The following is a 124,895-nucleotide window of genomic DNA, read 5'->3' on the forward strand; positions in this document are numbered from 1 at the left end:
AGTGTATAGCTTCTATATAGCATTACATATACAGAGGTCCCTCGCGTTACAATGACCTCAGGATACAATATTTGGTGATTTATGGGCCACTGGTACCTCTCAGTCTGAATGTCCAATGCTGCACCGCAGTATGGTCATTTCACTGGTAGACCCCTGTGTTAGTGAAGTGCCTGCTCTGGTGGGGTGACTAGTAGCGCCTCTCTACAGTATAGTGCAGTACTAAATGTTCTGGACTCCGTTTCACCTGAGCCAGGACGAGCTGCTCCTGTGGTCACCAGGTAAGAGCGGCTCCAAGTACGGTAATTTTTTTTGGGTGCACTGTATATCCTGAACTTTCTGTCACCACAAACAAAGTTATTTTTTTCATCTATTTGGTGACATTTTAGGGTCTTCGGAACCAAATACGGAACTGTAAACAATATACGTATCCAAAATGTTGCCAATTAAAAGTACATCTCATCGTGCAACGACTAAGCTTGTACAGAAAAATAAAAAAAAGTTCTACATTTTGTAAGTCACAGATGGAAAATCTGAAAAAAATCTCAGAGCCTTAACAACCAAACTACCCTGTGACCTTAAAGGGTTAAGCTCGCTGGGTGTTGTAGTCAGAATCTATGTTCTGGTTTGGATTTCTTCCTCCGTTATGATAGAAGCGGTGTAAATGTTTTACGATGTGTTTGATATTGGTGAGGTATTTGCCTTGGCACTGGGGTTATTGATCTGGTTGAGGAGGTAAGGAAAGGACAAATGACAAAAGGGAAGGTACAATTTGGGGCTGTTTCATGTGAAGCCGGCCCTCCTCCCCCCTCCTCCCCTGCAGTGGATGAATTCCAGAGTTGCAGAGGTAGGACGCTCAGTGTCTGCAGGTGACAGCCGATGGGAGACATGAGCCGGTACCCTGTAGAAGCCAACGCTGAAGGCCTGGTGCAGCATGACAGGCAGAAGGTAAGCTTCCTTTGCTGCTTTTTCTGCCCCCATTGTAATATTTTCCTTTTACTTTGATGACTTACCCTCCATGGCGTTCCAACAATGCCCCAATGCTGCAGTTTTTGAACAACCCCTTTTTATTAGAAGGGCAACCCCATTCTACGATGGAGCCCCAATTGATAAAAGGTGTTCCCCATAGCGACCCTACAGGATTGATGAAGTATCACATGGTTGTTGATGAAAATAATGGGCTGCGGATATCATATATGAATGTGCCAGGTCCTCCGCAAGATCGATGGGAATCCTAGGTATGGTTTGTCATTGATGTTGATATCTGTGACTTAACTTATTGTTGTGTTCTCGCAGCTCTACATGTTCTCCGTTCTCTGGTCGGACTCTAATAATATTCTAATATACAGGACATATGAAAGCTTCAAGGATCTGACGGTAAGTGTCCGGTTATAATTGTGATATTTAGGATGTAAGGTATAGAGTGTTATACAGCAGACTTCAACATACAGGTCAATGACAGAATAGAGTTACAGATCTCCCATAATATCAGTTACAGATCTCCCATAATATGGGCCACGGGTTTCCGCCCATAATACCAGCCATGATGACTTCTACAGGAGAAGCCCCAGCGTCCTCCTAATAACAGATCTCCCATAATATTGATCACAGCCCCCCATAATACCAGCCATGATGAATTCTACAGGAGCAGCCCCAGCGTCCTCCTAATAACAGATCTCGATAACATTGACCACAGCCCCCCCATAATACCAGCCATGATGACCTCTACAAGAGCAGCGGGAGTCCCCATAATAACAGGCTCAGAGTCCCCCTAATAATAGCTACAGATCCCCATACTATCAGCTATACAGTCCTCATAATAACAGAGCTCCCATAATATGAACCACAGCCCCCCATAATACCAACCATGATAAGGTCCACAATAACAGCCCAAGTCTTCATAGTAACAACCACAATGACCCCATAATGCAAAGCCCCAATAATAATAATACCCTCAGAATCCCCATAGCCACTATGTAACAGTTGGAGTACCTCTATAATAACAGCTCCATTGTCAACCATAGAGCCTACTCAGTCATAGTGCCCTCCTAGATCGGCGGGGGTCCGACACCCTTCATAAGGCACGTAGCATGGATTTGTTGGGTCTCGGTGTATTGGTCCTCTGTGCTACAGCACGTCATTATGTCTGGCCAAGTGTGATCTTATCTCTGAAGAAGTCTATTGTATCTGTAGGGATCACTGACTATAGTAACTACAACCCTCATTCTCTTCTTTGATCTTCTTAGAAATTACTAGCAAAGAAGTTTCCATTGGAGGCGGGCGTTGTCAATAAAGCAGAAAGGATTCTCCCCATACTACGGGGTAAGTCCTACACAAAGTCCTGACACAACAGATCAGATACCATCAGCACCAGACGCCAGTGATCTGCGACATTACATAGGTCTATAATGGGTGTGACAATGGAGATCACATATAGTTATCCTAAAATCTCATGAATGGCCACTTTATTAGAGACCCCTTTTCATACCATCTTATACCTCCTCCTGTTGGTCTTAAGAACGATTCATGGTGACGTACACAGGTATCAGAGGACCATGGTGCCCCCCTGTTACCCCACATCCAGCAGAGAACATATGTGTATTATGTAAGTTCTATATTTAGGATCATGGGTGTTACAGAGGACCTTCCATCACCTCCACCGACTCTGCAAAATGTTATGTTTGGCAACAGGTCCAACAACATTTTAGTATTGACGCGCCATGATTCTATCAAAACTTTCATGTATAGAGCTTGTGTATGAAAGGAGATGTTTTCATAGTTGTGCATTTAGGGTAGAAGCAAGCAGACTTTGTCAATGGGGGGATGATATGGTGTGTCGCCTTATACGTAACCAGAGTATAGTCAGTGTATTATCTGCTGTGGAGCTGCAAGAGCAACTGCAGGGAATCTGTTTTCCTGATGGTTGCTTAAGGGTACAGCAAGGCAAGCAGCAAAGTGTCCCTGGAAATTAGAATAAAATGTTGCTGTAATAGATCCTATGGAGGGGTCATCCATATCAGATCAGTGAGGGTCTGACACCTGGCACCCCAATCAGTCAATGGAGAAGGAAGCAGACAGCGCCGATCTCTGTGCAGTGGAAGAAGTGAGTCACTGCAGCTTAGCTCCTAACTGACCTGCAGTACCTGGTCTGGCCATCATACAGAAGCGGAGATGTCTCCTTCCTGCTCCAGATGCTGAATCCCTAATGATCAGCATCCGATACACAGAGAGTGGAGCAGGAAGCAGACAGTTCCGTTTTCTGTGTAGTGTCCAGACCCTGACTGCAGATCAGTTCTCATTCACTAGAATGAGAGGTTAGATGCAGTGACTTAGTTCAGCCACCACAATATCTGACACATCTGATACACAAAGAATGGAGAAGGAAGCAGACAGTGCCGTTCTAAGTGTAGTGGCTGAACTAAATCACTGCAGCTTAGGTGAATCTGATCTGCAGTACCTGGTCTGGCCACTACACAGAGAACAGCGCTGTCTGCTTCCTGCTCCATTCTCTGTGTATCAGCTGATAAGAACAGTTGATTGACAGGGGTGCTGGGTGTAGGACCCCCAACAATCTAATATTGACAACTCATACTTAGGATAGGTTATCAATATTTTTAGCCCCAGAAACCCTCCAAGTGGAGTTGCATTGGCTGCAGAAAAGTCCCCCAAGGTCCCACAGGTAACACATGTTCAGAGTGACAGTGACCACTTCTGAATCCCCTATAGATACCCTATCAGATGAAGTTTAAGTGATGGATTTTGCAGTGGGACCCAGGGGCTTCATTTTGATGGTGAGTAGTTCCCTTGAAGAGGGACTTTCACCACCTGGGGCACATGCGGTTTTATATACCGCTAGAAAGCTGAATTCAGCGCACTGTCGGCTTTCACAATCTGTGCCCCCGTTGAAGAGCTATCGGTCCCGGTACCATAGCTCTTCACTGTCAGAAGGGCGTTTCTGACAGTCAGTCAGGAACGCCCTTCCTCACAGCAACGCCTGTACTGTGAGAGCAGTGAGGAACGCCCCCTTCCCCTCCTGATAGTACACGTCTATGGATGATAGTACTCGTCTATGGATGAGTACTATCAGGAGGGGAGGGGGGCGCCCCTCACCGCTCTCACAGTACAGTATATAAAACCGCCTGTGCCCCAGGTGGTGAAAGGTCCTCTTTAAAAATGATATCACCTGTTCCAGTTGAATGGGCCGGTGACACAATGGGGGTTTCACCTTTTGATTCTCTAATAGAAGCGTAACCTTTTTTCCCCGGTTATGTAAACAGACTTTTACGAGGAGCAGGAAATATATGGATAACAGTAACTCTTTAATGTGAAGATTTACTTATGAGATCTAACCTGACGAAATGTGACATGACAATGTAACCAGGATCCTGTTTGTTCAAGTTTATGAGCAATGTTCTGCCCACTTATCCCACAACTGATAAGCAAAAGTAACAAAGCAAAGGCTTGTGTATTTGTAATGGTTGAAGGCGTTCACATAGGTGGTAAAAGGGTCAGAGCGAATGCCAAGAGCCAAGGATTACCAGGAGACGTCACACTGACTCTGCCAAGCCCTTCTTCCCATAGTTCACCCTGGTGCCATCTCTCCCCCAGATAAGTGGTAAACATATACCCGACTGTCCAAATAACAAAATGTTATCGGTCCAGGCCACCGCCATAGTCCAGTTCCGATGCTCTTGTGCCCATTTGTTGGTTGTGGACATAGATCAGCATGGGCACTATGACCGGTCTGCAGCACCATGCTAAGTTTGTACTCCAGTAGTTCTTCTGTGGCATTGGATCACACAGACTAGTCTTGGATGAGTTGATACAAAGAATAGAGTTCACCGTTGGTGTGACCATTTGGTTATCCACCCAACTCAAGCCAGTCAAGAGCAAAAGTCATTGCTGTGCTTGGAGCTTGGAGAATGTTGGAACAAAAGTTTTTATTAGAGATGAGCGAGTAGTACTCGATCGAGTAGGCATTCGATCGAATACTACGGTATTCGAAATACTCATACTCGATCGAGTACCACTCGCTGTTCGAATGTAAAAGTTCGATGCAGAACCAGCATTGATTGGCCGAATGCTATACAGTCGGCCAATCAACACTGGTTCTTCTCCTACCTTTAGAAGTCTTCTCCGTGCAGCTTCCCTGCGGCGTCTTCCGGCTCTGAATTCACTCTTCCTGGCATCGGGCCTGGGCAGAGCCGACTGCGCATGTCCGCTTGTAGTGCGGGCATGCGCAGTCAGCTCTGCCCAGGCCCGATGCCTGGCAGAGTGAATTCAGAGCCGGAAGATGCTGCGGGGACGCTGCAAGGAGAAGACTGCTCGGAGGATCCAGCCCGACCCTCACTCATGGACTTGGTAAGTATAATTTGATCGAACATTGCCTACCCCTGAAACGAGCATTTTCCCCCCATAGACTATAATAGGGTTCGATATTCGATTCAAGTAGTCGAATATTGAGGGGCTACTCGAAACGAATATCGAACCTCGAACATTTTACTGTTCGCTCATCTCTAGTTTTTATATTCGCTCTTACAGATGCCCCATTGTTGTTTCGCAATAAATTTTCCAACCGGTACTTGGAGAGGCTTCGTCTATTAGCAATTTATTCTAAAGAACTTCTTCAAACTGACTCCAAGATCTCCCAATGTGAAGAGGTTATCCAGTTTTTCTCTCCTAACAAGCAGGACCTTACTCCATCCTTTCCTGAGAACAGGTTTGTATAGCAGTGAGTCTGGAAGATCATAGAGATCATATATGGGCAGATATATCACCGACACCACCAGTCATGAAGACCTTTGTTTATGACTCAAACCAAATCATTGCTCTGTCTTATTGACAGTATTGTGATAATGCCGTCCGACAAAGACCAAAAGCAAAAAGAGGTAATCTGCCCGCCCAGGTCAGCACAGCCCACCACCACACAGCCCATCGTATCAGAAACCTACATCTGCATCGATGCCTTCGAGACCAAGGACACTAAGAACAGGTCCTTCAAGGTCCAGAAGAATCAATGCCTTGATGTCTTGATCAAAGATCCTACAGGTAGGTTCTACATTCCCAAGTGATAAGAAAGCAGGAAATATATCAATCAAATCTAAAACTTAGGCTTCTATTGCTTTCGTCAAGGCTGGTGGTTGGTGGAGAATGAAGATAAATGCATCGCCTGGTTTCCGGCTCCTTATCTGAGAAAGTCGGAGTACTTAGAGGATCATAACTCAAGAAGGAAATCTTTCTATAAAGGTTGGTCAAGGACACGATGTTGCCAAAGCATTGCCTTATCTTTATGGTCACAACTGGGGCAATTACCTGATATCATTGCTTATCTAACATGCAATGTGCTAGTACAACTCATAAGTTCTTATAGACGTGTGAGAAGATGACATAGGTGGGGTTTATAACCAAGGATCTCTCTAAAGGGCCATTTAGAGAAGCCAGTGGTTGGGAACAAGGAGATTTTGAGCAGGGGAACTCAGAGACCTCTGCACTGCTACCTCTAAGACAGGTGATATAGCACTGTGTGAAATCAATATTAACATACATTGCCCATCCCCCTGCATTGAGCCATAGCCTAGCCAGATACACGGGGCCACAAGCTTTCAGGAAATTAGTATTATACAGCACATAGTCTAGGGCTGTGCAGGTTCTTGTCTTTATACCTGTATGCCTAAAGCAGTGAAAGGGGTGAAAGGGGTTATAGTATGCATCCCTGGTCTAGGGCAGTGAAGGACTTTGTGCCAGTTTGTTGTATAGGAACTGGTGTAGGTCAGTGAAGAGGTTCATTCCAAGATTCATAGTAGTTTAGGGCAGTGAAGGGGTCATGTCCATATCCCTGGGGGGGGGGGGGTCTAACATTATGTAAGCAGTTATTGTATGCATCCCCTGGTGGTCTTGGGTAGTGAGGGGCTTTGTATCAGGATCCCTAGTGGTCTACGGCAGGATTGAGGAGTTAAAGTAAATAGGTAGTTAGGTAGCCTACGGAAGTCTTGTAGTCTATAGCAGTGAAATGGTTCATCTTCAGGGAAGTGAAGGAATGTATCCCTGGTGGTCTAGGGCAGTGATAGGTGTTATTGTATGCATAAATTGTGGTCTAGAGCAGTGACTGACTGTGTGTTAGGATCCTTAGTGGTCTAGGATAGGACATAGGAGTTAAAATAAAAATCTTTGGTGGCCTAGGGTAGTGAAGGGGTTCATTTCAGCTCCAAAAATAGTTTAGTAGTCTCTAGGAATAGGTCAGGGAAAGAAGTTATTCTATACGTATCTGGTGATCTAAGGCAGAGGGGGGGCTTTGTGTCAGAATCCCTAGTGGTTGTCGGCAAGGTATATGAATTAAAATAAATATCCCTGGTGGTCTAGGGCAGTGAAGAGTTAAAGTTTGATTCAATAGGGCAAAGAAAGGGGTTCATTTCACGATCTTTGGTAAAGGGCAGTGAAGAGGTTAATCTTTCACATCCATAATATCAAAAAAATGTTTAATCTACCTTCCAGGCTTGTTGCAGATGTGCAGATTTTTTTTCATAATTTCATTTTTCCAGGAACATTTTACTATGCGGAGAAGGGCTACGAGGCTCAGAACACAGATGAAATATCTCTTGCTGTTGGCGTTGTGGTAGAGGTGATAGAGAAATCCGAAATAGGATGGTGGCTTATCTGGTAAGAGGATTTATTCACTTTTTACAACCACTCATTAAAAGGGGATTGGCCTTGCTAAATAATTTGGCTTGGGGTTAAACCTGGGACCAGGATCTAAGGCATTATCCGTCCTAAAATTTCTTCATGGGGGCACAGTAGACATGCAAAGGTTGTCAACATCAAGTAGTCCCAAAAAGAGAGTACTAAGTATGGTACTGGAAGCGATAGGCAGAAGCAAAGTTCTATGAGACTGTGATCAGGGCTAGTGGAGTATTTGTAATATGGGTCAGGGCAGGCAGCGATCGGTTACCATAGTCAGGAAGAAACTTAGACCATGTAAATGATCATGGGAAGAATATGCAAATCTGTCTTCCATGATGTAATTAGGAAGTCAGGTGCCTCAGTGTTGCAAACCAATAGAGGGCACTCACTGGAATATGCAAGCCTGTCTTCCCTGATGTAATTAGGAAGGAAGGCTGCTCCCTTTAACATCATCCTCGACCTTCCAAGAGGCCTTTGTTTTGCAATGATGCTGGGATTATTACCAGGTATAGTCTCTCAACCGAGGAAGGCCATTTCGATGTTATTGCATCTCGTCAGCCCGGTGTAGAGAAGACTAACCTATTGGTTTGCAACACTGAGGCACCTGACTTCCTAATTACATCATGGAAGACAGATTTGCATATTCTTCCCATGGTCCCTTGCAAAGTGGAGTGCTAAAGGCTTAATAATCTCCACACACCTATATGGTGGTCTCTCCCCAAGGAGTGACGATATCCCCTTAACCATGTAAATGATGTGATGTTAAAGCTAGGGTTAAATTATCAGAGATGCTCAGCCATAAGCTGAACCAGGTTCACCTGATGTCTTTTGGTCCTTTAAGAGGATGGGTGCACCACACACCATTCTAGTGACCAGGCAGTGGTGAAGTATCTCAGCTGAAGGTAATCTGAAGGTATCCCAGTATATTATAATTCGTACATAGGCTTAAATGTATTCCTGATATTCTGAATTTCCATGCCTTATGGTCATGATAATCTTCTGGTTTCTCGGTTCCTTCCTCCTCTAGTTATAATGGAAGGTTTGCGTATGTGCCGTCCATGTTCCTCAAGCCATATAAAAATCCACACCACAAACTTCAGGTTGCTTTTGGACACCCATTGTCCGGATCCTCACCTAACCTTTCCAAGCTCGAAAGTGATCTAGATACAGGCTCTATCCCCCGACAGAGGAATAACGTGGTCGGAGGTCGTAAAGCCAAACTACAGAGGATGAAATCGATATCATTGGATGGTATCAATGACCTACCAGAGGCATCTGACCAGACATTTGTCAAGCCAGATGGAAGGGGAAATGTTTACGTGAAATGGAAAGCGGAAGACACAGAGGAACTCACATCTCTGGGGAAGTCAAAATCATTCCAGACGAAGGTCGACATCCATAACTGGAATGATAATATGGAGGGGGCCGATCAAGTGGAAGAAAAACAAAGGAAAGATTCTGGATCTGAGGAACATTCTTCACCAAAGACATCAGTGTCTTCATACAGTTCTGACCCCGCATTTCCAACTGTGCCGGAAAGGCCTACAATGAAGGAGATCCAGTCTACATGCACCACCATGACCAAGAAAGCGGCTCTACAAGGAAGAGTATGAACCTCTGCAAAAATGCCTAAATAGTATAATGCCAATCAAAATCTTATTCACCAGATGTCTGTACCCATGTCTGTACAAATGTGTTGGTGGCTGCCCATACAAGGGACTGGCCAAAGTGACCATTTAGTAGTGCTCATACAAATGTGACAGCCATAGATGCCCGTAGTATAATACTAGTGATATGGCTAATATAATGGTATAGGGATCCTAAAGGTAGCGCTTATAGGCTTGCAGTCACCCTAGCGTCCCCCATTCCGCTTTTGGACAGAAACCCGGCAGACATCTTTATAGTGTGAACCTAGCATTACCTGGGCCGCTCTGCCACATGACAGTATTGAAAAGAGGTTTTTGTATTGTGTCCAAATAACAGTACCCTACAATACTCCAATAACAGCCACAAAATTGCACCAAGCCCTGCAGAACTAAAACAGCCACACAGTGCACAAATAATCCTAATACAGTGCACCTATAATAGTGCCATACAGTGTTCACTGTAGAGGACCATTCAGTGCCCAAATAACATCATGTATGGTCAAAAAAGTAGCACCATACAGTGCCCATATAATAGCTCCATACTGTGCCCAAATGGCTGCACTATGTAGTTCACAAATGATACCACTGCACAGAAATTGTAATACAGTTATATATATATTTTTCCAGTGTCATTGTAAAATAAAACTGAATTATTACTCGTCTACCCATTCCTGCGACGTCGCTCCTTTTCCGCAGATCAGGCTTTGTTTACTAGGTTGCAGCAGTGGCGTCAGGTCATCGGCACGTCACCACTGTCGCCAAACATCGGACTCAGCCGTCATGTGTCATTGCCATTACATTGACCGCTCCTCACTACTGCAGCTAAACATGTGACCACTGAGGCCAGTGATCGGCTACAACGATGGCGTGCCATGGACCTGACACATTTTACGCCGATTTTTGTTCAATATGTAAAAAATTCTTCTTATCGTTTCCAGTGGGAAACTGCGTCATAATTCATAGGGCAAGGATTCATCCCCAAGTGAAAATGAATTCTTGTCCTGTCCTTGGTTGAGGAAAGAATACAGATAGGCAATGACCCATGGGGCACCAGTTCAAAATGGCACACTATGGCAGAGCAGGGAGCTTCAGCCTCAGATTTCTGCCATAGTTTCTACACCACAAATACGCACTGGATTTTTCTACAAGTAGTCAAGCCTCGCTTGTCACTTCTTCCAGCTGATGGTCAACCCGAGGGCATAAATGATCCTAGTGAGCAGGGGGCGTAACTTGAGTCGTACCCAGTCCCAGAAGCCTTAGAGAGCCCATAAACATGTGTCATAACTATACGGACTGCAGTGGTCACAGGTGTGACTGGGGGGGGGAAGGGGATCCAAAGGTGACCCTCACCACACTAGGGCTGATTAAACATCTCTGATCTCCTTACATTGTAACTGTATCACCCCTGCCTTCTGGTGCACTGGAGTGAGGAGATTTAAGATACACAGCCTGCCACTGTCAGAAAGGAGGAAATTAACCTTTTAATGGCAAAAATAGCTCTTGGTCAGCAGCATATCGTCAAGGAGGGATTCTGTGGCACAAAAGAGGGTCAGGATTAATATATGCACAGCATCGGCATTCCGTTGTGGCTAGCTGTACGGAAAAGTCACACGACGGAAAACTTTTCCGCCATGTGAACTTACCCTCAAACGCCACATAGGGCTCCAGCCACAAAGGGGTTTCTAGGACTTAGACACTGATGACCTGTACTTAGGATATGTCATCAATATGTATCATGGGGTTCTGACACCCAGGACCCCTATCAATCAGCGTTTGGAAGAGGCCATTATACACACAAGTAGGCTGTAGCCTCTTTCCTGTGTTGATGACATCATGTTCATCGATCACATGGTACAGCAGCAGCTCAGTCCCATTCAAGCGAAAGGGGCTGAGCTGCAATACCAACCACAACCACTATGATATGTATGGTGCTGTGTTTGGTATTTAGTGAAGAGGCCGCAGTGACATTCATTTCCTGAATTATATCACCAGGGATCTTTATCATCCCAATCATCCCAATTTAGGATCATGAGTTCTCTATTTCCTGGCATCTTCAGGTTTGTCATAGTGTGCATGTCTAAGTTTTTTTTTACTTCTGGAGACAGGAAGGTGTGGCCATAATAGAAGATGTGTAAGCAGATGCGATGCCCTGAAGCCTCTAGTCTCATTGTTATTATAGTCAGCCCGTATAACTATCCGATTCGTCTTATGGAATGAGGAAATCTTACATAATTGTTTCCGCGAATGGACAGAGATGAATAATTACACCTTCTTATATGTGATTATCACAAGGAGTGGTGGATGGGGTTGTTCAGGGATAGCCCAATATTCCCGTAGCAAACCTTTATCACCTGATTGTTAAAGGGCTTGTCCAGGATTTGGGACACATGGCTGCTTTCTTCTAGAAACAACATTCTAGAAATGTGTCTGGTATTGTAGTTCCGCTCCACTGAAGTTAACATGGAAGAACTGTAATACTACACACAACCTGTGGACAGGTGTGGTGCTGTTTCTAGAAGATAACAGCCATGTGTTTCTAATCCTGGACATCCCTTTCATTCTTTATAATCCTGAGTATCCCTCAGATATATAAACCTGCAAAGTATCTGACAAGGAGGATACATATACTGCCTCTGTTTTCTGTATACAACATCCATTGAAATGAGTGAAAACCTCTGGTGAGAAGAATGGCCCCCATGTTAGAGCAAAATGGCACTGGTGTGTGTCATCCTTGAACCAATACATTGTGCAGCCTGATTCTCCTACCTATGTCTTGAAGAAGGAGACCTTTGGACCTCATTGGGGCCTAGACAAGGGATAGACACAGAAGGCAGCTACCTAAGGGTAAGTTCACACGAGGTTCTTTTGGATCGGATTTTGACGCGGGAATCCGCCTCAGAACCCAGTCCAAAAATTGCCTCCCGCGGCTAGCCGCGACTGTCGTGGCATTCCGCTCCGGATTAGGCCCAAATGAATGGGCCTAGTCGGAGGGAGTGTTGCGCTGCAGATGCCCGTGGCTGATTCAACCGCAGAATCTGCGGCAAGATAGGGCAGGTCCCTTCTTTTTTCCGCGAGCGGGAAGAAACCGCTCGCGGAAAAAGAAAGTGAACGGCTCCCATTGAAGTCAATGGGAGGCGTTTTTTTGAGATAGATTCTGAGGCAGATTCCGCATCAAAATCCGGTTCCAAAAACCCCGTTTGAACTTATCCTAAGATGGCCCCTCTGTATTACTTTCTCTTCTATTAAGACTTCCCTGTGTAGACAGTGTCTTGAGCAGGATAATATTATATATGATGAAGAAAGCTGACAACCTGACTCATGCCTCAACTGTCTTTCTAGTTATTGTAATGGTATTGATGGAAACCTTAAAATGGACATTTTTGCTGTTGCCAAGGTTGGGCTGTTGTGCGGCCATTCTTATCTCAATATCGAAAGATCTACAAAAGATTACCAGGCATGGACTGGGGGACCAGAGACAGCATTTCATAGCTTCTAAAATGGCTGTTTATGATTGCTTATGTTTATGTTATTATTATTATGTTATTTATGTTATTATGTTATTGTTTATGAACGTCTCATCCTAGTACTGGCGTAACTATAAAGGTTGCCGTTGTGAACAGGCCCAGAGGCCAGGGGGGCCCACTGTATATCTGTTTTGGTATTTCGCAATGTAGAGTAGTGACGTTTCGACCCATCGGACCTTCATCAGACTCTGTGTGGACATTAAATAAAGCACTAAGGATGGTGGCAGTCCGCTATAGCAATGGGGAACTTTATGTGAACAGACATGTAGTGAACAAGTCTTCATGGTGGTCTGGGCTGGATAGAGAAGGAAAGGGAAATGTAGGAATGGGATATGGCTGAGGTTGTGCAGTGAAGTCCAAGGTGAGCATTTACACCAGGGCCCTGTGACCCTTCAGTGACACCCCTACATCCTAGTTTACAGTAAGAGGAGCTGCTCTGGAGCACAAACTGCTGCTATCAGTGTATGTATAATAACAAACAGCATTTCAGTGATATTGTAACGATTTCAGGTATTTGCAGAATTCCTGTCTTGTCAACTATTTCTAACATACTTATTTCTAACATACCTATAACATTCTGGAAGCCGTAGAATATTTTATGTCCCGGCATTGAGGAAATGATACGGCTATATTGTAGAGAAACATAAATATGATTCATTGTAGGTGTGTACAATACCTGACACAAACACGATAAATTACCACATGTAACCCGACAGTGTCAACTCCGGCAGCCTAGCTGACATCTACACAGATGGCTAGGAGATGTCACTAATAATTAATTTAATTAAAGGGTTTTTCCGTAACTCTTACCCCTTCACAACCACAACATGTGAGGACCACGTCCTTGTGTCTACATCCACTTCATTGGCATGGTAAGGGCCATCATGCAGTGCCAATGGCAGAAAACTAGCCACATAGACACATGGAGATGGGGGTTAGAGGATACATATCTTCAAGATGAATGCAGATCCCAGAGGTGGGACCTGAATTTCATACACATGCAACTTGTACAGGCCACTGGGACTACGGAGACAAACACCACATGTCGCCAAGGGCTTGGACTCCAGCTTACCAGGTGTTCTCCTAGGTGCCCCATTTCACTGAACTAGGTGACATCCAGGCGGAGCTGTCCTTCTCCTCTCTACATGTTGTCAACATGGCTCTCCTAGCTAGCCTGGCCTCACTATATGTGACAAACCTCCTGCAAACCTTCTGCTCCTACAAGCCATCTCGCCCCCTTACGAATTGCAGGAATGGCTCTTAAATGGCCCATCCCCTGGCGGCCTAACTGAATTGTAATTCACGTGACACAAGTCTTCCCAATCTTGGCCAATCCTAACCACATCATTCGTGTTCTAGATTTCCTAATCTTCGCGCCATTGTTAACCCACATAACATCATCATGAGAACATCCAGCGGGAGCTTTCTTATAAAATGAAACCAACTCACTTAACCAAAAAAAACAATCCTAACAAACCGAAACAATCTAACCTCGGACCAAGGAAAACAAACTTTACCATCTGTCACAATTGTAAAAAAAGCCTATATAAGCCTCATATCACACAACTTCCCGAAAACCTAGAGATGGAAACCCATTATATTTTACTTACAAAAATCTAAATGTAGGTGTTATATCTGCTTTGGCCCAAGGGGCGCCAGGACCAAATTTGCGCAACAAAATAAAAGTCTCTTTAAGATGAAAATGTAACCTATCTATCTGAGGGTCCCCAGGGGCCCATCATTCTTCATTCTTCATTCAGCCATGACATGGATGATCTGACCCTCCACAATCATCAGGCATGTGCGTCTTTCACTGGACACCACGTTCTCCTGATAGAGGGGCCTGGAAGTGGAATCTGCACCTGTAAGACATTTTGGCAGAAATATGTCAGATTAGAACACCCCTTTAAGGCCCTGTATCAAGCCTCTGGTGCAGATCTGTCTAAAATTGACAGATGAAAAAGTCCTGCTATCAATTTTATTTAAAACTGACAGTCACCCGATGGACCCCATTAAAGTCAATGCAGTCCACCGAGCTCCATTTGTATCCATCATGGAACACATCAGTTTTTCTTTTCTTCTGGTCTTTTGAAGAATCAGAAGAATGGAAACACCGACGCTTGTGAGAATCTAGCATAAAGTTTAATGTGGCCCCACCAATCTCCAGGACTTGGAAGCAATTGCTACCTCTGCATCCCCTATAGCTACAACCCTACTTTAAAGGAATTGTCCACTTAAACAATCATTTTTTTGTTAGAAGATCTCATGACAAGAAAGTGATTATAGGGAGTCTTTTGCAGGGACCCTTGTAATCTGCTTGAATGTGACTCGGGACTGGGCTTTCTGTAGCCTGCTGTTAGGTCACACTACTTGTTATGTAAAAGATAATTTTTGGATAAGAACATACCCCCTTCCCTCCCCCCGCAATGTGCTGACCAAGCCCTGTTTTCATGACCAACACATAGCATGCCCACATGAAATGACATACAGTAGAGCCTGGCGGAGGCTGATGCATGTTGCTTGGCCTAGAAGAATTGCCCCCTCTTCTGGGTCACCAGGAGGTCAATCTCTTTTAGGAAGCCTCACACAAGACGGTGTTTAAAACCTCCAGTGGTCTCAATTTTTTTTTCTTTTTGTTTTCATGATTATTGAAAAATTATTGTTTTTATCCTATATAGCATGTGTTATTATTGAAGTATTGTATTTGGGTTGGGTTTAGAGTGTTTTTTGGTTGTATGTGACTAGATTTTTGTAAATCTTAAGAAAATAGCATTTAAAGAGAACTTCTCACCACCCCCACCACTTCTTAGCTCTGTTAATAGGTTTGGCTCTACTGATTCTGATACAGTTGTAATGTTCTCTCTAGCCCCCACCATTCCCGAGCAACAAGTGCAGATCGTTTTGGTACCTGATGTACTAAGGTCTGTATGTCAGGAGGGCGATGTCAGGCAGCGGGCGTAAGTCAGAGCTTCAATCAGAGCAGCGTCAGTGTCAGAACTAAGAATCACATCCCTTGTCTGCTCCTGTCTGACACTGCCCCCTACATGTTCAGAATCAGTAAGCATATACTCCGTGTGAATGCACCCTAACAGTACAGAGACTAAACATCATATCAGGCACCGAATCTAACAGCACTGAGTGCTCAGGAACGGCGGGGGGCGAGAGAAAAAAATTCCAACCGTGCCAGGATCAGCAGAGAAGTTCCATATTAAGAGGGCATTCACACTTGCGCCGCTGTCCGCCCGCCGTGCAGGACTTTGTGTCTGTGCAAAAAAAAAAAAGAGGTTTCACAGCAGATAGGCTGCATACGGACACCGCGGTTTTTAAACTGACCTCCGGCAAGCCATCCCTAACCTGTTTTTCCTGCAATTTTCGCAGACAGCGGTGCAAGTGTGAATGCCCCCTAAAGGAGTTGAACATGTTGGTGGTGGTGAAAGAGCAACAAAAATGTAAAAAAAATTACAAAACACATACAATGAAAAAAAAACACCTTCCCTTAGATATCCACAGAATCATAATAACATAAAGAAATACATTTTCCTATTATTTTATTTATAGAACACCACTTAAAAATAGCATAAATTGCACAATATTTGACATGTACCACCTGTCTATATACAATTTCTATGGAAAAGAAAAAGCAAAAACATCTTGTGCGTCATTAAGACCCAAACAGGTTTGGTCATGAAGGAGATAAGATGCTTAGCGCGTAGCATGAGGGCTGCTATTGAGCATCATTGGGCTACATAAGACATTTCCATCCTATGATATCACTTATGACATTGATGACTGATTTTGTTTTTTTCTCTTGAGGAAATTACACGATGAAGAAAAGGAATTACCCGGCTGCCTGCAAGCTCATTCCTTCACTTCCTCCAGGGCGAGGAGTTTCTATTTTTAGCTACTGACTTGTGATTGGTGGAGTCCTTACTAATAGGTAAGGTTATATAGGGTGTCAGTCATTGTCTATACACACAGCATAGGATTGTTTGCAAGATGCCTGAGCAGACTATGGTTGGGCGCCATCCATTGGAAGCCAAAGCTGTTGGTGTTCTTCAGAGTGGGAAACGCAAGGTAGTGTACCACAACTATATATTCTATGTATTTCCATCTGCATGGGGTATGTCATAAGTAGCAGACCACCATCCCGAGAACAAGGCTCCAACTGAGGGGTCTTGTATGTGTGTGTCTCTCCATTGACTTGTATGGAAGTTACGTAAATAGCTGAGCACTTTCCTACACGTGAATAGAGAAGCGCGATACCACATAGAACCTGTGGACAGGTGTGGCACTGTTTTTGCCCAAAAGCATCCATGTTTTTCAACGGGAGGCAGACTCGAGTGGACATACACTACAAGGATGATTTAGGAGGAATCAAAGACTTTCCTATTAAGGAGAAAGGGTGGATCATTTTGCTAATGGTGCTAGTTATAGTAATAGATCCAGGGATTTATCTGCTTGGGGTATTTAGGGTTAGGTTCCAGTTTAAGGACCTAGGACAAGGGCTTGCCAAAATTACTTTTGCCATCTCCTTGATGAATGTCGCTTTCTTGTCCATATAGGGTTGTGTAATTATAACCGATGAAGAAATTCACTATAATTCTGTTTAAAGAGGTTCTCCGCTTTGTATGCAGCCTCTTCCTCCGTATCCTACAGGGATATACCGTATACTTCATTATGAACCAAAAGGTTTGTGCTTAAAAAGAATGAATTTTTGATATTTTTCTTGGCAGATCAATATATTTTCAATTCTGTGGTCCGACCACAATGACATTGTCATCTACAGGACGTTTGAAGATTTCAAAAAGATGCAAGTAAGTAATGATAAAGAATATTTTTGGAAAAAAAAATAGTTTCTTGTAAAAGTTCCTGAAGTCTATCGCTGAGGTGTATGTTTTGCTATTATCATGGCAGCTATGTTTACATAGGAACTAATGATACTGTTGGGCAATGAATACGTTTGTATTTCGGTGAGGACTGTAGGGGAGGCGGCATGATTGCACCACACTTATCTTATCGTGTGGTCTGTGCTCCATTTTAGTGAAAAACATCATTAACAAGTCAATCACATATGTATTGTGAAAACAGTTGTGTAATTTTTGACATGGAAATTGGAACAAATTTTCAGGGTAAGGAGGATATCGTCACTCCTTGGGGAGAGACCACCATATAGGTGTGTGGAGACTTATTAAGCCTTTAGCACTCCACTTTGCAAGAGACTATGGGAAGAACATGCAAATCTGTCTTCCATGATGTAATTAGGAAGTCAGGTGCCTCAGTGTTGCAAACCAATAGAGGGCGCTCACTGAAATGTGCAAGCCTGTCTTCCCTGATGTAATTAGGAAGACAGGATCTCATTGAAAATAGCCCAATAAAGGCTGCTCCCTTTAACATACCCCCCTTACCCTGTCTAAGACTCTCACCTCTACCAGGTTAGTCTTCTCTACATCGAGCTGACGAGATGCAAGAACATCGAAACGGCCGTCCTCGATTGAGAGACTATACCTGGTAATAATCCCAGCATCAATGCAAAACAAAGGCCTCTTGGAAAATTGAACGTGGTGTTAAAAGAGAGCCTTTATGTTAGAGAGCAGCCTTTATTGGGCTATTTTCACTGAGATCCTGTCTTCCTAATTACATCAGGGAAGACAGGCTTGCACATTCCAGTGAGCGCCCTCTATTGGTTTGCAACATGGAGGCACCTGACTTCCTAATTACATCATGGAAGACAGATTTGCATATTCTTCCCATAACAAATTTTCAATCACGGAAGAAAATTGTTGTGGCCAAGACGGTACCAAATTTATTATGGGCAAGCCACAATTTTGAAGCATTGCTGCTGCCTGTGGGGGTGTTTTTTTGGCTTTACTTAAATTGGGTCGGAAGAAGTATTTCTTAGATAGATAGATAGATAGATAGATAGATAGATAGATAGGAGATAGATAGATAGATAGATAGATAGGGGATAGATAGATAGATAGATAGACATGGGATAGATAGATAGGAGATAGATAGATAGATAGATAGATAGATAGATAGATAGATAGATAGATAGGAGATAGATAGATAGATAGATAGATAGATAGATAGATAGATAGATAGATACTGTAGATAGAGGATAGATAGATAGATAGATAGATAGATAGATAGATAGGAGATAGATTAATAGATAGAGTACCCTATATTTTGTCTTCCTTTCCATAACATCCAATCAGAGTTCAGATTTTATTTTCCTATAGGTTCTCTCATTTATTAGATTTTATTTTATCTATGATCAGTTCGATTAATGGAGAATTGTAGGAAACGTACTGCAGATGCCCATAGCAAACAAAGGCCGTAGGAAAATAAAAGCCGATTAGTTTCTCTGTACAACCGTTCTCCTTTAACTGGATTTGATGAATGCCAATAATATATTGAATAATTGTGATAATATAATATAATACACAATGGGGGAAATATATGACACAAGATATGCCAAATTTGTGTCAAAAACTGTGCCAAAACAATTGAACATGGTATGAGCCGCTGGCCGATCAGTGGGAGTCCTGGGTATTGAGACATCACAGATCTAATATTTATGATCTATCCTAAGGATAAACCATCAATATTAGAAAGCGGATCACCCCTTTCAAATTTGTCCAATTGAAATTAACATTTGTACAATATTTTGGCACATACAAATCGCCATTTGGATAAATTTGGCTTACCATTCAGGAGAGAAAACAATCCAATTAATACTTATTTGATTCTTTGTTCATAGAGAGAGTTAAGAAGAAAATTCCCTTTGGAATCGGGGTTATTTCGAAAATCAGAAAACATGATCCCCAAATTAAGAGGTATGGCTCCGTTATATGCATTGACAAATGTGTTTAGGGTTCCATGCAATGGTGTACGTAGAAAAGAGGAGGTCCCATAGCAAATATCAAACTGGGGGTTTAATTACGGCACCAGGTTTTGCCAAGAACCTCCCTGTATCGTGTATTTTCATTTTACCTAATGACTATTAATTACTATTTCTGATGGCTCCAGTTTCAGCTCTGTCACATGGCCATATAATTACCTATCACGATCCTGTATAAGTAGGGACCTTCCCGTTACAGCCGCTCCTCTGACTCACCTGTCCCATTTCCTCCCCCTCCTTACAGATGTGCCGATTTTCAGGAAAAACAGGAGCAGCAGTCGCTTTATAGAGAGGCTGCGATTACTGGAGAGCTTTTCTCAGGAGCTGCTGAAAACCGACAACAAGATCTCACAGAGCGATGTAGTGATGACATTTTTTACACCAACCAATAGTGACCTCAATGCAACCTTCCCCGAAAACAGGTCAGTCTGCTACCATTTCAAAGCCAGAATTCAGACGACAGAGCCTATTCTGGTTTAGGTTGGGGTCAATGATGGAGACCCTGTGTGGATTCAAATCACTATCCTCAAAAATGTTCCCATATAAATCCAGACAGATATCATGTAGAGATAAGCGCACCTTACAAGATTCACTTTGCAGACTATTCGTAGGTTCCTTTACTATACTATGGGGTATCTTGAGACCCAAAGTATCATAAACTGAGTCCAAGGGGAGTTGCGAAAAACAAAATAAACACTGATACCCCCTTCTCTCACCTTCCTCGGCTCCCTCATGGTGCCCATGTTCTCTTTGGGTCCCCTTCTGGCCCCAACTGCTCAGGACTGTGATTGGGCCTCAGTGGTCACATGGGGTGCCCTGATGTCATGATGCTGTAATACAAGCATCATGACATCATGAAGTGAGAAGACAGACAATGCAACCGTTCTATGTCAATAAAACCCAATAGAGAAATTTATTATTCAACCCTTTGCCAGAAAATTGGCACAGATGGTAATAGTTATGGTATATATTTGGCACACCTTTTTTTATGGCAAATATGCACCACATCCATCTTTCTGCACTGCACGCAACTTTAAAGAAAAGCGGGTAGAGATTATAAAGACCAAAGTAGGCCCATGAAGCCTTGGCCCAACAAATTTACTTTAATTCACACCAGCAAACTGGCATAGATTTCATTTCTGGCACATGGGACCTTACGTTTTGCGTTCGACTTATAAAGACACTGGCATCTCTTAATAATCAAAGTGAATCTTACACCAAGGAAGGAATTGAGGAAGAAACACCAGTTTTAGTAAATTCCCCCAATGTGTTTCTCCATGTACAGCATAGTGATAATGCCATCTGAAACGAGAGAGTTGCAAAAGAGAGAACAGCCAAGACAACTACCACAACCGCCAGCCTCCGAACCTATTGTATCCCAGATGTATGTGTGCATTGAAGACTACGAGACCAAGGACACCAAGAACCGACCCTTCAAAATCAAGTGCAATGAGCAGCTGGGGGTGCTGATCAAAGAAAACTCAGGTGAGAGGTTACCTAATACTTACACCAGTACATGCAGAGGCTTATGGGAAGGACGCCATGTTTGTATGAAGGTGTAGTAACACTTCTCACATGTTAGGTTGGTGGCTGGTGGAGAATGAAGAGAAACGTGTCGCCTGGTTTCCAGCCCCTTTCCTCAAGACTGCAGAGGAGACAGAAGACACGGATTCGGGAACAGAATCAGAGGATGAAGGTAAGCGGTGTACTTGTTGGTGTATTATAGACAAATGTATCCCACCGTCTGATTTCTGTACTTTTTTTGCACACTAAAATATTGTACTACCATTTCTTCTATTAGTCTGAGTCAACAGGTTGTAGAAAAGCTTAATTTTTTGCTGCCATTTTTTATATTCCCCATTCCTTCTGAAGCTACTTTTGGATTTGGCTCAAAAAAAGAACACATAGCAAAATCTGCAACAAAAAACACAATTGTTCTGCAAAGTATGGTCTCAGCATTTTAAAAAGTTTCACCTTCACTGGCCAGCGGGACCTTCGTATTCTGGGCTATTTCCCATCCCAGGTCACATTATTGGAACCAGCAACCACCCTCTTCCCTACTCGAACTTGTTCACAGAAGGTTACCTGTATTATATTGGGACTGGTTAACTGGAGTAAAGCCAATCCCCAAAGCACAGGTAACTAGTGGAGAAAAGGGAAAGAGGAGGGAGGAGGTGACGCAACCCAAAGGCCGGGTGGTGGTTCCAATCGTGTCAAAACCAGCCTGGAACTCCTCCATCCAGCATCTAAAAACCCCAGAGCATCGAACCTAAAAAAAAATCTCCCTGGACAACCCCTTATGGTGACATAACATAAGTTTGGGCCTCAGGGGTGACACCCACGGACATTTACGGCATATCCTGTACTCCATGTTGCTTAGGACACAGTTCACAGAGCAGATATCAGATATGGTTCTGCAAGCAAAAATTATAAATGGTTTTTAACTTGAAATATCATGAAGCATTATTACTTATACCATACAAATATCATGTGCTCCATTGTTTTTATCCAGGACTCCGTTACTATACAACAACCTCTTATGAAGCCATGAGCCAGGATGAATTGTCCTTCTCCAAAGGGGTCCTGGTAGAAGTCAAGGAAAAATCAAACTATGGATGGTGGCTGATCACGTAAGAGGAAGTGAATTTATTCTGTAAATTAATCAATTCAGGGTATATTCTATATCATTATAATCTAGGTTTAATAAAGACCTATAGGGATATAAGACAAGTATCTCTCTCTGGAGGACCTGGCACTTTACGGATTACAGGGACAAAGAATTTATTTTAATATGAATCACGTAATACCTCATTTGCCCTGCGGAGGCACTGCAGAGAAATTAGACAGTAGTTACTAGTAGAGATGAGCGAGTAGTATTCAGTTGAATACCTCAGCGCCATAGGAACGCGTGTAAGCGGCTGAACACCAAGGGGTTAAGCGCTTCGAATATTCGATGCGCTTAACCCCTTGGTGTTCGGCCGCTTACACGCATTCCTATGGCGGCGAGGTATTTCATCGAATTCTACTCACTCATCTCTAGTTACGAGGTTTCTCCATAGGTTTGAACAGATCGCAGGAGTCATGTGATCAAAAGACTTTACTACAGTATCATGGACTAAAGTGTCATCTTTATCAACAGGTATAATGGAAAAACTGGATACGTCCCTGCAATATACTTAAAACCCTACCAAAATTGTCACCAGCTTGAAGCTATGTTGAACCAAGGAAACTTCTCCTCTATGGTAAATCTCTTCAAAGCCTCCAGCACCTTGGATCTGAGCAGGCCAGAAGAATCCTGGAAAAAAGATGACAATCACTCAGCCCTCAATATAGAAAGAACCTCTAACAATAATCTTGACCGACGAAAATCCCGATCAATAAGTGGTTTTCCACAGAATACACAATATGGATTCCAGCACTCTCCTATTGAATCACCGGCAAGGGTGGCGGCTCCTAGCTCTGGAGCAGAGAAGAAACCTATGGTTTCTAGGCTACAAGCCATCAGAAAACCACCTCAAGTAGCCATACAAGACCCTCCCATTCCAAAACCAAGGAAGATAAGTATAGATGGACTAGGCATAGCAAGCAGTCCAAATATTTCTACAGAGGCTAGTGGGTCCTCTACCTCCCAACCTGTCTCTGGCATTACACCCCAGGTTCCTCAACGACCCAGACAGCATGAGATTTTACACAAGTGTACATCCACAACAAAGAATGCCTTGAAGAAAAAGGAAGGAGCTCTCATGTACGGCTAAAGACTCCAATATTGTTTATCTGGACACTTTGAAATATATCTATATTTTTTTTAACATTCAATATTTAATATTCATGTCATTTGTCGATCTGTATTTAGAAAAAATTGTTGCTTCGACATGATATATATATATATATATATATATATCTATATATATCTATAGCTATATATATATATATATATATATATATATATATATATATATATATAAAACTTTCACGTAAAATATATTATAGCCTACAGAAAAATGTTAAAAAGTTGGTTAATTGAATTTATTTTAATATGAATCATGTAATACCTCATTTGCCCTGCGGAGGCACTGCAAAGAAATTAGACAGTAGTTACTAGTAGAGATGAGTGAGTAGTATTCAATCGAATATAATAAATTGGTTAAAACTTTTATAATAAAAACTGTGGAACTTGGGGGCTCGTCTGGGATGAGAAAAAAAAAGTCCTTTTTTTCCAGAAATGGTAACAGTTCTCTGGTATTGCAACTCGTCCCCATTCATTGATATACAATTTTTTTGAGTATTATGCAACTTAAAGGCATGTTCCAGTGTTTCTTTTCTTTTTTTTTTACCTCATAAGGTGGCTAAAAATCTCAAACACTCAATACTGTCCATTTGGCCAGGAATCCACAAAACAGTCTGGACTCTGGTCTTCCTGCTCTTTGACCCACACAGAAGCACCTTAGCAAATCAGTGGCTGAACACTGATGCCCTGGTGATTGGCTTTTGTGCTCAGGTGCAGGAAGAAAGTAAAGTCCAGGGATCTGAACAAAGTTTCTTCACTGGATCCCTAGCCAAATGGACAAATGGATATATAGTGTTTGTTATTTGAAGCCTGTCTATGGGATTAAAAAAAAATACTGGAATGCCCTTTTAAGGAAATAAATTCAGAGACTGATCCACTAGTTGGTCCCGAAAAAAATAAATAAAAATAAAATATAAAAATATATATATTACCAATGCAGAAATATGTGTGGAAAAGAAGACACGATAAACTTTTATCATAAATACTGTAGAACTTGGGGGTTTGTCCGGGATGAAAATAATATAGTCTTTTCCAGAAATTCCTGCCTGGTATTTCCCCATTTAAGAAAAGAAATTCATAGCCTGATCCAAAAGTTGGTCTAGGCTATGCTGCTTTTTCTATATAATTGCATTGATGATGATTTAGATGCCAGATGTGTAAACTTGTATTGAGCATAATCATATTATACATATATCTCATTTAATGAGACTCGTTGTCTGACAGTCGGAATATGATAATGTTACATTGTATCAATGAGAAATAAATACAATTTCAAATAAAAACTCTGGAAACTTTCATATTAATGTATTATCAGTATGGGTAGCTTAGGTCCCATTGAAATGAATTGGAGGTGATCTGCAGTACCTGGTCTGACCACCACACAGAGAACGGAGCTGTTCGCTTCTTCTCCTTTTCTGATCAATGGCAGCACCAGGTGTTGTACCTAACCTAATGTCAATAACCAATCCTTAGGATAAATTATCAATATTTTTAGCCTGGAAAATCTCTTTAATACACAGAGATCTGCCACTGATGGGAGAGGTTTCCAAACTGAGTGACTTCTGTCACTTGCAGTAACACCAAAAATAGTTTTCTATAGAAACCATTGCCCCCAGAGACCCCTACCAGTCCCTTTACTTTGAATTGACACACCCAAAGAAGGAAGAAATGTATAAAACAATGCGAGGAATTTACTAAAATATTTACACCAGCATACCAGCGTTCAAGTTCTTTGGTGCACTGAACTGAATTGCTCTACATTGTTGTTTTTCTGCCTCAGTTACTAATCTTTAAGACAGTGGGTGGAGCAGGATCAAAACTGGTTGTGGATGCCTCGGCCCATTAGAGTTACAATAATTCTTAAAATAAATCTGGCATTGGTTATAGCTGAACTCTATGCTGGTCCATGGCTAGCAAACACATCAGTTCTGGCGCAAGGTACTACCTGACATTAGAGCCTCTTAAAGGGGTTGTCCAGATCTTTTTTTATTGATGAACTCAAAAGGACTTGGGGTCAGACACCCAGAAGCCCTGCAGATCAGCTGTTTGTAGGAGCCATGTCATGACCTCTTCACTGTTTGCTTTGCACTAGGACTGTGGAGTCAAAGTCTGGGCCAATTTTGTGCGGGGTCGGAATCAGAAAAAAGTTGCCAACTCTGACTTCAAAATAAAATAATTCATTATATTATTCAGTTATTGATATTGTATAATGATTTAGATGTAGTTTGTAGCATATTTTCCTTTATAGGGATTTAATGAATTAGAGGTTCTATACCCCTTATGTCTGACCATGGTTGTCAGCCATTTATAAAGAGGTCGGAGCAGGAATCAGTGGCCTGACGACTCCAAAGCCTTCTCTGGAACGCCATCCGTTTCATAGTGGCCATTTGATGTAATTACAAGCTTGCTCCATTTTCTTCTATAGGTTGAGGCTGTAAGCTGGCAAGTATAATGCTTGTAACGGAGCAAAGGTATACGTCTTCCTCCGGATGGTCTTTTGAATCAACACGGACGCAAGAGGTCGGGAGACAACAGCAATTTATTGTAATCCACAAAGTTAGTAGCCGGCGGTGGTCACATCAACCGTAATAACAATAAGTCCACAGAAGTCACAATCCAATGATAACTTTGGTTCTTTGGTCCTGTAACTAAGTCCTGGCTCTCTGCAGAGCTGTGCACAGGCCGGCTAACACATACTAACTCCAGCTACAACTATATACTAAGACTGTTACACCTATATCTGTGGGGGGGAAGGGCTGAGTCACAGATCCTTCCCCCCTCACCTATACCAAGGAGAGCAGACTCCCTGTCTACTATGGACAATGCACCATCCAACATCTTCTTTGGAGACACTGATCAGATTATCTCCACCCATTGTCCTCACTAGTTAGAGGTATTTGCATACAATGTGCTAACACACTAGACCCTAATCAGCCAACTACACATTGATGTATATAACAGGTTAGAGAATACATTCCACATGAAATATATATTACACATGGCCTATAGTATGGACTCTAACCATCCCGTGACAACCCCTCCCCCTCTCAAAACATGTGCATGACACAATTGGCCTACACAGGTAAATTGGGGAATGCACATCAGTCTCTATAGCTCATATGTCCTCCTGCCGGGATAACCCATCTGCGTTCTGGTGTTGGTTCCCTCGGCGGTACTGAATGGTAAAGTTGTAGAGTTGAAGGGCTGGCATCTGGCAGAAAATCCGGTGGATCCATGTCGGCGTCTCTCTGAGCTTGGCTTCGGGTCACTGCTCCCACAAAGTGGCACTGTAGATTTCCAACATCGTTGCCTAACAGAACATCGGCTGGCAGCCCGCTCATCACACCAATTGTGCATCGTTTTGGTCCATAACCATAGTCGAGTTCCACGGTAGCTTTAGGAATACGTTTCCGAGTACCTCCTGCCAACTCGATAGAAAGGCCAGGGCCCTCCTCTAGGGCCTCGGGTCGAACCACTCGGGGGTCCGCTACCGTTAGGAAAGCTCCCGAGTCCCGGAATCCAACAACTGTTCGGCCATCCAGTAGGACCTCCTGCAAGTGCTTCCGCTGAAGGTTTGCGGGATGTGTGGCGGAAGGCTGAATCCCATAGACCCCTGGAGGTGGAACAGATGGGTCATTCATGGAGTCATCTGGAAATGGGGCCAAACTTTCAGTCCTAGGGGTGGTTCCCAGGTAGTGAATAGGCCGGGATGCCACGGTGGCCCGTACCCCCATGTTAACAGGGCAACTAGCTTGCAAATGTCCAGGCCGCCCGCACCCAAAACATCTGCGCTCTAGCATTCTTCCAGTAGGTCGCTGTCTAGGGACAGGGTTGTTCATAGCTGGAGGCCGATGGGCTGGGGCAGGGGTAGAGGGGGAATTGTAATCCTGAGGCCGGGCACGAAAGGTGGGTGGCTGGATGAAGGGTGTCTGGCGGACTGTGGTAGTTTTCCGCTCCTCTGCAAACAACCTCTTCCACTGCGGCTTGATGGTCAGGCCCTCATCTGCAAGGGAAGCAGCTTGCTCCACTGTGGCTGGGTTCCGTTCCAGCACCCACTCACGGATCTCAGCGGGGCACTGGGAAAAGAACTGTTCCTTAAGTATGACTTGGAGGATCTTATCGACTGTGACAGCCTCCTCTCCTTCTAGCCAGCGCTTGCATGCTTGCTTCAACTTGTGGGCGAACATGTGGAAGGAGCTTCCCCCATTGTAAGACAAAGAGCGGAATTGAACTCGGTAGGTCTCTGGAGTGACTGCATAATACTTCTGCACCGCTCTTTTAATGGCCTCATAGTCCCGCTGATCACTAGGGTCCATGGCTCTGAGAGCTTCCGCAGCCCCATCTCGTAGGTGCCCCACCAGATACCGGACCCAATCCTTCTCTGGGACTTCCATCAGGTGGCACTGGTGTTCGAAGTCCTGAAAATATCCATCAACATCCCCAGCCGCTTCATCAAAGGTCTTGAAGTGTTTATGGGAGACATATGGTGGTTCTCTCACTGTTGGGCTGGGGGTCGACGTTTGATTATAATTCCGCGTAGTTATCTCAGCCATTCGCATTTCATGCGCCATTCTTTCCTTTTCATGCGCCATTCTCTGTTCCTCCTTCTCCGTTTCCTGAGCCCTCTGTAATGCTCTACTCCTTTGCTCTGCAGTTGCTCCTAGCCCCAGCACTGCCAATTCCTCCTCATACAAAACAACCCATCTGCTCTTTTGGGTCTGTACCTGCCACTCCCGTATCTCTACTGTCTCCTGGGGGCAGCCCTCCTCATGGTCGCTTTGCAGGGTCATCTCCTCCAGTGCCTCGATCAGTTGCTCTTTCGTTCTTCCCTGATAACTCAGGTTTAGTTCCCGGGCCCTTACTTGTAGACTTGCCATAGTCCAGTTCCTGTATTCTGAGGTTGTGGCTCCATTAATCGCTGGGCTGCTGTAGTCCATCTCGCTGTCCGCTGTTGATCCCACCGCTGCCACCAGTTGTAACGGAGCAAAGGTATACGTCTTCCTCCGGATGGTCTTTTGAATCAACACGGACGCAAGAGGTCGGGAGACAACAGCAATTTATTGTAATCCACAAAGTTAGTAGCCGGCGGTGGTCACATCAACCGTAATAACAATAAGTCCACAGAAGTCACAATCCAATGATAACTTTGGTTCCTTGGTCCTGTAACTAAGTCCTGGCTCTCTGCAGAGCTGTGCACAGGCCGGCTAACACATACTAACTCCAGCTACAACTATATACTAAGACTGTTACACCTATATCTGTGGGGGGGAAGGGCTGAGTCACAGATCCTTCCCCCCTCACCTATACCAAGGAGAGCAGACTCCCTGTCTACTATGGACAATGCACCATCCAACATCTTCTTGGAGACACTGATCAGATTATCTCCACCCATTGTCCTCACTGGTCCTCACTAATTAGAGGTATTTGCATACAATGTGCTAACACACTAGACCCTAATCAGCCAACTACACATTGATGTATATAATAGGTTAGAGAATACATTCCACATGAAATATATATTACACATGGCCTATAGTATGGACTCTAACCATCCCGTGACAATGCTAATGTTAGAAACTCCGTCAATCGGCGGGCAGAAAAGTCCTTCAGGAAGGTTTCAGTATAAAAATGGTGGGAACCGGGCAGACCCTATTAGGGGCAAGAGGGGGCGGATTATGGCGCTGAATCCACGTCATGACCCACCCCCTCACAATGGAGGTCTATGTAGACTGCTAGAATTGACATGCCCTTTCTTCAGGCTGATTCAGCCATGGTGTCCGCCTCGCGACAGCACCCTCCAGACTAGGCTGATTGATTTGGGCCTAATCCGGAGCGGAGAGCTGCGGCGGGATGCCGTCGCATCCCGTCATGGCAGCCGCGTTGGAATATGTCATGCGGAATCCCAGTGTGAACTAAGCCTTATAGTCTACAGGGTCCGTGGGCTTCCACACGTAACCATTTTTCAGGCGGGCAGGGTCTCCACCTTTCAGGTCTTCATGTGGACCCAAAGGATGGATACCCGAATGTTAGTGTGAACCTAGTGATACATGAAGGCTATGGCTGCGACCAAGGGTTGCGGGGTCACCCTGTGATTCCTTCACAATTGTTAACGAACACAGTCACATTGCGACCCCTCAGCGGCCGCCATTTCTAGTCACGAAAAGATGGAACACTGCTCTTTTCACTACTAGAGATTGCCCTCGGGGTCACAACGCGACACCATTCTGTGAAGGAGACGTGAGGCAACCCAGAAATTTTTGGGCCGCAGTCTTAATGGGGTACCAAAATTGAGACATTTAGTCAAGTACTAAAAAAAAATTGTGCCCTAAAATTTAGTTATTAAAATTGGACAAATTATGTATTTGTGACTAACAATAATCCTACTACCTAAATAAAATGATAGTTTATAGGGTTTTTTTTACGTTTTGTAAAGATTTCATGAAGAAAATAGGCTCCAAATACGGAACAGACGTATAAAGGACTGCCATGACACAACTGCGTCAGTCACAGCGCGGGAACTGAAGTCAATTCGGTCTTTCCCATACTCGTGTCGTGTGATTGGTCAGTCAGCACTAACTGACCAATGACAGCCATCGTAAAGGGCGGGACCGCAGCGGATTGGTTCTAAGCACTTAGTAGTTATTGGCTACGGTGACTTAATAATTGTAGGTGTACCAAGATGGCGTCCGCAGGACTTCCTGTTCATGCTGTGACGTAGAATGATGGCGCCGGAAGTGCCGTGTACTGTACGGAACACATGTATTTCGCGTGTATGCCGATTGAACGGCGCTGATCAGCGGGACCACAGCAGAGAAGAGAAACATGGCGGCCCCCGCTACACAGTTCAAGACCAAGTAAGAGAGAATGAATGAATGGATAGATAGTTGTTTGTCTACAGGGCCCTACAGCACGGCTTCATATTGTATATAAAGTACTACAAGTCCCAGCTGTCCCATGGCTTTGCTGCTGTATGGTGATGACTTTTTGTATATGTATAGGCAGCTTTTAAAGGGGTCCTCTGATTTTATGTAATGAAAGGGTTAATTGTGAAGTTTAGTGATTTCTGGGTAACCTGTAAATGTCAAACACCCGCTCACCCCGAATAAGTTGTGTGATAGTGACCCCCAGATTTACCTCCCTCCCTGATCCTCACCTGCCCACCCCCATTAGCGCTCTCTGGTGGTCACAGTAAGGACGGGTTCACGTGTTGTAATGTTACGTCACGGACACATCTGCAAAATCAGTGTCTCAGGCTGCGCCTGCACAGCGCGGAAATGCAAGTTTTTTACTTTTTGTTGCAGAGTTTGCTGTGGTGTTTGAGCTAAAGCCAAGAATGGTTCCAAAAGGACCATTCTAGAACATTCTTATCCGCTCCTGGCTTTGGCTCAAAAACTCGCAGCAAAATCTGAACCTAAAAAAAGCTGCGTCTCCACAATGTAGGGCCTCAGTGTTTAGAAGGTATTCCCATGAACATGGCCGGATGTACATTTGTAGATAATTAAAAGTTAAACATTTTTGCAGAGTTTTATAGATTTTCTGTAACCTTCCTAGACCTCTGATGTTTTGATTGGTTGCCGATGGATACGATCATTTTGTGTGATGTCATAGTCATTGCTCACATGACCTGTTTGTAGCTCAGTTGTAAGTGAATGGGTTTGGGCTGCTATACCAAGCGCATCCATTATACGCTATGGCGCCCTGTTTGGTGTTCAGTAAAGTGGCCGCAGCGCTCACCCAAACTCTTCGGTCTCAAACAGGGGAATGTGGGGGTCCTAGGGGTCAGATAATAGGTCATCAGTATTAAAATCCTTGAAAACCCCTTTAAGTACTGATTTGGATGTGGGTATACCACTGACTTGTTGCACATATCCACTACAAAATCAGAATTTAAGAAATGCAGACGCTTTTTGATGCCACATGTGAGCCCACCCTAATCTTGCATTGGTACCATGACTTACAGGCAGCAACTGGATGGTGCACTTTGTCTCTGCAGTGCTCAGAGCAATGTGAAGGCCATAACCTCATTAAACAGCTGATCGGCATGGGTCCTGAGGTTATGATTTTCAGCAATCTAATAGTGATAGCCTGCCCTATCCGTTTTTGTCTTGTAAATGAAGTTCCCCCATCTTGGGCATCAGTGGAGTTTAACCCGTAGTGGATCAACCATAACCCATTGTTTTGTATTTTCTAGTTATGCTGTGGAGAAAAAAATTGAACCGTTCTACAAAGGAGGAAAAGTTCAGGTACTTATCAGGTTTTTATTCTTCTACCTCTGCGATATTAGATGCTACTGGATCTGACAATTTACTTTTCCTGACAGATCAATAAGGATGGGACAAATCTGTTATGTATATGTGGCAATAAGCTGAATGTCCTGGAGATCGCCACCGGAGTCATTGCCCGCACTATAGAACAGGTAAGGAGGTTACGTTGGTGAAAACTTGGTCCGACCTCTTTATTATCTATCCAGCGGGTACGTGTCTGCTCAGTAGTGTTGTGACTGCCGGGACAATCTCTGAACAAAAGATGTTGTGGGTGTTGTGTCCTCCGTATGAATGGAGTGGCCTTTTAAACATTCTGCGCTGCAGCTCCTTTCCTCACTATAGGACTGTCTGAGATGGCTGAGCTCTGTATTCAGCTTTTCGCCAAGAATCCCATAGAAATGAATGGGGTAGTAGCGCACATACTCAGTCTGCTAGTCTTTTCATCCAGGGGACACAAAACCTTGCTTGTCATGCTTGATTGGGAGTCCCGGCTGTCAGACCCCCATCACATACTTAATTCCTATCTTGTGTATAGGTAACCTGCTTTATCCTTGGTATAGGGCATCAATATATGATTGGAGGGGCTGATATCAAGGACACCCAAAGATGAGGTATGTAGGTGGGTGACATGTCAGTTTCACAGACCATTGGCGACATGTTCACTTATCCTGCAATCTGTTTGGAGCACAGTGTTATTTAAACAATTGGGGCTGAGCTGCAATTCCAAGCACAGCCACTATTCAATGTATGGTGCTGTACTTGTTATAGGCCTGAAACACAACCCCCTGTAGGTTATGATAGTTCATACTTTTGGGGGTGCTTTGGAGGTTCTTAAGGGAGCTGAACAACATCACACGACTCCTTTGAACTTCTGTACATTGACATTCCAAATCGTGTTCATACACTGCACCCCTGCCTGCTCCATGGGGGTGGAATTGGTCTGATATCAGCCCCTAGGGGGTGCCATGTAACTAAACTATATGTGTGTGTCTTCTGTGAATCCTAAACACTTCTTGCTTTCTTCTAGGATGATCAGGAGGACATCACCTGTTTTGTACTCAGCCCCGATGATGAGGTAAATACAGTTTTTATCGAAGATGAGTTACCTCATCCTCTTTGTTGCTTGAACACATCTATAATTTAAAACTATAAAATACCTTTTGCATATAGATTTGTAAAAAAAATAAAAATAAATCCTCTAGCTTTTCTGTGTATACAGGTATAGACCTATGTTCTAATCCTGCAGTTATCCTTCTTTACGCCCTCCCTATATCTTGTTACTTACATTCAAGATATCAGCAGGATATAGCGGACAGAATGGAAACATGGCTGCAGGATCAGACTCTACAGGGATAGTTTGTAGTCTGTAGCCTTGGTAACACATAAGCCTATATAAGAGCTGTAGACTCCATATTGTAGGATATTTTTAATCAAGACTATATACTCTATAATCTTCCTTTTTATGCGAGAAGTATTGGATCATGGGAGTTTTCCACGACTTATTAATTGATGACTGATCCTTAGGATAGACGGTCAATTGAAGATCAGCGGGGGTCCGACACCTGTGACATCTGCTAATCCACTGTTTGAGTACAAGTGGCGCTCCCTGAGCACTGCCTCATCTTCACAAGCCATGTGCCATTACGTTCATTTGTCACACGGCCTACTTGCCGCTGAGTCCCATTAAAGTGAACGGGCTGTGGTGCAATTCTAAGCACAATGACTATACAACGTACGGCAGAGACCGTTGTGCTGTCACGAACGCTTTAATCCTAATGATAGGACATCCATTAATAAGCCTGGAAATTTTTTTTAATCAAAGATGGTTGCCTAAGTGAACATACCCTTTAAGTCTTCTTATAACTGTTTCTCCTGCAGATCCTGGTAACAAGCAGCCGCTCTCTACTACTAAAACAATGGCAGTGGCAGGAGGGCACATGCTCTCGGACCTGGAAGGCCATCCACACGGCGCCAGTCTCCAGCATGACCTTCGACCCTACCTCTACCCTGCTAGCTACAGGTGAGATCCTGGCACGTTGCATATGTGCGCTTCTATCCATTCAAAGTTTGTGGGACTGGCCAAATTGGCGGAGAATATAGGGCCGGGCCATGTAGATGCCATGTAGATCAGTCCCATCGATAGTGAATGGAGCGTCATAAATCTAGAAAGTGAAGTAACCTTTATTAGAGATGAGCGAGTACTGTTCGGATCAGCCGATCCGAACAGCACGCTCTATAGAAATGAATGGATGCTCCTGGTACTTCCGCTTTGACGGCGGCCGGCCGCTTAACCCCCCGCGTGCCGGCTACGTCCATTCATTTCTATGCGAGAGTGCTGTTAGGATCGGCTGATCTGAACAGTACTCTCTCATCTCTAACCTTTATCATTCTATGAATCTCCTATCGCGCCATAGTGGAGGGTTATACTTGGTTTTGTGCTGAGCAGGTGACCTATGGACGCTATCTAGCCATATGTACATGCATTAATGTATTGTATTTTGCTTCTTGCCCTATAGGAGGTTGTGATAGCACTATCAAGATCTGGGATGTGCTCAAGCAGTACTGTACCCATAACCTGAAGGGCTCCTCTGGCGTGGTCCAGTAAGTTTTAACTATTCGATTTCCCATAAGTGGCAACTTTTGGACATTTCTGTAGCCAATTGCCTGTAAGGTTCTGCATTTCTTAAAGTGGTAGCATGAAATTTAAAAACATGACTGCTTTTTTTCCAGACACAGCGCCACTCTGTGGCCATGTCTTGTACCACCGCTCAGTCCCATGCTGTTCTCACCTCCTTTCTTGTCCCTTTCTAGTCTGGTACAGTTTCATCCTGACATGTCCCGCCTGCAGCTCTTCTCCTCCTCCATGGATTATAAGATTCGTATCTGGGATCTGAAATCTAGCAAGTGTCTGAGTATCTTGGAGACTCACTACAGCGCTGTCACCTCCTTGTGCTTCTCTGCTGATGGAGACACCATGATCAGGTAAGTGGACTAGTATGGGGGAAAATCTGGATTGAGTTATATTAATAGACTTGTGATTTAGTATTATGTCCTCTGCTCTGCAGCTCCGGCCGGGATAAAATCTGCACTGTCTGGGATCTTGTGACCAATACTGCAAAGAGGACAGTCCCAGTGTATGAGGTGAGTGACCGCCTAACTCTGTGCTGAGGCTGTTGTGGACATAGATATTTTGGATACATAACCGTGCCTTTTTTTTTTTTCTTAGAGTGTAGAAGTTGTGTTGCTTCTCCCCGACTCCCCCAATCTGATCGGCAGAGATAAAGGCTCGAAGTCTCTTCTCTTCATTACAGCTGGTAGTAAAGGTGAGACTATGCAGTGTTACTGATGCTGGTCATAGAGTTAGATCATCCATATGGTTTAGAAAACACCTTTCATAGGCACTTAAATTAGGACAAGGTGAGTTAATACATCATGGTCCGCCAGTCTGAGCTCTCCTATATTATTCAGTGTAGCTTGAAAGTTACCTTTTGTATTATACTCCAGAGCTGCACTCACTATTCTGCTGGAATAGTCGTTATGTAAGTACACAACGTTAAAGAGGATCCGTACAGGATAAGTAATGTAATGTATGTACACAGTGACTGTACCAGCAGAATAGTGAGTGCAGCTCTGGAGTATAATACAGGATAAGTAATGTAATGTATGTACACAGTGACTGCACCAGCAGAATAGTGAGCGCAGCTCTGGAGTATAATACAGGATAAGTAATGTAATGTATGTACACAGTGACTGTACCAGCAGAATAGTGAGTGCAGCTCTGGAGTATAATACAGGATGTAACTTAGGATCAGTACAGGATAAGTAATGTAATGTATGTACACAGTGACTGCACCAGCAGAATAGTGAGCGCAGCATTGAAATAAAATATCTGGAGTATTTTATGTATGCATTTACTCAATGAGCTAGTAAAATTCTTGTTTCTGGGACATGTATGTGTACACTGGTATAATAGCTTTAATACTTTCTTGTCTCCAGGTATATTGCAGGTATGGGATGCAGCCACATCCAGGTGTGTATATACACAGAAATTGCCTCATACCAGCCAGAAGTCCTCAGAAGAAGAGGCCGATGAGCACAGTCTGACCCATTGCCTTCTTCTTCCAAATCAAGAGGAGATTGTCACCGTGAGCGCAGAGCACAGCATTATCATATATGATCTCCACAATCTGGAGATGAAAAAACAGGTGAGTCTTATAAGGTTCTGTTGCAGCTCCCGAGTTCCTCATAGTCCTCTCCTCCACTGTCTCCTAATAACCTTCACCTTCTCAGTTTGCAGGATATAATGACGAGGTTCTGGAAGTGAAATTCTTTGGTCCTTCTGATTCTCATATTGTCGTTGCCACAAATAGCTCTCATCTAAAAGTCTTTGAGCTGGCGACGTTGAATTGTCAGATCCTGTACGGCCATACAGGTACGTTCTGTTTTGTGTCTGGTAATGCCAGCGGTCATGCATACAAAACTTGTCTATGACCTATGCATAGGCAGTGATGTGTACTTGTCCCATGTACGCTGTTTTGGCTTATTTACCGCCGCTCAGTGTTTGCACTGCTATACTTATCAATGTGGCGTGTTCTAGCATTGCAATGCCTGTTGTACACTCACCGGCCACTTTATTAGGTACACCTGTCCAACTGCTCGTTAACACTTAATTTCTAATCAGCCAATCACATGGCGGCAACTCAGTGCATTTAGGCATGTAGACTTGGTCAAGACAATCTCCTGCAGTTCAAACCGAGCATCAGTATGGGGAAGAAAGGTGATTTGAGTGCCTTTGAACATGGCATGGTTGTTGGTGCCAGAAGGGCTGGTCTGAGTATTTCAGAAACTGCTGATCTACTGGGATTTTCACGCACAACCATCTCTAGGGTTTACAGAGAATGGTCCGAAAAAGAAAAAACATCCAGTGAGCGGCAGTTCTGTGGGGGGCGGAAATGCGTTGTTGATGCCAGAGGTCAGAGGAGAATGGCCAGACTGGTTCGAGCTGATAGAAAGGCAACAGTGACTCAAATAGCCACCCGTTACAACCAAGGTAGCCAGAAGAGCATCTCTGAACGCACAGTACGTCGAACTTTGAGGCAGATGGGCTACAGCAGCAGAAGACCACACTGGGTGCACTCCTTTCAGCTAAGAACAGGAAACTGAGGCTACAATTTGCACAAGCTTATCGAAATTGGACAATTGAAGATTGGAAAAACGTTGCCTGGTCTGATGAGTCTCGATTTCTGCTGCGACATTCGGATGGTAGGGTCAGAATTTGGCGTCAACAACATGAAAGCATGGATCCATCCTGCCTTGTATGAACGGTTCAGGCTGGTGGTGGTGGTGTCATGGTGTGGGGAATATTTTCTTGGCACTCTTTGGGCCCCTTGGTACCAATTGAGCATCGTTGCAACGCCAAAGCCTATCTGAGTATTGTTGCTGACCATGTCCATCCCTTTATGACCACAATGTACCCAACATCTGATGGCTACTTTCAGCAGGATAATGCAATGCCATGTCATAAAGCTGGAATCATCTCAGACTGGTTTCTTGAACATGACAATGAGTTCACTGTACTCCAATGGCCTCCACAGTCACCAGATCTCAATCCAATAGAGGAGCATCTTTGGGATGTGGTGGAACGGGAGATTCGCATCATGGATGTGCAGCCGACAAATCTGCGGCAACTGTGTGATGCCATCATGTCAATATGGACCAAAATCTCTGAGGAATGCTTCCAGCACCTTGTTGTATCTATGCCACGAAGAATTGAGGCAGTTCTGAAGACAAAAGGGGTCCAACCCGTTACTAGCATGGTGTACCTAATAAAGTGGCCGGTGAGTGTATGTGATGAATTGTAACACACCCAGCATTATACACTTGGGGCTGGGATTTCTTGCTGCATTCATATATCAGCATATAGCTAGTCTACCTTTAAGGTAATGAAGACTTTTGCAACTTTCATTCATATTATATATAAAAAAATGTACTTTATTAATAACCTTAAACAAGAAATATCCTAATGGTTTGAGTATTCATTGACTAAATGCAGAGCAGTCTCTGATTACAGACTACAAATAGACCTTGTGCAGTCTGATGTTGCAGCCATCACTTCCTATGTAGAACGCATCTGGATAGGAGCCGTGTACACTCCATAACTGTCTTTTTTAATCTCCTCTCTCCTTTTAGAGACTGTTCTCGCCCTGGATGTATTTAAGAAAGGCCTCATGTTTGCCAGCTGTGCCAAGGTATAAAATCTGTGTCAGACATTTGTCGTGCCAATAGTTGACTTTTATACTTCGCTAAGGTGGAGGGTTTTTTTTTTTTACATGGTTATTTTTCTTATAGGATCGAACAGTCAGAATATGGAAGATGAATAAAAGCACTGGAAAGGTGGCATGTGTAGCCATGGGCGGAGGTCACACCAATGGTGTCGGAGCCTTAGCATGTTCAAGGTATGTGTGTGATACATATAAAAATGCTTTAACAATTTACATATAGAATGTAAAAAGATGATCCTAGGCATAAGAACACTTTGCTTGCTTCTACCATTCAGTCGGTGTGGCAAAGTGAGCATGTTTATTTCAATACACATGGGATAAGCGGCATAGAGACAGACATTGCACTGCTTATCTATATGGAATTGAAGGGTTGGACAGTTTACGAATTTACCTTTCCTAACTGCAGTCAGGGGATCATATAATGGCAATACAGATACAGGCGTCATCTTCAGCTTTTTGTCTGTTTCTTTCAGATTGAAAGGCTCTTTTGTGGTGAGCGGCAGCCAAGATTTAACATTAAAGATCTGGATGCTTCCTGACTCCATCTTCAGCACCTCAAAAGACCAAACTTCTGGGCTCGAAAGTTTATATGCAAGTGTGACAGAGAAGGGCCATGATAAGGTAAGAGGCCTAGATACTATACGGTGTGGTGTGTAATGTACAAGTAGTCCATCATATTTATGTACAGGAGATAGCCAGGTTATACCAGCATGATCCATATCACTATGTACAGGCAGATGTATAACTTATACCAGCTGTACATATATGATTATATACAGGAGATACACAGGTTATACCAGCATGGTCCAGATCACTATATACAAGATGTATAACTTATACCCGCTGTACATATATAATTATATACAGGATATACCCAGGTTATACCAGCATGGTCCATATCACTATGTACAGGAAGATGTATATCTTACCAGCGATACATATAGAATTATATACCATGTATGTATTTGTGATCTTCAGATGTAAATAATATTCCTTACCTCTCGTTCCGCAGGATATTAACTGTGTTGCAGTTTCTCCCAACGACAAGCTGATTGTCTCTGGGTCCCAGGACAAAATGGCCAAGCTTTGGTCATCAGCTGACCTGTCACTCCTGGGCGTCTTTAGGGGACACAAGCGAGGTATATGGTGTGTACAGTTCTCGCCTATGGACCAAGTTGTAGCCACTTCATCTGCTGATGGAACCCTAAAGCTCTGGGGTCTTCAGGACTTCAGTTGCTTAAAGGTAATGAAATATCTCAAGACATGACCATAATAGAGCTCTGCTATACTGTGCACTATAACCACGACACTCTTACAATTCTGGTTTGTTCTCCATGGTTGTCCTGTGCATTACCAAATCCCTTATTTCCTCTCTTGCAGACATTTGAGGGTCATGACGCCTCTGTCCTGAAGGTTATATTTGTGAGTCGGGGCACCCAGCTACTGACCAGGTACCTGCTGACCTCTGTCATCCCCATAATGATACTCCCTGTCTGTATTTCCCTTTTCCCCACTTAACCCCTTGCTGTTCTCTTCACATTCAGTGGTTCGGATGGCCTGCTGAAACTTTGGACCATAAAGTCCAATGAGTGCATCAAGACGCTGGACAGTCACGAGGATAAAGTCTGGGGGCTTCATAGCAACAAACTGGACAGTGCGGTGGTTACTGGATCAGCAGATTCCAGCATTATTCTGTGGAAGGTGAGGAGGGGATCCGCTGGTTGCTTTAATGGTTCTTTGCTGTGAGATCTCAGGTGGTCACTCGGTTTTGGTTTCTCTATAGGATGTCACCGAGGTGGAGATGGCAGAGGAACAGGCAAAGCAGGAGAATGAAATCTTACAGTGAGTGTTATAGTCTGCTCATTCCTTACAGTATGCTAGTGTTTTTTTCCGACTGAGACCCTCATATATCTTTTGTATATTTTACTCCCTAAGACATCAAGAACTATCAAATCTTCTGCATGAGAAGAGGTTCCTCAAGGCTCTGGGCCTAGCAATCTCCTTGGACCAGCCTCATACTGTACTCCGAGTCATTAAAGGTTAGTAGCAGGCTGACACTTTTTAGAGGGGTTTCCAGGCGTAATATAGTGATGACCTGTACTTGGGGTAGGTCACTAATGTGTGATGGGTGAAGGTCTGACATCTGGAACCCAGCACAGAGCTGTACATATCTTAACGACTCTGTTTGGTATTGCAGCTTAGCCCCATTCACTTGAATAGGACTGAGCTGCTGATGTACCATGTGATGTCATCGGCACAGTGAAAGAGATCAAGGTGCTCATGAGCACTGTGGTCTCTTCAAATAGTTAGTTGGTTGGCACCCTGGGTGTTGGGCCCCTACAAATCACAGATTGATAACCCACGTCTTGGAAAACGCTTCTAAGAAACTGCAGCACGGGTTGTTTAGGTAGTAAGATTCTGCAGTAGTAACAACTGGGAATGTTTGTTTGGCCTGAACCCCATTTTGTGTTCTGTTTCCAGCCATCCTGCATGAACCACAAGGGAAAGATGACCTGGAGAAGAATATTCTAAGATTACGACAAGACCAAAAAGGTAAACATGTCCGTTACTAGGATCCTCGCTTTAGGGATAGAGATGGATAGATAGATAGATAGATAGATAGATAGATAGATAGATAGATAGATAGATAGATAGATAGATGGGTCCTCTCTGTGGCCACGTATTTTGCCTTTTGATTGATAAAGTTCCCCAGCAGCGTTCATGCTGTATGGTGGCCGGGAGCCTATACTGACGCTCAGCTCCTATTGAAGTCAATGGGAGCTAAGCTGCGTTACTAGTAGCAAGAGACACCAATTCCAGGACAACCCCTTTAAGTATATGGACTCTGAGCTGTTTCTGACAGACCATGACTAGCATTGGGTAAATGTATTAAGCTATAAGCACTGAAATTTCGTGAATAGGCCCCATTGGCTCTGACTATAAAGGATCAGTGTGCACACAGATGTGAAATGTACTTGTCGGAATAAGCCCTAACCTCAGTACCCATATCGTTCTAATTCTGGCCCCCTGAAGACTAGAAAGTTGCAAGTTATAGCACTGCAGGGGCATTACGATACTAATTAGGGCTGTTTTGTATATATTATTTTGGTGAACCTTTGTCCATTTTTGCCATCAGAGTCCATCCTTAGATACTGCAGTGTATGGAATACCAACTCACGCAATTGTCACGAAGCGCAGTGTGTACTGAACGTCCTGCTGATGAATGAGGATCCAGAGAGCTTGCTCCAGTACAGCGGCATCAGGGGCAACGTTGAGGCGCTCATACCCTACACAGGTGAGAAATCAGACCATATACCTGTACACGTACACAGGGAATGCCTCTTATACACTCTTGTGACGTCCTGTTGTCGTTTCTTCCTTCAGAGCGCCACATGCAGAGGATGGGCAAGTTACTGCAGGCTTCCATGTTTGTGGACTTCATGTGGCAGCACATGAGACTGACCGATCTGCCTATGGAGAAGGACAGTGCGCCCGTCCCTATTCCCAGCTTTACTCAGTCTTTGCAAGAGAATGGCAAGGCTTGAAGACGTGACCTGGCGTTCACCAGAGACTACAGCCATTTACGGCATGTATAGGGTTAACTGATAACCCCGGAACCTGCAGGGTTCATATCCGCGGCCTTTGATGGTTTCTGGACCAGTTACCAGGACACTTTGGTGCTCCAATTTTATTGGTTTAGCCTCAAGATCTTTGTGGAGCTGATGTCCGACTCTCAGAGACACTTACCATGAACGTTTATGGCGGACAGAGTGCATGGATGTATTTTTGGTATATACAGAGTATATAAAACAGACGTTGCTGATTTTATCACATTCTCACACTCTCTTGTTTTATATTTGTGTTCATCAGCTTGGGCAGTCTGCCATACAGGTCGCCAATATATTACTGGGAAACAGTAAGTACATAATGGTGCAGGGCTGAGGCCATATGGTGCACAAAAACTGCATTTATTTCTTCTTGCAGATTTTGCTGCAATTCTTGAGTCAAAGCCAGGAGAGGCTTCAGAAGAAATGAGAAATATAAAAGACGTCCTTATACTTCTCCTTTCTGAAAAACCCACTCCTAGATTTTATCTACATCTGTAAAAGCTGTGTGGGGCCCTTCTGTCCAGAATTGGTGGGAGAACACTCAGGAGTTAAAGGGGTTTTTTCTGGCTCCAAGCTGAATAGGATAGGTCATTAGTATGTAATCTTTTGGGGTCTGACACCTGGACCCTACTGAGATAATCCATTCCATTATCATCTGGGTTGTGGAAGCTGCTATGACATGGTTGTCATGTGCATTGCTGCTCCTGTTAAAGTATTAGGAGCAGTTCTCTAGAACCATTACTTTGCAGTGGCCGAGACTCATGCGCTGCTTCTGTTAGGGCCCCTTCACACGGCGTAAGCGCGGCGCTCATTTAGACACGTATACACGTGTCCAGGCGTGGCACTTCAAAACAGAGCCCATTGATTTCAATGGGAAGCGCGCGTATATGACAATGAAAATTCAGTTTGGTACAAAGTCCTAGCTGGCCTTTGATCTCTCGTGGTGCTCAGATGTCTCTTAGACACCAGTTTGGTACATAGTACAAGGAGGGGCGTACTATAGATTTTGTAATGGAGCAACTTGCGCTCTAATCATTTCCAATTTACTTGTTCAGCAATGTTGCAGAGAACCGACTGTCAGAAGAAATTGCACACCATCCAGAGTTGGAATTAAAAATGTATTACAAAGTTTAGATAAGATGACATGTGAAAACCTAGCTGTATAATAAAACATGAACATTTCGGATCACATTTTCAGCGGTTTTATGAAAGAGAACCTTTCATGTCGTCTAAGATTTGGTATGTTACCGCTGTATTTGTGGCCGCTCCAGAGATGATGTTCTTGTCAGCTACAGATATTAGTGTACTGTGAAGAGGGGCCAGCGTCTCCCTGATGGTACACGTATATAGACTTATAATGTGGGCTGTGGAGCTGTGTGGCCGGCCCTTTTGACAATGCAGTGATATCGCTATGAACAGGACCATTATCTCTGGAACTAGGAAAGTTAATTGCAAAACCAAAAGTGCACTGAATTCATTGCTGTGTTAGTGTTACAGCAGTATATGACATGCCATATCTTGAAGAACATGAAAGATCCTTTGTAAAGGTGTCTTACAGGTGTCTAACTATTGTATAGTAAAGATCTGCATCTTTCTAATCTACTTTGGGGGAATTTATTAAAATTGGGGTTTACTTTGCCAGTCTAAATCAATTTCCCCACTGGTGTGAACGGCTGCGGCTGTCAGGAGGTCCTGTATGCCAGAACTGAAATCCTCCCTGCAGGACTTTTCTCTCTGACGATTTTTGGCGGAAACTGCGACGGAGTCTCTTATGGAGACTCCGACAAAGATGAGAACAAAGTGGGTTCACACCTGCGCCCGTGTCCGCTTTAGGCAATCCTGCCGGTTTCCGTCTTCTGCTCAAGGAACTGGACAGGGGACGGAAACCCGGCAGTAAGTTTTCAAACCCATTCACGGGACACAAAGTCGGACATGCAGGACTTTGTGTCCAGTTGGAAAAAAAATGGTTTTGCCGCAGAGACGCCCAATACACTCACGGGCAGTCGCTTTGCAAACCCATTCAAGTGAATGGGTTTGAAAACTGACTGCCGGGTTTCCGTCCCCTGTCCAGTTTCTTGGGGCAGAAGACGGAAACCCAGCTCGATTGCCTAAAGCGGACACAGGTGCAGGTGTGAACTCGCCCTCAGTGGATAAAAGCATCAAGAGGATGAAATATATTCTGACCAGTCTGCACCGCTGGCCTTATTCACATGACTGTGAAAAACTATCGTTCACACGGCTGTTTTACAGACCAAGGCTATGGGTGTATTCACATATCTATATGCGTCAAAATGGACAGTCAGGTTTTTGTTGTTTTTTTTTTGCGGACATGAAAAACTTCATAAAAAAAAAAATCAGACATGAATACACCTACTAACACTCACTGTCATGTGAATAAGCCCTAAGGCTACACATTCTAGAAATGCAATTTTTTTGGTCATTGTGGGGGAAAAAAATAGCTGTTTTTTTATAGTTCCAGGAAAGCAAATGAGAATTTTTTTTTGCAAAGTCAAAATTTATATATAAAGATAAAACCCCTTTCCTAACTTTCAAGGGGCAATTATGATAAATTGGAGGGTTTCCAGTTTGGACCCCTCTTGCCCACAGGACAACAGTGGTGAGTTGTAAGGATCATGTCCAAGCATGCATGTTACTGACCCATACAACTGTATGGGAGAAACCATGGCCTTGTCAGCTGCTGGGCCAACCAGTCATAGCACAGCTTTCATTTCTAATTAACACTATGAGAAGTAAAAGCCGTATTGTGATTGGTTGGTGTGGGCAACAGTCCAAAATTTGCTGGGATTATCTTGAATTTCCAGATGCAATCCCAACAAATCAAGTATGCCTCTGTAAACTCTCCTGAAACAGGTGGGATCGATGCAAACACCCACCAAAAAGGAGGCGCTTCCTGCACAGGCCGTAAATGCTCTGGTTGGTAACCTGATTGTGTATGGCAGCCAACATGCGCCACTTACTCTGTCTCCTCTATGCTCACAGAGGCCTGGGCGCCCTCCAGACCTTCACTAAGCAGCTGTATCTGTCTGCTCATCTGGCAGGACAGGCTCTCGATCCTCCGGGCCTTCTGGCGCAGCTTGTGCAGCTGTTTGTTATAGGTCTCTTTAAGTTCCATATAGCAGTTGTGTTCATCTCGATTTGTCGGGGTCAGCTGCGTCCCACATCCCATGTGACACATCTCGCTCCAGTACTCGCAGCTCTGACTGTGTTCACTGATGTCTTTCCTTAAGACCTGGGCAGGACATCCTTCATTGTCACAGGTAACCAATCCAAAAGCGCAAGTATCAGCATGTTCTTCGCTCCTCAATAGAGGGAAAAGGGCCGGGCAGCCATTTTGTTCATTAGGACACTGGTGATCAAAAACAGATACGTGCATATGATGTCAGACTAGAAACCGCTTATAATACATGGGTTATATGAACACTACAGAATGGGGGGGGGGGGGGGGGAACGTGTTTTTTTTTTTTTTTCCATATGTCCACACGTTGTGTATGGTATTGCAGTTCAGTTTCATTTACTTACAATGTAATACCAGAGACAACCCCAGTGTGGCGCTATTTTACTCACATATGCTTTGGTGTGTCTCACAAGTTTTTGTGAGCTATCAAAAGATCATAAAAACGGATTAGAACGGGTCTTTGATTTCAATTGTGTATATTTGGAGGATCTCCGCTGTTTATCTGCTCTTTTGGAATGACAAAAGTTGGACTTGCAGTAATATTGTATGTATGGTTGTTTTTTTTTTTGGTACATTGATGTCTATGGAAGGTGGAAGCAAACTGAATACCAACAAATGGTAATGGTTAGTGTCCAATTTGCAATCTGTTTTTTCTCTCTTTATTCTTTGCGCATGTTCAGTATGAAGACAAGGAGGGAAAACCAAAAAACACTTTTTGATGGACACAGATATGAGCATTACTTCAGGTATTGGCGGCCATATTGCCTCTTCCACTTTACCTTGACTTGCAGCTGGTTGATTTTCCTCTTCAGCTTGTGCATCTGGACGTACAATTTACCCTTCACTTCGGTTCTGCAGCACGGACATGTCTGCTGTCTGTGAAAGGTAAGTGATCGCGTGTTAGCACCTTTTGTTGTCACTTGCGCAGTAAACGGGTTGTCTGGTGCTGAAATGTTTTTGGAAAGTGCTTAGAGGGGGTCACAAAATAGGAAAAGCAATACTTGCCGACAAGCTGCTGTTGATGGAGCTGATATTCTATAATCTATTTCATACTTTGTCTCTAATAATATGTAGTGAATGGGTTGTACGTCTGATACGGTTTTCTAAGCCTACGTTCGCACTTTATACGTTTACGTTGCTTCATGAAATTCGCTGTATGGGAATGGCGGCTATTCACCTGTCGGATGTTTTGTTGGTTTCCATTAATGGACCGTCTATAAACAGTTTGTGTCCTATTTTTACCTGTTTTCACAGATCCCTCAATACACTCAAATGTAGGAAGGATCAGGGAGAACGGCCATTTTGTACCAAGTTTGTTTGACGTGAATGTAGATTAAGGGTATGTCGTCCTGTTAATATTAAGACAGATATGTGTAATGAAAGATAACAATGGATCCTATGGACTCCCCTTGACTATAATGGGGTCTGTTGAGTATCTTCTAAATTTTTTACAGGACACTTTTGTCCATGATTTTAGGCGGCCATGTTTTTTGCATCTGTCTGGGATCCATTTTCATGGATTTCTTACAGACTAAGGGTGCATTCACATTACGGAACGCCAGCGTGTATCAGAGCCGTACACGCCGGCGTTACAGCAGGGCTGTCGGACACTTCCCATTCATTTCTATGGGAGCTGGCATGCGAGCGCTCCCCATAGAAATGAATGGACTGCTTTTTTCCATTCATTTCTATGGGGAGCGCTCGCATGCCGGCTCCCATAGAAATGAATGGGAAGTGTCCGGCAGCCCTGCTGTAACGCCGGCGTGTACGGCTCTGATACACGCTGGCGTTACGTAGTGTGAATGCACCCTTTAAGTTTATTGAGGGATCCATTTTTTGAGAGAAAATGTTCAGGTCAACGGCCATATTGGGGCAGATTTATTACAATGGTCTCAAAGCAAAACTGTCTGTTGCCCATAGCAACCACTCAGCCTACAGCAACCAATCACAGTGCAGCTTTCACTTTATAGTCTGAAAAAAAGAAAGCTGTGCTGTGATTGGTTGCTATATGCAACTAAAACAGTTTAGCTTTGAGACCATTTTAATCTGATTTGTGGAAACAACCAATCCAAGCGCGGGCTTTAATTTGCCAAAAGCGCTAGAATACATGAAAGCTGTGCTGTGATTGGTTACTATGGGCAAATAGGTTTATCATGAATCTGTTCCATTGGGAGGACTTTCATGGCATAAATGGATGTTAACGTGGCGCATCTTTGGCGCACAAGTCTCGAGACACATACTCAGTCGAGGTTTGGACATTAACCTCCATGTTTGTTCCTATGGTCGGACAATTCATGCTCCTGTATACTGTACCTAAAGGAGCCGTATCCAATCAGCATGGATCTAATATTTTTCTAGTACGGTGAGTCCATATAATATCATGATGTGAAAGATCAGTCCGGTAAGTCACCCCCTTGTTATCCGCTGCAGCCCTGATCATGTATAACTTATATACACATTATATGGCATTATTACTATTGATAGGACATGTATTTGTCATGTGACCGTTTCCTCTCACCTCTTTAGCCACTGTAAAATGCATTTTCGGCAGAAGATGTGCCCACAGGAGATCATGACGGGGCACCGCAGCACACCATGGCAGATGGAGCACAGGAGATCATCATCTGGGTTTTCTGTAAAAATGTCTAAGTCGTATCCACCTCCCTGTAAACACATATCATTCTTATATACAAGCACCAGAGGCGGTCATCTGTAAGAGAGCAGCACTACTTGGCAGCCATTGTAATACTTTTTTTTTTTTTTTTTTTTCTCTCTTCCAGTGTTCTACACATCCTGAGGTGTACAACCTTTAGGAAAGGCTCGCCTATGTGACAGATCATCTATTTGATACCAGTATTCCATGTATGAACTAAGATGAATGATGCTGCAGGCCACTCCTGGAGAATGGTGCACAGATGAAGATACAGGTAGAGTTTGTGTGAAAATACATATTGAATTACGAAAATATCCAGATTTACTTCTGGTAAAAAAAAACCCTTGTGTTTATTCACTATACAGCCACACATAAAATGCTGTTATGTGTCAACAGGGAAACTTAGCAGCGCTTGTCTCTGTAAGGGTTGGTTCACATCTGTGCTGATATTCTGTCCAGGGGGAGTCCCCCTCCCCCCGGAATACCAAACGCAATTGAAAGCGCTATGTGGTAAAAGCACACGGATCCCTATAGACTATAATGGGGTCCATGTGCTTGCCGCCAGATCTCCGTAGCGAACAAGAAAATAGTTCACAATCTACTTTCCGGTCCGCATGATTCGTGCGTGCGGCAAGCACACAGACCTTATTATAGTCTATGGGGTCTGTGTGCTTTTACTGCACAGCGCTTTCAATTGTGTTTGGTATTCCCCGGAAGGTATACCTACGCAGATGTGAACGAACAGTAAGGCTAGGTTCACACTGGCCTCAATCAGCTTCATTTCCATTCCTGTTCAAGCCACTCTAGTCAATGGCTTAAAAAAAAAAAAAAAAAAAGCACAATCTACATCAAAAACCGCTGCATGTCCACAATGTGGAACCTTGGTCTAAAGATTGTCTTGTGTGCCCTTGTTTAGACTGCTTTTTACCTCCAGAAAAATTGCAAGTCTATATAATATAACTCCATAAGGCTGTATTCACCATCCCATTAAAAGTAGTCTAACACCTGACATTATATGTATCTTTAAGGGTGCACATATCACAGGTTGAGGAACTGATTTTAAGCAGCTAGCAGTCTAAGGCTAGGTTCACCTCTACGTTCGGGGATTCTGTCCCCCATTCTGCCTGAAAAATTCAGAGAAGGTACTGCAAGCAGGGTTTTTGTTTCATCTCTGCGTTTTTCACGCAATAACCTGGTGAACCCCATTATAGTCTATGGCAGGGTCAGCAGCCTTCAGCTGCTGTGAAACTACAAGTCCCAACATTATTGTTCATTTATATAGCACCATTAATTCCATGGTGCTTTACATACAATACACAAAATATACAGGTAGATAATACTAACAATGACCAACATACGCCATTCGCTTCCATGGGGAGTCCAAGAACAGCAGATTAAGTATACATGCTGGGAGTTGTAGTTTCACAACAGTTGGTGTGCTGAAGGTTACCTATCCCTGGTCTATGGGGTCTGTGTGTAAAACTGCTTTTGCAGCAGATTGGGATTCCATTTTTCAGGTCCTCCAAGTGGACCTGAAAAACACAAACCCCAAAGCTTTTGTACACCTAGAATAATCCTCCATGTGCCCTATCCAAGTGTCCACTGAAAGCATTTCCTACCGTATACATGACGAGACCAGGGAATCCCCATTCAGCTGTCAGAACTTCAGCACTTTGGTAGAGAGCCCATAGTTCATACAGAACCCTATACCTGAAAGCAGATTCCCTCCCCTTGCACACGTCAGTCCTCTACATACCATATCCGTGTATATGTATACTCCACCGCCTCAGGAAATCTGTCACAATACACTTACCAGCGCCTGTCCTACTGCAGCCATCCACACTCAGCGCTTTCTAGATCCATGTCACATTCATCAGACAGATCATGTGCAGGCTGCGGACCCCATCCCATCCCCCATTCCACACACTTCCAGCAGTCAGCAGCTATTCCACACACAGATCAATGGGCAAATAGTTTTACTAGCGCTCTATTGTCATAAGCCCCTACACAATGGACACCCACTATACTGCAGGGGGGGTGGAAACTGAACAAGTCAAGGCACAAAGTAATTCAAACCACACAAAGTTTTGTAGAAAAAGTGCAACTTTATTTAGAGGTTTTATTGAGAAGAAAATGGTTGAAGCAGCATGGCTGACCTACCGGCCAATTTACATATACAATAAGTTAGTACTGTACAAGTTATCCTCCCCATAGCTACAGCAATAGTTTGGAAGATCAGGATGCTTTCTCAAGCAAGCAATACATGCACACTTGGCCATCTAAAAATATAACGAAAGTGCTTTCAGCTCCTATTTCTAGGAAACATGTAAAATAAAGTGCTTGGACTAGGCCAGGGATCAACAGCTTTCATCTAGTGCAGGGGTAGGGAACGTACGGCTCTCCAGCTGTTGCAAAACTACAACTCCCAGCATGCATACTTGCTCCGCTGTTCTTGGAACTCCCATGGAAGTGAATGGAGCATGATGGGAGTTGTAGTTTCACAGCAGCTGGAGAGCCAAAGGTTCCCTATCCCTGATCTAGTGCGAAACCACAACTTGCAGTATAACTGGGAATTGTGGTTTCACAAAAACTGGACTGCCAAAGGTTGGGGATCACTGTACTAGATTATCTCTCCGTACCAATTTAATGACCATAGTAGTCACAGGTAGAGGGGAGATTTGTGAAAATCAACATTTTTAATGCCAGTCTTCATAACTCACATGCATACTGTGATGGTGCAGGAACATGAGGGTGCATGCTAAGCCAATGGATGGCTGTGCACCTGCACTAAAATCTACAGTAGCTCATAGCAGCCATAGATTTATGGCGAAGATAAATCAGGGGGGTGTAAGAAGCTAAGGGCAGCATGGTCACCGGTTGTGTCAAATTATTTGAGTCACAAGCCCACAACCCTTCCTGCCACAATCTTCTAAACAAGAGCAAGCATATTATTTTGGCTTAAAATCAATAGCACATGCAGAAAGCGCCCCTAGTGGCAGCTGCAAGCATCCAGAAAACCAGGTTTTAAAGTTATGTCAATGTAGCAGGATTCTAAGTGTTTGGCACCCAAGTCTAAAAATTTAGTTTATTTTTGGTTGCACTACCAACCATTTTAGCCTCCATCTACAAGGGATTCATCAGACCAGGTCACCTTCTATTGTTGCCCCATGGTCCAGGCCTGAAGCTTGCTTGCTCACTAGGGATGCCTCCACTTGTGGACAGGGGCTAGCCTGGGCACCGATCAGTCTACGCCTACGCAGTCCCATACGCAATAAGCTACGATGTACAGTGTGTTCAGACACCTTTCTATCACAGTCAGCGTTTACTTTTTCAGCAATCTGTGCTACAGTAGCTCTGCTGTGTGACTGGACAAGATGGGCCAACTTCTGCTCCCCACAAGCATCAATAAGTCTTGGGCGCCCGTGACCCTGTCGCCGGTTCACCGGTTGTCCTTCCTTAGACCACTTTTGGTAGGTACTAACCACTGCAAACCTGGAACACCCCACGAGATCTGCTGTTTTGGAGACGCTTTGACCCAGTCTCCTTGCCATCACAATTTGGCCCTTGTCAAAGTCGCTCAGATCCTTACGTTTGCCCATTTTTCCTCCTTCCAGAGCTGACCGTTCACTTGCTGCCTAATGTATCCCACCCCTTGACAGACGCCATTGTCCCCAAATCAAGTCATCGATCTTCACGGTCACCTTCCACAGAGTAAAATCCGCTCCTTGGAGGCCTAAAATAAGAGAACAATGGGTAAGAACGTTTGCCTAGAACAGAAGTACTTGCACAATAATCCAGCCAAGTGTCGGAGCACGGGTCTCATTACACGCATATAGAGAATGGGTAATGAGCTTAATGCCCCTGGTTCATGTAGGCACAAGGATCTTACTAATGGCTACTGAAAAGGCCAGAAGTAATTTTCAGTATGTGCCAGAATAAGGATACCCAAAACAGAGAGCTACCCTTACTGACCAAGTCATGGTCTACAAACTGCAGCACTATACTATGTATACATAGCATGCAGCATTATACCACATACACCCGCCTGCAGCACTATACTATGTATACATAGTGTTACACCCATCCTGCAGATTTATATAACTCCCCCAGTAAATGAACTATACACACTGGAGCATCCTACTGTAGAGTTATACTATATGCACCCGCCTGCAGCACCTTACCACAACATTATACCACATGCAACCGCCTGCAGCACCTTACCACAACATTATACCACATGCAACTGCCTGCAGCACTATACTATGTATACATGCAGTGTGACATCCATCCTGCAGATCTATACAACTCCCCCAGTAAATGGAATATACACACTAGAGCATCTTACTGTAACGTTATACTATATGCACCCGCCTGCAGCATTATACCACGTGCACCCACCTGCAGCACCCTACCACAGCATTATACCACGTATACCCGCCTGCAGCACCCTACCGCAGTACCCTACCACGTACACCCGCCTGCAGCACCCTACCGCAGCATTATACCAAGTACACCCGCCTGCACCATTATACCACGTGCACCCTACCGCAGCATTATACCAAGTGCACTTGCCTGCAGTAGACACATCCAGCTCAAGGTCACATTGCCTATAGCAGCCTGTTACTAGTCTACACTACCACTGCTCACCCCACCTATAAAGCCCTCCAGTATGATATACAACCAGGACACCCCCAATCCGCTCCTGTGCTGGTCTCCTTCATGAAGGCCTGACCCTACATTCCCCCTCTTGTCTCTCACCATCCTCCTTGCACTGCAGCGTGGTGAAGAAAGGATGGTCCTGACCTGGGCGGTCCCTTTTATACGGCTCCTTATAAGGCTCTTGTCCTACAAGCAGCATGCAACGTGACGTCATCAATATGCGAGACCGTTCTATGTGCGCATGCTCGCTGCAGGGCTGTAGCTCTCGCGAGAGTTCTCTGGTATAAGACTCGTCTTCCGCCCTCTTCCGGCCTTCTAATCTATTGAAATCACGTAAGTAATGGCTGCTGAGGGGAGATGGGCCGGGAGGTAATCCGCGGGTATCGGGGGCATCCGAGGCTTATGGGCGCTGGTGATGGGGTGGTATGGGAGGACGGGAGCGGGGCAGTGTTACCATGATGATATTGGTGAGGGGGGTAATGCCGGTTCTCTGCGGTTAATGTAGAGGCCTGCTGCTTGTTGTCTGGGGCCGGGCTCTCCATAGACCTCATGTGCTCTATAGTAACCCAGTGCTCCAGGCCTGGCCGGGGTGTGCTGTGACCTGTAGTTCTACCAGCTGGAGTGACCCCCAGTCGTTGTAGTTCTCACAGCGGAGGTGTCGTCACAGTGGGCCATCATCTGTCATCAAAATGGCCCAGACTCCTGGATTTCTTGCCTGTCCTGTTTGTTACAGTGTATCAGTGCAGGTTACATGTGAAATCCCTGATACCACTGTAACAAGTGCTCAGCTGTGAGACATTATAGGCTTTTTAAGAATAAGACTTTGTTCAGATCTGCGTCTTATTGGAAACTTTGCGTTGCGTGTGATGTAATGTAACCAAACTCTTGGTGCAAATGTGAACAGAGCCCAAGGGCAATTTTATCCACTCATGACGGGATCTGCGACAAAACTGGTGCAAGTGTGAACGGAGATGTTTTCATTCACTGACCGCAAGCAGAATGTATTGTGATAACACGTATCTAAAACGTTTCTCCTTTCTTTGCAGCAAATGGCGGACGACGCCGGTGGTAACAGGGGAGGTTTCCGCGGAGGCTTCGGCAGTGGTGGCCGGGGCCGTGGTCGTGGAAGAGGCAGGGGCCGCGGAAGAGGACGTGGTGCCCGTGGTGGCAAAGCCGATGACAAAGAAGTGAGTAAATCAGCAGAACTGAACACAAAAGTCCGCACTTAAAGGGGTGTTCCATCTTAAAGGGTGATGTCTCGCTAGGATATGCTGTTAATGGGGCTCTATACTGCAGGAAACTTGGTTCCTTGGACCTGCAATTGTAACTGGATTTGCAGAGCTTATACCCAAAAATGTAGCCGTGTGATGGAGACCTTACACTAGACCTTCTGTGACAGTTTCCCAAATATTCCTTCTATTGTCGGTCGTCTCAGCTCTGCTTAGTCGCACTGACACATGTAGTGTTGGGCTCCATTGCACCATGGGCTTACCTCACTCTAGTCTTCCTGTTTTTTTCTAAAAGGGGTTCTCCCGGATTTGTGTATTGAAGTCCTATGCCACTAATATGTGGTCCATGAGGCTCTTGACACCTGGTCCCTACAAATCATCTGGTTGAAGAGGCTGCAGCATCTGGGTGAGCATTGTGGCCCCTCTACTGAATAACAAGCACAGTGCTGTACCTATAGGGGCTGTGCTTGGTATTGCAGTGCTGCCGTGTTATGTGACCGATGAACATGTCATTGGCACGTGCAAGATGCCGCAGTGGCCACCTCAAACGACTGATCTGGGCATCAGGATAGGTCATCAATATCTTACTCCAGGAAAGCACTCTTATATTTCTGTACTATTCTGACCTTTGGGACCCCTGTTGGTACTGGCAGTGCTGTAATCTTGGGGCGAGGGGTAACCACTTGTTTTCCTTTCAGTATTAAAGTTCTTATTTTCTTACAGTGGGTTCCAGTCACCAAACTCGGCCGTCTGGTCAAGGACATGAAGATCAAGTCTCTGGAGGAAATCTATCTGTTCTCCCTGCCAATCAAAGTAAGTGGCGTCTACAGGCCTTATAATAGCTCAGCAGTTGTAGATGAGAGGGGTCCAACACCCAGTACCCCCAGTGATCAGCTGTTTGGTGCTCCATGGACACATTGCTTCTGCTTTATCGGTCACATGATGTCAGGTTCATTAGTCACATGGCCTGTGTAGCTCAGCCACATTCAGTTGAATAGCATTGAGCTGCAATACTAACCACAGCCACAATACAATGTGTGGCACTGTGCTACATTTCTAGTGATGAGGCCATAATGCTGAGGTCTCCTCAAACAGCTGATTGCAGGGATTACCAAAGGATCAATGAATAAGCCTAGAAAACCCCCTTGAGTTAACCCCTTCCCCTGTGGCATCTTTCCATGGTTAACCCTTCATGTCTTTTCCTTTAGGAGTCTGAGATCATTGACTTCTTCCTGGGATCCTCTCTGAAGGATGAGGTCCTGAAGATCATGCCTGTGCAGAAACAGACCCGTGCCGGACAGCGCACAAGGTTCAAGGTGGGTTCACGTTTCCCTCACCCTTCTCCTCCCGACCGCTCCGATTATTCAGCCATGTATGTGACCATTTCCTTAATTTCATTTTTTAGGCTTTTGTGGCTATTGGAGACTTCAACGGCCATGTTGGTCTTGGTGTGAAATGCTCCAAAGAAGTCGCCACCGCTATCCGTGGTGCCATCATCCTGGCTAAGCTCTCCATTGTACCTGTGCGTAGAGGATACTGGGGTAACAAGATCGGCAAACCCCACACAGTGCCCTGCAAGGTGAGAAGCCATCCTCTAGCCTCAGTGTTGTCTCTTCTCCTCTCAGCTCTGCTCAGTCACACGTGTAAATGTAGTGTGATTGGCGCTATATATGAGAGGCAGAGCATAAGGCCGCATTTGCACGGCGGGCTGACTTCATAATGGTCTTCCTGTTCCTTTTTGAGGCTGAACAACTTTTTGGACGTGTGAAAGTAACAAGAACATAACTCTTGTATATGACGTTGTGCAGCAGGGGGCTAAATGCAAGTTTATATCCTGTTTTAGGTAACTGGACGTTGTGGCTCTGTCCTGGTGCGTCTTATCCCTGCACCCAGAGGTACCGGCATTGTGTCTGCCCCCGTCCCCAAGAAGCTGCTGATGATGGCTGGTATTGATGACTGCTACACCTCAGCCAGGGGCTGCACTGCTACCTTGGGTAACTTTGGTAAGTTGATGCTTACATTTCAGCCGTTGGGACAATTGGTTTCTACTTCCAGAAACCCCGACTTGCATGTGACCAAGTATCTGGTGAATGACACACGTGTGCAGTTGTCAATATGACTGCTTTGCTCTGTATGATGGACTAAGTTTATGGGTGAGGCCTGTACATGACCCACTTCTATTTCTCGCAGCTAAAGCCACGTTTGATGCCATCTCCAAGACCTACAGCTACCTGACTCCTGACCTCTGGAAGGAAACTATCTTCACCAAGTCTCCATACCAGGTATATATAGCTCACCATATGGCCAGTGGCTAGAATATAGCTGTGTAGACGATGTACTGACGTGTAACTTTCCTTTCCCTAGGAGTACACTGACCATCTGGCCAAGACTCACACCAGAGTGTCCGTGCAGAGGACCCAGGCCGCCGCTGTTCCTGCCACCTCCTAAATGTGTTCGGTGAACAAAATACAAAATAAAGTTTGATTCAAACTAAAGCACTGTGTTATGTAAGGTTATCTATAAACTACAGCACCAGCCATGTGATCTACATGTGGCCAGGGTGCAGTATAAAGCCTTGTATATACTGGAGGGGCTGCTTCATGTTGGGAATGGCTTGCGTATCCATATGGTGAAGAGGAGGGTCAGGGCCTTCGCACAGTGGAATCTGCTTTGGTTAAGGATTCAACACGAGGCTCCGTTCTCACGAAGTAACGCGCCACTCATTTAGACACATGTCAGAGCGTGACGCTTCAAAACTGATCCCATTGATTTCAACGGGTGCTGGCTTACACGCATAACACATTGAAGTCAATGGGATCTGTTTTGAAGCGCCGAGCTCTGATACGTGTCTAAATGAGCGGCGTGTTACTCCGTGAGAACGGAGCCTAAGGTTCTTGGCATACACTTTTGATCAAGGTAGACAAGCCCATTAGCCACTTCATACTCTGCTGGGTACAGCACATCATGGCAGCCTGGCACAGACTCTACACTACATGTAATGTGGCTAGTGAGACATTTGGTGTAGTCACTATCATACTATGGTCGGTCAATGATCTGGTTTTTGACTGTTTGACCTTCCTTGCACCTGAAGGCATGTTGGTAGTCACTACACTCCCCACCTACACCCTGAGCTACCACCTCATTCACATGGCAAATAATGGTCCATCTGCAGGATTTATGATCGGAAATAACTTTGCAACAGATCTATACGGTCATTCTGTAATACAGATGCTACTGCTGTCTGTATAAGGATGAACTTTGACCCTGTGTAGGGATAGGCCAGGTTCACCCAGGATACAGTTGCCAAACTCGCCAGCAGCTAACCCACAGTATCGGCACAGTAATCTCATCCTGTGTGCTCATAGCCTTACTTAGGCACAGGTTAATTCTGTTTCCTACCACCCAGTGACTAAATATATCCAGGTAGTCCACGCCTAACCGTGTAAGGATATAGATGCTGTCCCTGCCTTCACGCTGGCTATATACACACCTATGGGAGCCACCATGATACAGCTGGGTCCTAGAGGAACCAATCCGTTTCTGGTCTATTATGGGGGACATAACCTGTAAACCAAGAATCCAGCCCCTACCTAATGGATGCCTTCCTGTAGTGCCCTTTTGGGACCCGTACGATGGGTACAGCTGCACCTTCTTTTACATCCAGAGGTACAGACTGTAGCCCCCCTGTTTGGATTGGTTATCTAGAGGCACAAGCTCAGTTATGGGAAAGCTGATTTAAATTACAGCAGGGACATATTCACATGCTCTATGACTTCACTATGAAAGGCCCATTCACACAAAGTGGCGCTGATTCTGCCATGATAACTTGTGGCAGAATCAGCGCTGATAGTCTCCCATTGAGTTCTGTCTTCTGCATGGAATCAATGGGTAAAAAAGCCTCCCATTGATTTCTATGTGTTCCGCATGGAAGACGAAACCCATCGAACTCAACGGCAGTCTCTTTATCAGCGCTGCTAAAGTGTGACTCTACTCTGTGTGAATGGGCCCTAACCCTGTACCTCACTCTGGTTCATACAGATTACTCGCCATGTTCTGTATAATGATATACGGCGCCATCTCTGGCCACAACTGATGAGACGACAGATGACACAAGTCTGAGCTTTTACTCTATTCAGTTTTAATGGTTCCATTATGAAACACAAGACAAATAACAAATGTACAGGAGTTATTTATTCCGCCTCGGCCTTCCCCTGCGCAGCCGCCGCCTTCCTCTCCTCCATCATCCTTTCCTTCTGCTTCATGAGACATTTCCTGGCGCCGCCATAATATCCAAGGTCCTCATCTGGCAAGGAAGAGAACAATATTAGAGAATATTACCGCCCTCCCCTCCAGGGGGACACCATGTGATGTCACCAGCCTGTTCTGTGAATGAACTGACTGAATACAGGCCACCATAAACAGCACCAGTATAAACACTACAAAGATCCAGGATCGGAACTGATTGACAGGTCTGAATGAGACCTCACGTTAAAGGGGTTGTCTCAGACCCCATGTGTATTTGATAGCTCATCAGTATAAGGGTGGTGGGATCCAACACCTGGACCCCACACCGATCAGCTGATCCAGCTGCATCCAAGCATCACCACTATAATGTACATAGGCTCTGTACACTGCAGCCCTGCTTCCAGATATAGACCATGTACACAGCTTCTGACAGCCAGCCCAGCGATCGGGTGCAGGGTCTAGTTGTTGGACACTGACCGATCAGGTACTAATGACTATCTTGTATCCAATACATATAAGATCAGAGACAACTCCTTTAATTCTAGGACAGGCTCTGCCTTAGAGATATCATCATCCAGAGCTGCACTCACAATTCTACAGTCAGATTTCTCTGCATTACTTACTTGTTTAGTTTAACTCAATCTGAAAATCAGACTGTATATGAGACATGATGCTGCAATACAATATATATGGGGGTAAAAGACAGAACAAGTCAGAGATACCCAGCAGAAGGGAAAACCGTACCATAAGATCCCAGATAAAATGAGGAAAAGTCCCTGGTGGGCTGGGGTCTAACGGGATTAATGGTAAAGTCCCCATTGGGTTACTTATCTCTCCTGGCTCCTGCTGGCCCTTTCTCATACAGATCCCTACAGTGAATGAATGACAGACTGGCTGGCTGGGATTTAAAGGGATTTTCTGGAATCAGGGAATTGATTGAATTGGGTCTGACTCCCAGCACTCCCACTAATCAGCTAATGAGGCTGCAGCCCTCGTCAGTCTGTCTACATAGTCACGGTGGTGACGTGTACTGAAATAGTGTCCTGTAATATAGATGGCTAGAGATGAGCGAGTACTGTTGGGATCAGCCGATCCGAACAGCACGCTCCATAGAAATGAATGGATGCACCTGGTACTTCCGCTTTGACGGCGGCCGGTCGCTTAACCCCCGGCATGCCGGCTACGTCCATTCATTTCTATGCGAGCGTGCTGTTCGGATCGGCTCACCCCAACAGTACTCGCTCATCTCTATAGATGGCCCATCCTAGGGAGTGATCATATCTATACCAGATGAGTGGGGTGTGGCTAGCTCGAGCACCCTAGCCCCATCAGTCAGCTGATCACTGGGGTGCTGGGAGACAGATCTGATGTTAATGGCCTATTCTAAGGATGTAATATGTCAATGCCCATTGTGTATATGGGACCGTCCAGCTAGACATGAATTTCAGCTTAACCTCTAATCTGATAACTTTGTGAAATTTTTCTTTTAAATGGATGCAAATTTGTGCAAAAGCGAGTGTGTGTGTGTGAATACATCCCAAAATAACAATGAACAGCAATGACAGAATAGCAATGACAAGACTCACATCTGGCTTTGTAGGCCTTGCAGACTTCAGCGTACTGTTTGAGCAGGGGTGCACAGTTCTGGTCGGCGCTCTCGCCCTCCCTTGTCCTGCACGCTGCAACACGTTCCCGGATAATCTTCACAATCTCCTGATCTACAAGGCTGGAAGACAAGAAGGGAAGACGGTCAATACCGGTCAGTGGTGGCAAAGGACGCAACAATCCATAGTGCCGGGGATGAAAGGCTCTGGTCTCTTAAAGTTACCCATAATGCACCATGAACTAATCAACCATCTTACAGGCCCCTGTTTGGGATTTCTTATGCTCTTTGCTTATGGGGAGACATTGGGTGCAATTCCAGAGTAGTCCTGGAGCATTTGAAACAAGGCCCCGCCCCCAGTGCACTTACAGATTGGTTTGCAAATCCATAAAAACAGGATTATCTCTGCAATGCTTCATTGGTTGCAGTTTCTGCTGCAATCAAAGGCCCCTACATGGCACTATTATGGGTTTGCATTTGGACCTATTTAAAGGGATTTCAAACATGGCAGAAATTTCGGTGACGGATAATTCTCATGGGGTAGTTTTGGCAGCAAACCCCATTCAGTTAATAAGACGGCTTGAGAAAATTCTGCAGCAAAATTTAAAGAATGTGAATTGATCCTAATAGTCATATCCTGGATATTTCTGTGTGTGCCGGAGCGCTGTGACCCCGTGTACTCGGTGGCCGGGGCAGTGTACTCACTGGTCCCTCTTCCACTGTTTGTTGGCCTCATAGTGACACACGTAGTCTTCCTCCAGGCAATGGGTCAGATCAGGGACACGTCTGAACTCTCGGTGATAATAATGGATTCTTCTCTTTTCTCGCTGTTTTTCCATCCAATCTGTAAGAGACGTTATATAGGAGGAGTTGAAAATCCCAAAAGAACAAAGACTCACTGTAATAGGGATATACTGCACCTCAGGGGCGCAACTAAAGGCTCATGGTCCCTGGTGCAAAAGCTCAGCAGCTTCCATCCAGACATTGGAGATATTTTACGTTTCCCTTTCCTCCCCCAGCTATGAGACTTGTTCACATGTCTGTGCACACAAGTTTCCCACCCTCTGTCGGGGCCCCCCACATAGTAATGAAGCACCTTTTGTGCCACATCCTCCACCACAGAATCTTTCCTTCACTGTATGCTGCTGCTTTTTTTTTTTGCCATTATAGGGTTACTTTACTCCTTTCTGACAGTGGAAGGCTGTGTATCAAATCTTATCACTTCGGTGCACCAGAGGGCAGGGGGGATAAATTTATGATCCAAAGAGTGTCAGCCATCAAAGGAGATCAAGCAAATGCAATCAGTCCTAGTGGGGCGAGGAGGACTTGTGGATCCCCTGGCATTTGTGAACCCCCATAGCAACACCAGTCCTCACACTAAAAGTTTAGTTTAACTCCTGGGACCCGAACTTATTACACTGTCAGTCCCCTCAGAAGTAACTATAGCAGTAACCACTCCAGTGTACCTCCGCTGCACTCACATGAGGCACTCAGGGGCTCCTGATCTGGTGATCACTTATCTTTTTTAGGCCGGGGGTCCACGTGGCATAAACATCACCAGAAAAAAAAAACGTGCCATTTTACAGTCACAGCAAAGTGGATGGAATTCTAGCGAATCCTATCTCCATTTTGCACGAAAATACGCACTGCGGACACACGGCAAATCGCAGCACGTCCATTATATCTATGGAAAAGCCGGCGGTTTCTCTGTAGATAGAATCGAAGCAGAAAGCGAACGTCCTGCGCAAAACATTGTCACCGTAGCTTTTCCTCTTTTGCAGAGACCCTCTACGTTGGGCCTTACCCTTAAAGGGGTTTTCCCTTAGGATAGATCATCCATAGGAGATTGATTTGAGGGTCTGATCTCCAGGACCCCCCACCAATCAGCTGCAGCAAAACCTCTGCTTGCTGTCAATGAATGTAGAAGTTCATTCTCCTTATACAGAGGCTTATAACCTGTTCAGATATATTGCTTCTCACAGCAGTGGGTTTGTTACAGTCACATCCAGTCCAATCCATGAAGCCCAGGCAGATACAAGTCTCCTGCACTGATACACATCATGTTTGTTACAATGTATAACTCACATATGATACAACTGTAACAAACCCTCAGCTGTAGGTTGTATCAGGTCTATACAAACTATGAGCCTCATCAGACTGTCCCGTCCTTTCTGACAGTGGCAGGCTGTGAAGCAGAAATCTCACAAAGTATAGGTGAAAGTCTGTGGGACTACAGGTCCCAGCACTAGAGTCTGTGGTCCGCTCTGCAGCTATGGGGCTCCATGTCCTCTGCTGTCCTGTCCCTGCTCACCATGGAAGGCAGTAACCGGCTTGTCTATGGCGTAGAGGAATATGCTGGCCACTAAGGGCACCGGGTCCGGTAGGGAGGACTGCCGGTTCGGTGCCGGGGTCTGGCGCGGCGGCTCCGGGTACACATCTCTATCCACGGATTCCGGCATCTCTCAGGTCACCCCGACCCCTGTGCCAAGGAATATGGCGGACTCAGGACCCCAGCGCTGCCGCCTAGGACGATATTTCACACACATGACAAGCCAATGGGGATTTAAATTTCGTTTTATTCACGTTACTGCCTGATGAGGTAAATCTCCCGGGCGCGGCTGCTCACATTGTGTCCTATGTAAAGAAAGAAATGTCACTCTGACAGAACAGGCGCCGAGGGCAGCTATTGTAGTCACGTGGTAGTTTAAAACCAATCGCAGCTTGCCTTGCGTTCCAAGCCTCGAGTTCGCTTTTTCTCGCCTTTAGTACCAAATGGTCGTGTGACTTGATTCACGGCAGAGGGCGCTCTAAGTCAATAACAACCCAATTGGGGGTTATATTTAGCCATCGGGTTACATTACAGTTAATCTTTTATAATCTTCTCAGATTAGGAGAAAATCCATATAGTACTATATACCTGCAGAGAGATAGTGAAAGACAACAGCCCTTCTCATAGCCACCAATAGGAATTACGCTTTCATTTTATAGAGGGCTTTTGGGTAATGAAAGCAGCAGCCTGATTGGTTGTTGTGGGTTGCCTTGTCTGAAGTGGTGAGAAGATCCAGAGTAGTCACCGAGGGGCTGCAGCAACTCTTGCTAGGCAACAACTGAATGTCCTACAATGGGACTGGGAAAATGGGAAACTTTTCTAATAAAATTCTTTCTAAAGTTTGAAGGACTCAATGAATTATTATTGAATGAATACCAATAGGATATTACAGAAAAAAAGTCACGTGTTGTACACTAATGTCCTAGATCAGGGGTAGGCATGGCAATATAAATAAAAAATTTAGAAATGAGGTATTTGGGGGGGGGGGGGGGCATTGGTGGTTGACCCCTAAATACAAGTCATTGTAGCAGGATTTACCGCTGTAATACAGAGTGCAGACTACTTTAGTATTATAGCCAGTTGAACCTGGCCAAATTTGTGCATATATGTGCGTTGGATGATCTGTTACACTTGTGTCCTTCTTTCCACTCTTTAGGTCCATTGGAGAGCCAAATGGGCACAATCGGATTCATTGAATGATGGACCCGATTGGGGGTCATCGGACCCCACTGACTATAATGGGGTCCGTTGGGTGTCCATTTTTTTAACGGAAACTGGATGTGATCGGTGTCTGGATGTGATCGGTGTAGGTTCAAAAGGCTGACGAGGGAATGGCGATCATCACTTATAAAGCACAAGGTACAGAGAGGGAAGTTGCCATGCCAGGGAGCTATGGCCGGGGGTAGCCGACCCCTGTCCTAGAGAAATGGCACTGACCATGCATGACGGATGTTGGGAAGACATTTCCATTGATGATCTACCGTATCCTTTGGATATTTCATCAATAGATATTTCATCACCCCCACTTTGTAGGCCATGTGATGTCACGTTCATTTGAGATGTTGCCTGTGCGCAACTCAGCTCCATGCAAGACCAAGCATAACCACTACACAAAGGTACAGCGCATAATGCAGCACTGTGGCCTCTTCAAACAGCTGATCAGTGGGAGTCCTGGGTGTCAGACCTCTACCCTAAGCCACAGAACCCAAAGATCTAGAGGAAGGCGAAACAAGCCCCACAGAGAGTTATACCTCAGGGGGTAAAAAACTCCTTCCCAATGTGGTGTGACGCCTCATCCCAAAACTACACCCTATTTTTTCCCTCACATTATCCAGGCCAGTATAATTGAGGCAAAAAGTGTCAACCCTAGTTATACAGTAATGGGGTTTCCCTATAAGGGGTCCCCATTCTTCTCTTCTCCCCCTTCATGAGTAGAGATTGGGATGTATCACAGCATAGACTTGTCTCCGTGCCCTCTGGGCCTATTTTACCGATTGCACCTCTAAGAAAGGGGCTTTCACGTTATTCAGGAAGAGAAGAAAGCTCTCGCCCTCATTCATTCATAGAGGATCAGGCGATACGGTGCCACAATAATAAGCTCTGTGCAATCGGTGCCACCTTTCTAGGTTAACGTTCCCCTGGGGGCTCACGATTCTAACAACTGACCTTCCCCCATAGGACGCTTCTGATTAATATCATGGGTTCCCAGCATCCCCCTTGCCTCTGAAATGAATATAGAAGCTTATGAAGCCCGAAGCTAAATTTGTGCCTCCAACTTCTTAAGTATCACGGTTGGATCAGCACTTGGCAAAGGCCTCTTTCCTTCAGCAGACACCTCCGGGACAAGTCCTATGGTCTGTATGTCTCTATTGACGCTTGCCAGTTTAATATTAACCCCCTCATAGATGTAGCAGAGTTAAGTAGGATTAATTCCATGGGTGGGACAATGACTTTGGGACCTTTCATTGTGATATGGGACCATTCTATGATACGACAGACATGTGTATTATCTACAAGGGCTAGAAGGTGTTCTTTGGGGGGGTTACTCCACGTGGTAAATTTAGGACTACGATCACCTCCTCCTGGTTTCTAGAGATTTCCTTTCTCTGATAGTTATTAGTCGGGGCGTGAAGGGCCATGTAGAGGGTGACAAAGTGAAGATGAGACAATATGCTTATGTACTTAGTGGTCGCGGGGTGGTCAGAGGATTGGGTTGCAGAACTGTTTGGTTTTTTTGGTATTGTGAGCCCGATATATTCTTTGGAACTCTGTGTAGAATTGTGTTTTTTCTTCTTATTGAAAGTATAGATATTGTATATAAGTGATCTATAGGTGTGCTGCTATATCAAGCCTCTTGTCCCCTCTTCTTAGTCTAAGCTACTTAATGCTGTACTCCATATGCACAGGATTGACCTTTCCTTTGCCCATATCTTCATCACACACCACGGCTTCATGCACATGTAGATAAGAGAATCCTTCCCGGCTATTGGGTAAATGTATATAATCCCTACATACTGTATATACAGTGCCATTACATCCGTGCAGTGTGTGATGGGTCTACAATGGCAGATTTTCATGTCAATAGGATGTTTTGCAAAAATAAATCCTGTGTCCCCTTATTAGTCAACCACAGGCCATCCAAAGTCCTGTAAGTTCTTCACACATGTAACTGTGTTTGCTAAAAACGACACATCACTCCGTGGGTTAAGAATAAAGTTGCATTTAGGAAAATTTAGGGTGAGGGGATAGAAAGAAAGAATGTGAAGGGAGGAGAAGAAGCAAAGGAGAGATGGCAATAGTAGACATGATGCAAGGTATAGGAGGCGAGGAGGGGTTGTAAGGAAATAAGAGAGGAAGGTCAAGAAAAGAAGACGACCAGGAGAAGGGGGTAAGGTAGGAGAGAAGGTGATGGAGAGGTGGAAAGACTGAGGGAAGAAGAGGAAAGGGGTAAAGGATAAAAAGGAAAATAAAAGGGAGAGTTGCATAGAGGAGGATGGAGGGAAGGAAAGAAGAGAAGAAAGAGAGAAGCAGTAAAGTTCAGGAAAGAAGAAGACCATGAGAAGAAAGGAGGGGAAGAAAACGGATATGTAAGGGAGAAAAAAGTTTGGAAGGGATGAAGAGCAAGATAAAGTTTGAGGTTTTGGGGTTAAAGAAAAGTAGGCAGTAGAGGAATGAAAGAAGATGGAAGTACACAAAAGAAGAAGGTGTGAAAGAGGAGAGCAGGATAAAGTAAGGGATGAGAGAAAAGAAGAGGGAGAAGAGAAGAATAGAGAGAGGAGGATGAATGAAGGGAGAGGTAAGTGACTGGAAGCAAAGAGGATGGGTACAGGAAAGAAGAGGAGCGATAAAAGATGGAGGGGTTGAGGAGAAGAGGAATGGGGAAAGGTGGAGAGAATAGAAGGGAATAGGGGCAACACGGTGCCTCAGTGGTTAGCACTGCAGCCTTGTGGCACTGGAGTCCTGGGCTCGAATTCTGCCAGGAACAACATCTGCAAGGAGTTTGAGAATAGAAAGGAATAATAAGAAAAAGGAGGTGTAGGAAGGGAGACTAAAGAAGAAGAAGAGGAGGAAAGGGTAAAGGAGAGGGATGAGGGATGGTGTGTAGAAGAGAGAAAAGAGATCAGGAAACATACAGAGCAGAAGGAGAGAAAACATGATGGCCAACAAGTAAAAAGCTGCAAGAAACCATTACTTGGCTATTCAATGGCTTTTGTGGAAAGATATCCATCTGCAGCAAGTTATCAAATTCAAGTTAAAGACGACTATCCTGCATGTCTTGTGCCCTGGTCATAGATAATATGAGAATATCGTTCGGGTGTTTACGTGCTCCTTCAGTGTATGTGGAGTCAGTAGGTATCAGATGAGGTATTTACAGCCCAACCTCACAGGGACAGGCGGATCACTTTACCCCTCCGCTCAATCTGTGTAACAGCCGTAGATGTTTATGAGGGGCTCGTCGTCTTGTTCTACAATCGTATTATCCCATGTAATTTTGCTATCGAAACCAATTTAAATAAAATTTATTCTTATCGGCCACAGCCAGTATCTTTTTCATGAATCTGAACGGGATGTTGTCCCTGTTACTGGTGGAACAGGAATATGACCATCAGTGGCGTAAATAGGAATGGCGGAGCCCCATGGCGAACTTTTGACATGCCCCCGGCCAACTGTCGCCGGGCCCCTAATGTCCCAGGCCCTGTGGCAGCTGCTACTACTGCTACCACGGTAGTTACGCCACTGATGACCATGTATAATGGAGCAACAACAGCTCCACCATAATATACTGTCATTATCTATATTTGAGGTTTAGCATTTACACTCTCTTCAAAGTTTAGATTTATATTTGCATGGGTAAATTATGGCCTAAACTCTCCTAAATTTGCTTATATATCCCTTATAGTCTCATCGTAAGTTCTCAGCTCCCCGTCATGGACATCTTGGGTTCCTACCCCATAAGCGCAGCAAACGTCACCGGGGTAAAGTGAAGACTTGGCCAAAAGATGACCCCAGCAAACCCGTTCACCTTACAGCCTTCCTCGGCTACAAGGCTGGGATGACCCACACTTTACGAGAGATCCATCGACCAGGACTCAGTATGTGGAACAAGACGATATAATATCACTACATACAACTATAGAATGTCTGTCTCTGCAACACCTGAAGTTATAGAATGTATGAGATGCCATAATGGCACCAGTAGTCCAGTCTGTAGGGTACAGAAGGCTCAGTTTTTGCTTTGAACAAATCTATCAGGCTAGGAAATGCAGACAAGAAGAGCCGGTAGACATTTTTAGCATTTTCTTATCTGAGAGTTTACAGGAACCTTGTGCAAAAGTTGGACTGAGCCTTCTCTTACAGTGGGGAAGAGCCTTATCCTAGAGTAAGACAGAGCTTTATCCTAGTGTAGGAAAAAGACATGTCCTAAAGTCGGACTGAGCTTTACCCCAGAGTACAGCTGTATCTAAAGGTAGGACTGACCTTTATCCTATAGTTGGGAAGAACTTCATCCTAAAGTAAGGCTGAGCTTTATCCTATAGTCGGGAAGAACTTCATCCTAAAGTAAGGCTGAGCTTTATCCTATAGTCGGGAAGAACTTAATCCTAAAGTAGGGCTGAGCTTTACCCCAGGGTAAGGAGGAAATATCCTCAAGAAAGACTGACTTTCTCCTAGAGTACAGAAGAACCTTATTCAAATGTAAGACTAAGTTTTATCCCAAAGTAGAGCCTTATCCAAAAGTAGGATTGAGCTTTATCCTAGAGTAAGTAGTTCCCTTATCCAAAAGTAGAACAGAGCTTTATCCCAAAGTAGAACATTATCCAAACTAGGACTGAGCTTTATCCTAGAGTTAGGACTAAGCTTTATCCTAGAGTTAGGACTGAGCTTTATCCTAGAGTAAGTAGTTGCCTTATCCAAAGGTGGAACAGAGCTTTATCCCAAAGTACAACCTTATCCAAACTAGGACTGAGCTTTATCCTAGAGTTAGGATTGAGCTTTATCCTAGAGTAAGTAGTTCCCTTATCCAAAAGTAGAACAGAGCTGTATCCCAAAGTAGGACATTATCCAAACTAGGCCTGAGCTTTGTCCCAGAGAAGAGTAGAGCCTCATCCGTAAGTAAGACTAGTTTCCTAGTGAAGAGGACATGGCCATTTCTACATATGGAAGGAACTGATCTTTGATGTGCTATGTTGTATCTTAAATACGTCATTTCATTACACCCTCCTTTATTAATTTAGAGATTTCTAAGCGTGAAGAAGTGGAGGCGGTAACAATCATAGAAACCCCTCCGCTGATCGTGGTGGGGATAGTGGGATACGTGGAGACTCCTCGAGGCTTGAGAGGCTTGAAGACCATATTTGCTGAGCACATCAGTGACGAGTGCAAGAGACGCTTCTACAGGAATTGGTAAGTGTATGTGGGCTCAGACTCTATGCCAAGCTGGACTCTTTAACCATCATTAACATGTTTTAGGTATAAGAGCAAGAAGAAGGCCTTCACAAAATACTGCAAGAAGTGGCAAGATGATCAAGGCAAAAAGCAACTTGAAAAAGACATTGCTACCATGAAGAAGTACTGCAAGGTTATCCGGGTTATAGTGCACACTCAGGTAAGGAAAAGTCATGGATGAAGACTAGACTCATTCTACTTCAAAAAATTTATGAATTGCGTCAACTGGGTGGAGTATTGAGATGGAGCACCTTTATCATGGCAGAATACTGAGTTCACTTTGATCTTGGTAGAAATTAAGGTGCTACCTCCTACTGCTCCATCTACTTGACCATAAACATGAAGAGTATCGGAGTCTGGTGATCTCGATTCTTCAAAAACATTAATCTTTTCTGTAGATGAAACTCCTACCCTTGCGCCAAAAGAAGGCCCACGTCATGGAGATCCAACTTAATGGTGGGACCATCTCTGAGAAGGTAGATTGGGCTCATGAGAAACTGGAAAAACAAATCCCAGTGAACACCGTCTTTGGCCAGGACGAGATGATTGATGTCATTGGTGTCACCAAGGGAAAGGGAATGAAAGGTGACTACCCCCCAAAATTACCTCCTAAATCTAGTCGCCCAACCACTAATGGACACCATTGGTTCATTTCTGTCTAAAATATGGAGGAACTTGAGTGGCAAGAACATTTGGACTAAGCTAATGTAGATGATGATGATCTGCTATTATTTTGTATTAGGTGTAACCTCACGTTGGCACACCAAGAAGTTACCCCGTAAAACACACAAAGGTTTACGTAAAGTAGCCTGCATTGGAGCCTGGCACCCTGCCCGTGTTGCCTACACCATAGCCCGAGCTGGGCAAAAGGGTTATCACCATCGTACAGAGCTCAACAAGAAGGTATATGAAATATTTTTGGCTATATTGTTATAGAGTATGGACACACATGGCTTTGTGGTTATTTGTAGCATCACGTGTGCGTGTAGATCAGAACATCACAGCCAGTTGCCAACTCAGGCTCTTTGGAAGCTGGTAGGAGCAAGAACTGTCACATTTATAGGGATGGAGTATTTCTAGGGTTTCCTATTTGGGGAATGTTTTGTGTTCTGGGGTTGGGTATTATAGATCTAAAGATGACGGCTGATGATGCAATGGGAATGGGGGGTGACAGAAGAAGGATTGGGCATGTTGGATTTCAACAGCATACTCCCATATACCTGTTTGTTTGTTTTTCCCAAAGATTTATCGTATTGGTAGAGGTATCCATATTCAAGATGGAAAGGTTGTGAAGAACAATGCATCAACACAATATGATATCACAGACAAGTCCATTACACCGCTGGTAAGTGGGACACTCCAAGGTCAAGTCAAAGAGAAACCCAGTAAGGGTTGATCCTAACATCTCCCTGTGTTCCTCAGGGAGGTTTCCCACATTATGGTCCAGTAAACAACGACTTTATCATGGTTAAAGGGTGTGTCGTAGGAAGCAAGAAGCGTGTCCTCACCCTAAGGAAGGTAAGCGAATGTGCTTAAGGAGCATCCAATAGACGCAAATGACAAAAACTGCTGCCAATCACACTTAGAGGTTGTAGAATGCACTAGTTTAGCCCATATTGTGGGCGACATGGTCTTGGAAGGCATTGGAGACAGTAGTCCGTAGTGTCAGACTGGCCTATAAGTGTACCAAAGGATCCTCTGGTGGGCCCAGGCTCTAAAACAATAAACATAAGATGCACAAATTTAAAGGGGGCTATGTCCGTCCTCGATGGTTATTGGAGGGAGGGCCTCCAGAATCATCTTATCTGGTGGAACTGAGAACCTCAGTCGGACACTGCCAGTCCATGTCCTTCATAGCTATCCAGACTGCACACACAACTTGGGCAATTTTGTTGAAAATTTGTTATTGACCTTCATTCAGACAAAAGATTTATTAGTTTTCTAAAGGCTAAGATCAAGACCAAAGATGAAAGCGTCATTCCCACCGAGTAGGAGATCTTTCTTTCATTGTCCATGTCCTTACTCCAGATCTTTCTCTCACAGTCTCTTCTAGTCCACACAAGTCGTCGTGCCTTAGAACCAATTGAACTGAAGTTCATTGACACCACATCCAAGTTTGGTCATGGATGCTTCCAGACGGACCAGGAGAAGAGAGCCTTCATGGTAGGTTGATATGGGTTTCCTCACCAGAAATTTTTATGGTCTTACAACAAGGCAATTTTGTTTGGTCGGAAATCTACAACCAGACCTGAGGAGAGGTTTTCTGCGTTTCACTGGAGAAATATTTGGTACATTCTCCATTCCAGTCAATAGGAGATAAGGAAAAGTCAGGGGTTGGGTTGAGCCATCAGGATCAGAAAAGATCAGATTCTGATTCTGATCTTTTCCCGTGGGATCGAGGTCGGACGTTATTTCCCACAATGCTTGGCTACTGGCCAATCACTGTGGGAAAAGCTAACAATGATTGGCCAGAAGCCAAGCATTGTGGGAAATAACCTCTGACCTCGATCTCGTGGGAAAAGATCGGAATCCGATCTTTTCCGATCCCGATCGATCAATCGTCATCAGGGCTGGTTAGAAATCCTTTAGTATAAATTTGCACTGAGCAGAATATGAATGATGATGTCACTATTTGACAAATAACATTTGTGTCGCCCCCTACAGGGACCCCAGAAGAAACATCTGGTAAAAGACAAACAGCAACCAGCGGAGGAGCTGTAGGTTTTGTGCCAATATATGTTTTATTGATCAATATAATTAAAATGGCCTCATGATCTCATTGTCTCTTCCACCATTTTGTAACTGCCCTGAAGGATTGTTACTGAACCCAGGCTTGTTGGATGGTGAGTCAGACCTTGTTGCCCCAAAATTGTCAGTGAGGAGTCATCACCATCAGAGAGGAAACCATTTTGTTTTTCCATTTCCTGTATGTCAATGCCTGTAACTCCTAGTAACCATTCACATAGAGGATGGAGCCCATTAAAGGGGTTCTCTAGACAACCCATCTTCATATGCCCTCTATCTTCTATCCAGGATCCTAAATTCTTGGCTCTTGCTCTGAAGGACCTGACCCACTGATGTGAATGGACACGGTGTAATACTTCATTTTACCTGTGGTGGTGCTGCAGGCAAACTGAACACTTTCTGACAGACTTTCTTAGTGATCAGAGCTGATCGCTGGGAGTCTGAGTGATTTCAATGGGCTGGCTGTCTCATGGGATTGAGGGCGACAGAGAGAGAGTAGGCAGTGGAAATGGGTACGGTTGGACAATGTCATCTTAAAAGTCTTTTTTTATAAAAAGAACCCCCTAAAAGGCACAAGGTAGGTGATTACACCTTGCCGCCCCCAAAATAAGAGGAGTGGACAGGTCTGTACACCTAGACTGACCCCGAGAGACAAAATGATAACTCCTTCAAGCTTGTTTAATGGTGTTTATTCCCAAGTGACCAGAAGGATATCACCAAGATGGATGGAATAACACGACACGGCGAAATCCATTTCATTGGACAAAATGATATTTTATTGCTTGAGCTCCCTATTATTAGTCATATTTCCAAAATCAAGCTAATCTTGAAGTATCTCCATTACGCACCAAGGAGGTAGCCATTTTGTGGGACGGACCAACATTTCTACAAAAACAGAAAAACAGACACGTCCTTGACCCTACAGTGTATACAGCCGCAGTTTCTCCTCCTCAACAACATTGGTGGAAATTCCCCAGTAAAATGAATAGAGGAACACTGCGGTCGGGGGTCGCTCACGCTCTTTATTGAACCTGTCCTGTGAGGATAGACAACCTCTACCAAGGGGAAACTGCCAATTGCACCACCTCCTATTAACCCGAGCAGAGAACATTTCAATCCATGTCACATGACTCTGATGATCCTCTCAACAATGGGGGTCCTGCACACGTGAAAGTGGTTGACGAAATCTCTCCAGTGGAAACGGAACACAAAATGGCTGCCACCGATGTCTTGGTCACACATTGTCCATTCCAGCACCGTATAACGTAGGCCTCCCTTCCAACATATCCGCAGGTCATACACTGGGGGAACGCTTCCTCCGATGAGTTGGGCCCAATCATCTCCCAGTCTGGTGCCCTGGCCTGGGGCCTACAGTAGGTCATGCATTTCACTTCTGTCCGGTTATTAGTACTTGACTGTAGGACCATGCAGGGTCTGGTATCCTATATATTCACAATGGGACTGGCATGGACTGGTCGCTCTGTGACTGCCGGAAGAGATCCAGTCCTGACTGCATGATTGGAAATAATAAGTCGTCCATGTTTGGCATCACTAAAATTTTCTGTAAAAAAAAAAATTAAAATTGACAAGTTAGAAATATCATCATAAATGGGTTTATAAATTGATCGTCTATCCTTAGGCTAGGTCATCAGATTTCTAGCTATGTAAAATCCCTTCCAGGTGGTATAAGACTCCACAACACTTGCATCTTATCTTTCTCTCGGTACCAGACCTGCGTTAGTGGCGTTTTATGCTCCATATTTGGTGAAACTGTCCTCCCTATTATATACGGCATACAGTAACTGCAGGAGCTCCCCCTAGTGGTGACTACAGATATCCAGAATATTATATATATAGCAGTCAAGAGTATGCGTTCGCAGATAAAGGGGCAAGAATTAATCTGGGTAGGGTGGGGTGAAAGTTACTATAGGACACCATGTCTTCTATGGAAACTTCTCGCATTACCCATACCTGGAACTCATCTTGTAGCTTCTTCTCAATCCACTCCGTCACGTGCATAAATGTCACTTCCCTCTCTCCCAGCTTGGGTCGCACCTTCATCTCCACATTCGGTGGCGCCCGGAAGCTGTACCTAAAACAGGGATCAGCGAATGACAACATAGTTATTACAGTTACCCCTGAATTAACTCTAAAAGAAAAAAAATCCCCAGTAAATATAATAATATAATATTATTATTTCTGGGAAAGCTGGGTGCTAACTATCATGGCCACAGGGGTCCTACAAATATATATATAAAGGTCTATAGCTAGACAGAATTGACATTCATAGATTTGGGAAAGTTGGGTGACAACCTAATAGTGAAGCTGTAATGGCGGCCATATTGTTTGTCACTCAGCTCTCCCAATAACGGATATAAATAAGAATGAATTGCATTACATTGATGTAATAGGATGGCTCACAGGCTTGTATTTACTGGGGGTTCTTAGGATTTAGGGTGGAGATGCCCTTTAAGTGACAATTTCCCCACGGATTGAGCAGTTACCATATGCGGTCAGTAGGTGGCGGGGGGATGTTGACAGCCAGCGCACCCTCCAGCTCCTGCAGTTCCACAGTCAGCAGCAGGGGGGTGTTGGACACCTCTTCTATCTTCCTCTTGATGTATTCGTTCTCTGTGGCTCGCTGGAAATATCTCGACTTGGCGATTTTATCTACAAAGCGCAGGATCCGCCGACTGGTGCTGTTCCCTCCTGTAAAACTGTAGAACAACATCCATACATTACAATGCCGCCAGTTATTAAGATACAAAATTCAAGTCAGTTTCCAGGAAAGCTGGGTGACAACCAGGTGATCACAAGGATAGCAAGTATTCAGCTTTCCACCTTCCTGCATGGCATGTCTTTAATCAGTCTCATATCAGATACTGAATATTAGCCATATATGCCTAAAGTGGGGAGACCCCTTTAAGCAACTGCATTGGCATCACCCAGCTTTCCCAGAGATGGATAAGTCAGAATCTAGTTCCGTCACACCTTTCAGCATTATTCAGGCTGGCTCTGTCCTGCAGGTTTCCTGGAGCCTCCGTCATCGTGATCTCTTCATCTTCTGAGGAGCCGGCGCTAGAAGACTCCTCGTCGCTGTCTATGAAAATCCTGGATCTCGGTATCTTTGCCCTGGAATATGCATACAGTATAGAATGTACATTTTTTGTTTAAATTACTGACATTTAGAGGCTAGAAGAGGTATTACATCTGTTACATAGGAAAAAAAAAATACAAAAGTTTTCTTCCGAATAGTACCCCAAAAACTTGGATATCCTCTATAAGACCATTATCATGTTAGACCCTGGGCCCACTGGAGGATTCTCTGGTACTCTGGTGGGCCAGTCTGACATTGCCTTTAAGTGCCCTATGAAATACTGTATATGCAGTCTGATGACAGGTTGTCCAAATAGGATGACCACTTAAGGGTGCATTTTTATACATTCTCTATATTCTCCGGGGAGTTTTTGATTACGGGTGAAGTTGCCCTAAGTTATCATAGTGTTAAATGACAAATCCAACTCTGCTACGTCTGCGCCCATGTTCCGGACTTTGCCTGTTCGCGAGAGACGTTTTCCAAGAACTGTTTTTGCTGTGTCCTCGGCACACGTTGCTATATTGGGCGGCCTCATGTGACAGGTGCGCCCCCCTCTCCCCGCTGCGTTTGGAGGTCACGGGGTGTAGCACGTTCCAACACTTCTCTTAATTATCCGTTTCCAGCAGAATCAGGCGGTTCCTCAGCGCCGCGCTTTGTTCTCCGCGCTTTCAGACTCTTCACACTTTCCCTACTCTTCCCAATTGACATTCTCTCGAGTATACAAAGCTGGAAGCGGGTGACATTACCCGCCCCTGCCATAGCCCGCAGTGCCCGCCTGCACCAGCACCCACAACTCACTGTGGGGTGTCAACTTTAACCCTTAAAGCGCCTATAGACTCAATGGGGGGTTATTTTTCATCTGCCCCTTTTTTGGAATATTTTTTGCAGGTGCCCCTTCTTTTTAAACTAGATTTATGGTGGTGCCTATTTATGATGTTGGCGAACTCCTTGTTACATGTTGTGCATGGGGTTTTTGTTAAAGAATTGCGCAATTCCACCTTTTTAATGCAGTCTGATCTGACCTATGATATGGATTAGTAGGACTATATCTGTATATAGAGTCAGCCCTATAATATGGATTAGTAGGACTATATCTGTATATAGAGTCAGCCCTATAATATGGATTAGTAGGACTATATCTGTATATAGAGTCAGCCCTATAATATGGATTAGTAGGACTATATCTGTATATAGAGTCAGCCCTATAATATGGATTAGTAGGGCTGTAGGACTATATCTGTATATATAGAGTCAGCCCTATAATATGGATTAGTAGGACTGTAGGACTATATCTGTATATATAGAGTCAGCCCTATAATATGGATTAGTAGGACTATATCTGTATATATAGAGTCAGCCCTATAATATGGATTAGTAGGGCTATAGGACTATATCTGTATATATAGAGTCAGCCCTATAATATGGATTAGTAGGACTGTAGGACTATATCTGTATATATAGAGTCAGCCCTATACTATGGATTAGTAGGACTGTAGGACTATATCTGTATATATAGAGTCAGCCCTATAATATGGATTAGTAGGACTATATCTGTATATAGAGTCAGCCCTATAATATGGATTAGTAGGACTATATCTGTATATAGAGTCAGCCCTATAATATGGATTAGTAGGGCTGTAGGACTATATCTGTATATATAGAGTCAGTCCTATAATATGGATTAGTAGGACTATATCTGTATATAGAGTCAGCCCTATAATATGCATTAGTAGGGCTGTAGGACTATATCTGTATATAGAGTCAGCCCTATAATATGGATTAGTAGGACTATATCTGTATATAGAGTCAGCCCTATAATATGGATTAGTAGAACTATATCTGTATATAGAGTCAGCCCTATACTATGGATTAGTAGGACTGTAGGACTATTTCTGTATATATAGAGTCAGCCCTATAATATGGATTAGTAGGATTATATCTGTATATAGAGTCAGCCCTATAATATGGATTAGTAGGGCTGTAGGACTATATCTGTATATAGAGTCAGCCCTATAATATGGATTAGTAGGACTGTAGGACTATATCTGTATATATAGAGTCAGTCTTATAATATGCATTAGTAGGATAGGACTATATCTGTATATAGAGTCAGGCCTATAATATGGATTAGTAGGACTGTAGGACTATATCTGTATATAGTGTCAGCCCTATAATATGGATTAGTAGGACTGTAGGACTATATCTGTATATATAGAGTCAGTCTTATAATATGCATTAGTAGGATAGGACTATATCTGTATATATAGAGTCTTCCCTATAATATGGATTAGTAGGATAGGACTATATCTGTATATAGAGTCAGGCCTATAATATGGATTAGTAGGACTGTAGGACTATATCTGTATATAGTGTCAGCCCTATAATATGGATTAGTAGGGCTGTAGGACTATATCTGTATATATAGAGTCTTCCCTATAATATGGATTAGTAGGACTGTAGGACTATATCTGTATATATAGAGTCATCCCTATAATATGGATTAGTAGGACTGTAGGACTATATCTGTATATAGTGTCAGCCCTATAATATGGATTAGTAGGGCTGTAGGACTATATCTGTATATATAGAGTCTTCCCTATAATATGGATTAGTAGGACTGTAGGACTATATCTGTATATATAGAGTCAGGCCTATAATATGGATTAGTAGGACTGTAGGACTATATCTGTATATAGAGTCAGTCTTATAATATGCATTAGTAGGATAGGACTATATCTGTATATATAGAGTCTTCCCTATAATATGGATTAGTAGGATAGGACTATATCTGTATATAGAGTCAGGCCTATAATATGGATTAGTAGGACTGTAGGACTATATCTGTATATAGTGTCAGCCCTATAATATGGATTAGTAGGGCTGTAGGACTATATCTGTATATATAGAGTCATCCCTATAATATGGATTAGTAGGACTGTAGGACTATATCTGTATATATAGAGTCATCCCTATAATATGGATTAGTAGGACTGTAGGACTATATCTGTATATATAGAGTCATCCCTATAATATGGATTAGTAGGACTGTAGGACTATATCTGTATATATAGAGTCAGTCTTATAATATGGATTAGTAGGATAGGACTATATCTGTATATATAGAGTCAGTCTTATAATATGGATTAGTAGGACTGTAGGACTATATCTGTATATAGTGTCAGCCCTATAATATGGATTAGTAGGGCTGTAGGACTATATCTGTATATATAGAGTCATCCCTATAATATGGATTAGTAGGACTGTAGGACTATATCTGTATATAGAGTCAGCCCTATAATATGGATTAGTAGGACTGTAGGACTATATCTGTATATAGAGTCATCCCTATAATATGGATTAGTAGGACTGTAGGACTATATCTGTATATATAGAGTCAGTCTTATAATATGGATTAGTAGGATAGGACTATATCTGTATATAGAGTCAGCCCTATAATATGGATCAGCCCTGTGATTTGGGATAATGGTGTTAATAGCTAAGCTTACTAGGTAAATCCCACAGATGCTGCCGCATCCCCCCCTTGAATTTGCACAAGATCAAATGTTTAACTCTTTCTTATCTGGACTTGTTGGTTTAGACTCCGGTTAGTCGCACATTGCAGGGAACCTACAAGGATCGGCGGCATGAGGGCAATGACTATTAGACGGACCACTCGCAGAACTCTGTGCTCAGCGTGACAAGGGTTAACCGGAGGAAGATCTGCACATCTGTGATCGTCTTGTGGCCTAATTACAATGAGATGGAGCAGAAGGTCTAATTAATCCGACAGGCGCCATCTCATTAATTCCAGAAAATTAAACTTTCCACAATCCAGTGTTTAATGTGTCTCTGGAAGTGAAAACCGACGTGACAACTCTTATTAACAGTGTGAGGAGATTACGTAACCGCACCGAGGGGCGGCGGGTATTGGGATCACATGATGGAAACATTACAGACCTCAACTCTCCTCGGCCCTGGTCATAGGGCACGCTCATAAGTAGCGGCGCAGGGTTAGAGGGCAAAGGTAAGGGGTTGTCTGATCGTGAAAAGCCATTTTTGGCTACCCTGTTTTATCCAGTTGACAGACTTTCAGAGGGGGCGCAATATTGGAATGAGAGAAGCAGGACGGCCATATTGAGGACATGACCGCCATCTAGATCATGCTGACCTAGCTGGAGGTGTTGGGGCAGTGGTTACATGAGGACGCACTCATATGATGGACAGGCTCATGGCCACCTGCAGAGAAGATTGTTTGATACCCTGACAAGTACAAGCAGCTCCTACAGTTTCATTGCCCACCATCCAGAGATAGGGGGCGCCTTCATCACACCCTCAATCTCCAGAAAATTTGGTATCACAGCCCCATTACATGTCCTGCCGTTGACAGCCACCATGACCTTGACTTGCAGTGGTGTCATGTAAGTTGAGTATGGAGGCCTCATGGTGAGCCCTCCAATCCAGTCATTACTGTGGAGCGTCATACTGCCCCCTGCTGGTGTAATGATGTGGGGAGCCATCACATTGGACAGTCGCTCACCCCTAGTAGTGATACGAGGACAATCACAACTCAGTGATATGTACAGGACATACTGCCGCCATATGGGGGGCGGACAACTGGTCTCAGCAGGATAATGCTTACCCCCACACACAAGGATTTACCACAAGAGTATAACACTTGCATGGTCACCGAATTTATTGCCAATTGAACATTTACAGGACCAGCCTGGACGCACCTTCACCAACTTACGAGTGAACAGGATCTACAGGCCCAGGGTAAATGTGTCGCAGGATACCCTATAGAACCTGTATACCTCTGTACACAACCGTATCTCATCTTGTATCCAAGTAGAGGCGGCAACAGGGTCCTAGAGCCTCTGCCTAGTTGTCCAGTGTCCCCAAAAACCTTCTCCTTTGGCTGTAGGCTGCCTTCACACAGAGTTTACACTCCTCTCATTCTGAACGTAAACTCGTAAAACAGATCCCATTGACTTGAATGGGTGCCGGCTTACGCCGATTTCAATGGGTAGCGCGCGTAAGCCGGCACCCATTCAAGTCAATGGGATCTGTTTTACGCCGCTCACTCTGAACGAGTTTACGTTCAGAATGAGCGGAGTGTAAACTCCATGTGAAGGCTCCCTAATATTGTCATCACCTCCATAGATCACCGTTACATCACACTCAGGGAGCTTCACCAGGGCAAGAACCGATTCTCGGGACCGGATTATTTTTGTCAACGAGTGCAATGTTAATAACGGTATTAATTTAATATCCTGATTATACCAAAATTATATTCTTCAAGGCTAAAATGAAAGATGTTGAAGATTTGAGAACTCACCTATGTCTTCTGTTGTCAAACGACGCACCCTCATCCACTGTCACCTCCTTTCCGAGTCTTGATAGATTCATCTTCGTCTCTAGTGTTACTTGTAAAGATCCGCTGTACGTCACATCCATATCTATCCACAGCCCTGGGAATATAATGTAAAGCATATACATGTATATACAAGTGTATAGTCGTGCAGCCATAGAGTAGACCACAAATATCTGCCACTGTGTGTTAATAGATGGCAAGATAACTTGACAAGCCCCTGCTGGTCCCAATTGGTACTACAATTATTTTTGCGGGTGTATTTTAAGTAAAGCACATCGAATATTTGATGTGTTTAACCCCTTGGTGTTCAGCTGCTTACACGGATACCTATGGTGGGAAGGTATTTGATCGAATACTACTCGCTCATCTCTAAAATTGTTAAATTTCACCATGCCATCCCATGCCAGATGTGTTAAGGAGGAATATCCTAACTAATAATACTGTAATATGCTGTAAGCTCCCCCTAGAGGTGACTACAGGCAACAAAAAAATTGTCTTTTAATATTTTATATAGCGACACCATAGATTTCAGTGGTATACAAAGGCACCATAGACTTTAGTGGTATAAAGAGTCACCATAGACTTCAGTGGTATAAAGAGTCACCATAGACTTCAGTGGTAAACAAAGGCACCATAGACTTTAGTGGTATAGAAAGGCACTATAGACTTCTATGCTGTAGAAAGGAACCATGAACTTCAGTGGTATAGAAAGACACTATAGACTTCAATGGTATAGAAAGGGTCCATAGACTGCATTGGTATAAAAAGGCACCATAGACTTCAATGGTATTGAAAGTTACTACAAACTTTAGTAGTATAGAAAGACACCATAGACTTCAATATGTGCCATATGACGACTCAATACAACGTATATGGATCCAAACCCAGGACAGCTCTTGGTTGGTACATTCCCTTACTAGCCCTATAGTATACACTGTATACAGCTCAGGATATGGCATATAAGGGCGCTGCACTACAATGACCAGCATTCATTTTCAAAGCAATAGTAATAAATAGAACTAGCAATAACCCAAACCTTTGCTCCCCTTCTACCGCCTGTCTGACACAACCCATGTAAACTTGCAGCAGGGGTTAACAACATGCTTCACAAGAGACGCTGGTAATCCTGAGCTTAGTCTGCAGCCCGTACGTTGCAGTGGTCTCCTTAAAATGACTTGCTTGCTCATAATGGTGTTTAATTGCTGCGGTTAATAGTGAGCACATGGCAGCGTCCCTCGCCAACGGCAGCAGCTGCTCCTGACTAATCCCTCAAATGGCACAAGGAGAACAGCCCTGGCATCTGAACTGTAAAGTCACTCAGTGGATTGGCCTGGCTATGAGAACATAGTGCAGGACATAAAACATGCCCGCTACACGGGAACATGTGGGCGGGTGCGGGGCGAGGGGAACTTGGCACTAACCGGGCGAGATTAAAAATAACATGCTTACCCTCATTATAAAATTTAGACGGGAGCAACATTACAATCCTGGTATGTCCCCATCATAGAGCACACTGTCTGGCCCTCTGATATTCTAGGAAATTACATGTGCCGCCATATGGCGCTGGATTACAGAGATCTTCTTGTTTAGAATCTTCTTGTTTATCTCTATAATGCTGAATCCGAGCGGAATATACCAAAAGTATTCATATCATGAAATCAAATCCATGCAGTTAGATAAAAATGCACCATTGACTTCAGTGGTATAGAAAGGCACCATTGACTTCGGTGGTATGGAAAGGATCCATAGACTTCATTAGTATAAGAAGCATCATAGAGTTTATTGTCATAGAAAGGCACCATAGACTTCAGAGATATAGAAAGGCACCATAGACTTCAGTAATATAGAAAGGCACCATAGACTTCAGTGGTATAGAAAGGCACCATAGAGTTCAGTGGTATAGAAAGGATCCATAGACTTCATTGGTATAACAAGGCACCATAGTTTATTTGTATAGAAAGGTACCATACTGTATACTTCAGTGATACATAAAGGTGCCATATACTTCAATGGTATAGAAAGGATCCATAGACGTCATTAGTATAGGAAGGCCATGAAGCCAGGCGGGATAAAACTATTGTGTGATGGTTATTAATCCAGAACTACACCATGGAAGATCTTGTTTGGTAACATTTGATATCTACAGTAAATTTCCTTAAATTTGACATCTGATAATCTGTAAATCTGATAATCTATCTCTCATTTTCTAAACAGACTGTAATATAAGGCGGAATTTCAAAATCTGTGGAACTGAATAAAGTGATAGCAACAGAATTTACGTTTTGGCCTCCCAGTAGAGTTTTTAGTATCTATCCAATAATCCAGAATATCAGATAATCCTGTATCTTTCATAAATAAGAAAAAAAGGAATCTCAGCTCACCCATAGTTCCATTGCAGATTGGCTTGAATGCATATAATTCGGGGTGCACGGCACACTCTATTCCACGAGTGTAATGAAATAGCAGAAAAAACGATGTTCACCGGCAACTCTCCGTGAATAAAATTTAACTTTTAATTATAACATCATAAAATGACAGAAAACTTTGATGTAAACATGAAAAATAAACAAAACAAAAAACCCCTAAAAAAACGCAGACGCGTTTCGGAACGTCTGTTCCTTCCTCAGAGCGTCAACCCGCTCTGAGGAAGGAACAGACGTTCCGAAACGCGTCTGCGTTTTTTTAGGGGTTTTTTGTTTTGTTTATTTTTCATGTTTACATCAAAGTTTTCTGTCATTTTATGATGTTATAATTAAAAGTTAAATTTTATTCACGGAGAGTTGCCGGTGAACATCGTTTTTTCTGCTGTATCTTTCATGTCCTGTCAGTGTCAGATTAAAGGATTTTCATAGTATTTGTATAGTACCCATTTTTGACTATTTTGAGTTTTCAAGATCGTCTTCCGAGAACAGAACTTAATGACGCGTAAAATGTGCATCCAGTTCCATTGTTGTGTAGATGAGGAGTCTAATGAGGATGTAATGTGTTCCCTCCGAGATGCGCACATTATAAATAGACGCTCTAATCTGCCTTTTGTGTCTCGGATGTTATCCGCCTGTTAGTGGGTATCTTCATAGCAATGGCGCCATACTGACTAAGCAGCAATAGTGCCAATGGGATATGCAAAGGTTTATAAAGAGTGGGGTCACACCTCTTTGGCTGCGGTTCCAACAACCACATGGACCTATAGAATTATCCTAAACTAGACCACCCCTCCATGAGTGTTATTGTACAGGGTCTTCCTCTATGGTATAGTATCACTCACCTCTTTCATTCATGCTTGGCGTGGAGATGGTGAGAATCTGAGGGAGTGATGTCCCCATATCCAAGCCTTTTAGCGTCAGTTCATCCATGAAATTTGGCAGCTGGGTAAATAGATATAGACAGTAAACATTACCACATACAGTAGATATGTCATACCCTATAAATCAAAATTTGACCACGTGAGGAGCCATCAGAGTTGTAAATGATTTTCATTGACTTTTACGGGTGGCCTAGTCACGACAACTGCTCTTCCCAAAAGTCAACCTCTGCCATTTTGGTCTGTGCACTTGACTTCCATAGAATGTGGTATGGTCTGTTGTCCAACATCTCATTGTGTAGGACAACCAATGGCTGGACCAAGGAAAGTTTTTTTTTTTAATGAAGGACCCACCGTCAATGTGTAAAGGTTCATACTCCCCTTTCTCACCTTTTCCATCTAGCCCTCCACATGCGCTTGTCAATGCATGACCATCTGACCTTCTACCTTGTATCTACAATATGGTGTCTGGGCTCCTTCCCTTACCTCTATCCTTCTCTTAGGGATCTTGTTTTTGATTAAATACAAAAAAAAGTTTCCCCCCTCCCCACTGCCAACCTAGAAGGCTCCTTCTATGCCAGACTCTCATCCTACCCCAAGGACAAATGGCCAACTCAATCTCCTTATTCCATTCTTAACTTCCAAGCCATAATATGTTCATCTACTGACAATCCTACCTTGATTTTGGTCAACTTTTTCTGGATTTTATTGGCCACTACATCTTCCCAATACTTCTCCCGCAAGAAGTCCCAGAATATACGTCCAATGAAGGCATTGACCCAGCTCACATGGAGGTTACTGGAGATGGACTGCTCAATAGGGTGCTTGGTAGAGGTAAAGACATAGAATTAAGGTTATGGCACTTACGCATACATGACTAAAGCCTACGGGTGGAAGGTAGAGATAGAAGTTCACCTTTCTTGGAGGGACGGGGCTGCTAGCTGCGCTCTGTCGAGGGCTCTGGGCTGGGCTGCTTGGCTCTGCTGAGATGAACTTGGACATGTAGGTGGCATAGTCCAAGAGGATTTTTTGCCTGACATTCCCTGCCAAGTCTTTTGGTTTACACGTATGGGAAGGGTCATCTGTGCTCTCCACACTGCTGTTACTTGTGCCCCCCCAACTGCATGGACTGGAAAGAGGGTTTGGCAGTGACCCTAAATAAGGTAAACTACATCAGAGAGTATCCAACAAGACATTTGAAGGCACTTACTACTGGATTACCACTAACCTGTCTTGCTGTCACTTCTGTTGGCGTCTTGTTTTCCAGTGATGGACCCTCGAGTGGCCCTCACCAGGTGTTGATACCATTCTTCCTTGTCCCTCCCTGTCCTTCCAAACAGATATAAAGTCCCTGCTTTACACTCCGCAATTGACTTCTCACAGTCATCTGGATCCCTTCTCAAAGATTCTTCACCCTCAGCTTCTTTGCCTTCAGGTTCCACATTCTCGACCTCGGGATCTTCAGAATCACATAACTGGATGCAGATTGGATATTTTTTATTCCAAAGTCTCTTGTTTGCTAATCCGTCAGGATACAAGAATACCTAAAACAATTATGGTAATATAGTTAATAAGATGAATACCGATAAGGTCCATCAATTCTAAAATCTACAGAACACACATACACAATAGAAAGCAGCCATCTTGGTGGTGGAAGGTCAACCCCTTACCTGGGCGTTGGTCAAGTTGTTGGTTATATGATTGACAAACGCCATCTCTGGTATCTCCTCCCCATAGATAGATCTCCGGGAAAGGCTGGTTTTTGGATAGGAGCGTTTTAAGGTTGTACCTTCTAGCGACACAAACACAGAATGGGCAAGAGCTGGGTGATAAGTCTCAGGGTCGTACGAAAAGATCTCGTTCATCCAGCCCTAGAAGGTAAAAATAAGACACCCGCCATTATTATTGAACCAGATATATACCCCATAGGCCCCTGCCTGGGGTATCATAGTTACTGGGCAGCATTTTAAGGATAGTTGACTTTATATGTGAATTCTTTCAGTATTTCTTTAGACACTTGATTGTACCTGTGACATTTCCATGCTATGGCGGTATGTCCCTTGAAAGGACAATATGGCGCCCTATGTAGGCCCTACATGCTGTCACAGGCTCCTTAGTATGGAACGGTAAGTCTGGAATCACACAGCTACAATACGTCCAGTTGCAAATTCCGTTCCGACCATGAGCCTTGCACGTGTGTCCGCAGGACACGGTCAGAGCAGGTCTTCTGGATCTAGAATATGTCCATTCACTTACAGCAAGCAGAGATCTTGTAGATAACATAGAATCAGATTTAGAGACTGTCATAAAATTCATGTTCACAAAATAATTAACATAGTCGACAAAATCTTATGAAGTGACCGCAGTGAACCTATAGTGACAGTGTGCGCTGCCCGCTGAGGATGTCACCCATCAGTGTTATCTGCGGTGCCCATAATGACAGGCCCGCTCACCAGCTGCTCCAGACGCTCCTCATATACCCTTTATATCTATTGCTAAATTACATTTCTGAGAAAGAGTGTGAAGAGATGGAAAGTGTGCAGTCATGCCGAAAATGACTCCATGCCGAAAATGACTCCATGCCGAAAATGACTCCATGCCAGGGAATCCGTCATGTGCCCAGAGGCCGCAGGAGCTGTTACCAAGATCATTCTGGAGGGACCAGGACCAATACGGCAAAATAATAGCGGGGGCTTTATGGAAAAAGTAGATGAACATGTTTACCATCACGCCAGTCATAGGGCCAACACGAGAGTGGCAGACGCCGTGCTATGAGGCTCTCGAAAAAAAAGAGGGGACCTCAGTCCTGGAAGAGTGGGCAAGTCTCCGGCATTTGCAGGGCTCTCTGGTAGTCAATGTGTTACGTGGAGACATGTGCCGCTTTCATCATATTAAAGGGATGTGACACAGTTAAGTGCCTCATTCCAAAAGGGGTGTGGATTTATGATCATTTACACCTGTTTACGTGCCCAATTCCTGAAGAGGGGGATGTCCCATCACACATGACGCCAGCGCAAGATCTCTGAAGACTGGCGTCGAATACTCTGGTTTTCCTAAATTTCTCCCTTTATGTTCTGCGCCAAAAATAAAGTTGTATCTTAGCAGAAAATAATAGAAAATATGCAAAAATTTGGTGCCGATTTTTGGTTAAAACTAGGTCAACCAATAGGGGGTGTAGTAGACGAATGTACTAACTTTTGTGCTAAATTTTGCACGTTTAGGTGGCCTGGTCTAAGTATCTCTCCCCATAACAAAGTCACTCACAGTGTTCCCATTGCCAGCCGCAGAACCCAGCTACAAGATCCCATAACAATACCAGCCGCAGGGTTGCCATAACAGTATCAGTCGCTAGACCTCCATACAAGTACTAGCCACAGGACCCCACAGAACTCTATAACAGTGAAAGTCCAACCACCCCCATAACAACACCAGTCACAGGAGCCCCATAATGCTGCCTGCAACACAACCCCATAACATTTCCGGCCAATGGACTCCTTTAAGCAGCAGCCACAGGACCGCCCTAACAATGCTAATCTCCATACCACCACATCAAGACAAATTTTTTGTTCCCATGACATTGCAAACCACATCCAACGCCAATTTCAGGATTGGGGGAGGTCTCAGACGTAAGATCCCCACTGAAATGTGAAGAGGCTAAGGTGACACCTGCCACAAACTAAAAAATTGTAAAAGTAAAGGTAGGATCACTCACCTGCAGTAGATTTGCTTCCTGGAGGTTAGGCATGGTAAAAGGAATCATTGCACATTCCTGCAAGTAACGCTTGTGTCTCCTGGAGCAGGAACGCTTGGGCACCAACAATAATACCAGAAAAAATCCTAAAATAAATCCACTAGCGATGCCCATGAAAAGCCCCGAGATGTAGGCAGGTAGGGGCCAGATGAAGAAGTTATATGCTAGGATGGCTACACAGACCAGGGCACTGCATGGCACGTCATTGTTATGGGATGAAGGTTGGCGATCATCTATGGATGGAGACGAATCCTGATCTTCTACGTCCTCGTTGGTGAGTTCTACTACCTGGATCATGTCTCCATAAGAGCAGATCTTATATTTGCAATTGTTCTTTGGTGCCTCTCTGTGGATAGCTTTAGAAGGATCTTCACAGTCCGTGATATCTCCTTCTTCTAACCTTACATAACCTTGGTCTCTTAAATGACTCGATGGGGATTCCTGGTTGAAGAACAATGGGGACATAGTTCTGTATTTGGGGTTTGGGCTTGTGGTTTCCTCACCTATAATCTTACTGAGCATGCTCAACGGTTCTTGCATAGCTTCGGACAATCTCCTTCTGGTGTCTTCTAACTTGGCTTCCACATCTTGGACATTGAAGAACATTCCTTTGCTTTCGGAAGGTGATGTGCTAGGAGAGGATGGAGCTGTCCTAGAGTCTCCATTTTTGCTCTTGGGTTGTGTTATTTGTCTCCAGAGATGAACATTCAGTTTAGAGTCTGACTTAGATTGTGTTACTTCTGGCTCTAGCCTTGAGATCTCGGTGGAAATGGACTTGACTAAGTTAACAAAGGGATGAGGTTTATGAAGAGTGGGGTCTTTGACATCGATTTCTGTGGAAACTGACTTCACCAAGTTGATGATTGGTTTGGATGTGGGTGAACTTGGCAAGAGGGGGCTGCTATGTTTTTGAGTTTCATTGGAGAGCAGAACATCACCGGCACACTCGTAAGCAGCCAGGGCCAACTCATCAATGACAGTCCCATCTTGTTCTCTGGACTGCCCATACACTGGAGAAATCACTCTACCAGCTAAGGTGGAAGACACTGCTTCTTCTTCATCCTGGTCCAAAGCGAAGATGAGTTCACTTTCGTCTAAATCCTCCCAGTTGTCTTCACTGTGTACTTTTGTTAACTGGATTGTTATTCCTTGAGGGGTCTGTCGAGAAACCGATGCTTGTTTTGAACCTGGCGAAGGATGGTTGGGTGTTGGAGAACCAGTCGGCACAGGACTAAGTTTGGCGGAGTTAGACATTCTTCACAGCATGGCTATTCGATCTGGAATAGAGCAGGAAGAATGGGTTGAATTGGTAAAAACAATTAAAAAAACAATGTGAATGTAACCCTTCCTAAACCAGTGCAGAACTAGGGTTCCTTCAGTCCACCAGAGGAGATGATCCTGTAGGCCCAACCTCCATCTACAAATATCAATAGAGTCTAAAATCATTGGCTCCATAGTCAGGTTGTTGAGAAAAGGATGAAAAGTAAAACTAGATGATGTCTTGTTCTTTCTGCTCACACCGAATCCAACCATGGAGGATCCTGCTGGCCGCTCCTGGTTCCTCACCACATCCTTTATTCATTTTAAAGCTCTTTTTCCCTGATCTGTCGGTCAGCAGGCTGCAGTAAGTGCTGGGCTCTGAATTAGATTGGTGGAAGAACTGAGGCTCCCTGTCAGGTTCATATAGATCATTCATTGTCATCAGGACAATATATGGCCATAATACCGAGAGTGCAACTACAAATACTTATAATGTAACTTCACAATCAATGGTCTTGTATAAAGCTGAGATGTTACACATCCTTATGTACAAGGAGTTCATTAATATAGTACTGTCCTCTGGATACAAGAATATAACTACTATAATACTGCTCCTATGTAAAACAATATAACTACTATAATACTACTCCTATGTACAAGAATATAACTACTATAATACTACTCCTATGTACAAGAATATAACTACTATAATACTGCCCCTATGTACAAGAATATAACTACTATAATACTGCCCCTATGTACAAGAATATAACTACTATAATACTACTCCTATGTACAAGAATATAACTACTATAATACTGCTCCTATGTACAAGAATATAACTACTATAATACTACCTCCTATGTACAAAAATATAACTACTATAATACTACTCCTATGTACAAAAATATAACTACTATAATACTGCCTCCTATGTACAAGAATATAACTACTATAATACTGCTCCTATGTACAAGAATATAACTACTATAATACTACTCCTATGTACAAAAATATAACTACTATAATACTGCCTCCTATGTACAAGAATATAACTACTATAATACTGCTCCTATGTACAAGAATATAACTACTATAATACTGCTCCTATGTACAAGAATATAACTACTATAATACTGCCTCCTATGTACAAGAATATAACTACTATAATACTGCCTCCTATGTACAAGAATATAACTACTATAATACTGCTCCTATGTACAAGAATATAACTACTATAATACTGCTCCTATGTACAAGAATATAACTACTATAATACTACTCCTATGTACAAGAATATAACTACTATAATACTACTCCTATGTACAAGAATATAACTACTATAATATTGCTCCAATGTACAAGAATATAACTACTATAATACTGCCCCTATGTACAAGAATATAACTACTATGAGGGTGCATGCACACTACGTAACGCCGGGCGTGTATGAGAGCCGTACACGCCGGCATTACGGCAGACTGCCGAACACTTCCCATTCACTTCAATGGGAGCGCTTGTAACAGCGGCGTTTACGAGCGCTCCCATTGAAGTGAATGGGAAGTGTTCGGCAGTCTGCCGTAATGCCGGCGTGTACGGCTCTCATACACGCCCGGCGTTACGTAGTGTGCATGCACCCTCATACTGTTCCTATGTACAAGAATATAACTACTATAATATTACTCCTATGTACAAGAATATAACTACTATAATATTGCTCCAATGTACAAGAATATAACTACTATAATACTGCCCCTATGTACAAGAATATAACTACTATAATACTACTCCTATGTACAAGAATATAACTACTATAATACTGCCCCTATGTACAAGAATATAAATACTATAATACTGCTCCTATGTACAAGAATATAACTACTATAATACTGCTCCTATGTACAAGAATATAACTACTATAATACTGCCTCCTATGTACAAGTATATAACTACTATAATACTACCTCCTATGTACAAGAATATAACTACTATAATACTGCCCCTATGTACAAGAATATAACTACTATAATACTACTCCTATGTACAAGAATATAACTACTATAATACTGCCCCTATGTACAAGAATATAACTACTATAATACTGCTCCTATGTACAAGAATATAACTACTATAATACTACTCCTATGTACAAAAATATAACTACTATAATACTGCCTCCTATGTACAAGAATATAACTACTATAATATTGCTCCAATGTACAAGAATATAACTACTATAATACTGCCCCTATGTACAAGAATATAACTACTATAATACTGTTCCTATGTACAAGAATATAACTACTATAATACTACTCCTATGTACAAGAATATAACTACTATAATATTGCTCCAATGTACAAGAATATAACTACTATAATACTGCCCCTATGTACAAGAATATAACTACTATAATACTACTCCTATGTACAAGAATATAACTACTATAATACTGCTCCTATGTACAAGAATATAACTACTATAATACTACTCCTATGTACAAGAATATAACTACTATAATATTGCTCCAATGTACAAGAATATAACTACTATAATACTGCCTCCTATGTACAAGAATATAACTACTATAAAACTGCCCCTATGTACAAGAATATAACTACTATAATACTCCTCCTCTGTACAAGAATATAACTACTATAATACTACCTCCTATGTACAAGAATATAACTACTATAATACTGCCCCTATGTACAAGAATATAAATACTATAATACTGCTCCTATGTACAAGAATATAACTACTATAATACTACTCCTATGTACAAGAATATAACTACTATAATACTGCCCCTATGTACAAGAATATAACTACTATAATACTATTCCTATGTACAAGAATATAACTACTATAATACTGCTCCTATGTACAAGAATATAACTACTATAATACTACTCCTATGTACAAAAATATAACTACTATAATACTGCCTCCTATGTACAAGAATATAACTACTATAATACTGCTCCTATGTACAAGAATATAACTACTATAATACTACTCCTATGTACAAGAATATAACTACTATAATATTGCTCCAATGTACAAGAATATAACTACTATAATACTGCCTCCTATGTACAAGAATATAACTACTATAATACTGCCCCTATGTACAAGAATATAACTACTATAATACTTCTCCTATGTACAAGAATATAACTACTATAATACTGCCCCTATGTACAAGAATATAACTACTATAATACAACCCCTATGTACAAGAATATAACTACTATAATACTGCTCCTATGTACAAGAATATAACTACTATAATACTACTACTATGTACAATAATATAACTACTATAATATTGCTCCAATGTACAAGAATATAACTACTATAATACTGCTCCTATGTACAAGAATATAACTACTATAATACTGCTCCTATGTACAAGAATATAACTACTATAATACTGCTCCTATGTACAAGAATATAACTGCTATAATACTGCTCCTATGTACAAGAATATAACTACTATAATACTACTCCTATGTACAAGAATATAACTACTGTAATATTGCTCTAATGTACAAGAATATAACTACTATAATACTGCTCCTATGTACAAGAATATAACTACTATAATACTACCCCTATGTACAAGAATATACTTGCTATAATCAGACTCTTACACATCCTTTATCTTCTACATTATGGTTTTGGGCTGTATAAATACAGCCAATTGCTGGCAGTTATACATTTTATGTTAGTCTATATTACTCTCTGTCTATAGTGTTGCTTGGATTTGCAAATATATGGGTGACCTAATTTATAGTGACAGGATCCGGGGGAGCACGAAAAAGCTTCTCCCTGCCAGGGGGTTCAGACAGATTAATAAGCCTGGATCAAGGAAAGACAAACATCTGGCAGATCTAGCTCTCCTATCTAAGAATGAGTATGAGATGTATTTATTATCTCCTATCTATCTATCTCCTATCTATCTATCTATCTATCTATCTATCTATCTATCTATCTATCTCTCTCTCTCTCTCTCTCTCTCTCTCTCTCTATCTATCTCCTATCTATCTATCTATCTATCTATCTATCTATCTATCTATCTATCCATCTTTCTGCACACACAAGCCATCATCATGTATAAATATAGGATCAGTAACAGAGTATAGGCTGCCATATATATTGCCTGTATTCTGCTGATGCCGCCCTTGGGGCACAGCTCTAGCACTGCTCCTCTTGGGGGGCCCATGAATAACAGGTATAGCATTATTATCCCGATATTTATACACACGGTACTACTATTTGCTATAGCGGTGCAGAAGACAGAACTGCATCCAGGCCCCATGGGCTTCAGAGACCCCTACCCACACACACACATCAGAAGACCCCTGTGGCCCTGTTAAAGATGTTGCATAGTGGTCAGGAGCTTCAGGCTGGTTGTACACAAGCTATTGTCCCCTGTTATCAGCCACTTGCAATGGGACCTGTGACACGTTGCTTGCTTATAAGACTCCTTGCCCCCCATGATTACTTTACATGATACATGTCTAGTGCTGACCCCCTCTATAATCTATAGGGGTAGTGTCCCTTTAACCTCAGGACGCGCTGTCATTGCCCGGGGACTGCGCCAATCAATAATTCCTCAATCTTGACAGTAAATCACTTCGCTCGTCCTCCCATCCAGAGACTTCAAAAAACAGATTGAGATCTCCACTGGGATTCCTGCCCCCTGGTTGTGCACCTGTCACCTACACCGTAGCTGCATTCGAGCAGTATAGACCTTGCATAGATGTAGCAGAGCTGAACTAGCTATTTCTACCAGTCTATGATACTGCAGCATCTTTACCTGCAGTTCTATAGCCAAGAGGCATCGTGCCAAATGACAAACTCAGCCCTGCTACATCTAGGAAACCCTGCACCGGGACACGGTAACTGATTTGAATGACTGGACAGCTTTATTACACATTCATGTAAACACACGGACACATTGCTATTCTACGTCGTGTCCCCCCCCCCTGTAGCTGCCAACGGTATGTGACCAGCTGCGCGTCGTGTCAGTGACTGGTGGGTGCAACAGCTGCAGTGATATGTGCGTCGATACTGGCACCTGCCTGGCAAGACTGCGACGGATTCCTGTGAAAGGTATTTAGAGGGTTAAAAGCGGGGTGCCAGCCTTTACCAGTGGGCACAGAAGAGGTTATGATAAGAAACTGGTGCCCGCTACTATGCCCCAAAATGATCAGAAGAAGGACTTACCTGCTGGGAACGTCCCCGGATCTTGATTTCGGGGAATTGTGGGCTTTAACCCTGGAGACAGCTGGCTTCCCCCCAGCTCAGGTGATCAGGACGGCTCAGCATCTCTGCAGACGGGCAGCCTGAGCCAAGTGTACAGGCAATGCAGGGATCTGTGCACTGACTGGAGCAGCCAGCCCTCCTCTGACACACACACAGGGGGTGCTAGCGGAGACGACTGACTCACAAAAAAAATCCCCTCTAACTCCTACAGGGATGCACTGTGCGGCTGGAGGACGCAGGAGCTCACTGCCATTGGATGCTGAGAGGATACAAGGCACAGTAATTGCTCTGCAGATGCACAGAGCACCCCCTGCCCCTGTGCCTGCCTCTGTTGTGGCGTTCCAATCTATCCGCTAGGTCTTACTATCTCACAGCCTTCTAGACACAGTTTATTCCAAGTTTCCTTCTCCTCTCAGCTCAGCACATTGTGAGAGACGCCTGCAGCTAAATCCTCAGCATCCCGGGAGATTATCAGCCTCCTGCAGCTGACAAATACTGCATTGCACTGAAGTGAATAGGAGTCCGCAGGAGCTGCTGTGCTGGAACATTGTGGGGGCCACTGGGATGGGACCTAATAATGAAGAACATGAAACATATAATACAAACTATACAGTCAAATCCCTTTAATACATAATTCATGGGACACTTTTGCATAGTTTTTTCCCATCAGCTGCCACTAGAGGAAGCAGAGAGCATAGGAATGTATACAGCACCTATTATAAATTCATATACAGTGAGCTCCCTCTAGTGGTGGCTACAAGGAGCAAGAATTCTATCATTTAAAGAGGATATTTCATCACCGTCATCATCTCCAACTCTTTGCATCCTTCAATAGCAGTCGGCCCGCTGATTCTGGCGCAGTTGGAATTTTTTCTCTAGCCCATACTGTTCCCGAGTAATCCTTTCTGTTTGTTCAGCATAAGTAGGTGATATTCAGTCATGTGGGCGGGTCCCTGTCTATCTGCTCTAGCCAAGGACCGCCCACCTGACAGTAGAGAGTATGACTGTGCTCAAAGTAACAGAGGTGATTGCTCAGGAATGGTGAGGACTAGAGAAAAAATTCCAACTGTGCCGGAATCAGTGGAGCAAAGGATGCAAAGACTTGCAGTTGGTGAACGGTCCCCTTTAACTTTATGGTAGTGCTCTGACTCCTATAAAAATAACTTTTATAACTTTTATCAGCACATAATTTAGGATCTGTTACATCAATGTAAAGCAAATTATTCTCAACTACACAATATGTTGGCCAAGACCAGCACATATTATAACGCTATATCATGCTGGCACTATAGTATACCGAGGGCACTCAGATGACATTGTTTATAGAGCCCTTAAACTGGCTATGAGAGTACTATTAATGGAGGTGCATTTTCATCATTGGTGCTGTAATTGTCCTCATAGCAGCTTGTCATTTATGTATAGTGGCATATATAGTGACATTTTTTATGTGCACAGTATGGTGGTTTTAGTTATGTGTACTGTACAGAGGTTTAAGTTATTGTCTAGTATGGCAGTATCTCTAGCATGATGTGGTATTATTTATTTGTACAGTATGGCAGCATCTCTATCATTACTGTAATAGTATTTATTTGTACAGTACAGCAGGATCTATGTACTGTATATTGCCCTTATTTACAGTATTTGTATAGTATGATAGAATTACTTATGTGTACTATATAAAGGCTTTAGCTATGTGTACAGTATGGCAGGGTTTCTATTCTATATAAGCATTATTTATTTGTACATTAAGACAACATTAGTCATGTGCACTGTATGGAAACTCTAGTTATGTGTACAGTTTGGCGGTATCTTTACTGTAAAGCGGCATTCTCTATTTGTAAAGATAAGCAGCATTTGTTAGGTTCACTATATAGAAGCTTTAGTTCTGTGTACAGTATGGCAGGATCTTTATTGTACAGTGGAATTATTTGTTTGTGGAGCAGGGCAGTATTAGTCACGTGTACTGCATGGAAGCTTTAATTATGTGTACAGTATGGCAGTATCCTTATTGTGTAACATATAATTTATTTGTATAGGAAGACAGCAACAGTTAGGTGTACTCTATGGCAGTTTTACATACTTTTATATGCACTTTTATATGTCATTTTTTTCTACATTATTGCAGCATTAGTTATGTGTACTGTATGGAATCATTAGTTCTGTGTACTGTATGGAATCATTAGTACTGTGTACAGTATGGCAGGATCCTAACTGTGTAGTGGCATTATTTATTTGTAAAATATGGCAGCAGTACTTATGTGTACTGTATGGAAGCTTTAGTTATATGTACATACGGTATGATCTTAACTGTTTAATGGCATTATGCATTGTATAGCATGGCAGCATTAAATATATGTATTATAGGAAGGCTTTAGGTATACAATATGTACAATATGTACAGTGGCACTATTTACTTGTACAGTAAGGTATCATTAATTATGTGTACTGTATGAAGGCTTTCCCTATGTGCACAGTTTGACAGGATAAACTACACTGTATGGTGACATTTTCGATTCCATTTTAAATGGGTATTGAATCTGCCTATACAGAATTTAATTTATGACAAAATTTTTCCAGAAGGCCTATAGCACTGTGCAGCGACAGGTACCTGGAACAGAATGCGAGAACTACAGAACAGACTGACACATGGGCACAACAGTAGGACAGAGCAGATGGGAGCTTAGGCATACAGAACAATGCAGATTTCTGTGCCATTCAGAGTCTGTGGAAAGCCTGATGACAACTAGAGGAGGCAGTGTAGTGAGAACAATAGCGAGAGGAGAGATGGCATGTAACGGGAAGAGGTTTGCAGAGCTATTCTGTCTATGAGATAGTGGCCTTCAGCTCCAGGGGCAGCGGTGACCTGGCTCTGGCCTCTGTGTGCGTCACTGTAGTCCAGTACCATGGACAGCGATGAGCCCCCAAGGTTTACAGCAGGAACAGGACATTTGTGCTTCTCTATATGAAAATACAAGCCTGCACATACACCATATCCACCAGATTGGGATTAGGCAGATTATAGATTTATCAGTATTACAGGACTTCAGTCGTATCTCATATTATAGAGATCCTCTGTCCAGATATTATGGAATTGCATTGTGAGCAACTGCCCTATTTACTGCCACAGAATAGGATCCAACCATACAGACTAATATAGTATATACTGCTAGAGATCTGCACAGGATACAGGAGACACATCTATATCTGTGGGGAGGTGCGGGAATATGGATCCTCTATGGCGGAATGATTCAGCTAAAGCCATTATACCGGAGAAGTGCTTGTAATACAACTAAGTGCTGTATACAGTCAGCTCTCCATATATCTAAGTAGTCATATACATATAGTATATACCATTTACTTATGAGAGTGCGGATAACTCATTTATAATGGGATGAATCACAGGCGGTCCGGACATCTCCCTGCCCCATCGCTACGCTATATTGCATTTCTCCGGAGTGACGTTCGCAGATTTGCCGCCAGAATCTGGGCCAGGACAGATAGATAATGTAATGAATTGCTTTGGATGTTTTCTAGGATTTACCTCTGCTCTAGAGCGGCCTATTCCCTACCTCTGCCCTATTGACTCACGCCAGCTTAGATTTGGTGATTTGGTTTCATGAGGTTCAACTTTCCGGAGACTGAAGAAGCTTCTGCTACGCTCAGCAGCGGCCGTGTCTGAACACAAGCTCTATTTATTCATCAATTCTTAATGTCCTGTAAGAACATGCCTGGAGATTGGCGAGATTTACTGCTCCGAGCTTTTATTAGCCCTGCAAGAGATCTAAGCCCCACGTATGCAAAAATGCAAGTACCAGGCCGCAGCCCCGGGGCCAAAACGTGGGGCGGGGGTGACCAGCGAAGGGGGCTACATGTACTGCCCTCTGAAAAAGAATCCCACATGAAACTGTAACTCCTATCTGCGTTTGGGAAAGTTGGATGACGACTAATTTGTAGGTCATTCTGGTGCCAATAGAGGCTGACACCCATCTTTCCGATGCCTTGCCTATATAACATCTATAATAAGGCATTCAGGACACAAGGAGATTTGGGTGAGAAGGAGAAGGATGGGTGGCATCTAATAAGGATGACGATACAGTTCCAGTAGAGGTTGGTACTCAGCTTTCCCTGATACATGAATGGTAACTCTTACATCTAATATGTATATAGACAACTAATATGGCTACTATTAGAGCTCCTATACAGGTTCATACCCAGCTTTCCCTGACTAAAGAATGCTGGGTGGCCCATAATATGGACACCATACATGTGTTCTGAATGGCAAATACCGTATGTGTTCTTATTGGAGCAAGACCACCTATAACTAGTCAGACTGGTCATTCGGGACTCTAGGAAAGCTGGGATTTCTTGTGACTCTCATGTAATTGTCTCTGGTATCTAGATCCCTGAGTGTCAGACACATTAAATATAGACTGCGCCCGTGCTAAGCCTTCTTCTCTGACTAAAAGGGGATTGAGCGGCTAAATTCATTAAGGTATCCATCCATTACTGTATTACCTCCTCCGAGCTGCTGATCTGGGGGTTTTAAAGACAAAGTCCAAGTTGTCACCGAGATTACTGACGATGTGAAGCGCAGAAGTCAGCAAAATCTGGGATTTTACACGGAATGTCTTAAAGATGCAGGGACCATTATAGAACTGTCATAAACCATCCTGGAGCCCATATAGCAGATATCTCTCAGGTACAGAAATACCTGTAATATATATATATATATATATATATATATATAGTGGAAGGTAGCTTGGTAGCAGCAATGGTGCGGACCCAACCAGTCAGAGACAGGGACACAATATCTGGTACAAACAGGTTTATTTGAAAAATAGCAAAATAAATAAACCTTCACTTCAGGTACAAACAAAACCCTGCTCATCCGAGCACTAACTAAACAGAATAAAAGCTAGTTATACGTGTGGCTTAGGCTAACTACCAGCCACACGAACAAAACAAATACCACGGTTAGGGTCTCACCGTACAGTCAGTATTCCTGGACAAATCCCGTCGCCTTCTCTCACTCCCAGGATCTGCCCTGAAGTGCGGGCTTATGGCCCAGTAAGGAGCCCAGGACCCGCACCTGGGCTGAGGCCAACTCAATACCCGCACTGGACCACTCACACATCAAAAGCCTGGGGGAGATATACCGTGACTCCGTGACTCCAGCACCCTGCCTGTCACCTTCTCACAATATATATATATATACCGCCACAAAACACACAGGAGAATTAAGACCGCACATTGCTTGCAGCTGACAGCGCACCTACCATTTCTATGGACTTTGCATAATAATATACATGAGGAATAACGCTATTTCTGGCCATTATATGCATCCTGCAGTTTTAGAAGTTTTCCCCTTTGCAGGCTCTGTCTCTATTTGTTAGTTCTCCCTGACTTGGTGGATGGAGACTAGCTGAAATAAAGTCTCCCATACACTGCACACAGAAAGTAGAGGAGAATCTTCTCCATAACTCTCTCTCACTCTGAATCTACAGCAGGATCATACTGAATATTATAGAAAAGTACTGACCTGTATTGATGGAAATAAAGCACTTGGGGTGAGATAGAAACTTTCAATTCAGATTTAGAAACCTCTCTCTGTGTTTGTCCCTCTCCTCTCTTATTTAGCTCCTGCTCACTCCTCCTCTCCCCCACAATAGTAATCTATTACTCCTGTTAGTTCAGGTCATCTTGCTCTAGCAAGACAGATTGAGCAGAGAATTCAGAGTGAATGTCAATTCATTAGGGGGAAGAGAGCAGGAATGGACATGTGGAGAAAGAAGCATTTTTCTCTGATAAGATATAGACACAGTTTGTTTAATTTGGCTGAATTGGACATTTTATATAAAATTATTAACGTTCTGCTATTGTTATATCTATTTTCATGCTGGGGCACTTACGGTTACAGGACACGTATCAGGCACTATTCATTTAAGGTTTATTTATATGCATTTTAACACCAAACCTCTGACTGCAGCAACCTGATGTTACACAACAAGGATGCAACCTCTTGCATAAAAGGATACAAGCCTTGCATAAGAAGAGTATAAGTCAGAGGAATAATATAACAAGAATATAAGTCAGAGGGGTAATATCGCCTCTAATTAGGGAAATAACATCAAACCCCAAACCTATGACCAGCCACAGGACTCAGGTACTGCACCATAAATCCATATAAAAATTCCTTCTCTCAACCAATAAAGCCGTCAAGAGCCTGTTGATGACTTAAGGGGTCACATGTGGCTGTCACATTACTATGGGGTCATCTTTGGCTGACATTTATGGGTTCCCCTGTGACTGACACATAGTTATGGGATATTTTTGGCTGGAACACTATGGAGGGATCTGTGACTAATGGGGGTTTTCTGGAGAGGTCACTTGTGACTGCTATACTGCTGTATAATTGTCTTTGGTTGCCATTTTGGGGTTCCTTTGTGGCTTACCACATATATGGACGTAACCGTAAGTTGCATTTTTTTGGGGATCTGAAGCTGGTGGTGATATGGGGGCATATATGGATGGGACACCACAGCTATAGGATATCTCTGTCTGACACTTATAGCAGTCTCAGTGGCATTGGTGGAGGCAATGTGTGTGGGGTATTTGTGGCTAGCACAGTGTGCAGAGCGCATCATTGTCCTTACACCCCCAGCCAAAATTGTTGCCGAGTATGCCTGGGGGTCATCTCTAACAGGCATTTATTGGTTATATGGCTGGCACATTGTCATTATGAGTTTTTTGTGGCCGATGGAGGATCCTTTGGTGGTCGCAGGTTCTAACACAATAATGGTCTGACTGAAGACACCCACATTTATAGGGTACTATGGTATACTTCCATTGGGAAATTTCATTTTATCTGGTGAGCCCAGGGAACCTCAATGCTTTACTGGTGGCTGGCATTTTTAGGATCTTCGTTCACTGTTAGTGTACAATGCTATGGGGGTCATCTGCTATGGGTTATGGGTTCAGCTGCGGCTCCAGTGCAACTTGCAGACTGCTTTTTTTTATGTGATATCCAGTGGTATATTGCAAATTGGCTGGATTTTGTGTTTTATATAAGTTTATTATGGTAACTTTCCACTGTTATTATATCTATTTTTATACTGCGGCACTTATAGTTACAGGAAACATATCAGGGGCTATTATTTAAGGTTTATTTATATGCATTTGAACTACAAATCTCTGAATGCAGCAACCTGATGTATAGCGCCTAATGTATGGTGCCTGAGACATAGCACCTGATGCATAGCGCCTGACATATGGTGCCTGAGACATAGCACCTAATGTATAGCGCCTAATGTACAGTGCCTGAGACATAGCACCTGATGCATAGCGCCTAATGTATGGTGCCTGAGATATAGCACCTGATGTATAGCGCCTGACGTATGGTGGGTCCCTGACATAAAGCGCCCGATGTTTCATATACTACTTATTTAAAGGGATTCTACCATTAAAACCCTTTTTGTAGATAAGACATCGGAATAGCCTTTAGACAGGCTATTCGTCTCTTACCTTGTGATCTCCGCCGCGCCGTTCCTTAGAAATACCGGTTTTTAGCGGTATGCAAATTAGTTATCTTGCAGTGATGGGGGCGGACACCAGTCCTGGAAATCCGATGGGGGCATCCCCACTGTTGCTCAATAACAGGCTCCAGCGACGCCTCTATCTTCTGCTGGATCATCCCCTTCTTTCTTCGTCTTTCTTCGGTGTCACCTCCGACGATTGCACAGTTGGCTCTGCCAGTGAGACACTAATAGACAGTACGTTCCTCAAAGTCTTCGCTGAACAGAGCGTACTGCGCATGCTCAGTAAGATCTGTACGGCCCTCCGAAGCCTGAATGACTTCACTCGCACGTCGGAGGGCCGTACAGATCTTACTGAGCATGCGCAGTCGGCTCTACTAGTGTCTCACTGGCAGAGCCAACTGCGCAGGCGTCGGAGGTGACACCGAAGAAAGACGAAGAAGGAAGGGGAGGATCCAGCAGAAGATAGAGGCGTCGCAGGAGCCTGTTTTCGAGCAGCAGTGTGGACGCCCCCATCGCATTTCCAGCGCTGGGGCCCGCCCCCATCGCTGCGAGAGAACTAATTTGCATACCGGTAAAAAACGGTATTTCTAAGGAACGGCGCGGCGGAGATCACATCTAAACAAAAGATGAATAGCCTTTCTAAAGGCTATTCCGACGTCTTATCCACCAAAAAAAAGGGTTTTAATGGTAGAATCCCTTTAAGGTTTATTCACAAGCATTTTAACACTAAACCTCTGACGTCAGCAACCTGCTGTTACACAACATGGACCTAGCTGATGCAACCTCTTGCATAACAAGAGTCCTAGGGACAAGTCATAGGGATAATACCCCCCTCCAATTAGGGTAATAACGTCAAGCACCAAAACTACGACCAGTCACATGATACTGATAAGCAACATAAACTCAAATAAAAACTCTTTCCCCGACCAACATGGCCGCCAAGTGCGGATACGCGCACAGGAGCACGCAGCCACGCCTCCTGATGACGAAATACCCCCGCCCCTCCAAGAGCTTTAAACCTGATACTGACTGCCGAGGTGTTGTTTCAGTCCTGAGAGGTGGTGGCCGGAGAGGGTCAATATTAGACGGTCCCGTACAACAACGCCATGTCGTTCTGCTCGTTCTTCGGTGGGGAGATTTATAAAGATCACTTCGAGAACGGTAATGGAGACTTTATTAACACTTCAGCTCCGGGATGAGGAGAGTCAGGGGGAGGGGAGCAGCCTGTCAGTCTGCAGAAAGTTACTTGTGTAAGGCTGTGATACAACATTATGTGGTTGCTTCCCTGCACTGACTTATGGCTTGTGCTTGCAACATTTTCTGTCACTGTTGGGGAATTTCCAAGTGTATGTAAGTGATGGGATCTGTGATCTGTGTGACACTACAACTCCCAGCATGCTGTGACAATCTGCTTACATCAGGACATGCTGGGAGTTGTAGTTCACCAACATTAGGTAGCCGACGACTGCATTAAAACCGCTGCTCGACTCATTGACGTTCCATTCAGGGCTGTAGCTCTGCGCCAGGGCGCGACTTTAGGGTTGTATTCATGCAACGCAATCCAAAACTGCATTGAATAAACTGCATGCAGAAGGGCTACGGGTCAGGTGCATTCATGGTGAAATCGGAGGTAGTCTCAAAATCTGCTGCTTTGTCCGTCCCCCATGCTGTTCACTGCAGCTGCACTTCTCTGGTGAGAAAAGTATTATTATCCGCTCACCGCTGTACACGCTAAGACCATAAAAACATCGGCAAGTAGTTCAGCGCTTCCTCTCGGGTGTTTTTTTTTTATTCCATGAAAACTCTTATTTTTGCGGAAAAAATGGACTATTCTCCCTCCCTAAGAGATATCGCCCTCAACTTATTGTCCTCGATGAGATGCAGGTGAAAGTGACGCTGATAAGATAAGATGAAGGCCATGGCCCGTAAAGGGATGCCTCATAAATACATTGTATTGTGCTTGGTGCAGGGCCCAGGGGCAGAACATGACACAGGGAATTTACTAAACTCCAGCAGAAAACTGTTACGGTGTCACCTCTTTGGCGCACGGCCCTTTCAGGTGGGTGGTCCTGGGCTGGAGTAGAAAGCCAGGGACCGCCCACCTGACGGTAGAGAGCAGAGAAGTGATTGCTCAGGGGTTAGGCTGCAGTTCGTGCACTCGCTGAAGATGGTTCCTAATAATTACCCTGTTAGTTACCCATTACCCATAATAACGTGCAGTGCAATGAGGTTATTTTCTAGGAATACTCAGATTACTGTCATTCTGCTGCGTTGCTATCATGACAGGGTGCATTCGGTGCACAGGATATACTAAGGGAAGTATGGCGCTGGGGGAGGATGTGAAGTAAAGGTCCCTGAGCTTTGTTTCAAGGAATCACTAGTTGGGCAATATCCTAATGCATTTTGCTCTTGTTACAATGTATGACCCAATAATACACAGGGCGGTAGTATCTTTACCTTCACTGATGCATTGCAGCAAACTCAAACTGGTAGACTGCATGCAATTGTACCGGACCCTCAGCTGTGATAAGTAGAACACCCCATTCACTTCCAGTAAGAAGTTTGCCATTTTTGAGGAATTGCAATACTAAATATATGAGTATGTTGCAGTAAGGTAACTGGTATATATTGTCCTATATTGTAGGGATATATGTCTGCGCCAAGTGCGGGTACGAGCTGTTCTCCAGCCGCACCAAGTATGAACATTCCTCTCCTTGGCCCGCCTTCACCGAGACCATCCACGAGGACAGCGTCTCCAAGTATAGAGAACGGCCCAATGCTTACAAGGTAAGGTGGCGAGAAGGAAACCCGGCCTAAGGGCTGGTAGATCCACTCAAATCTTGCCATAGTAGCAGTCAGTAACCTCCAACTGTGTAAAAGAACAAACATGGTATCAAAGCAACATAACACACATCAAAGCCATAGTATGTTCCCTATAGAAAGGTCAAGTAAACCAATGTACTCAAAGGATAATGCCAAAACACATAGAAAAAAGGGGAGGGGTACTCCAGATGTCATAGGGTTAAATGGATACAAATGGTATTGATACATACAAGATAGAAACCTACAACAATGAAGGACAAGCACCAGCAGACAAAGGGTGTCTGAGCTCAAGGAAATGCAATAGACATAAAAACGGGTATGTAAATTGGAATGATTAATGTATCTACAAAAATTACATAGAGGTACATATAGTGAGTATAAACCGTATACACCGCACTATGACCGATAGTCCTTTATCTATCCTCCAACTGTGGTGGGACTAAAACTCCCAGCATGCTGGATGTCGTAGCTTTCCAACATCTGGAGAACCACGAGACACAGACCGCTCCCTTATCTTCTGTATTATGAAGATGATGCCGTAGTCAAGTGGGAGGGGCTATCAGCAATCTTTGTATCACTGCCTATTGAGGAATCTTTGTTCCCTGCAGGTCTCATGTGGGAAGTGCGGCAATGGACTTGGTCATGAGTTCATAAACGACGGTCCGAAGAAAAACCAGTCCCGCTTCTGAATATTCAGCAGCTCGATTAAGTTCATCCCTAAAGGTAATGGCTCCCCCTAAGGCTGTGGCTGACTATAAACTTTGTGTCCTGGCCACTGGTGATGCAGGGTTGTCATAGGGAAAGTGGGGGAGATCTAGGAAGTAGAACACAGCCGTTTCGAATAGCATGCTCCCAGAGAAATGAATGAACGTAGCCGGCACGCAGGGGGTTAAGCGACTGGCCGCCGGCAAAGGCCGCTTCCGTTCATTTCTATGGGAGCTTTCTATTGGGAACGGCTGTTCCGAATAGTGTTCACTCATCTCTACTAGGAAGACTTCCTATCTCCTGTGCCAGTGGCCGATGTGCCTCATGTATATACAGGCACACTCATCATAAATCGGGCACCCCTAGGTCATAGGGACTGGGCAACCTCCTGTAAGTGTTGTCATGGGGCACGGAGTATAAGGTCTGTAACTCCAGGCGTGACCATGTGCATGTAGTCGGGCCGTGGTAGAATGGCATGGACGGCACATGGTTGACCTCCGTGGGCCGCAAAACTCTCAGGTATAGGACCTGTCCTGAATTTAGCCTAGGCTCCGCCGCATACACAGGCCCGTGATAATACGGTGATGAATGGGTCAGTGTGTATGCAGCTTTGGGCTGAGTTTACACCTATGTTAGAGCCTCTGTTGTAAATTCTCCATGGCAAAACCCGACACACTCCAGTATAACTCATTGGGGCCTCTTGGAGTTGTTGGTGTAAGAATTGTGTCATGGTTTCCGTCTTTACAGTAAAGCGACACAGATGTGAACTGAGCCCATCATGGCTACTCTGGAGGATTTCCTAATGTTCTTGACCAGGGCTTGGTGCGTCCCAATTATATTACATTTCAGCTCCCTATAGGGGGCAGTATTCCATATATAAAGGAGCCATATACGACACAACTGTATACAGGTCACCGTTTAGTGGCGACAACAGGTAACCAAGTATAGATCAGGTGGACTTGCCCTTTAACGTACGGTTGCGCTGCCTTTTCTTGCCATAACAGGAAGGCTTGCGGTAATTCACACCCGCTATATATAGTTATGTATCCCGAAAATCCTGTTAATTGCTTTTTTCACCTTCTTCAGACAAAGTCGATGGGGGAGCAAATCGAGCGTAAAGCCTAAATAAACCTCACAGTCAGCGTGACGCACTGAACCTTCCCCGACGCTCCATCACCGGATGAATCGGATGAGGTAAAACCGCCGCCGGACGTCTCATCTGAAGAAAAGTACGTGATGGCGTTGGATGTGGTTTGGCGCGTTTTTTTCTGGAGCCACCTGCAGTGCACTCACCTCTCACCTACCTCCCTTCCCCAACGCACACCCGGGTCAGAGCAACCAGGGTCTCATACCGGTTATTTTACATGGACCATAGTGGCTGGAATGAAGCAAAGGGTTAATCTCGCCTGGTTATTCGCTGCTTTATTTAATAATAGTTTTATGATGGTTTTAATGATGACGGTAAACATGGGTCTCGCCGCCGAATTGTGTAACATCATGGCCTCCTTATCAATCAGACCTAACTGGTACAAAGGCCTTCATTTTTATAAGGGTTGCAATTTTTATTTTTTTATTTTTTTTTAAGCTCAACAGCGCCCCCTCTTACCCTGTGGCTGTATCCGGTACTGCAGCTCAGCCTATGGAAGATGACTCTTGCAGTACCAGACACAACCTACAGACTAGAGTGGGGCTATTTCAACCCTTCTAATATGAACATGGTCGCAGCTTCATACATGGCGCTATAGTGGCAATTTTTGCAATATTTTACCACTGCCGCCATATTAGCGATATCAGTAAATGGGGTCTTGTGATTTTACGATATGTCACCAGGCACGCGTGAATAAATCGTGTCCTATTCATGATGGTTGTCAGAAAAATTAGCGCACGATTTTTTTCTGATCTGAAGAAAAACAAAAACGCTGCAGCATTAAAATGTATTTCTTTAATATTTTGCACCAATCAATTAAAAAAATGTTTATTTTCTTGACAAAATGGAGTCTTATTAATTCTCGTCTTTGTCCGTGAGGGGGCAGAAGGGATTTGGTCCTTGATGGCCATGGCAACCAAATAGAATGCAGAAGGACAGTCTTAGTATTAGTTTAATAAATGAGGCCTAGCTGGGGTTTCTGAACTGGACGGCCCCTTAAAGGGATCCTATCATTTACTCAATTTTTTTTCTGCCTATCACATAGAAATAGCCTTAAGAAAGGCTATTCTTCTCCAACCTTTAGATGTCTTCTCCACACCACCTCCATCTTCTTCAGGAACAGGTCTTCTTCCGGGGGTTGGCTTCAAACTTCTAGGCCTAGGGCAAGGCCGATTTCACGGTAGGCATGCGCAGTCGGCTTTGCCCAAAGCCTAGAAGTTTGAAGCCAACCCCCGGAAGAAGCCTCGAAGAAGACCCGTTCCTGAAGAAGATTGAGAGTTCTCTCGCAGGATTGGGGATGCCCCCAGTGCTGTTTGTGCTCCGGGGCCCGCCCTCAGTGCTGCGAGAGAACTCATTTGCATACTGGCGAAAACCTGGATTTCTACCAAACGGTGGCGGAGAAGACCTCTAAAGGTAGCAGAAGAATAGGCTTTCTTAAGGCTATTCCTATGTGATGGGCAGAAAAAATTGAGTTTAAATGATAGGATCCCTTTAAAGGGATTCTCTCCATGCCAGGTGTCCGTTCATCTGGTCTATCGGATTGCTACAATAATGGACCCCAACAGGGCCGGAGGGACCCCATTGACTGTGATGGGGTCTGTGGGGTCTCCATTCTCTTACTGAAATGGCTGCACAAAAAAGCTGAGCTTGCAGGACTTCATCATCTGGTGATTTTAGACGGATCTGCGTTGGACAGACCCCGACGCCAATGTGAACCATGGCTTATAGTGGAGGTCCTGATCAGGGGCTTCTCCCCTCTCACACCTCTGGCGTCCGGGTCCCTGCTCAGTGTTCATAAGCTCCATGTTTCACAGACTGATCAGAGTATTACACTAGTGTGAATATGGTCTTGTGCAGATCACTATGGACTGTAGTAGTTTAACATGTCCACTAGATGGAGCACTTGCATTGCCAATCCCTTTCCTATAGAGATCCCTATAGATACAATTACAATAAAATGCTCAGAGATTGGGTAAAAGGATGGAAAGAACCTTAAATTATTCACATGAAAAGCTAGTTTTGTCCTCTCTAGCTGCAGAGCATAGTCTGGACTGGACACCTAAATGTCTCCCTAGTCTCTGAGCACAAGCAGATCTTTACATGGTTGAGGATCCTATTATGATACTACAGCATTATGGGACGTTCCATCCATAACTGTTATAATCTCTTCCCTAGCAGAGATTATATCACTTTATATCAGCTCCTGGAGTAAAGACAATGACTATGGAGTCAGGGGTGGACGTGGTGTAAGAAGGGGATCCTTATACCTTCTAGAGGGTGATGGGATGGGGCCGGTATAATCTGAAAATAAACTACTGCGTAGGAAAATAGCTATTGCTTTATTGATAAAGAGCCCCACTCATGTCCTCAGGTGGTTTGTGTTATTGCTGCTCAGTCCCTATGTAATTGATATTGAGCTGCAGTACCACCTATGATCTGAAGTCAGGTGGGGGTGCTGTTTGCTTCTATATTCTATACATCCCCCTTTTATTCCAATCCTATCTGACACACACACAGACTATAAACCAGTCACTCCCAGTATAACCAGTCACAATTCAGCGATTGAAGGATAGCAGTGAGATTCCCACACCAGTATCCATCCATCAGCTCCATTTTGTGCAGTGTTTTTTCTTCCCCAGAATTCACCCTGAATGCCCCTTATCTATCATTCCTATCAGGTAATGGTATAATGGCGGATCAGGTGTACGGCCGCACAATGGGCCTGATTGAATGTCCCCCTTGTAACGTTCGGACGCGGTGCTGACAGGACAGCTCGGTCATTGAGCCCCGGACTGGATATTTATTGTTGCCTGGAGTAATGGTGAACAGATGGGGCGCTCCTCGTCTACCCATCAATGGCTTCATACAAACGCAGGGCGATACAATGGATAGTAAATGAAGGCCTTCAAGATCTACCTCCGATATCACAGAGTAGACCCGACCTAACTATTGTGGTCTGCAACGTAATACTTCTCACAGCTGAGGGTTTGTTACAGTTGTGTCCGGTCTAGGCAATCCTGAAGCTCAATATGTTAAAGGGGCTCTCCCATAAACAATGTGCGTCACCTATGCGCAAGAGCGATCAGTGCGCTGTTGATGTCTGGCCTGGAAAATATGGAACCAATCAGGACACCAGGACTCCTTGTAACCTAATTAGGAGTCCTGGCCTCCCAGTGGTTCTACTGTCACATTATGTAATGGAAGCATGAATCTGCAGGCAGGGACCCCAGCATCATTGATCACTATGATACAAGGAGTCCCGCTCTCCCGCCTGGGTTTGGGGCAGGAAACCTGACCGGTATGCAGCAAAATTTCCCATCTCGTATTCCCCCATATATATGGGGACTGAAGGAGGTAGGCGATACTACAGTGGTGCTTCCTCAGTCCCATAGAAGCAGGCGCTCACATCTTTAAAACAGCCCCCTTGCTGGCGTGGTTCCACTTTAATTCCAATTTAATTCAAGAGCTCCGTATTCCTGATACAGAGCTCCAAATCCCCTGCATAGACATAGAATTATGTGATAAAATTCTCTCTGCCTGCAGCCACCACTAGAGGGAGCTAATTGCATACATTGAGCAATAAACTAGCACAGTATGCAGTGAGCTCCCCCTAGTGGTGGCTGCGGTCAAATACAATTTCTTCACCTAAATCTACATCTGTGCAGGAAATTTGGATCTCTGTATCAGAAAAATGGAGCTGCTCTCAGTATACGGATATATTTGGAATGGAATGAGAATGGCTTTCAGCTGTATCATGGCTGGCTAGGGCTGCTATTTGTGTTTTTACCCTTAAGCTTTGCAGAAAATAGAAGGAGCCTAATGAAGGTGAAGCGCTCATCTCATTAAGGAGTCATTACGGCGCCACCTGCCAGTGAGGAATCGTGCAATGTCTGGAGGAAATTAAAGACTTAACGTCCGTCTTCATCTTATGTGGAAAAGCAATTTATCTTAATTCCTTGATGGTTCCCTTCTGAGCCGACCGGGGTTAATGGCTTCCAGCTCAAAAAAGAGAAAAATAGAATCTTAGGACTAGAAAGTGCTTAGAAGTAAGTTCTCCCAGTAGGTGGCGCTGTCTCAGCACTGGGCATGTAAGCTATATGGTCTGATGGCCGTCACAACTAACACACACTCCGATTTGTAATATGTTGTCCAAGTATTAGTTAAATATGTGTCTCCTAAATGCAACCCTAGCACAACTCTAACACAACTGAATCCTAGCACAACTCTAACACAACTGAATCCTAACACAACTCTAACCCTAACATAACTCTAACCCTAACACAACCATAACCCTAACACAACTCTAACCCTAGCACAACTGAATCCTAACACAACTGAATCCTAACACAACTCTAACCCTAACACAACCCTAACCCTAACATAACCCTAACACAACCATTACCCTAACACAACTCTAACCCTAGCACAACTCTAACACAACTGAATCCTAACACAACTGTAACCCTAACACAACCCTAACCCTAACACAACTCTAACCCTAACATAACCCTAACACAACCCTAACACAACTCTAACATAACTGTAACCCTAACACAACCCTAACCCTAAAACAACCCTAACCCTAACATATCCCTAACACAACCATAACCCTAACACAACTCTAACCCTAGCACAACTCTAACACAACTGAATCCTAACACAACTCTAACCCTAACATAACCCTAACATAGCCCTAACACAACTCTAACACAACTGTAACCCTAACACAACCCTAACCCTAAAACAACCCTAACACAGCCCTAACCCTAACACAACTCTAACACAACTGTAATCCTAACAAAACTCTAACACAACTCTAACCCTAACACAACTCTAACCCTAACACAACCATAACCCTAACACAACTCTAACCCTAACAATCACAGAAAGTAACTTGGACCCCAGAGCTGAGATGGCGCCACCTACTGGATCCACACCAGGCCATGGAGAACCTACTATTAACCACTACATTTAGCATCTGTCAAAAAATGAAATGCTAGGCATTAATGTTACATGTGTAGAGCATGACCGTGGTCAGGGGCGAATTTGGCAGTTGTGGGGCCCCATACACAGTATACAGCCCCCTTGTGCAACTACTTGATCCTCTGATCTCTGGGGCCTCATGCAATTGCTTGGGGTGCATGGTGGCCCTTGTCTGTAGTAGTCACTGACTACATGGATATGTGGTGAACTGGTCCATGTAGTGCGGGGCAGCACACTAGTGCAACCAGTAAGGTCCTTAGTAGTGGGACATGACCTGCATGGACACTCTCTGGGCCTCAATATGGTGCAACCATGATGAGCCCTATTTACCCCTACTTGTAGTAATTCTATGCTAAGCCTAGGACTTGCCAAAAGCTCTATGTGTGAAATTGAAGGACCGTAGTGGTGCGGTCTAAATACAGCCTTATATTGAATGACTCCTGTGTTATACAGTGTGGAGTTTTGTACTCTTATATGGTCCTCGGACTCCATGTTGACTGATCACATTTTCCCGTATATCGCACACCGCTGTATTATATACAATTATTATTGCCTGCGGTTATTATATACTGCTGTATTATATACGATTGCTATATTATTGTCTGCGGTTCCAGCTCCCACCACTAGAGGGCTCAGTGTACAGCAGCCTGCGCTCTCTATAGATGCTGATCACATCCTGAACTTTTAACCAGTGACCTTTACCTTATAGACCCAGACTGGATGTGCCCGGGGCGAAAGGAACACAAATTAATGTCAAATAAGAAACAAAATACAAGAGTCTTTGTCTGAGAGATTTTCTTCACTATTATTAGTTTAGGGAAACATGGGAAGAATTATCATCCTAATTCCATTACCATTACTGGACCGATCTTCCCAAAATGTCATTTCCACGACAAATTCAACAGATTCCCACGCATCATGGTGGGGAGGAAAACATGGAGGTCGAGCACATGTATTACCAGGTACTGGGGGCCACATAAAAATCTGCCTTATTATCTCCAACCTCTGCCTAATAATCTCCTGTCTCTGACTTACCCATCTCTGCCTAGTTATCATCCATCTTTGCCTCATTATCTCCAGTCTCTGCCTTATTATCTCCAGTCTCTGACTTATTATCTCCAGTCTCTGACTTATTATCTCCAGGTTCTGCCTTATTATCTCCCGTCTCTGCCTTATTATCTCCAGTCTGTGACTTATTATCTCCTGTCTCTGCCTTATTATCTCCAGCCTCTGACTTATTATCACTCATCTCTGACTTATTATCACCCGTCTCTGCCTTATTATCTCCAGGTTCTGCTTTATTATCTCCCGTCTCTGCCTTATTATCTCCAGTCTCTGACTTATTATCTCCGGTCTCTGACTTATTATCTCCCATCTCTGCCTTATTATCTCCAGTCTCTGACTTATTATCTCCAGTCTCTGACTTATTATCTCCAGGTTCTGCCTTATTATCTCCCGTCTCTGCCTTATTATCTCCAGTCTGTGACTTATTATCTCCTGTCTCTGCCTTATTATCTCCAGCCTCTGACTTATTATCTCCGGTCTCTGACTTATTATCTCCCATCTCTGCCTTATTATCTCCAGGTTCTGCCTTATTATCTCCCGTCTCTGCCTTATTATCTCCAGTCTCTGACTTATTATCTCCTGTCTCTGCCTTATTATCTCCAGCCTCTGACTTATTATCTCCGGTCTCTGCCTTATTATCTCCTGTCTCTGACTTATTATCTCCAGTCTCTGACTTATTATCTCTGGTCTCTGACTTATTATCTCCAGGTTCTGCCTTATTATCTCCCGTCTCTGTCTTATTATCTCCAGGCTCTGACTTATTATTTCCAGGCTCTGCCTTATTATCCCCAGGCACTGACTTATTATCGCCAGGCTCTGATTTATTATCTCAAGATGCACCCCCTGTTACCTTCACAACGAGGATAAAATACCCCCATTCTCAGTATCAGTGGGGTATCAGCAGTCAGACTCGTGACGATCAGTAATTTATAGTAATATTTTTTCTGCAGGAACTCCTTTAAAGGTTTGGACACTGATTTCCAGGGCGACCTCCAATAGGTGTCACTAGAGAGACCCTTTATTTTCCTAATTTGCCCAAGTGATAAAGGATTCGTGCCAACTCAAGGGGCCCCTTCTCTCTCCTTGGGTCCCACAGCGCTGTATGAGTGTCTTCCATGATGCATCCCACCCTCTTATCTTTCCGTTGAGTGCAAACAAAGTTCTGTTAAGATTGTTGCAGATGATATTGAGCTGTGACTGGCGGCAGCTGCTGCGGTAATCTGGGCGTCCCATCACTGGTGTTACTGTATCAGCGCAGGGCGGGCCCCGTCATGTGCATTCTCCATGTCTCATCTGGATGGGGGTTTACTCTGTTTAGTAACAATGTTCTGTAACTCTTATACAATGGGTCACATTTACTAACATATTCACACTGCGTCATCTTCTACCCGGCGTTATGAGGGTGCGCCATGCTGATAGGTTTGGTACAGACTAGTCACAGCCCTAATTTCTGGCCCTTTGCTCTGCAGTTCTATAGAATAATATCAGTTCTGCAATCTGCAGCCGTTGTTACGTTTCTGGATAAGTCTTATTATCACACGCCATGTTTTCTTCCTATGTACCAGATAAAGGGTCACAGTTTGGGCAGAGGAGAGCGCACAGTTCATTCTGACCACAGAAGACAGATAAGGAGCGTCATGCCAAGAACAATATCATATCATCTCATTTCTGATATATGACCCTTTCCTTAACTACTGGTAAAGGAGGTTTCGGCCACTCTGGGGTTAAGGATGGGCACCTGTCTCACTGAGCACCTTCCTATGGGACTCCTTCGTAGTCATTCCTTTAGGCCGGGTAGTTTTATGTAAAAATCTGCTACCTATATAGTACCCACATAGTACCCCTACAGTACCCATGTATACCCATAGTACTAATACTGCGAAAACCTGCTACCTATATAGTACCCATACCGTACTCCTACAGTAACCCCACTGTAGCCCCATATAGTAATAGAATCCAATAGCCATACAGCAGGCATACAAAACCTACACAGTACATACACAACACACGTATAGTGCAACATATGTATATACGATGCACACAAGGACACCCACAACGCCTCCCCGGCACCCTGTAAGAAACAATCCTTCCAAGGTCTACAATGGCTGACATCAGGGCCGCCATCAGGAATTTTGGGGCCCCATACAGCCTAAGTGTCTGCCCCCCCCCCTCCCCTGCCATTTTTGCTTTGCGCGCTGCAGGAAATTTAGCCCCACCCACTGTTATGTTGACTCCGCCCAATCATTAATTTTCCATTTGCCCGCACACTGTATAATCCTCCTACAGTCACCCGTAAATTATATGTCCCCCTCCGTCTCTCCCCTAGCTTCATATACACCCTTCATCTGCCCCCAGATTCATGTCCCCTCCATCTCTGCCCCCAGATTCATGTCCCCTCCATCTCTGCCCCCAGATTCATGTCCCCACATTTCTGCCCACAGATTCATGTCCCTCCATCTCTGCCCCCAGATTCATGTCCCCCATCTCCATACCTCCCAACTTTTGAAGAACTAAAAGAGGGACAAAATGTGTGGCGCGCTTAGCGCGCCGCAGGAAATTTAGCCCCGCCCACTTTTGTGTTGACTCCGCCCACTCGTTAATTTTTCATGTGCCCGCACACAGTATAATCCTCCTACAGTCACCCGTAAATTATATGCCCCCCCTCTATTTCTCCCCCAGTTTCATATACACCCTTCATCTGCCCCCAGTTTCATGTCCCCTTTCCATCTCTGCCCCTAGATTCATGTCCCCACATCTCTGCCCCCAGTTTCATGTTCCCTCCATCTCTGCCCCCAGATTCATGTCCCCCCAGATTCATGTCCCCCCTACATCTCTGCCCCCAGATTCATGTCCGCTCCATCTCTGCCCCCAGATTCATGTCCTCTCCATCTCTGCCCCCAGATTCATGTCCCCACATCTCTGCCCCCAGATTCATGTCCTCTCCATCTCTGCCCCCAGATTCATGTCCCCACAGTGTCATGCCGTCCCCTCCTTCATCTGCCCCAGTGTCATTCCGTCCTCTCTTTCATCTGCCCCCAGATTCATGTCCCCACAGTGTCATGCCGTCCTCTCTTTCATCTGCCCCCAGATTCACGTTCCACCTCCCCATTAAACTTACCTTCTCCTCCGCTCCCTCGCCGCTCTCTGCGCGTCTCTCTCGCTGACACATGCGGCTGAAGGAAGGAGCTGACACGGGTCAGCTCCTCGCTTCGCCGCTGCCGCCTCTCTCGCTGGCGCTGACATGTATGCGGCTCGGGTTCCGGCTCAGCCTCATATGTGTCACCGAGAGAGGCGGCAGCGGCGAAGTGAGGAGCTGACACAGGTCAGCTCCTCCCTTCAGCCGCATATGTGTCAGCGAGACAGGCGGCAGCGGCGAAGCGAGGAGCTGACCTGTGTCAGCTCCTCGCTTCAGCCGCGTTATGTGCTCAACTCAGATCTGCGTCCTCTGGACGCAGATCTGAGTTGAAACAGGACATATAATGACTGCTGCCGGCGCCAGGGGGCCCGGGCCCCCCCATTTTAAAATTTGGCCGGGCCCCTGACGCCAGTAGCAGTAGTACTGGCCTATCGGCGGCCCTGGCTGACATCACAGAACAATAGATTGCATTCACCAGCACAATATATGGAGAGCAGACAGATTCTAGTTTACTGGCCCTTTAAGAAGCCTTGAATATAATACCGCCATCCTCCCAGGAGAAGGTGATTTAATGGAAAAAGGTCAGAAAAATAAGATTTGTTTTCTAATAATCTGGAAGGATTCTTTAAGTATGTAGCATACGGCTCTATAGGGACCGGAGCGGCGGCTAATAGATGGAGCTCATATCAAGATAATCTGCCCTTTGCTGGCCCAGCACACACATAATCTCAGGCTCCAGAAGGTGTCTGGTGCAACGTGCACAACTGCAATATGCTGCAGACGGTATTCGCCACTATCGGAATGAGGCGAACAACGCCGGGTCATGTGACCTCCTAATGAGTCTATAAGTGCAGACCATTCCGTATACTGTATGAATAGTGATAGGGAACATTGTACTGTTGCTTTAAAACTCACCTTTAACATCAGTATCCTTTGTACGGTATATATGTTATGTTTCTTTAAATTAAGCTCCGCCTTTAACCCAGAAATATAAAAAATGTGGTTTTTTTGTAACTTTAGGGCTGAAGCTGAAGCCCGCCTGCGTTTTGCTACATGGGGCCTTAACCTAAACCCTTTTTCCTTTGCAGCTTTCTCCTTTTTTTTTTCCTGTATTGTGTAAAGAAACATTTCTTTGTTACCTGGAAACCGTCAGCAAGTTGCAATTTGTTTTATTACTATGACGTGATTAGTTCACTGGCAATGTAATACCCTCTGTAGTATTAAGGCGGACTTTTCCTCTAAGTGTATCTATGTACGCAAGCCAAGATGTAGTAAGATCCGTCAACAGCAGCCTGCCTACTTGTTGATGGTTACCATCAAGCAAAGATGATTTTTGCTTTTTATTCTATGTTGCATGGAGTTGCTGTTTTTTTGGGTCACTTGGCTGTGTCACTTTGTCAGGTTGCATGCCCGGGTCACATGCAGGTGATGGGCACAGAAATGACAACTGGGTACCTAGCTTATGAAGAAACTCTCTGAACTCGGCGTCTTAAGGAGGGGGGGCTTTTAATTTTTTCTATGTGGTCCCCACTCCTCTAACTATATCTGCATACTCAAGCCAAGGTGTAGTAAGATCTGTCAAGAGCAGTCAGACAGCTTGCTGATGGTTTCCATGAAGCAGAGTTGATTTTAGCTTCTTATTCTACTAAAGAGCGGTTTGCCGAGTAACATGCCACGTCACTAATGTACAAAAAGACTCCAGAATTCTGTCTCCGCTTTGTCCTGAACCATCTACGTGCCCAAGGCCCAATGCAAGCCAAAGTATAAGCCAGATATAGACTCCCATGATTCCACCCCTTCTGGATTCCTGCACTCAGACCATGGCCACCTACTTACCCGAGTTGGCCCGCTCCTCATACACTTTGTCCGCCCTACGAAAAACCAACAATATCACGAGAAGACCCGACACAACATATAAATCCGTCTTCTTCCTTATACCCAACTGGACAGATTCATAAACCACTCTGGGTCTTTAGAAAGCTGAGTAGCAACAACAATGGCCGCTATATTTCCGTTTTATTATCTTATAATTGATTGAAAACGCCGTGGTAAATCAGTACAAGGAGGACGGGCGTATTTATATTCTAATGATATCTCACCCAGGGCGAGAACGTCGAGGATGAAATGTACTGGTGACAACATGGATACAGTGCTGCGGTGTAATTGGGGTCCCGACTATGAGATATAGAGGGATGTCGCCGGGTCATCGCCTCCATGGTATCTCCCATGCAGCGGAGCGCAGGCCGCCATCGTAAAACAAACCTGGATTATTGCGCAATAATTCCTCCGCGCAAACACTTGGGATTCATTGACGCTTTTTTGTAATGAAATCTGTATATCAGAGGATGAAGCGCTCCCCGGCTAAGATATTATACCGCCCCAGACTGGACAGGGAGCCGATACTATATCTTCTGCCCGTACTACATAATGTGCTGTCACCTCGGGTGCCTTATATTACTGGAGATCGGGGCCTTGTAGGCCATGCTGAGCCGCGGGGCTGATGGATACAAGATAGACCCCAAATACTTCCTTCTATATTCTCAGCCCGTTACAATTCAGCCGTTTCGTTGTTATATCAGGTCCTGGGAAAGCTGGGTGAGGAACCTATGGCCTTCAATGCTATAGGGGTGGAGAAATAGACGTGGTACCCAGCTCTGCCGCCACGTAAGAAGGCACCAGGAACTTAAAGTTGTCAGCCAGCTTTCCTAAAGCCCTGAAAGGCAAATATATCTGGTTGTGCTGCAAAACATAGGCTTTTCTATGGCGGCCTAGCCCTGTATCTAAATACTCTGGCGCCGCCTAACCCTCAGGCATGCCCCACCAGCCTGCCCCCTTGTTTACGCCCCATGGTTTGCCATTCAGGAGTCTTGGAGAGCTGGGTGGTAATCCCAGTGACCATGACTATATCTCGCTCAGATATACATAGCAACCAATCACTGCGCAGCTTTCATGCTACATTCTGCGTTTGAAAAATGAAAGCTGCGCTGTGATTGGCTGCTATGGGCGACTAAGAGAGTTTAATAAATCTGCCCCATTTTGTATAACCTCCCGTTAAAGGGCCAGCTCAGAATAAAGTCCTATTCACAGAGACTCGGAATCTGATCCCTCATTGTCTGGTGTGGCGCGGGGGTCGCCCTTACCTCTCACTTTGGAGGGGACAGGTGTCCAGCACACAGGATTAATCACGGGGCTAGGAGAGAGGAGCAGAAGGTCAGAGTAAGGCGGACAGCTGCCAGGTCACCCATGAGACTGAATGAAGACAAAGCTTAGACCTGCTCATCCCGGAGATGCCTCTGCCCCCTATTATTATCTACACATCGCCGCCATGCCCTGCGGCCACCAAAAAACGGCCTGGATATTGTGATGCCTCAGCCAATCAGAAGAAAGATTCAATGGTTTCCAAGAACAAGTGAGAGATAATGGCGGGGGCACCCATCAATTATGAGAATGGGGGGTCCTGTGTGTGCGCGACCTGCCACTCCGTTCATACGGGGGTCCGTTGTCGTGATCGGTCCAGTGCCCGGTGATTGAACCCCCACAAATAAGGGGATTGGGGATATCCCTTTAAAAGGCACTTCAGTGGGTACAGTGGAGATGCCCTAAAATGCCCCATTATATAGAGGTGTCTGCATTCTGTCAGAAAAGAATCAGTCACTTTCTAATTGATCACCGCTGAGGGTTTGCTACAGTAGAATCCAGTCTGGACAATGCTCTGTGAGCTAAATCATTGCAGTATAAATCTCCCCCCGATCTTATAGTTTACTATAAAGTACCACTGCTAGCTGTCAGTCACCTGGCCTTGCCCTGAACCCTGCCACAGCTGAGGATTTGCTATCTTCATCTCCAGACTAGACAATGCTCTGTGAGCTAACTTCATTGCAGGATGAATGTTTTCCCAATGTGATCGTTTACTATAATGCACCACTGATTGCTGTCAGTGATTGGGAATATTTGCTTCTTTATATCCTAACCTTGTACGACCACACAGCTGAGGGATTGTTACAGTAGTATCCAGTCCAGACAATGCTCTGTGAGCTTGCTCATTGCAAAAAGAGTCTATTCCCGAATGTGATAGTTTTCTATGATGTACTTGTTGTCAGTGACTGGGAACATTTTTTTTTTCTTCATATCCTTGCCTTGAACAGTTACACAGCTGAGATTTTGTTACAGTAGTATCCAGCAATGCTCTGTGAGCTAAATCCATCTGCCGAATGAATCCTGATCTGATTTACAAAAATGTTCCAGTGCTTGCTGTCAGTGACTTAGCTGAAGTTGTGTTACAATGGTTCAGGTTTTTCATAATAAATGTCACTAAACCCTGAACACAGTCTGAATGCAGCTTTAACTGTTCTGATACACTGTAACAGATTGTAGCTGTGAGCAGGCCTAGGATTTCAATATATTGGGACAATTGTAAAATCTGGGCCCAGCTGAGGTGTGAAGAATGAGTGTCAGCGAGCGCCATATGACAGTCCTAGCCCATTAGTATCTGGTCACTGTGCCCTCATATCCGCAGCTGCCCCTGTGTCCCCCTCGGCGTGTATGATACATGGGGGTCACATAAAGTTTACTCATATGGGGGGGGGGTCTACAGGGGTAAATGCTTCTCTCTTATTGCAAACAGCAAATCATGTTCTGCAGGAAGCAAAGGCAACAGGCGATGAGCGTCCCCTCTTCCCCAAATGAGACCCCTCATTAGTCTCCAGAGGGGCAGATGAGCCCGGCCCAGAACAATAGACACATGAGAATATATGGCAGGTCGGTCAACGAGACCCTCAGACACCTCTCCAACTGAGGATGCTTATATTGGTTTCAAGGGACAGTAGCTGCTGCGGAACATCTTGGGCAGGAAAAAAGAACATTTACTATCATTACATGGTGGGGAATGTAGAACAGTGAGCTTTCCTGAAGTGATATCACATGTGATAGGCTTAGATATACTGCGATAGTATCACACGTGATAGGCTTAGATACACTGCGATAGTATCACACGTGATAGGCTTAGATACACTGCACTAGTATCACATGTGATAGGCTTAGATACAATGCGATAGTATCACACGTGATAGGCTTAGATATACTGCGCTAGTATCACACATGATAGGCTTAGATACACTGCATTAGTATCACACGTGATAGGCTTAGATACACTGAGCTAGTATTACACATGACATAAGGGATTATATGATGGGAGACCCCAGGACTGGGTGATATGGGTTCTTTTACCTCAGAGCTGACATCTTTCCCTGAACACGTTTCTTATCTCTCACATCGGATTAGATTTGAGCTGTGATTCGTCCTCGCCCTCATCTGTCGCACCTTCTAGTGCAGGAACGTGAGCAGGAACGCAGGATAAGGTACAGTACAGAAATGTGCAGATTATTCCCTAATCCTCTCAGATTGCAGATATAATACAGCTGCTCTGACGGCCCCTCCATTACTGACTACATGTGGCTGCTGCACCTCTTATTTAATATAGGGGCCCCTGTACCAGAGCCCCCACTTACCATAACACTGGAGTCTTCCTATCTGTTATAGGGGCCTTTGGGCCCCTCAGGGACTAGGGCCCAGCTGTACCTACTGCATGTGAACAGGTTTGTACTGACATGGCGCCTGTAGTTCTATAAACAAGTGTGCCAGCATGAGGTCCAACAACTGGCACCAGTGACTGATCCTGGGAATGTGGGATCCTCACTTCTGATTGGCCAAGATCTTCGTAACCGGAGATGTATAACTAGAAGGAGTTAGGGTCAAAAATATGCAAATCTATTCTCCAGGATGTAATTAGGAGAACAGTGCCTCTGTATGGCGCCCTCTAAGGGCAGTCCCCTTAACATCATGCATGACTCAGTTAATAAGCCTACCTGACATGATGCGGGGATTATTGCCAAACTAGTATTTCTATTCCAAAAGGAACAGATTCCCAGCTATGGACAGCGCTGTAACGTCTCCACTTATTATACAGCTCACTATAGAATTTGTTGAGAGTATTTTCCTTAAAGGAAGGGTCACCAGATCCAGCATATCACCCCACCCCTGCAGATACATAGGGTACTGTCACCAGAATCTTTGGGGTTGGGCTCATATCATGGGTTCTGCGACATTCCCTTTACCACAGAGAAGTCTGTGGAAACATTGCACATTCAAGTTTGGTCTTTGGGCTCTGTCTACACATAATTTGCAGAACTCATACAACTCCTCCTGTCATCTTACATAAGGAATGGAGCCAGGACAGTAGGAATAGCAGTTTCTACTCCTTCTATCGGGTCTTGTATGGTACTTACCTGGTGTAGGATGTCATACATAATGTTCTGTACCGGAGATTGTTAATTGTCATTTTCTAAGGTTCTGAAATAGAAACAACAGCCTGAAAATATAGATGTCCATTAACGTGAGCGTGTAGACAGAAAGACGGGACAGTAAAGCGGCAAATAGACCATTTACTAATATTGTTCTTCCTTTCTGGAGACGATCTAAAGACAAGCTGAAGACATTGCAGGATCAATCTGTCTCCACTTCTGGTATTGTGCTCCAGTGTATCAGTGTGGAGTCCAGCTGTGTGAAGTATGAGGTCTGTATATAGGTATATAGTCTCCATAGACTGTGCACCAGATACAGAAACGAAACTCTACTCTAGCAAGTATTCTATCTATTTATCCATCCATTCATTATCTATCTATCTATCTATCTATCTATCTATCTATCTATCTATCATCTATCTATCTATCTATCTCCTATCTATCTATCTATCTATCTCCTATCTATCTATCTATCTATCTATCTATCTCCTATCTATCTATCTATCTATCTATCTATCTATCTATCTATCTATCTATCTACCTATCATCTATCTATCTCCTATCTATCTATCTATCTATCTACCTACCTATCATCTATCTGTCTATCCATCTCCTATCTATCTATCTATCTATCTATCTATCTATCATCTATCTATCTATCTATCTATCTATCTATCATCTATCTATCTATCTATCTATCTATCTTCTATCTATCTCCTATCTATCATCTATCTATCTATCTATCTATCTATCTATCTATCTATCTATATTATATCTCCTATCTATCTATCTATCTATCTATCTATCTATCTATCTCCTATCTATCTATCTATCTATCTATCTATCTATCTATCTATCCATCTCCTATCTATCTATCTATCTATCTATCTATCTATCTATCTATCATCTATCTATATTATATCTCCTATCTATCTATCTCCTATCTATCTATCTATCTATCTATCTATCTATCTATCTCCTATCTATCGCTCTATCTATCTATCTATCTATCTATCTATCTATTATCTATTTATCTTTCTGTATATCTATCTATTTATCCATCCATTCATTATCTATCTATCTATCTATCTATCTATCTATCTCCTATCTATCTATCTATCTATCTATCTATCTATCTATCTATCTATCTCCTATCTATCTATCTATCTATCTATCTATCTATCTATCTATCTGTCTGTCTGTCTGTCTATAGATCCTCATACTCAGAGCAAAGGTCACAAACCAAAGACAGAAAGCTTACAAATCCATCAGAATGCTGTTATATCTGAGTCTGGAAAAGTTGGGTGATAAAATTATACTATCACGTCTCCTCTCTCAGTGCTATGCACGACTCATCATGGCAGAGTAGTCCGGGCATGGCCGCCTTGCAGTAGCCACTTGTGCGGTGACATGCTGTGAGCCGCAGGCAGCACTACTACATTTTACAGTCCGCATTCTTCCCACAGTCTCCACGTGAACAGGTGCACATCCCACAAATCCAGGTTTCTGACATTGTCGCCAGTAAGAAGTGACCTCTCCGGCTCGACAAGGAGACCCTGGCAAATGCCGACTCACTGGAAGGAGAAAGGACTGGAGAGGAATGTGACCCAGACTAAGTATAGGGTCCCCCGGCCATCACTGTCTGCAGGTATACAGCTGGTTAAACATAATAGTATATACACATTGTCTAGACTGGATACAATTGTAACAAACTCTCAGCTGTGAAAACTTTTAGGTTTGCACAGGGTTTTTGGAATCTAGATAGAAACAAGAATGTCTCCATTCACTGAGAGCAAGCAGAAATCTTGGAAATGGTGAGACATTGGAACAAAAGATATAAACTGCAGCGCTTTATAAGATGTTGACCTGTTCTGGTGCACAAAGTGGTATCAAAGGTGCCTACTTACCAAAACCCTCCCCACTGACTGACAATTATATCTGCCGCCACCAGAGGGAGCTCATGGTATACTGAGCAATGTATACATACCTGTGCAATGAGCTCCCCCTAGTGGTGGCTGTAGGGCAGAATTTTAACATAAATTATAGGCACACTTTCCTGCCCCATACCACAACCATTAACCCCTTTACTCTACTAAACCACCAGAAATATACAATATATTACCTACCCCAAACATCCAGCGATATTATGATACACACACATCAATGACCCTGAATGTGAATTCTGCTTTAAAACTAAATCTATAGTAATTCTATAGGAAATAGATATATATTATAAAGATTCTGAAAACTATAACTCCTCCATCACAGACAATGACATGATCAACCTATAGACCGATAAACCTATGGCTTTCCATGTGATATATTACTCTCCAGGGTTTTCTGTGACATGTAGTTCTACAAAGAATGGAAATTCAAAGGTTTGACTGTCTCTGGTCATTCACTGATGTCAGTTTTGGATTATCTATCATCCCACCATCACTCCATTGTTCTATCACCGTCACAAAACAATTTCAGGCTCACTTCTGTATGACATGATATACCGAAATATAACATGTCCCAATGTGTCCAAAAACTGAGTGGGAATCAAAGTCACAGTTGGCGAGGTTCGAGGAGAGACGGGCGCAGGAGTTAGATAACTGCATTCACCCCTCAACTGCAAAGTTGTAAAGAAGCAGCATATCACCAACTAAGAGGAAGATGAGACTCCATGGACTATTATACCCCAAATCACCCCCCCCCCCCCATACCCACCACTCTCCCCCACAACCCCAACTCTGGCAATGCCAAATAAATGCCAATAAAGTTTGTTTGATTTGATAGAGATTAGATAGATAGATAGATAGATAAGAGATAGATAGATAGATAGATAGATAGATAGATAGGAGATAGATAGATAGGAGATAGATAGATAGATAGATAGATAGATAGATAGATAGATAGATAGGAGATAGATAGATAGGAGATAGATAGATAGATAGATAGATAGATAGATAGGAGATAGATAGATAGATAGATAGATAGATAGATAGATACGAGATAGATAGATAGATATTAGATAGATAGATAGATAGATAGATAGATAGATAGATACATAGATAGATAGATAGATAGATAGATAGATAGATAGATAGATAGGAGATAGATAGATAGGAGATAGATAGGAGATAGATAGATAGATAGATATTAGATAGATAGATAGATAGATAGATAGATAGATAGATAGGAGATAGATAGATAGATAGATAGATAGATAGGAGATAGATAGATAGATAGGAGATAGATAGATAGATAGATAGATAGATAGGAGATAGATAGATAGATAGATAGATAGATAGATATTAGATAGATAGATAGATAGATAGATAGATAGATAGATAGGAGATAGATAGGTGATAGATAGATAGATAGATAGATAGATAGATAGATAGATAGATGATAGATAGATAGATAGATAGATAGATAGATAGATAGGAGATAGATAGATAGATAGATAGATAGATAGATAGGAGATAGATAGATAGATAGGAGATAGATAGATAGATAGGAGATAGATAGATAGATAGATAGATATTAGATAGATAGATAGATAGATAGATAGATAGGAGATAGATAGATAGATAGATAGATAGGAGATAGATAGATAGATAGGAGATAGATAGATAGATAGATAGATAGATAGATAGATAGATAGGAGATAGATAGATAGATAGATAGATAGATATTAGATAGATAGATAGATAGATAGATAGATAGATAGATAGGAGATAGATAGGTGATAGATAGATAGATAGATAGATAGATGATAGATAGATAGATAGATAGATAGGAGATAGATAGATAGATAGATAGATAGATAGATAGGAGATAGATAGATAGATAGATAGATAGATAGATAGATAGATAGATATTAGATAGATAGATAGATAGATAGATAGATAGGAGATAGATAGGTGATAGATAGATAGATAGATAGATAGATAGATAGGAGATAGATAGATAGATAGATAGATAGATAGGAGATAGATAGATAGATAGATAGATAGATAGATATTAGATAGATAGATAGATAGATAGATAGATAGATAGATAGGAGATAGATAGGTGATAGATAGATAGATAGATAGATAGATGATAGATAGATAGATAGATAGATAGATAGATAGGAGATAGATAGATAGATAGATAGATAGATAGGAGATAGATAGATAGATAGATAGATAGATAGATAGGAGATAGATAGATAGATAGATAGATAGATAGATAGATAGATAGATAGATAGGAGATAGATAGATAGATAGATAGATAGATAGATATTTGATAGATAGATAGATAGATAGATAGATAGATAGGAGCTAGATAGATAGATAGATAGATAGATAGATAGATAGATAGATAGGA

General features: G+C 43.7%; 9 protein-coding genes and 2 non-coding genes across 12 annotated transcripts; 7 read left to right on the forward strand and 4 right to left on the reverse strand.

Annotated features, from left to right (window-relative positions):
- Positions 1 to 884: 884 nt before the first annotated feature.
- Positions 885 to 9,298, forward strand: LOC142217713 (NADPH oxidase organizer 1-like). The gene is made up of 8 exons (XM_075286065.1): positions 885 to 945; positions 1,294 to 1,374; positions 2,244 to 2,319; positions 5,539 to 5,716; positions 5,843 to 6,045; positions 6,130 to 6,243; positions 7,536 to 7,653; positions 8,702 to 9,298. The coding sequence occupies exons 1-8, from the start codon at positions 886 to 888 to the stop codon at positions 9,285 to 9,287; spliced, it is 1,416 nt and encodes a 471-aa protein (XP_075142166.1). The 5' UTR covers position 885; the 3' UTR covers positions 9,288 to 9,298.
- A 7,542-nt stretch (positions 9,299 to 16,840) lies between these two features.
- On the forward strand, positions 16,841 to 23,500 carry LOC142217709 (NADPH oxidase organizer 1-like). Its single transcript, XM_075286060.1, has 8 exons — positions 16,841 to 16,918; positions 17,578 to 17,658; positions 19,605 to 19,680; positions 19,990 to 20,167; positions 21,031 to 21,230; positions 21,328 to 21,441; positions 22,258 to 22,375; positions 22,885 to 23,500. The coding sequence occupies exons 1-8, from the start codon at positions 16,841 to 16,843 to the stop codon at positions 23,498 to 23,500; spliced, it is 1,461 nt and encodes a 486-aa protein (XP_075142161.1).
- Positions 23,501 to 30,260: 6,760 nt separating this feature from the next.
- Positions 30,261 to 41,905, forward strand: TBL3 (transducin beta like 3). The gene is made up of 22 exons (XM_075283893.1): positions 30,261 to 30,386; positions 31,724 to 31,775; positions 31,853 to 31,948; positions 32,824 to 32,871; positions 33,675 to 33,816; positions 34,313 to 34,397; positions 34,608 to 34,778; positions 34,862 to 34,937; positions 35,023 to 35,119; positions 35,793 to 36,001; positions 36,087 to 36,228; positions 37,986 to 38,044; positions 38,145 to 38,251; positions 38,551 to 38,698; positions 39,090 to 39,320; positions 39,458 to 39,528; positions 39,622 to 39,778; positions 39,861 to 39,919; positions 40,013 to 40,116; positions 40,559 to 40,630; positions 41,214 to 41,372; positions 41,462 to 41,905. Exons 1-22 carry the CDS (start codon positions 30,355 to 30,357, stop codon positions 41,620 to 41,622), a joined length of 2,478 nt encoding a protein of 825 aa, XP_075139994.1. The 5' UTR covers positions 30,261 to 30,354; the 3' UTR covers positions 41,623 to 41,905.
- Positions 41,906 to 44,466: 2,561 nt separating this feature from the next.
- RNF151 (ring finger protein 151) lies at positions 44,467 to 49,618 on the reverse strand. Of its 2 annotated transcripts, none has more exons than XM_075285625.1 (4): positions 49,348 to 49,618; positions 47,400 to 47,545; positions 45,661 to 45,757; positions 44,467 to 45,052 (listed from the first exon to the last, which is right to left on the reverse strand). In XM_075285625.1, the coding sequence occupies exons 1-4, from the start codon at positions 49,369 to 49,371 to the stop codon at positions 44,660 to 44,662; spliced, it is 660 nt and encodes a 219-aa protein (XP_075141726.1). In that variant the 5' UTR covers positions 49,372 to 49,618; the 3' UTR covers positions 44,467 to 44,659. The 2 variants fall into 2 exon arrangements, with proteins under 2 accessions (XP_075141726.1, XP_075141727.1); XM_075285626.1 differs by lacking the exon at positions 49,348 to 49,618 and adding an exon at positions 49,291 to 49,313.
- Positions 49,619 to 51,334: 1,716 nt separating this feature from the next.
- LOC142217785 (small nucleolar RNA ACA64) lies at positions 51,335 to 51,463 on the reverse strand. The gene has a single exon (XR_012717428.1). It is a non-coding gene; the product is annotated as a small nucleolar RNA ACA64 (small nucleolar RNA).
- A 1,752-nt stretch (positions 51,464 to 53,215) lies between these two features.
- RPS2 (ribosomal protein S2) lies at positions 53,216 to 55,917 on the forward strand. The gene is made up of 7 exons (XM_075285571.1): positions 53,216 to 53,380; positions 54,146 to 54,235; positions 54,631 to 54,738; positions 54,828 to 55,001; positions 55,266 to 55,425; positions 55,613 to 55,704; positions 55,787 to 55,917. The coding sequence occupies exons 1-7, from the start codon at positions 53,243 to 53,245 to the stop codon at positions 55,868 to 55,870; spliced, it is 846 nt and encodes a 281-aa protein (XP_075141672.1). The 5' UTR covers positions 53,216 to 53,242; the 3' UTR covers positions 55,871 to 55,917.
- LOC142217765 (small nucleolar RNA SNORA64/SNORA10 family) lies at positions 55,038 to 55,176 on the forward strand. The gene has a single exon (XR_012717411.1). It is a non-coding gene; the product is annotated as a small nucleolar RNA SNORA64/SNORA10 family (small nucleolar RNA).
- Positions 55,918 to 57,543: 1,626 nt separating the features above from the next.
- Positions 57,544 to 61,768, reverse strand: NDUFB10 (NADH:ubiquinone oxidoreductase subunit B10). Its single transcript, XM_075285614.1, has 4 exons — positions 61,582 to 61,768; positions 59,976 to 60,114; positions 59,254 to 59,393; positions 57,544 to 57,725 (listed from the first exon to the last, which is right to left on the reverse strand). Exons 1-4 carry the CDS (start codon positions 61,727 to 61,729, stop codon positions 57,613 to 57,615), a joined length of 540 nt encoding a protein of 179 aa, XP_075141715.1. The 5' UTR covers positions 61,730 to 61,768; the 3' UTR covers positions 57,544 to 57,612.
- A 2,075-nt stretch (positions 61,769 to 63,843) lies between these two features.
- On the forward strand, positions 63,844 to 70,820 carry RPL3L (ribosomal protein L3 like). Its single transcript, XM_075285749.1, has 10 exons — positions 63,844 to 63,953; positions 66,500 to 66,692; positions 67,833 to 68,001; positions 68,068 to 68,203; positions 68,442 to 68,628; positions 68,786 to 68,946; positions 69,287 to 69,388; positions 69,466 to 69,561; positions 70,087 to 70,206; positions 70,708 to 70,820. Exons 1-10 carry the CDS (start codon positions 63,951 to 63,953, stop codon positions 70,762 to 70,764), a joined length of 1,224 nt encoding a protein of 407 aa, XP_075141850.1. The 5' UTR covers positions 63,844 to 63,950; the 3' UTR covers positions 70,765 to 70,820.
- Positions 70,821 to 71,541: 721 nt separating this feature from the next.
- Positions 71,542 to 93,400, reverse strand: LOC142216917 (testis-expressed protein 2-like). The gene is made up of 12 exons (XM_075285026.1): positions 92,804 to 93,400; positions 86,270 to 87,585; positions 84,228 to 84,428; positions 83,786 to 84,101; positions 83,473 to 83,711; positions 83,235 to 83,381; positions 82,522 to 82,621; positions 79,221 to 79,353; positions 73,780 to 73,920; positions 73,293 to 73,505; positions 72,760 to 72,880; positions 71,542 to 72,349 (listed from the first exon to the last, which is right to left on the reverse strand). Exons 2-12 carry the CDS (start codon positions 87,560 to 87,562, stop codon positions 72,239 to 72,241), a joined length of 3,015 nt encoding a protein of 1,004 aa, XP_075141127.1. The 5' UTR covers positions 87,563 to 87,585; positions 92,804 to 93,400; the 3' UTR covers positions 71,542 to 72,238.
- A 7,996-nt stretch (positions 93,401 to 101,396) lies between these two features.
- Positions 101,397 to 105,882, forward strand: MSRB1 (methionine sulfoxide reductase B1). The gene is made up of 4 exons (XM_075285638.1): positions 101,397 to 101,538; positions 103,022 to 103,164; positions 103,809 to 103,923; positions 104,992 to 105,882. Exons 1-4 carry the CDS (start codon positions 101,484 to 101,486, stop codon positions 105,021 to 105,023), a joined length of 345 nt encoding a protein of 114 aa, XP_075141739.1. The 5' UTR covers positions 101,397 to 101,483; the 3' UTR covers positions 105,024 to 105,882.
- Positions 105,883 to 124,895: the final 19,013 nt, after the last annotated feature.

This window comes from Leptodactylus fuscus, chromosome 8 (genome assembly GCF_031893055.1).
Source record: "Leptodactylus fuscus isolate aLepFus1 chromosome 8, aLepFus1.hap2, whole genome shotgun sequence".
In the NCBI taxonomy this organism is placed as follows: domain Eukaryota; kingdom Metazoa; phylum Chordata; class Amphibia; order Anura; family Leptodactylidae; genus Leptodactylus; species Leptodactylus fuscus.

Excerpts from the sequence above, each read along its gene's own strand:
- RPL3L (XM_075285749.1), top strand. Across the intron at positions 68,947-69,286 it reads GTACAGAGCTCAACAAGAAG|ATTTATCGTATTGGTAGAGG; the intron begins GTATATGAAATA and ends TTTTTCCCAAAG. Across the intron at positions 69,562-70,086 it reads GTGTCCTCACCCTAAGGAAG|TCTCTTCTAGTCCACACAAG; the intron begins GTAAGCGAATGT and ends TTTCTCTCACAG.
- NDUFB10 (XM_075285614.1), bottom strand. The coding sequence starts at position 61,729 with ATGCCGGAATCCGTGGATAGAGATGTGTACCCGGAGCCGCCGCGCCAG. Across the intron at positions 59,394-59,975 it reads AAACAGTGGAAGAGGGACCA|CCTTGTAGATCAGGAGATTG; the intron begins GTGAGTACACTG and ends CTTGTCTTCCAG. Across the intron at positions 57,726-59,253 it reads CAAGGCCTACAAAGCCAGAT|ATGAGGACCTTGGATATTAT; the intron begins GTGAGTCTTGTC and ends CTTCCTTGCCAG.
- LOC142217709 (XM_075286060.1), top strand. The coding sequence starts at position 16,841 with ATGCCTGAGCAGACTATGGTTGGGCGCCATCCATTGGAAGCCAAAGCT. Across the intron at positions 16,919-17,577 it reads TTCAGAGTGGGAAACGCAAG|ATCAATATATTTTCAATTCT; the intron begins GTAGTGTACCAC and ends TTTTCTTGGCAG. Across the intron at positions 21,231-21,327 it reads GCTGATCAAAGAAAACTCAG|GTTGGTGGCTGGTGGAGAAT; the intron begins GTGAGAGGTTAC and ends CTCACATGTTAG.
- LOC142216917 (XM_075285026.1), bottom strand. The coding sequence starts at position 87,562 with ATGTCTAACTCCGCCAAACTTAGTCCTGTGCCGACTGGTTCTCCAACA. Across the intron at positions 83,712-83,785 it reads CAGAAGTGACAGCAAGACAG|GGTCACTGCCAAACCCTCTT; the intron begins GTTAGTGGTAAT and ends TACCTTATTTAG. Across the intron at positions 79,354-82,521 it reads GCCAAGCATGAATGAAAGAG|GGCTGTGGATAGATATGGAT; the intron begins GTGAGTGATACT and ends TTATATTCCCAG.
- LOC142217713 (XM_075286065.1), top strand. The coding sequence starts at position 886 with ATGAGCCGGTACCCTGTAGAAGCCAACGCTGAAGGCCTGGTGCAGCAT. Across the intron at positions 946-1,293 it reads TGCAGCATGACAGGCAGAAG|CTCTACATGTTCTCCGTTCT; the intron begins GTAAGCTTCCTT and ends GTGTTCTCGCAG. Across the intron at positions 6,244-7,535 it reads AAGGAAATCTTTCTATAAAG|GAACATTTTACTATGCGGAG; the intron begins GTTGGTCAAGGA and ends TCATTTTTCCAG.
- TBL3 (XM_075283893.1), top strand. The coding sequence starts at position 30,355 with ATGGCGGCCCCCGCTACACAGTTCAAGACCAA. Across the intron at positions 33,817-34,312 it reads CTCTACCCTGCTAGCTACAG|GAGGTTGTGATAGCACTATC; the intron begins GTGAGATCCTGG and ends CTTGCCCTATAG. Across the intron at positions 41,373-41,461 it reads GGCGCTCATACCCTACACAG|AGCGCCACATGCAGAGGATG; the intron begins GTGAGAAATCAG and ends TTCTTCCTTCAG.
- RNF151 (XM_075285625.1), bottom strand. The coding sequence starts at position 49,371 with ATGGCTGCAGTAGGACAGGCGCTG. Across the intron at positions 47,546-49,347 it reads CTGCAGTAGGACAGGCGCTG|GGAGGTGGATACGACTTAGA; the intron begins GTAAGTGTATTG and ends ATGTGTTTACAG. Across the intron at positions 45,053-45,660 it reads TCAACCAGCTGCAAGTCAAG|TGTCCTAATGAACAAAATGG; the intron begins GTAAAGTGGAAG and ends TTTGATCACCAG.
- RPS2 (XM_075285571.1), top strand. The coding sequence starts at position 53,243 with ATGGCGGACGACGCCGGTGGTAACAGGGGAGGTTTCCGCGGAGGCTTC. Across the intron at positions 54,236-54,630 it reads TGTTCTCCCTGCCAATCAAA|GAGTCTGAGATCATTGACTT; the intron begins GTAAGTGGCGTC and ends CTTTTCCTTTAG. Across the intron at positions 55,002-55,265 it reads CCCACACAGTGCCCTGCAAG|GTAACTGGACGTTGTGGCTC; the intron begins GTGAGAAGCCAT and ends ATCCTGTTTTAG.